Genomic DNA, 142,513 nt, shown 5'->3' with positions numbered 1-142,513 from the left:
GGCTGTGCAACTGTACGTGTTGAACATCTGCAAAAAAAAAAATGTTGGTGAATATGAGGAATGAGCTTTTATGAATCAGATGGATTGAATTGTTCTTCCTTAGACACTGGTCACAATCACACACTCACACCCCTTAATACAGATTAGTGTTTTATGATTCTTTCACATTTCTTTTCAATCTTATGCAGTTCCACAAATATAAATGCAAACACACACACATTTTTCACTGCAATACTGAATTTCTGTAGATGTCAAATACCCATGGTGCATCAGGAGGTACAGCTGAGTGCCATGCAGTATTGAAATGAATATATGATTAAATAAATTAATAAATATTATACTGTATTTGTAAAGGAATATCATGTATATGTGACTGATATTCTTATCACCACTATTGATTGGAATAATGTACTTGTGCAGTATATATTATCAAAGACAGTATAGTGGAGGAATTTATTAACTGATGTGGGTAGGCCTGATTGCACTGCATACTCAACTCCAGCAGGCCCCTTTTCTGTGTCTGATTGTGGTGTTGTAGTGACTGCCATGACCTCTCTCATGAGGCTGACTAGTTGCTGGTACAGTAATGATGGTTGGTTTTGTTACTGCATATGAAAATAAAATAAAAAAATCACTGGTATGTTTTTACATTCTGTTGCAAATGTTTTCTTGTTCACTCTGTCACAAGTATTTTCTTGTTAAAGATGATGGATGGGTGTTATGGCACATTTATCAGGTGCATATCAATCAAATTCAGAGCTTTATTACATGTCATTAATTTAGGGCATTATTATAGTCATGGTCGAGGCTATACAGTATACTGTTCAGGTATTCATTTGAAGCTGAATGTCTAGCTTCATAAAAACAGTCTCATTGTAAGTGATTCAGTGATAGCAGTAACCTCCATTTGCTTTGAAGTCACCTCAAGTGTTATTTTCATTTAAAATGATATAGCCTACCCTGGCTGCCTGTTGCTGTTTCGTTCACTGGTTAGTTTACACAGTATGTGCTGTGGTTTGGTAGATGAATGATGAGCTAGCCTAATGGTTTATAGTTGGAGCATGTCACAGTGCCAGAAGGGGGAGCCTGCCTGGCTGCTGCTTCATTAAACACCCTCTGACTGACAAAATGCTTAAAGCATGTTCAGCACCACGGACAGCACTCTGGCCACTCCATCTCTACAGAATAAATCTAAACACACAGGCATACAGACACAGACACATGGTGAATATCAATAGTATGAAAAATCAGGAAATTACAGATGTGGAAAGTGTGCCCATTGTTCAAATACTAGTGATATACTAAAATATTCTACCACCCACATTCAGGCAAAAAATACCATATAAAAGAATGTATTAATTGCTTGTCCACACATGTAGTGTATGTGTTAAAATGTCCATGTGGTTTAATGTATGTGGGTCAAACAAAACGGAATCTCAAATTAAGAATTGCTGAACATAAAGCCGCAATTAATGAAATTAATGAAAATATGGACTATGCAATTGCTCGACACTACAAAGAAAAAAATCATGGATCGCCTTCCACTCTGAAATTCATGGGTATTGAAAGAGTTAAGCCTCATCCGACGGGGGGCAATCTGATTAATCAACTCCTAAGAAGGGAAGCATTTTGGATCCATGAATTAAATACTGTAGAGCCTGCTGGTTTGAATGAACTAGATCCAAGTATGTTTTTGTAAAGTTGTGGTCTTTTGAAAATTTGAATCTTAACACTGACAGAAAATATGAGTAATCAAGCATTTGCACTTTAATTAATAGGTGGAGTTTTATAGGAAGGTCTATTGGTAACTTGTACTCTGCTATGAAGATGGGGAATTACTATTATTTTGTATGGTGTAATTGTACTTGCAAGCACTGAAGCACTTTAAAATATACTACATTTTTAATTGAAAGTTAACCAGTATATGAATTCTGATATGTGTATGGAACACATTTTGGGCACATTTTTAATAGAAAGGTTAAGCAAGGGATAATGTATAGAACGCCGGTCATTACTGGGAAAATAAGTCCCGACAGGGCGAACCGGCGCGGAGGGGTCTTGTTCCGCCCTGAAGGGACTTATTTTCACAGAACAAACAATTGAATAATTGACACACAATTGATTTATGTTGGGTAAATTGGTCCAACCACAGCTGATTCCAGTCTGGCTTAGACTCAGTGGCAGGGGTTATTTTTTCTATTACATTGACACTTATACAGTAAAAGGAGGACTTTGAGGAGTGATGTTTTTAGAAACAGAAACAGAAAAAGACAAACACTGTAATGTCTGGACAAGGAAGAGAAAGAGCAAGGGGCCCAGGGAGAAGAGCAGGCCCAGTGAGAGATGCAGTGAGAGGTGCAGGAGCAGTGAGAGGAGCAGGGCCGGGGAGAAGAGCAGGCCCAGGGAGAGGGCAAGGTAGAGGTGTAAGAATGCATGGTGGTGGCATTCCATTTGGCTGCAAGAACTGTCAGTGATGAAATTCGTGCCACTGTCATTGGCCATGTAATCAATGTGATGTTGATGAAAACACGTGGCCTAACCCTGAAGATCGCAGAGATTAGATACAGCAATTTTGTGCTTTTTTTTAGCTCCCTCCTTTTTATCTGGGCTTTTGCTGTTGTTTTTGTTCAGAATGCTTGTGTGTTTCATGGATATTTTGTTCATTGCAATGCTGTAAAACTTTTATCTGTTCTATCATACTGTAAACAGTATTTCTACTGTACCTCCTGTAGTAAACAGTAAAGGGAAAAAACTGATTTGCTTTTTACTGGAATGCTTTTGAATGTGAACATAACATGTGGACATATAGTTCCCAACAAAGAAATTTAGTGTAAAAATTGCATTCAAATACCTGTAAAACCAAAACATAAAAGTCTATGCAATTTTTGTAATGTCAACAATAGCCAGTATTTTGAAACCTAGTGTACTTTGATTGACTGCATGTACCTTGTGAAGTGAAAACAAGTGTTATTCTTTGACAGAATAATTTAATTTTGAGTCAGATTTCCAGTGTTTTGGTAAAGTTAGTGTGTGCAGTGAAAGATGTGTTAGCAGTATATTTAACAAAATGTGTTTTTGAGAAGAAAATTATCCATTTGGCCAGTTGTGTTTTTTAGGTATGGGTCTGTGTTAAGAGTTTAGAAAAAGTATCTGAAGTATGGGTAAGCGCTTGTTAGCGATTGAAAAAAACTGTAATATGATAAATAAATGGTTCGGTTTGTTTTGACAAGCAACATGTCAGGTCGAGTGCCGTGGCTGGGTTATGGGTGCGGCTGGCTATGTCGTCATAGGATTGCCGGCTTCACACGTCTACACGGCACGGTCTAGCCGGCGGTTTTAGAAGTTCCCACTTCGGAAGCCGGTTTCAAAAGCTATCGGTTTCAGTCTCCTAAACTGCCGGCGTCGTGTACATGCAAGGCGTAACCGTTAACAAAACCTCACAAAAACCGGCGTCGTGTGCACGGCTCCTAAGTAATCAGACACAGGTGTGCTGAGCAGCAGACCAGGGAGACAGGAGATGCAGTAGGTCAGCAGCAAAACATGACATGGAGTGGACCATCTGGGAATGGAGCACCTTAAAAGTGGCGCAAGCCAGGTAGGTACAGGAAAACCCGGCTCAGGATCTGGAAGGTCCTGGACGATTTGTGACAGTTTTGTATTTATGTGTCGCTTTGGACAAATGCGTCAGCTAAATCCATAACCATAACTATTCCCCATATGCATAAGCTTTGGCCAGTCTTCAGACAATGTTCTGACAAGCGCCATTTGATTTTTGATGGCATTCAAACGGTGGTAAGTGACTGCAAAGTTTGTGGTAAAACGGCAAGACTCATCTGCTATGACATGGGTTTCCAAAGTGGGGGTCGGGGGACGCCGAGGGGTGGGTCGCGAAATGATTTCCATAAATCTGATAAATCTGGGAAAAATAAAAGAGCTGTCACTTGACCGCACTTTAAAGACAGATTTTAATTCCCAGACGCTTGCTGAGTTCTGGATTTCAGTCGAGAGGGAATATCCACAGCTATTCAAGGCCGCGATGGACGTAGCCTACTGACGCCATTTGGCTCCACATACCTGTGCGAAAAGACTTTCTCTGCATTTACATATATTAAAAACAAATGCAGATCGCGTCTAAATGTGGAGGATGATCTCCGTGTGGCCATCTCCACAATTAAACCAATGGACTTGCTGTGTTCCGCGCATAGCGCGCATCCATCTCATTAGATGAGATTAACGCTGAAACATAGTTGCCAAAATGTTAATTTGCGCAGCAACAATGTACATATGTTTACAACAGTTTGTGGATATTGTCCTGACTGAGATATTCTTCTGTTAAAATGGAAATTAAAGTAATGTTTCTAAGTTAAGTTTGCACGACAGCAATAATGTGCACTCATGTTATATGGATATTATTTTTTGACTAAGGTATTCTGCTTTTATCATATAGTAAATTTCTATATGTAAAATCATAACAGGCTGCTCTGTTCTTTTGTGTTGTCGTTAAGCCCGTGTTTGGATAAGCCTAGTGCGTATGGCCAGTGCACACATTTCATTTTATTTTTTGAGTCACATCCAGGGATAGTGGGGGTCGCCAGTCTCTGGCACGGTTATTTTGGAGGTCGCGGGTTGAAAAGTTTGGGAACCCCTGCTCTAGATGACTGACAGCTATTACTCACCCCAGTTCCACTTCTAAACCCTCCTTACCTGTATCCACTTCTTTCCACCCCTGCCCCCATTCTTCATCTCACATATAGTTCTCAGTTCATATTTACCCCCTGTCCATAGGGGGTATCAGTAGACATCACTCAGACACAGTTTCCACAGGCATCCTAGGCCCACAACCATCTAAAACATTGAAAGGAAAGTCTCAGGTCATTTAGCTGTTTTATGGCCCTTTTTCGGCATTTTTCAATGCAATGGCTCTAGCATCCTTTTCCAAGAGACATTTTGGTGCTTAAAAATAACTGAATAGGTCTATACAAGGCCTAAGTATTAAATCATGCATACAGTAGGAACCATTTTGCAACTTGTGCACACATACAGCATTTTAACCAAAGATCTTAGAGCTGAGCAAGATAGCATAATGCTCTAGAATCTTTGATTTCAACACTGAACACAGTATTCTTGTCATAATACAATGATTCTTGTCATTATGATGTCACCATTAACTGTGTAATGTAGCAGAACCTTGTATGCCAACCAGCTCAGTGGATAGGCTACAGCTACAATGCTGAGTAAAATACAATAGTTATTCAAATAGACAACAAGAATATCAGTGATATTAGGTATGTTTGACCCCATCCCATAACCATTAATTTCATGCATAGCGCCATCTAGTTAAAAAATGAAAAAGAAAAAAATTAGGTGTTGTAATTACAATATCTCTGGCTGTATAAATAATAATAAATTAATTATGACCGCCGCGCAGCGTCCAAATTTCCGTCAAGGATTCCCGGGACACTGAAAGACCGGGGTAGACGAAACTTGGTGGGCATGTAACCCCATATGGATAGCATGGAACCATCGTTTTTCGTTTTGATCTGTAGCCCCCCCCGCTGGACTGCACCCCCCGAAAGAAGGGTAGGGCAGACACAGTTTTCTGTGAATATCTCGAGAACCGTAAGGTTTAGGAGGACCATTTTTTTTTGTATGTTGATCTCAAGGGGCCATGTCAACCCATTCCATAACCACTCATTTCATGTATAACGCCACTTAGTTAAACACAAAAAAGTAAAAATGAGGTGTTGTAATCACAGGTATCTGTGACCTAACATAGTCAAAACTGCACGAAATTGGAAATGTAGGATCATTATGACACCCTCTGAATGCACGCCAAGTTTCCTGGAATTCCGTTCATGGGGGGCCACAAAATAAATTAATTTATGTTACTATACACCAACTGGCCTGTAGGTGGCTGGAGACATTTTTCTGTGAATATCTCGAGAACCGTAGGGCCTAGGAGGTCCACCTTTTTTTGTATGTTGGTCTTAAGGGGGCATGTCAACCCATCCCATTAGGCCTACCACTTATTTAATGTATAGCGCCACCTAGTTAAAAATTAAAAAGCAAAAAATTAGGTGTTTTCATCACAGTATCTGCAAAACACGTTTTATTGTGTAATTCAACACGTAAACTGTGGATTCAAACCAGTGCAACAACTCCCAACAGCACGAACGTTTCCATAAGAACGCCTTTGTCACACTAGCTCTACTCGTTCGTCAGATAGGAACTAGCTAGCCAGCAAAGTTAACCACCCAGATGGCAAGAGGCTGGCGGCGGCCCACCGGTTTCGCTGCCGCCGGCGGACCGCTGAGTTTTTGCACATCGGTTCTACCGCGGTCCACTGGGCTAACGAGCCGCAGCTTTGACAACCTTTTCTTTTTTCATCCTTTACTTTTGAGGGCTAAATTAAATGAAATATGGCTCGTTTTCCGTTTGAACACATTGTCATCAATATTTAAAATGACCAATTTTTGGAATGTGCATAGGCTATTGTTTCATAACTGGAAATCAAATGAACGAAAATGTACACAAACCCGTGGCACTAATACATACAAGACAGACAACACGGCAAATTGAAAATAAATAAAATAAATAAAATAATAATAATCATTTTAAAATTAGTCCAATTTCCAACCGGCTGAAAATGTCCAAGGGCAATGATGACCCTGAAACTGCACACAGCCAATGCAAGACCAACAAAGGTCTTTCACTGACCACTGAATTTACTGGCAGTCTGGAGAGCAGAGCACCGGAAGAACAACAGTCTGAAGTGATCTTCCTGCTGATCAGCAGCTCAGTGCTTTAGCAAGGACAGATGTCGCCATCAGAGCTCCCCACATCAGCACTCAATCCAGACTCCAGGCACCCAGCGTCAGAGGCTATACGTTAACGTTATGGCAGCTCGCAGGTCAACCTCAGCTCGGTGGTCATGGCAGCTGCAGATCTCTCGCAGAGTAGGCCCATTGCCCTGAGCAATCTTTCCGTCCAGTTCAGACAGAGGATGTGCAGCGTCAGATGGAAGAGGGACAGCTAGTCAAGGCAAGCTCATCAGCCCAGTCGAATAGAAACTAACTTTACCACTAGTTATCAGCCAGAAAAAAAGACCAAGAATAACAAAAACTATCGAAAATAACACAAATAAAGGGTCAAAACATTTAACTTGACAAATAAATACAAAAAATAGCAGAACATTTTCTGTGCACACTCTGCACACACTCAATTACAAACACAAAAAAAGGAACAAAGTAGGAAATGAACACAATTTCACAAGCGTGACTTATTTTTGTGGAAAAAATGTGCTGGACTGGGCGGCGGTCATATTTTGTACCGCTCTGCAGTACATCTAGTTACACAAAATAATCATGGTACAGATTATAACAAACAGGGGTACACAAAATATCAACACAAAGAGGACATAAGATCAGAACATATGCATATAGTTCTGTCAGCTTTTCGGCTGTTCAGTCCAATAATTTATACTTCATTTTTGAAAGCTGAAAAACAAGGTTTCCCTCCTCCCATTTACGTTTATGAATATGAAATTTCCCCAATAACAAGAGCAAATTTATTGTAAAGACACCATTCTATTTAAGTCTGCATTTTCATAAAAAATATCACATTCTTTTTTTTTTAAATGACATTGCATGACCACAAAGAACCCCCCCACCACCACCACCACCACCAAAAAAAAAAAAAAAAACCTTGACTAAATACATTCATACAATAAATGACAGATAGTTTCAAGCGTACAACTACAAAAGACACACAGATAGGCTATCATCTCTGTATCTGTCCAACCTAGGCCTATGTGCCCATCATCTATTATGATGTAATTGTGCATGTGGTAACCCATGCAGACCTAGTGCCCACACCTACTCTTACTCACTTCCAGATCTCCTGTCAATGACCGTCAATGATGTCGACATTGACAGGGTTAAAACTGTATAAATTCCTGTGCGTAGCGTGTATTGTGCTACAGTATGTTGTTCATTCCTGTGGCTTGCCTATATTGTGTTTGTTAAGACTGCATGTAAAGTAGTTGGCCCAATATAGAAGGAGAACTACTTACTTGAGGGTGTATTCTTATCTCTCTATCGAGCGAAATATCTTATTGCCCACTCAACAAACAAACATGGGCAGAAAATTATGTCTGTGGTGGGGCTACTACGTCGTCTTCTTCAGTGCTTTTATCGTTGAACTTGTCAACTGCAGTAGAGGTAATTTTTTGTGTTACTACAATACTAATTGGTATAGGAAAGCCAAGTGATATTCTGTGCTGTGATACTCTGACAAAACTGCAGAGGTATACTACAATATGTATGTATGTATTATTTATATATTTATTTCTTTAGTCTTAATGATCTGGTAGAAGGTTGCATTTTTTTTAGAAATTGAAAGCAGAATAAAAAATTGTGGGTGTGGACCAACGACTGTGCACCTTGTACAAACATCGGTGCAACTCTAGAAACCAACTTATAGCCTAGGCCTAATATTCATGGAAATACTGTATGATAGTGTAGGCCTACATGGGACATTTTCTACAGCCTTTATTGTGAGATGAAGCTAGTCACAGTCACCTTTTGCTCTCATGCTATTTCCACTGCATTGTTTCATGTCTTTCTGTCTGTAGCCCAGCCAAATTCCCGCTTCTCTGCTTATGAGGTGACCATACCAAAACAAATAAAAAGACAGAGGAGAGACCTGGATAACCAAGACACAAGGGAGGTAAATTTCAAATCGACATATCCCAGGTGTAAATATTTCTTGATTCTACTATGAATACGAAACATAACTCAAATATAGTCTGCTGCATACACTCGTGTCCCATTCTCCAACCACAGGACAGTTTTAGTAAAATTAGTCACACTAATTTGAGTGATTGCTGTAAAAATGTAAATCTTGGCTCCATGTCTTTTTTTAACAGATGTCTTACACCATCCAAGCCCAAGGCAAGGAGCATGTCCTGGTTCTGAAGAGGAATAAGTAGGTGTTTCACATACCCACTTCACCCACCTATCATCTTGTCTATCCAGTCATGTCAATCAGTTACCTTTCAAATAGTTAAAAGACAGTATCAGCATATTGTGAAATATGAAATATTTATGCAATAACAAAAGTTGTGAAAGCTTTTCTCCGAAAGAAAATTAGAATGAGGAACAGATTGTGAAATATGCCATGATTATAACCACCCTCACACTATGACTATAAATGCAAAATTGCAAAAGGCTGACAGTAAAGTAACCCCACAAATGCACGCCACGGTGCGCAATTTAATATTATTTGTTGTGCCTACAAACTACAAATTAGCGCTGAATAATTAAATTAATGGTGAAGCAGCAGTATCATTACCGCCTGACATTTGCTCAGCCCAGGTTCAATTCATGAATCTGCCATTGCAATTCTCTGTCACTTTGGATAGAAGTGTCTGCTAAACACCAGTCAACTTTAACTTTAGCTTTGAATGTTCATGTGAAAACTACAGCATCCTTGCATTTGTATGTCATGTTTTGTAGGTGTCTTCATCTTCATGTATTCTGTTCACAGGCTCCTACTCCACAGGGATTTCACTGTTTACACATATGACACAAATGGCTCCCTTATCAGTGAAAGACCCGACATGCAGGTAAAACAAGCCGACACACCACCACCATCGTGTACGTTCATGCAGACACTGCATTTTCACTCGATTGTGAGATTGTTGGTCATTTCACACTCTGACACACGGTTCTAAAATTAACACCCTGGTCATCCATGATCCATGATCCATGACCACATCTAGATCATACATCACAAACAAACCCACATCTGTCTGAAAATGGGATCCAATACATAGCATTGTATGACACACATGGCAGGCAGCTTCCTAACATTTTACATTAATTCTTTGTGAATTATTCACCCTTCAATCCTTTGCAGAATCACTGCCACTACAGAGGCCATGTGGAGGATGTCGAGTTTTCATCTGCGTCTGTCAGCCTTTGCTCTGGACTCAAGTAAGTTCCCATTTTACACTGAAATATGGTGCTTTTGACCTTTTGTTGAGTTTGTGAGTGTCATAATATTGACCGTATGCTATTTTTTTAGGTCCAACTGAACTAATAGTTTTAACTCAAAAAATAAAGCCAGTTCTACAATTTTTCTGAGCTAATATTGGTTGTGACCTAATATTTTGAACTAGACCCAAATTGTGTGTGTGTGTGTGTGTGTGTGTGTGTGTGTGTGTGTGTGTGTTTCTTCCCAGTGGATTCCTGAAGATAGGGAATGCCACTCTAGGGATTGAGCCTCTGGAGGGCTCCTCTAACTTTGAACATGTGGTGTACCGCTTGGAGGATGAGGAACGGGAACCTCTCAACGGCAGAACCCCTCACACCCATCACCATGATGACAACGACAGTATTTCCACTGACCAAACTATTGTCCACTCTCACAGTGATATATCTGGGCACCCAGACAGGCATTTACTCAGAGTAAGTGTGAGTGTGCGTGTGTATGCTTGTATGCTGTCATTCTTTTGTACATATATGTATGAATGTGTGTGTTTTCCCCCAGAGGAGGCGAGCGGTAATGCAGCAGACTCACTACGTGGAGCTGATAATAGTGGTGGATAATACAACTGTGAGTAACGAGTACACTGACTTTTCACCCTACTACTTCCTCATTATCGTATTATGGCAAAGATCCTTGATTACTAGCTCTGCTTTAACCCTCTCTGATTATAGTGTGGGTTTTTGAACATTCTAACATAAGATTCCGTTCCGCAAGGAAGGAAATTATAAAATTCTATGTTGAATTCAGTGAACCCAGAGCCTTATCTATCTATAAGGCAAAATGTCTATAATTTTATGTTTACAAAGGACTCTGATATAATGCATTTATAGGGGATATGATGTTAATGGGATGAAAAGGGAATATGATTTGGAATTAGAGTGAAGAGTCGATGTAAAAAAGAAAGGCACAAGTTTCCTCCACTCATCCCTCTCTCCCATGTTTCTCTTCTTATTTTCCCCCCAACAGTACATAGCACTGGATAGTAATGTAACCCGGGTTCAAGACCATATGATACGAGTTGCAGATCGCGTAGATAGTGTAAGTAGTAAACTGAAATAAGCCTTCTATGTGGGATTATTTTAAGACAGTGACATACATGACTGTACATAAGTTTAAGACTCATTTTAATGACACCACACACACACACAAACACACATATACATGCACACACACACACAATAAAATTGTGCAACATGTGGAGTTAGCAACTGAAATGATACACAGTGCAGTTACAGTATATTGCATTCTCGGTTGCATTGCAAAAGAATGAGGAGTGCAGGTAGGTATTCACATCAGTGGGCAGCAGCACTGTGTAGTAGTGCAAGTAGTTATTCACATTCAGTGACTCAGTCAGGATACAGCATTGTAATTGACGAAAATTCAACTGTAGATACTGTGGTGCTGATAGTTACATGGTACTTGAGGTTCAGTGATTTGCAGTGTTCAGTGCATATATAGCAGTGGGTAGATGCTATTTTTAAGCTATATGAGGGGCCAGAAACAGTTTCCAGCTATTTAAATAAATGATGTCCAAGTGAGAAGGTTCTGTCAGTATGTTGTCTGCTCTGCTACGGCATGGGGAATTGAAAATGTCTGCCAGGGAAATCAGTTCTCAGCCGTATGGATGACCCTCTGAAGGGCCTTGCCGTCCTCAGCCATCCCCTCCCACCTGCAGCCATCACTCACCAACACTGTGGCAGAGACCCTCATGCATGTCTCCATCACCTCTCACCTGGACTACTGCAGTGAAGAGTTCTCAACTGCACTCACCAAGCCCTGACAGCACATCACCCTCATCCATCTCCACTGGTGCTGCTGGACCCCTCTTCTCTTTCCTTTCGTCATAGGTCATTCTCCTCTGAGGCATTTTCCATCTCTCCTCGCCATCTCCTGACCTCTCGACTTCCCACTCGCCTTCTTTTTCAGATGTATGAGCATCTGAACGTCCGTGTGGTGTTGGTGGGGCTGGAGATCTGGACGGCAGGGGACCTCATCACTCAGAATCCCAAGAATCCTGGGAGAATAGTATCAAACTTCCAGAAGTGGAGGAGGAACAATCTGCTGCCCCGACATCGCCATGACAACGCTCAATTTGTTACGTATGTGTGTGTGTGTGTGTGTGTGTGTGTGTGTGTCTTGATATGAGTGTGCTTGTCTGTTTATTTGTGTGTCTGTGTTCAGCCATTCAAATAATAAAAAAAAAATTGTCCCTTTACGTTAATTTGTAAGCACAAATAAGTAAACTAGTGTGTGTGTGTGTGTGTGGTATGAACAGTTCTCATTACTCCTGTTAATCCTCTTTTTCTCTCCACTTTCTTGCTCTTCTCTGCTCCCCCTCTCCTCTTCACCCCTCCCCCTCTCCTCTTCACCCCTCCCCCTCTCCTCTTCACCCCTCCCCTGCTCCTCTTCTCTCCTTCCCCTCTCCCCTTCTTTCCTCCCCCACTCCTCTTCCTATCCTCTTCTCTCCTCACCATCTCTTCTTTACTCCTCCCCATCTCTTCACCCCTCCCCCTCTCCTCTTCTCTCCTCCCCCTCTCCTCTTCTCTCCTCCCCCTCTCCTCTTCACCCCTCCCCCTCTCATCTTCTCTCCTCCCCCTCTCCTCTCTCCTACAGGAGACATATAAAACTTCTTGGTTATGGCTCCATGTCCACTATCTGCAGCCCTGACAGTGCTGCAATAAACATGGTAATGCAGTAATGCTAGATTGTGTTACAAAATGTGCTGCTATAAAATACCTTTTCTATGTGGAAATTACAGTAAAGGCCCATTCGCACCAAGAGCGATAACTATAACTATAAATAAATATCGTTCTCGTTAATATGAATGACGACGATCACACATAAACTATAACGATAACGACTTTTTCTCGTTGTTCAGTGTGAACGCTTTTATCGTTATGGTTATAGTTCTTGTGTGAATAGGCCTTAAAGTCACTGGAAGTGCCTTTACTGTAATTTTGTAATTTTGATGTTTTCACTTCACAATCTGTAGGCTACTTGCTCTTCTATCGCTTCAATCTGTAATGCTGTTTAACACATTTGATATTGCATACAAGTATTTATGAAAATGAAACCTGCCAATTGGATGCCAGTCATGGTATCCTCCCTGCTCTCTCCATTGTGTTAAAGAACACATCTGTCTCAAATTCATGGATCAAATAACCTCCTTTCCCTCCACAGCACCGCCGTGTAAGCGGCCTCTCACGGACCATGGCCCATGAACTGGGCCACAACCTGGGCATGTTTCATGACAATAAGAACTGCTACTGCTCAGCCAAAACGTGCCTCATGTATGCCCATGGAAAATGTGGAAGCTCATGTGACGATAAGTGAGTGGAATTCTGAGAACATTGAGGAGGCAAGGTTGCCAAGTTTCACATATTTGGCTTCAGACTGAGGCATTTATGTCTCATGCTAGTGAAAAAAAAAATCCATTGACATCAATGAATCCCATCCCAAAATATATCTCTGTTTTGTTCAGTCTTTGTCCACCTTTTTTCTCTCTGCAGTGTGTTTAGCGAATGCAGTGCTAATGGCTTTCGGAAAATGATGGAGCGACTGGGCAACAGGAACTGTCTCCTCAATGTGCCACAGCCACAGGACATCTACAGAACCCCCCACTGTGGCAACAACCTTCTGGACCCAGGCGAGGAGTGTGACTGTGGTTCTGAGGAGGTATGTGTGTGTAACCTGCGTTGTGTTAACCGTACAGCTCAGCCCTGCACTTGCGCAGATTTGAGCCTGTAAACTGCAGCACCTCGGATTGGGAGTCGAGCTAAATTGAGCTAAAAGCACAGGCTGCTAGCTCTCTCACCATCACAACATACATACTGCACAGCTACCGTATGTACCAGCTGGCTACCGTTTTGTGTGTATGTGTGTGTGTGTGTGTGTGGGTGTGTGTGTGTGTGTGATTGCCTCTTTTATCTCTCCTCAGGAGTGCAAGAAGGACCCGTGCTGTGAGCCAAACACCTGTAAGCTGAAGTCCGGGGCTCAGTGTGCTGATGGGGAATGCTGCAGGAACTGTAAAGTAAGTCATCTCACATGAGCCTTACAAACATTCAACTGTTATGTTTATTCTATCGGAACTCCCCCTATTACTGCCGGTCCCGTATTTCCGCCGTCTTGCGTGTATGTGTCACTATATATCTATTTCTATACAAACCAAGACGCCGGATTCCTAAAGAAATGCAAGCACCCACACCATAGGTGTATCTAAATTAGCTATATACCAAAAATTTTACTGTGATTTGAAGAGCTGTAAACAGTGTTTTAACGCTGCGTGTACAAATCCGCTTGGAGCTCCAGTGGAATTTATGACAAGGTCTAACCGTTCATGTGCCATTGAAATGGCGTAAATAGGCGATCCACCAGGCCAGCACTAACCTCCGAGCGTGGTAAACAAAATCGGATATTTCAGGCAGTAAAAGCCCCGGTAAGAACCAAACCAGATTTGGTTCAAATCTACACACAAATGGCTACTGAAACATGTAAGGCTCATTTATCAAATGTTATTTTTAAGTATTAAAAAACATCATTGTTTTAGAATTTTCGAACGAAAGTGGTGGTAATTGGAGGCGTTACGATACATTACTAATGATTGTGTCTTTCTCTCTCAGTTCCTGCCAGCAGGGTCTGAGTGCCGCGGCCAGTCAGATGAGTGTGACCTTCCTGAATACTGCAGCGGCTCGTCTGCTGTCTGCCCGGCTGATATCTTTGTGCAGAACGGACATCTCTGCAGGAACAACCAATCATATTGCTACAATGGCAAATGCCAGCACCATGATGAACAGTGCAAGGCCTTGTTTGGTTCTCGTGAGTTACAGCTTCCCCACTATACTGTACACTGTGTATTTCATTCTCAAAATTTTCTCCCTTAACTTCTAAATACCCTCTTTAAAAAGTTGGTCTTGCACAATTTAATTTTTGCTGCCTTGCAGCTGTCCGTAAATGTGTGTGTGTGTGTGTGTGTGTGTGTTAACAGAGGCAAAGTCTGCTGCTGATATATGTTATCAGGTTGTGAACCGTGGTGGGAACTGCCGTGGCAAAAAGAAGTGTAGTGACAGGTAGGCCTGAATGATTTGGGGAAAATATCTCATTGTGATTTTTCTGATAGATACAGTATATTGTATAAGTATATATACTCTTTTGATCCTGTGAGGGAAATTTGGTCTCTGCATTTATCCCAATCCGTGAATTAGTGAAACACACACAGCACACAGTGTAGTGAAGCAAACACTAATCCCAGCACAGTGAGCTGCCTGCATCAACAGCGGCGCTCGGGGAGCAGTGAGGGGTTAGGTGCCTTGCTCAAGGGCACTTTAGCCGTGCCTACTGGTTGGGGTTCGAACCGGCAACCCTCTGGTTACAGGTCCGAAGTGTTAACCAGTAGGCTGCCCTCATTGTGATCAGTTTCAGTTCAAGATTCACTATAATCACTTAAAATATGTGATGAACCATTACCAATTAAAATAACATTGAAATATGAACTGTTCCAGCTACTAATTCAAGGCTGGAAAGGAAAATATACACATTTCTTACAAATACGCTTTAAGACGGGCCACATCTGATTAGTTAGGTTACCCCCTGATGAGTATGGCTGTCTGTTTCCTTATTGACCATTGGGTTACAGTTGCTAGCTAGCTACACAATTAATTGCAGCCTTTGCGATTTGGGAATTGCATTAGTTCAAAGCGATTTTGATTCACTTTTGAATCAAATAGCTCATGTTGACATACACCAAGCAGAGCAGCAATGTACAATGCAGTTTGTAATTTACATTTACCTTTCTTCATTTAGCAAAGGCTTTTATCCAAAGCGAATTACAAAAGGAAACTTACAAATGAGTATGTCAATCAAATTTATGTTTGTGCAAAGCTGTACGTGGTATATGGATACACACACACACATACACACTAAATCCTGCTGCATTTATCAGCACCGCTGTTTAAAAAGGCATGTGAACGGAGAAACCCTTGGTACTGTATATGAGGTAATATACAGAATAGATATGAAATTGTTGGACACCTGTATTGTGTAAGGTTATCTCTATGGCCTCGGCTCCTGTTTCTTACCATCTTCACACCTTTAACGACTCCTCAATATCTGTGTATTTGCGTTTTCCGCAGCAGCAATGCTAAGTGTGGGAAGCTACAGTGTGACAATGTGAACTTGGGCACCATGTTTGAAACACAAGGACGGGCCATCATCTCAACCACCATCGGTCAGAACAAGTGCTGGGGGGTGAACTTCACGAAGGGGCCTGATGTGCCTGATCTGGGCATGGTGAACGACGGAACAAAGTGTGGGGAGGAGAGGGTGAGTTGGCATTATATAAAAACAGACAGACACACACACACACACACACACACACACACACAATAGTTAGATGTAATCGAGAACATTCTTATTGAAACCACAGAAGTAATAAGAAAGTTGGGATTGTGTTATTTTCATTGTTTAACTAGCTAAATCCTTATTAGATCTGCATGTGTCACTGTGTGTCTTGTTCTCAGGTGTGCTTCAATAATGAATGCAGAGACGTATCGGAGCTCAAGTACGACTGTAACATGGAGGACAAATGCCATGGCCATGGGGTAGGACAATAAATTATCTCAATTCATCTCTCACCTCATCCATAAACATCTCGCTGTGTCCTCCTCTAGCATCCTTAAACAGCAGATCTGTATAATATGTTCACAACACAGGTCTGTAACAGCAACAGGAACTGCCACTGTGATTACGGATGGGCTCCACCATTCTGTAAGGAGAAGGGCTATGGGAGCAGCATTGATAATGGCCCTGCGAGAAATGGTAGGATACAGCAGCATCCACATTTAATGACACACTGAATAGATATCATTTAGAATAGCCAAACCAGACTGCAAAGTCGGTTACTGAACATATTCCTTTAAACATTACTACTTACCATGCATCTCTATCTCGTAGGCTCATGGACGTTTTCTAGAACCTATAATGTTCTAGAAAACACTAGGCATTGAGATGTAATATATTTTGGCCACTAAGACTAAGTTTTTTCTGAAAACGACAAACTTCTGTGAAAACCAAACTTGTAATCCTACTTCATTCACCCTGGCTCTCACCTTTCTCACTCTTCCCCCAGGCTCCGTACAGTAGTGACACACATGAGGCCTCAGTGACCACCACCTCCTCCTCCTCCTATATAGCACTCACCCCACCAAGGTAAAGGTGACTGCGGAAATATGGGTGTTGGACAGGCAGATGAAAACCGGCAGTTGTGTCTCAGTGTTATGAAAATGTCAAAGATTATGCAGAACGTTATACTATATTTAAACGTAATACATTTCTAGATGATGGGGGGGGGGGGGGGGGGGGGTCTATTTTCTATGGATTACAGTTGGAAAGATAGAATCGCATAACTGCTCACTTGTTGTCGGTTTGTGTTATCAAATGTAATTAAATAAAGATATTTTTCACCTTTACATGATGTAAGTTGTGAATGTTGTAATGTGTTTAAGCAGCTGTAAAACTGTAATGGTATTCAACTGATTATTTCATCAATACTTTGGCACTACTATTTTTGTCTTCATTTTGTAAGTAGTTGCACGCTCTGATTCAGTGAGCTACATAGGGAAGGCCCCACAGGAGAAGTGAGCCAGAGCAGACGTGGGAGTTAATTAATGTTGGTATTCAACTCCAAGTTACTGGCCCTGATTAGTCACTTCCCAAACACCAGGATCTGTCTTCGGTTTGGACACCTCCATTATACTGTCAAATATGGCATACACTACCAAATGTATAGTATTTGGTAAGGGCTGTAAAGGCTAACTGTTTCCTGAATTGATTAATGACTTAAAGGACAAGTTCGGTATTTTACACTTAAAGCCCTGTTTTCAGATAGTTTATGATTAAATAGAACGTTTAAGATTAAAATTTGGACACATGCTGCTGTCCTGAGAATTTTCGGTTTCTGTGGTAGTACCCCCCAACCTCCACAACGGCTGCATAGGTGCACTGGAACAATCTTTCTAAAACGCATTAAACTTTCGTTTACAAAGACGTGAAACTCACCGAGTGGTCAAGGGTGTTCACTGATATGCTCACACAAAATTCGCTGCAAAAGATGCTTTCCTATGGAGCTAAATTTGTCTCAATAATATTTTTATATGCGCAGAGGGAGATCCACAAATATTTCTTGATTTGCATGTGTGTTTTGATATCTACAAATAAAAAAATCATATTTGTAACTCGTATATTGATTTTTACAAATATAGATGTGCATTTGTAAATAAAATGCCATTTGTAAAACCGAACATTTCATTTGTGAAATCTAATTTTGCATTTATGGATCACCAGCACACACAGTTTTCGTTTTCGCATTTGTGGATCAGTACACGTGTTTTTGAGACAATCTTTGCGGCAGCCACCCAGATTCACAAATAGGCTACCTCTAATTCGCCTGCTGACAGACTTTCTAATCCAGTAGATGGCAGTGTTGTTCTATGGGACTCATAACACACAGAGCTAGCAAACCTAGTTCTTACAGTAAATCTAACAAGTTATGCCTTTTACAACAAGCTTTTAGATGGAAAAGTGGTGTTTAATTTCCATAATCTTTGTATAGTGAACGCATAAAACCGTCAGTTTGTAAGTGAAATCAAGAATTACGATCTTTGAGTTTGTTTATCGTTACCTAGCAACCGAGGCTTTAAGTGTTAAAACCAATGATTCTAGAACAGAGCTTAAAACTTATTGCAATTTCATAATGTAGGCTACAAGAAATGTGGTAGCGCAGTGGTTAGAGGAGCGAGCTTTGACTCCAAGGATTGTTGGTTCAAATCCAGGATCAATCATAGCCAATGTTAGTTGGCTAGGCCTACTTTTACAACTTTTGTGTTGGCATGTAAATATCCTGTCCAAAACTAACATTGGCAGAATGATTACTGTTGCTGTTCCAAAACAATTAGCGTAGCAAAATACAGTTTCTGTCATGTTTTATTTGGCATTTTGTAAAAATCCCATTGATTTCTGTTGGAAGACTCATTGCACGTTGATATTATTGCGTTGATATTTGCTTTTAATAATCAACGAACACCACTAACCACTCGGTGAGTTGCACAGTTTTGAAAACGAACGTTAAGGGTTGTTTTAGGACATGTTTGAGTAGCCTACAGTATGCCTGTTTGCAGCCACTCTGAGAAGTCAAAGGCGATTCAAAACGAGTCAGAAAAGTCGAGACAGGACCAATCGTCAAAATTTCGGTGTCCACCACTAGTTCATCCAAAACAAACCAGAAAAGGGACTCAAAGTGCTAAATACCGGAATTTTCCTTTAAGAATGTTTTGTTTTTTTTGGAAAATGTGCTTGTCCCTCAAAAATTCAAGATGGCAACCATTTTTCAAGATGGCCGCCATTTCTCTTGAATACTTACATCAATTTTTCAAATGGTGATGCCATCATCAAATTTGGTACAAATATTCTTCAAGGAACATTCTCATGAAAAAAGGTGTGTGCCACTCAAAAATTCAAGATGGCCACCATTTCTGTCAGAGCTCAATGTAATGTGTTAAGGAAGGTTTTGTTTAATAGAGTGAATGTCATTACACAACCAGGGCACACTGGTGACTTCACTGCTGTGGAACTCAGCATGGGGTTCAGTGTCAGCTGATCTAGTTTTACTTAGACTGTAGTTCTTGACTAGTAGTACAGTAGTTTAGTGTCCCAAATGCTGTCTAACAGCCCCTCATCAATTAGCTAGTAATAGATGTAGTTAGATAGCCGCACCTGAATTGACAGGTTGTGCCAGCACAGGAGAGCCGAGCCAAGGGTAAGCGGGGCAATACATGACTTGTTCATGTATGCTTACCTGGAAGGTGTACAGATCACACGGGACTTAAATGGCACTGGGTGAATGATCGGGCTAGGTGTAGGTGACCCGAACCTAGTTGTATCCCATACTTGAATGTGTACTATGTCTATGATTGAGGTGGTAAAAGGATAACCCCTTAATCAGACAACAATCCCCCAAAATGGCAAATGAAAATCCCATGTCAGCCAAGAGATCAACTGATTGGATGAAATGTTGTCTTTTTCAGACAGGCACAAAGGAACCCCTCCTATCACCACCTACCCATGTCTAAACATGATGTCTATAAAATGATTGCCACCAACATTCCACTCTTTCACAATAGTGACCTGGAGATCCTTGAGAAGTTTGTGGTTCTGCTGTATGATCGATCAAGCACAGCTGTTAGTGTAGATGAGGCTAGGCTTGACATGTTTGCAGAGGCCAAATGAAGCCATTCCTCCAACAAGGGCAGCTCTGCTTCAACACACTAAACGTGCTGCATATCAGGCAGGCTGCCTATGGGGTCAAGCAACCCAGTGTCAGTCAGAAGCAGAGTCCTGCTGACTGGGGATGGAAAAAGCTTGGTGAACAATGGGGGGTCTTCTGGACAGCAAACGCACCAGTTGCACAAAGTTGTGAGCAGCTAGCCAAGTGTGGCTGCAAATCAGAGTGCTGTGGAAGATGCAAATGTTTTAGATTGGGTTTCACTTGCACAGAACTGTGCAATTGCAAATGTGAATAAAAAAGTAAGTTTGCAGTGGGCGAGAGCCGATTTCCTGATTTTGGACCGTGATGTATATGAACACCTTCCTGGATATGTTGCCCCCAATACAACACTTGCTGACTGCCAAGCAGGGAGGCATTGGCTACCATTTTTAACAGTCTTTATTATGACTCGGGCTGGACACTCTAACCACAAAGCCTTTGAGCTGGTAAAAATGTGAATAGAACTTATGTTATTTTTTCAATCCTTCCTTTTAACTCAGTCCCAACAGAGTACACTATTAAAGCAACACTCACCTTGAAAAATGGCTTGAATTTTTGCGATTGCCTTTTTCTAAAAGTGTGGCTATTAGAATATTTTTGCTAACATGCATGTGTGCATCAGTGTACATACTACCGAAATGACGGCGATCTTGGAAAAGGTCTCCATCTTGAATTTTTTATCGGCCATCCAGTTTTTCCAAAAAGTGGCCTTAACAGAATATTTGTGGCATATTTTCTGTATCACTTTTTGGAAACAGTGGCAATGAACACAGGACAGGAATGGCAGCCATCTTGAAAAATGGTTTCCATCCTGAATTTTTGAGTGGCACATACCTTTTCCCAAAAGAGTGTTCCTTGAAGAGTATTTCTGCATAATTTTATGCTTGCATCACCATTTGAACAATTGAAATGATTAATATTCGACAGGAATGATGGCCATCTTTAAAAAATGGCAGCCATCTTGAATTTTTGAGGGACAAGCACTGTTTTCCCCCATTAACATTTCCTTTAGAAAATATTTGTATCAAATTGTATGCTTAGATCACTGTTTGAATAATTGATATAATAAGATTCAAGATTCAATATTTCTTTTATTACATCTCATTATAGGTTTATAATAGAGTAAAATTCGTTGTGTTTTTTCCTCCTCAAAAAATAAAAAAATGAAAGGGTGTGTGTGTGTGTGTAGGGGAAAAAATAAATAAATTATGAGTTCAGCAATCTAATTGAAAGAAACTACTTTGGAGTTTGGTGGTACGAGCTTTCAAGCTTCTATATTGTTTGCCAGATGGTAATAGCTCAAATAGTTCATGGTTGGGATGACTAGGATCATTTAAGATTTTTTTTGCCTTCCTAATGCATCTTCCCTCAAATAACTCCAGTATGGAGGGTAGGTCACAGCCGCATATGGTCTGTGCTGTACGTACAACTCTCTGAAGTGCTTTTCTGTTGTATTGAGAGCAGTTCCCATACCATGCGGTTATGGTCCCAGTCAAGATGCTCTCAATGGTGCCTCTGTAAAAAGACCTTAGGATCTTGGGTCGCATACCAAACTTTCTCAATCGTCTGAGGTGGTACAGACGTTGTTGGCCTTTTTTTACAGTGTGCTGATTGTGACTGTCCAAGGTGAGGTCTTCTGAGATGGTAACGCCCAGGAACTTAAAGTCTCTCACCCTCTCCATTGTCTCACCATTGATGTTGATGGCTTCAAACTGTTGTTCTTTCCGCCTGAAGTTAACTATCAATTCCTTCGTCTTGGACACATTCAGAGACAAGTTGTTTCCTTTACACCAATTCATAAGGTTGTTGATTTCGTTTCTGTAGGCTGTTTCGTCATTGTTTGTGATTAAACCGATTACAGTGGTGTCATCTGCAAACTTGATGATGGTGTTGGTGTTGTGTATAGCCACACAGTCATGCGTATACAAGGAGTAGAGGAGAGGGGTCAGAACACAACCTTGCGGAGCTCCCGTGCTGATGGTCAAGGAGGAGGATGTGATGGAGCCCATTCTCACCACCTGTTTTCGTCCAGAGAGGAAGTCCAGTATCCAGCTACATAGGCCGCTGTGCATTCCTAGACTCCTGAGCTTGCTGTCGAGTATATTGGGGACAATGGTGTTAAAGGCCGAGCTGTAGTCTACAAACAGCATCCTTACATAAGTGTCTTTTTTCTCCAGGTGTGTTAGGGAGGTATGCAGTGCGCTGGTGATGGCATCATCAGTAGATCTATTATGTCTGTAGGCAAACTGGTGACGGTCAAGCGTAGGTGGAATCATTTTGCAGATGATGTTGTTCACAAGCCTTTCAAAACATTTACTCACGATGGGGGTGAGGGCCACAGGTCGCCAGTCGTTCAAGCTGGTGATTTGGTTTTTCTTAGGCACTGGAACAATAATAGATGACTTAAAGCTGCTTGGTACAACACACGTGGACAGGGAGAAGTTGAAGATGTCTGTAAACACACCAGCCAGTTGCTCTGAACACACTTTGATTACACGGCCTGGAATCCCATCAGGTTCTGCTGCTTTCCGAATGTTGACTTGCTTGAAAGATTTCTGCACATCAGCCACTGTGAGCATTAGGCCTGGGTCAGAGAGGTGAGAAATGGAGGGGGCTCTTACTGGAGGTTTGATGTTAACCTCAAAACGTGTATAGAACTGGTTCAGCTCATCTGCAAGTGAGGGGTGAGAGACTTGGATGTTGGATTTCTTCCCCTTCAGATCTGAAATCATGTGCAGTCCCTGCCACATATTCCTTGAATCAAGGAATCAAGGTAATAAGCATTGAATAGCAATGGTGGCCATCTTGAAAAATGGCCGCCATATTGAATTTTTGAGTGGCCAGCGCTTTTTTCCAAAACAGTGCCCCTTAGAGAGTATCTGTGCCAAATTTCATGCTTCTATACCAAAGTGAACGATTTGTTTACTAATCTGCTGCACTATAGTGTGTTTTAATTCTAAGCACAACCGCAGCTACAGGCCAAAAGGCATGTTTCTTAATTGCAGCGCCCCCTAGAGGTCAAAGGTCACCAAATGTCTTGAGCGTCCCCCTGATTGGGTCCAGAGTCCATGCACCAAGTTTGGCTTGGATACATGCAAGGGTTGCTGAGATATGAGCTCACATCCTGTTTGGCGGGTTCACCGCAAATTTCGATTGGCTGTTACGGGAGAACGGTTTTAGTTCTGAAGATGAAAAGTGGTAACTTTTGTGCGGCTTGGTCTGAAGATCATATGTACTAAGGTTCGTGAAAATCGAACAAACTATGTGAGGCGTGAAACTTTCACTTTCGATAAAATCCAATATGGCGGAAAATCCATCATGGTGGAAATTGACGTCAGGGTGCGTTGAACTCCAAGGATTCCAACGATACCTCATTTTTGACAGTTGGGCCAACGGGTCAAAAATGACGTGCGTTAATGAACATCCAACTTTGGACTGTTGGTGGTGCTAGAGCGTTCGAGGTGCCGACTTGAGACTTGGTGAAATTAATCATGGGACTGTGCCTAATTAGTGTGCCAAATTTCACAACTTTTTACCAGACGGTTCTATGGGCTGCCATTGACTTGACATGACAGAAGCGTAATAATAGGGAAGAAAACATAGAAACACAATGGGTGCCTTCGCAACTTCGCTGCTTGGCCCCCAATAAACTACTTGCAATACTTAAGTACAAAACATATTTAATACTTTAGTACTAAATTAGTATTTAGTATTTTTCACCTTTACATGATGTAAGTTGTGAATGTTGTAATGTGTTTAAGCAGCTGTTAAACTGTAATGGTATCCAACTGATTATTTCATCAATACTTGGGCACTACTATTTTTGTCTTCATTTTGTAAGTAGTTGCACGCTCTGATTCAGTGAGCTACATAGGGAAGGCCCCACCGGAGAAGTGAGCCAGAGCAGACGTGGGAGTTTGACAGTCACGTTAATGTTGGTATTCAACTCAAGTTACTGGTCCTGATTAGACACTTCCCAAACACCAAGCGTCTTCAGTTTTAGGATGGTCAAGCAGCCCACGCACTTTGTTTTCTTTGGTGATGAGTAATCTGTCAGCTAAGGACGCTGACTAAGCTGTACGAGGAACATACAGAAAAAAACACATGACAACATATAGGAGACGGAGGACATGGCAGGAGAGAGAATAGAGAAGTTTGTGATTGGAATCAGACCACCCTAATATGTAGGACTAAATTATGTATTTTTAATCAAAGTTTGGGAGGAGCCCTCTAGATCAGTGTTTCTCAAACTTTTTCAGACCAAGGACCACTTAACAAAAAACAAAAAAACCTCACGGACCACCTAGCTAAAAAAAAGAGTAGACCTACTTCAACAGTATATTACACAACAGGCCTACTCACTGAATCACCTTGCTTATTGAATTTTGCACCTTGCCTAATGTTTCAGAGGATTCGATTTAAACTGGCACCGCTTACAAAGGCAGTGTTGCAGAACTGTTTGGTTGGTTCAATATTGCAAACTACAAACAAACAACAAACAAGTTGGTTCAATATTGCAAACTCATCTATATTATATTTTACCACATCTGCTCATGAACCACTTCGGATAGCTTGCTGACCACACTTTGAGGCTCCGTTTACACGAGCATGTGTATTTTTATAAACAAAGACATTTCCCTACGTTTGAGCCTTTCATTTAGACGCAAACGGAGAATTCGCCCCGTAAAACGGTTATCCAAAAAAACTCCGGCCAAAGTGATTTTTTTGGAAAACTTTGTTTATGCGTTTGGTTGTAAACTGTGGTAAACGGAGTTTTGGGCAGCCAACGTCACAGTATGCGACAGAAGTACACCGAATGTGCGACCAATGTTTACATTTACATGTTCTCACGTGCGACTTTTCAGGGTTCTGATTGGTTAATGTGAGCTTGAGCTTATCGTTAGACTGCCACTGTGGTTTGGCGTGCTCATGACAGCATGTATGTACACGGGTTCGTGTAAACACATTTTTAAAAAAAACGGTCTCGTGTAAATGCAGTTTTATTTGCAAACGTAGATGGCCAGATATTCGTTTAGGAAAATACCCTGCTTCGTGTAAACGTAGTCTGAGAAACACTGCTCTAGATGACTGACAGCCATCACTCACCCCAGCTCCACTTCTAAACCCTCCTTACCTGTATCCACTTCATTTCACCCCTGCCCCCATTCTCCATTTCACTCGTAGTTCTCAGTTCATATTTACCCCCTGTCCATAGGGGGTGTCAGTAGACATTGCTCAGACACAGTTTCCACAGGCATCCTAGGCCCACAACCATTGAAAGGAAAGTCTCAGGTCATTTAGCTGTTTTATGGCCCTTTTTCGGCATTTTTCAAATTTTTTTTCCAAGAGACATTTTGGTGCTTAAAAATAACTGAATAGGTCTATACAAGGCCTAAGTATTAACATAGTAACCATTTTGCAACTTGTGCACACATACAGCATTCCAACCAAAGATCTTAGAGCTGAGCAAGATAGCATAACTCTCTAGAATCTTTGATTTCAACACTGAACACAATATTCTTCATAATACATATATAAATGATTCTTGTCATTATGATGTCACATTTAACACTGTGTAATGAAGCAGAACCTTGTATGCCAACCAGGTCAGTGGATAGGCTACAGCTAAACTGCTGAGTAAAATACAATAGATATTCAAATAGACAACAAGAACATCAGTGATATTTGGTATGTTTGACTAAAACTTTTTTTGCAGTAGTTGCTAAATAAAAACAAGACTACATACAGTATGCTTTGTGACTAAACTCAGAAGACCTTACTCTCTAATAGGCCTATAAGGTGTACCTTAATTGGATATAGGGCACATTTTCCAGTAACGTTGCAAGATCAGTAGTATTAAGTTACAATTTTTAATGTATCAGTAAATACTTTAACTTGATTAGAGCCTGGCCCTGCCTTATTAGTGGGTTTGATCCAGCAAGCCCACTATTGTTCTTCTTAAGTTTACTTTATTTATTTATTTATTTATTAGTGGGTTTGATCCAGCAAGCCCACTATTGTTCTTCTTAAGTTTACTTATTATTATTAGTGGGTTTGATCAAGACCGTAGCCAGGATTTTTAAAATACAGAGGTCAGGGACATCGCCAGGAAATGGTGGGCCCCCCGTTTCGTTTATAACTTGAACCAACACACTTTTCCACAATTTCCATTTTTTTAGATGCACCTCAAGAGCCTTTTCCCAAATTGGTTTTGGATATTTAGACTGGACCCTGCTCCATCTGTAATTAGGAATGCTCTGCTTCTCCATCAGCATAGGGAATGTTGCATTTATAAATTGCAGGGTCATAGGCTGCAGAGCTTGTAGGCTATACCTTCTCACTCACTTGGGAGGGCCCTTCACCTATCATTTCCCTCTATTCTCTTCTTTATCCTCAACTGCCTGATTTCTTTCTCCTGTATCTTGTGTTGGATTGCTTAAAACAACAAATCTCAATAATTTATATAATTTGACAATGTTACAGTATGTTTGGGCCATGTGATAATATCCATCACACCATTAATTATCCATCCTATATAACATTAATAGAGCTTTAGTTTCAGTGCAGGTTAGCTAACTGCATCTCCACTGAATTTCAACATAACATTTTCATTACAGGTTAGCATCTAATTGGTAGCCATATTACATCTGTATTGTATTCAACCATTACCTTGCTCACCTTCCCTCCTTCTCTTTGTCTGCTCAACTTCTGCGGGTTTTCCAAACATTAACTTTGTTGCAGCCTTTGTTCAGGTCAGGTGAAAGCCTTCTGACAGAAATGAACAAACCGTCAAGTTAATTTATTTTGGATAATGGATTTGTATTGACGTTTACGCTATGTGAGCTGCGTTGCGTTTGTTAAATAGCCTAGTTTATTGGCACAGTCCACGATAACCGAGTCGACGCTACTTTTGTTTTGACATGTCAGAGGTAGCCTATCTGCAATGACGTGTCACGTGATGGTGCGTTAATGCAGGGATAATTGTCTCGTCGGATATTCGTAGCCTACTTAATAAATTTAACAAAACTTGAAGAAAATACCGAGGACATGACCTCGGTGTCCTCAATGGTAGCTACGGCCATGGGTTTGATCCAGCAAGACCACTATTGTTCTTCTTAAGTTTACTTTATTTATTTATTTATTTATTAGTGGGTTTGATCCAGCAAGCCCACTATTGTTCTTCTTAAGTTTACTTATTAGTGGGTTTGATCCAGCAAGCCCACTATTGTTCTTATTAAGTTTTCTTTGAGCTATCGACGCAGTTCGAACTCCAAAAATTCAGGCCCGAACCGGTGTAGCTTGCTTGTTACTTTCGTGTAGCTGGCCCTTGTCGTTTTCGCGTTATTCCCTTTTTTCGGCCCCATTGAAATGAATGGTGGAATGTTCAGGATTCTAATTCTGATTGTGACATCACAGCTCTAATTGTTTAAGCTTGCACCTGGCAGAGTTCTAAGCCATCTGGCATTGTCTAATGGGCTGGGCTGGGCTGTCTGTATATGAAATTGTGTGCATGTGCAGCGTGCATGTGTGCATGTGCAGCGTTTGATACTGTGGACCACAACACCCTCCTTACCCGTCTTGAGGACTGGGTAGGCATAAAGGGGACAGCACTACTTTGGTTCAGCTCCTACCTCAGACACAGAACCTTCTCAGTATCCCTTGGTTGCTCCTCTTCCTCCTCAGCTCCTGTTTCCTATGGGGTCCCGCAAGGCTCCATTTTGGGCCCTTTGCTGTTCTGTTTATACATGCTCCCCCTTGGTGACATCATCCGGCAATATGACATCTCTTTTCACTTCTATGCTGATGACACCCAGCTATACCTGCCCTTAAGATCTGATAACTCCATTCAGCCTCTTCTGGATTGTCTCCAGGATATTAAGTGCTGGATGAATAATAACTTCCTTCAGCTAAATGATAATAAGACAGAGGTCATAATTTTTGGTCCTTCTAAAGCTAGACCCCTGATTGAAGGAAAATTAGCCCACCTCTCCTCTTTTGTCAAGCCACATGCCAAAAATCTAGGTGTCATCCTTGATTCAGAGCTCTGTTTTAAAAGGCAGATTAGTTCTGTTATCAAGAGTAGCTTCCATCAGCTGAGAATTATTTCCCATCTCAAACCCTCTCTGTCTCCCATGGACTTAGAAACAGTAATTCATGCATTTGTTACATCCCGGTTAGATTATTGCAACTCCCTCTATCTTGGTCTCCCCCAGTCCCAACTTTCTCGTCTGCAATTGGTACAAAATGCAGCTGCGATGCTTACTGGCACCAAGAAATACCAACACATCACCCCTGTTCTGGCCTCCTTAGACTGGCTCCCCGTTAGCTTTAGGGTCCACTTCAAAGTCCTTCTGATTGTTTATAAGGCATTACATAGGTTGGCTCCCTCATATATTTCAGACCTCCTCCATCCCCTCTCAGCATCCAGGTCCCTTAGATCTGCCGACAAGGGTCTTCTCTCTGTGGCCCGCACCCGCCTCAAGCAAAGAGGCGATAGAGCTTTTGCGGTAGCAGCCCCACGTCTGTGGAATTGTCTGCCCCCAGATGTTAGACCGTCTCCCACCATCACCACTTTTAAATCAAGACTAAAGACCCACCTTTACTCCTTGGCCTTCTCTGCTTCCTAGCTGTCCATCTCTCTCCTCTCTTCTTCATATTTAAGTGTCTTCTGTACTGTTGCTATTTATTTGTTTAGGGCTGTCTATTTGTCTATTGTATTTCTGTATTTGTCTTGCTTCTCTCTGTGCTTGCCTTTTATATTTTGCTTGTTCTGATTTGCTTTTATTTTTATTTTTTAGCCATATCCTCTGTGCAGCACTTTGGTCAGTGGAAACTGTTTTAAATGTGCTCTATAAATTAAATTTACTTACTTACTTACTTACTATGTAACTTTTGACCCGTATGTCCGATTTTCATAAATTAGGTACTGTTGGAATCCTTGAATGAAGCCCAGTTCAATGCCTTGCCAGCACCAAGTGTAAAGGTCATGTAAAAAAAGATATTTTTTTAAAGTGAATCCATGTTCATACAGGTCATTTAAAAAATAAAAAAACTAGCTCGAATCAAACTTAGTCATGTATACAGTCAGGGTTGGGTAGTAACGGATTACATGTAATCTGGATTACGTAATCAGATTACAAAAATCAAGTAACTATAATCAGCCCAGATTACAAAGATTAATGTTGGGGATTACCTGATTACATTTTATCATGCAAACAATGCAACTTTTTTATGATAGCCTAGCTATCTTTTAATTTGACAAGACTTTCACTTTTTAGACTTTTTTAAGATATAGTTAAGAACAAAAATATTTGGTAACACTTTATAATAACTACACACAATTCATCATTTATTAAGCCTTCGTTACTTATTAGTTAATGGTTTGATCATCATTAGTAATTTCTAATTTATCATCAGTAAAAAAAATATTGTTAATACTTAATACATGATGCAATAATATGTTTTTGATTAAGTAATATTTTCATTATTTAACGGTTGTTACATACACATGCACTAATGATTAGTAAGGGTGAGGATACATATTTTATAAACCACTTCCTAATACTCCCTATACAAATACTTTATTTATGAGAATTAACATAGGAACAATGCTTTACAAATGATGAACAAAGCATTTTGTAATAGTTTGCAACTGGTTTATAATAAAAAAATTATTTCATTATAAGTGGTTGTTTCATTACTTATTAAGTATAAATCATGTACTTACAAACATATTTTTGGATAGGCTTATTTACTATGAACAAACCATTTAAATTGTGTGAACAAATGCTTTACTGCTTTGCTGAACAAGAAATTACTAATGATGAACAAACCATTAACTAATAAGTAACAAAGGCTTAATAAATGATGAATTGTGTGTAGTTACATATTATAAAGTGTTACCAAATATTTATACCCCTGGCAAATATTGATTTTCTCTTGACCAATATGTTTGTTCTTACTTAAAATTATCCTTGCACATGCCAAAAGGTTACAAGACAATGTGGTAAAAACATGGAATAAAAAAAAGAGTTTTTAGGGACCGTTCGTTATTTATAAACGGGATCACCGGAGGGATTTTGAGTGCTTCGATCAAAAGTTGCATGACCCTCCACTGCCTGCAATATAATTTTCAACGACCCTCCAGCAGCATAATCATAATCAAAAATGACATGACCCTCCCGGGCCAATTGTCGATGTCTTCCGCCCACGCTCTTACGCACTAAGCTATGCTATGATAACACATCAACATAAGCTACCGTCCTAAAATCAACCTCTGCTTTCTGATCTTACACATCACACTTCACCAAGATGGTGGCCATTTCAGTAGATTTACTCCCTAACATTGTTGTGGAAACACAATAAGCATGGAAACTAAATGCACACTCCTGCAACTGCATTAGCCTACTTGAAAAGTTACTCCTCTAGTAAGTATTCACATGAAATAAAACAAAGCATTGAGACCATTCAACAAAGCACACTGGGTAATAACAAATTCAACACATGAACTTGTTGCTATGGACTCGTCTCTAGACTTCCTCAGTCATTGTAAAGCTGCCGAACATTATCCAAAACTCAATTTCTCAGACGAGCGTCAATTTGGGAGCTTGCTACACTCCTTCCTTCTCAAATGACTTGAAAAGGCCGTTTGCACAATTTCACAAATAATCACAGGGACCGAAAAATACCTAACATGCCAACTTTTTCCGGGTTTATCATTTTAACGTTTCCCTGCTGTCTTGCCGTTTTAATATTTTCCCGTAGAATATCCCATATTACTGTAATACTCATAACATTAGTCCTGCATTCTGGCCTGTCTCTGTGTTGTCCTGTTGTTACCCCTTGCCCTTCCAGTGAAACAGATGTATTCAAATCATCGTTTTGCTTGCTTGAATGCGAACTCAGAGTGATGTTAACCTAGGCCTATTTAAGTTAACGACGTGGTTGTCGTGAGAGCAAGATTCATTAGCGCTTGCGGTGTTCGGCCGTAGGCTATGCCTACGTGCGCACCTGCCAGGCTACTCAGCTAGACAAAGAATTCCCCCTGTATATTCACTCCAAGTTGGCCTACCATAACTTACCAACTACACTGTAGACCATAAACTGGCTATTTATATCAGTGTTTCTCAAACTTTTTCAGACAAAGGACCACTTAACCAATAAAAAAGAAACGCACGGACCACCTAGCTAAAAAAAAAGAAGATCAGACCTACTTCAACTACGGAAGCCTATTGCTGCCACACTACAAAAATAAAAAAGGGCTCAATATTATGTAATTACGTGAAAGTTTCTTGTTATAACAATATGTTTTTCACGTTTTAACAAGATATGTATCACGTTATTACATGAAATTATCACGTTATTTCATGATAATTTTCACGTTATAACATGACAATATCATGTTATTTCAAGATATGATATTTTCACGTTTTTACAAGAAATTATCACGTTATTTTATAAAAGTATCACGTTATTTCAAGATAATGATATTTTCATGTTATAACATGAAAATATCATGTTATTTCAAGATAGGCCTAGGCTATGATATTTTCACGTTCACGTAGGCTATTTAGAGGTAAGAATAGGCTTAGGCTACATGAGTTCAATCATGGCTCCTTTACACGAGTTAATCACATTCTATTTTAAACTCGGTTTAAGACATGGTGACATTCTCCAGTTATTGAACACAGTGGATGACGTTGTTATAAGTATGCGCACACTCAGGAGGATTTTAAAACGCCTGGGATTGTACCGACGGAAGAACGAATCCGACCCTCTTGAGGTAGCCTCGTTCCTCATTGATCAATTGGAGGGGCATGGAAGGCTCCATGGGTACAGGATCCACCATCTGAACTGCATCCAAGCTGGATATGTTGTCACCCAAAGTACGGTGAGGCATTTGTTAAAGTTCCTCGACCCCCGTGGTGTTGAACAAAGACGGAGAAATCGCCTGATGCGACGCATGTACTTTAACCCTGGGCCTAATTTTATGTGGCATGTTGACTCTTACGACAAACTAAAGCCATATGGTGTATGTATAAATGGAGCCACAGATGGCTTTTCAAGACTCATGATATGGCTTAATGCCTATTCTACAAACAGCGATCCCAACATAATCGCTGGTTATTTCATACGAGAAGTTGAGAGGAGGATGGGGACACCTTCCAGAATTCGCGCAGATTTGGGAACAGAAAATGTTACTATGGCAGAAATGCAGAGGTTCTTACGATGGAGTACAGATCATCGTCACGTCAGTAATTGTTATATATCTGGGTCCAGTAATCACAACCAGCGGATCGAAAGCTGGTGGGCCTTTTTGAGAAGACATCATGCTCAGTACTGGATTAATCGTTACCAGGAACTTAGAGACAATGACTGTTTCTCTGGAGACTTCTTGGACAAGCAGCTTATATTGTTTAGTTGCCTAGCCATCATACAGGTAGGCTACTAATGCGCGCATGCGTAACAGGCCATCAAAATCACAAAAATATGTATATTACAGATGAAAGTAATTGCATACTACCAATTAACTGGGTAAAGCAATAGACACAGGGAAAAGCTATCCAGCATTATTAGCTGTGTGTTGACCTGTGCTGACAAAAATCCTATGCCTGTGAGTAACAATGTGTCCATATTTTTGTCTTACTATATAGGAAGAACTGCAGCATGTAGCACATTTGTGGAATACCCATGTCATCCGCAGGAGCAGAAATGCAGTAGCTCCAAATGGCCGTCCAATTCTCATGTACACCACCCCTCACCTATTTGGAGGACAAGATCACCTGAAAGAGGTCTCGCGGGAAGCAGTGGAGGCTTGTAAACAGGAATGCCAACAGAGAGGACCTTACCCTTGTGATGAAATAGTTTTCAACATGTGTTGCCTTATAATGGCAGATAACTTTTTACACTCACCCACCACAGCAGATGAAGCTATAGAGCTGTATCTTTTCCTGAGAGCATGCATCCTAAAAGACTTAGAAATTACCCCATGATTTCTAGAGTATTGTGATTTGGTTAGTTTTGAACATTTAATATATGAGGAATAGCAAGATCCCAACCATCATATTTTTGTTTTAATTTCTTGATCTATTCTTGATTCTTGATCTATTATTGATCTATTACCTACACTGTAGTTTACCAAGTTATATGTACAAGAATTCAGTGTGGTTATGTTTACTTTGTTTAGAATAAAATAAACCTAAATATGACACAAAACTGTTGTTTCCCAACATTATGGTGCAATATGATCAATGAAAAAATGAGTGATAAGTGCAAATCTAAATTTATTTGAAAGTAACATGTAGAGCAACCATTGTAGTATCACATTGCTGCCGAACTCATAAACATGTATTACTTGATAAAACAACAGGTCACAAGAGTATAGAAATAAATTTGTGCTCAACTAACATTAAAATCAATCGGTCTTGAGGTCATAGCACTCTGGAGCTCATCAACATCTATTACCTCATAAAAAAAAGTCTAGATATAAAAAAAGACAACAGCAGCACAACCCCATACATATGCAGGTCTTGAACGTATTGCTCTCTGTGGGAACTCATCAACAGGTAACAAGAGTATGGAAATTTGAGCTTATCTAACATTGAAATCAGTCACACAAATAAGTGGTCAGGTCTTGAACGCTGACCTCTAAAACTCATGTTAATACAAGCTTGTTTTGCACAAACTTGACAGATGATAAAACGCTCTGCTCCTATGTCTAAACATTATGTGCACCTCCATCTCTCAAACACAATATGCATTAGTGCTGATATTGCAAGTAAAACATCCCACAGTATGCCCCAAAACAAAAGACAGATAAATGCTGATTTAACTGATTATTTTTTACCTCATTTTTGTTCGGATGTCCAAACATATCAGCCTTATACTTAACCATCTGCATTGAAGCTAGCCTTCTTCTCCATTCAGATGAGATACATACCATAAAAAACCTATGCTATGGTGAATGTATAGGCGCTTTTATCGATCAGTATACTGTCAAATTCTGTGCGTAGTTCAGGATAGGAAGCATATGTCCATGGCAGTTCCAAAACGGCACCACATGTATGCGCTACAGGTCGTCGTGCCAGTCCATCTACTGCGGTAAACATGATCTCAATCTTGTTAACACAGATAATATCTGACCCTGTGACAAATCTTAACATCCTTCTGAGACCTGCATCATCCAATCCTCTAATGTACTGTTGCAGGAAACGAAAGCTCTGGTTCTCTGCTTGAGTTGAAGGAGAGGCATCGAGTAACTTCAAAAGCTTTTTAGTTGTTGGCTTTTTGTCCTCATACATATGCAAGACATCTTGTGGGCTTGCGAAAGCTTCTTTTAGAGAGGAACCAGCAATTAAGGACATCTTTTCAGATGCATATCTTGGCTTCTGGATTAACTGTTTGTGCGCAACTTTTAGCAGGATGCTTTTTAAATTCTCTTGTGTTGGATATACTGTTACGTCCAAACGATCCAAAAGGTCAATCAACTCCTCCCTGTCCTCCTCTAAGATACCTTCTTTTAAGGCAGTGGTGATCAGATTCCTGTCTGAGTGACTTACATACAGAAGAAGACTGTCAAAAAGCACATCATCTGACACTTCATTTTCACTAAAAATAAGTGCCACTGCAAAAGCAGGGGAAAGGCGACAGGGAAAATAGCCATGGTCTTGAAATCCTTTCAGTAGAATTCGGCCAATGGATTTCCACTCGTCTTCTAGCCACTTAGGACACAGAGATGGAACCCTCAGGTCCTCCCCTTCAGCTGTGTGGTCCAAAAGCAATGTCCAGAAAGCAGCATACACATCCCTTGAGACACCATCTATGTCAGCTCCTATTTCATCTATGTAAGTGTATCTCAGGTGGTGTTTGAGAAGTGCCGGATCCTTGAATTGGCCTATCATCTCCTCCAGAAGATTGACCCTATGAAGTTTTATGGTGATATTCACAACATCATATGAAGCTGCAGAACTACTTGCAACATCAGCTACAGATGCTGACTCTGGAGTAATGTTTGCTGTGTATGTTGTGGGTGAGGAGAGGGTGACTGCAGGTTGATATGGCAACGTGTCATCCATTTGGCCAGCCATTTCTTCTCCAATATAGGCGCCAAGTATCACATCTGAGGTGTCTAGGTCTATGTATGCCTCTATATAAGGAAAATGTTGCTCATCTTCATTCACATTGACATTTTCCCCACCACATTCTTCTGTATTCTCCTTATCTTTTGGGGTGTTAGTGCATTCTTCATCATCCTCCTTATCCTTTGGGGTGTTAGTGCACAAGTAAAATCTCAAAACTCCCATTTTTAGTATGCTGTACAGTTCTCCAACTGTAATGGCTTCATCAAAAATAGCTTCCTCCTGATAGTCTAATATGTCATGACTAAATGCTTCATATTTTCCTACTTTATTTTCTCCTTGTGGGAAGAAAATGTCTTTGGCATACTGTAATATGTCTGCTTTTTTTGATTCTTTGGGGACATCAAGGGTCCTAGTCCCCCCCCCTTTGCGTTTTCGGACTTGTTTACCTTCGTGGATCCACCCCAATTCCACTTTCCTTGTTGTTTTTTCCGCCCATTTGTTGTGTTTCGCATGACCTCTTTTCCGTTTTGCAGTAGAAGTCTCCTGGTTATTAGGGTCATCATCACGCCCACCAATGCCCATCTTCTTTTTCAGTTTTTCAAGCATTGAATGTTTTGTTGATTCTTTTGCACTTGCACCATGATGTTGCAGACAGAAGCGTCTTGCTGCAATCCTATCTCCATAAATTGGGATGTAGCCAGCCAGAGCGTCATCATCCATACAATCAATAACTGTGGCATCAATCTGTCAAGACAAACATAATAATTACAACTCAAGTACAAGATTACATTACTAATGCACACACACAGGAAAGACAGAGTTTTGTTTGTATTATTAATATTATTATTATTACGAACATTCACATGGAAAACATAACCGCAAATAGATTTACTTTGACGCATGAAAAAACGCTTAGCCTGGCCCTAGGCTATCGCTGACGACACTGACACTAGACTACTATCGCCAGACTATCGCCAAAAGGCTGTAGCCAGGCCAGGGGTGTCAAAGTCATATTAGGTAGTGGGCCGGATTTGTTGGAATGAGACCTCGTGGTGGGCCGTCATGGTCATTATCATTTTTCTGCATTGGTATCAGAGTGTTGTTTGATGATATTACTTATGAGCAAACAAGTACAAATAATGTACTGCTGTCATATACTGCTCTTTCTCTCTTGAAATGCCCTACTTCAAGGTTGTTCGCTCTGAATAAAATCGAGTAAAAGTCAACAGTGTGCGGTAGTATGTTCCTGCAATCCACCTGCACCTAACCAGGCTGTGCATGGATCTTGGTTTCATTTGCCCTACTTCCATGTAAGCTTTTCCACTTCTTTCCTGAGGATGGTTTGTGGTAACCTGACTCTCGCCAGATGAATTTCATTCCGCTTAGCTCCGCCTAGCTTCACTCACATCCATCTGGGACCTCTTCCATTGAGAGTGATTTCTACAACCGATTTTATGGTACAGCCAATCAGGACGCAGGGCGGGAGTTCCATAGATGTGATAGCGTAGAAGCGACTGTGAGACTGTTATCAGCGTCACAGGTTGGCTTCGATGTGAGTGGTTGAAGTAGCACGTCAATAGATGACGGACAAGTGGCTTATTCAATCATATGCAAGCATTTTTAGATTAGGCCCAGCCTTCTGAAGCAACACTCCAATGGATTGGTCCCAGATGGATGAGTGGAGCTAGGCGGAACGAAATTCATCTGGCGAGAGTCAGGTTAGGTTTGTGGTGCTAGATTTAATCAATTTATCATATCATAGAGATATTGCTAAGGCCTATTACACATTGTTGAAGACAACGTCCTACCTACAACATCTGGGGGACCATAGGCTATGAAACCTGCTGGCGGGCCTGATCTGGCCCCCAGGCCTTATGTTTGACACCTCTGCTATAGGCTAAATCAGAGTCTATAACTGTAGGCTACAACCGTAGATAATGATGTGCTATTGCAGTGATCCTCACTATTTTTTTCACAAGAGCAAAATCAAAAGGAGAGACACTTTTATGACAACATACTAAGTCACCTTTGCAAATGTGCATTTCTACATATAAATTGGACATCCCACAAAAAATAAATAACACAGCCAATACATTTTCATTTAAGACCAGATTTACTTTAACACTGGGATGAGCGGAAGCTGGCATGCATGTCCTTGACTTTCTTCATGTTGTATTTGTAGTAGCCTATTAGTAGTAGCAGGTTTGACAATACCCCCTCTTTAGGAAACACCATTAAGGCTTAATAACTTCCTTTCACCTTCATTATTTGGGTGAATGGAGAAGTATAATTCAGATGTTTGCGTTTTTGTAGTGCAGTATTGTATGTTTATGAAGCACATTTGAAACAAATGTATTGGCTGTGTTGCCACATAGCCTACAGTGGGTCCCATTTAGAAGTGGCCACTTCATTCGCACTTTCCGTCATTCACGCAGCTGCGTTAAATGTATTACACCTTATCGCCACAAGGTGGCAGTTTAAGTCCGCTGTAGCATTGCCGGAAAACAGGGCGGATTTCATTCAAAGGCGTTGCAAGTGGCAGTGAGATACTGTAAGCAGAACGAAACTAAAGATCATACAGTATACTAGGCTAAATCAGAGCCTACTTTTGTTTTTATCAAGGTGGGGCCAGAGATGATGGCCTTTGGCCAACAGTTTAGGCCTACTCAAAATGAGTAAAACCAAATTTGGCGAAATCTCGCCAAAGCTACCATGCGAGCCACCAATTATAGCTTGACGAACCGCGCAATGAGTAACACTGTGCTATTGCCATGTAGTGGATAGTCTACCTTGCGGTAAATAGCCTACACTTCATAGCTGGGTCAAAAGGTTTCACGTCTTTTTAATTATCAGCCGGAGAGAAGAAATGCTCTTTTCTGATTGGCTGGTGGGGTGGCTATAAACAACGGGACACCTATGAACTAGCCTAGATCTGGTAAAAACAAAAGTTTAATCACCGTTCTATATCAATGCTTTGGTAACTAGGCCTAACAACCATAGTAGGACGACTAGAAGCTGATATAGGGCCAAAGAAAGTTATACAACAAACTGAACATGTAGAAAATGTATAGGCTTCTTTTTAAAAACGGAACCGCTTGTTTCCTTTGCATGCTTTAAAGGCATGCCTAGGCTATTGCCTATAGTGGCAACTGGGTGATACGCGGGATAACGACCTTCGAGGTGTCCTGTTAAACGGAATTAATAGACTTGAACCTCCGCTGCATGTCAAGGAGTTATTTGCCTCTCGCCCTACGTTATGGACACCTGGGTGGCCATTATCCCTTAGGCTAGGCCTACTTGTTGGAGAGCTAATAACATTGCGTATTCTAGCTTACAATAGGCAGTTCTAGCCCCTCGTCAGTGTGTAGCCTAACGTCAGATGCTTACCATTAGCCTACTGGGCTTGCAAGCTAAATTAGCCAATAGCCACCGTAAGCTAACCACACACAATGCTTTAAATTAGACGGTGAGTGTAAAAAACACACTTACATGTTCTTGCTCCATTCGAACAAGACATTCTTCGGGTACTCCACGAACTCGCAGAAATCTGGAAAGTGGAGAATCCACATTCTTAGCCATGGCGACACTCACTCACTGGAACACTCACTGCCAGTTGGAGAAGCATGACGTGAAAGACAATAGAATTCTAGACTAGAACATCTTATCTTGAAATAACATGATAATTTCATGTAATAATGTAATAAATATCTTGTAAAAACGTGAACATATAATATCTTGAAATAACATGATAGTTTCACGTTATAACGTGAAAATATAATTATCATGAAATAACGTGATAATTTCATGTAATAACGTGATACATATCTTGTTAAAACGTGAAAATATAATATCTTGAAATAACATGATAGTTTCACGTTATAACGTGAAAATATAATTATCATGAAATAACGTGATAATTTCATGTAATAACGTGATACATATCTTGTTAAAACGTGAAAAATATATTGTTATAACAAGAAACTTTTCACGTAATTACGTGATACTGAGCCTTTTTATTTATTCTAGTCTGGCAGCAATAAGCTTCCGTATTCAACAGTATATTAGCCTACACAATAGCCTACTCACTGAACCACCTTGCTTATTGTCTTTGCACTTTGCTTATTGTGTCAGAGGATTCCTATGATTTAAATTGGGATATCTTACATAGGCAGTGTTGCAGAACTGTATGGATTTAGCCACATACAAGTTGGTTCAATATTGCAAACAACTCATCTATATTATATTTTACCACGTCTGCTCGCGGACCACTTAGGATAGCTTGCGGACCACCAGTGGTCCCCGGACCACACTTTGAGAAACACTGATTTATATGACCAAATGTATTTGTTCAACTTTATGAAGCAGAATTACGCACTGCTACTTGGAACGTAACACATTTTTGTTGGAGAGAGAATGACAGCGATTAACAAATTGCACTTGTTGCTGGTTACCAATACACTATATCTTTTTTTGCAAACAACAAAAACAGAAAGGATGGAGACAGCAAAGCTAGAGATGGGCAGGAACAAGGTGAATTGGTAGAAATGCTTGTCAAAAGCTGGATGTGTGGATGAATGAAGCACAAGTATGCTTTGTGTTAAGCATGCACACTGTTTAAAGTTAGGCTACACGGTAAACTACAAGTAAACCAAAGTTAAATTTAGCTTTTTTAGGGCTGGATAAAGTTGACCAAATGGATATAGGCTGTTAGGCGTGAATAAAGTAGGCTACTTTGTTGCTCCAACCCTTCCAACGTTAATGGGGACGAATGTTGACATTTTCCGTATTTTGCGTGAGAAACCCGGGAAATCTCCCTCATTTTCATTGTTCAATGTTGACAGAGCTATGGAACGAAAGAGAACGTTATATGGCGACAGAAATCAACAATCAAACAAGCCACTTTGATTTTTTGCTGTTTTCATTAATACAAAAGATGGGTGACCCTCCCTCCTAGACAAAAAAAAGTTAGGTGACCCTCCCCTCAACAAAGAATGACCCTCCCCTATTTTCCTCCGGTGACCCCGTTTATAAATAACGAACGGTCCCTTATCTTTTTTAACATTTTTATGAAAAATTGCGTGTTCAAAATTATTCATACCCTTTTTAAACAATCACTGGAAACATCTATTTTTACCACCACAGCTCTCAAAATGGTTCATAATACCCACCAAGCCTCTTCATGTCTCCACAATGATTGTAGACTGCACCTTTTTAGCAGCAATCTGGTTTCTGAGGCAGGAACAATTACTTGCCATCACTTTGGCCTTGTGCTCACTTTTTTGACAGATTGAGGTACGCTCTAAAATGTTGATATTGTTCTCTGTTAACCATTCCTTGCCTTGTTTGACTGTATGTTTTGGATCACTGTGTGGTTTAATGTTCAAATGCTGCCTTTTTGGGCAGCCATGGCCTACTGGTTAGGGCTTCGGCCTTTAGGCTTGCCGGTTCGACTTCACTAATTCACGGATTGGGGTAAATGCAGAGACCAAATGTCCCTCACGGGATCAAAAGATATACTTACTTACTGCCTGATCTTTTCCTCCTAATCTTAATGTAGCCTCTTGTTTTAGTGTTACTGTTTACTTTAAGAAAGTCACCAGGTCCCCCTGGTTGAAAAACATCCCAAAATAATAATTTTCTCACCCCCACAATTGAAATGGACATGGTGTAATTTGGGTTTAATGCTTCCCATTTGGGTTTAATGCTTTTTTATGCCAATCTCAGGCCATGTCCCTGGGTCAAAAAAAGCGAAAGCTAAATTCTTTGTCCAGGTGTGCCCTTATAAAGGTTAAGCTGAGTTGTGCATGTTTGGAGAAGAGTGGAGAAAAATAGAATGAGAATTCTTTCATCAATTCTGTGATGGTGTCTTTTACTTAATGGGCATATTTATTGAAGTAATCTAAAAGTAATCCTAAAGTAATCAGATTACGTTACATGTTTTTGGTAATCCAACTGATTATGTTACTGATTACAAAAATTACCATGTAATTTGTAGCCTAGTCAGTAATGGATTACATTTCAAAGTAATCTGACCCAACCCTGTATACAGTTGTATAGATAATAACACTGAGAAACACACATTCATACAGATATTATGCACATCCACACAACACTACTATTCAAGTTAAGTTGCTCATCATTGCCCGGAAAGAAGTACACAATCAATTCAATTGTCTTGCCACGATCTGTAGAGCTTACAGACAACGTTAAATTACTACAGGTTCTGTATGCTATTTAAAGCCGACCTAACGATGAGTCCCTTCATGACGGTGTCTTGCAATGCATTCTAGGTGCTGTGCTGTGATTCGACGGCTCGTCACCTGACCCACCAAACAACGATGCTTGAACTAAACGTAGAGTAAAGATAAATCGCTACCAAGGCTCCAAATAGCAACACACTTACACTGTAGCATAATGAGGGTATCTACATGTAAACCGAAGCATTGAGAACTGTGTAAGTCTACAGGCAGTTTATTAAAAAGAAAAACAGTACACTTATGAACGTGTCGGGTCAACGTCAACGATAAGTAAGTTAGGCTAACGTAAACGTTAGCTATTTGCTGTTGTCATATGCTTTACGTAATGGCCATTCATCACACTGTTTGGATGTTACTTGAGAGTCTGAATCAGAATTACCTTAGCTCTCAGTAAGTTACAGTTTATTATAGTCATGTGATTTACATAAAGTAGTAAACAACAGTAATGTTAAACGTGTCAACAAGTTAGATTCTACCCCACAAGCCACACAATAGGGAACGTTCAAGTAAGCGTTAGCACATATACAAACCTATTAATGTTAGCTAACATGCTAAGCATTGAAAATGAATGCGTTAGCAATAGCCACTGCTTTTTTTGAGCTGACAACTAAGCCCTGGAAATGCGTTAAAAACGTAATCAGCGAAATTGACTCACTTCTTAAGACCCTTGGTATGGTGTTACAACGATGTGGAGTCGAAATGTAAATTGTTAGTATGGTTTTAATGTGTAAACAGCCCAACCGCGATTTTACAATGAAGTGAATGGAGTCATTTTAGGTACTACTTTCACAAGGTCTGTAGTTCTGTCAAAATGTATCTTATCTTTGAACAGACTACATGGTTATCTTCCTTAGACTTCGTAGATGTAGTTACTACAATTTGGAGGCGAAATTCGAAGTGTAAATATGGTTTTAATTTGTAAACAGAACAACCGCGATTTTGCGAGCTAGAAAAAAGGAAGTGAATGAATGAATAGTTACTGCTTTTCTGAGGGCTGGCGTTCTCATAAAATCGACGTAATCTTTGAAAAGACTACCTGGTTATCTTCCTTAGACTTCGTAGATGTAGTTACTACAATTTGAAGTGCAAATATGGTTTAAATGTGTAAACAAGACGCCTGATGTTTAAAATATGTTAATGAATAGGCACAGTATTATTGTGTACAGTAATGGGCTATCAGTAGTATGTAAACAGTTCATGTGTTATGTGATTTACATAAACTAGTAAACAACAGAAATGTTAAAAGTTGGTATTGTGTTTCCTGAATTCTTACATTCAGGCATTCAAATAAAATGTAATTAAATAGCATATATATACTCTATCAGTGTATGATGCTTGCATGAGGGAAACATCCCAAAACAATGGCACCCATATAATTGCTTTTGTTTTGAGAAGTATTTCTCATGCAAGAATCATGCAACAATGCGAAAACAATGAAACTATTGTAGGCCTAATTATATTTTACATTAGTAAAGCAGTACTCTGATATGCATGCTTTCACAAACTTTTGTGAACAATCTTGGCACTTTAAACATTGACTGTTTTGAAGTGCATGTATAGCAATATAGTATAAAAATAATAATAATTGTGATATCATTACAATTTGATGGGGGGTGGGAGGAGGGGGTGGGTTCATGTAGGTGGGCCCTATGACCCCAAAGTATGCCTTGACTGGGCCTCAGATCAAAGATGTTTGAGAAAGGCTGATGTAGACGACAAAGCAGCAAGGAGGCGTCGTGTGATCATTTAAACAACTTTTATGACAAGGTCGATGAGAGTGGGAAAAATCGCACATTTCTGTGCAAACTTTGCCCGCACTTCAGTCACATTCAGTCACATTGTCTTTTAAGAAAATGCAGTCCATTTTTTCGGTTCCAGCAGCCAACAACCTCAGAACTGACCCTTCAGGCCTCTCAGGATGCGCTGGCCTTCTAACCTAGTGACCACCATAGCAACCAGCATGATTGCCCTAGCAACCAGCATAGCAACCACAATATTTATGCGTTTTAGCTTATTGGATGTTGCGTTAATGCAGATAACTTTTGATCCGTGTGCCCGATTTTCATAAATGAGGTACCGTTGGAATCCTTGGATGAGGCCGAGTTCCATGCCTCTGATCAAACCCACTCTTGCAGTTCCTCGAAACCGCAAATCTAGTTATATCTTCCTATTCACCCACTTTTTGTACTAACTGCTCCTAGACCGTTTGAGCTATCGACGCGGTTTAAACTCCAAAAATTCAGGCCCGAACCAGTGTAGGGAGCTTGTTACTTTCGTGTCGCTTGCCCTTGTCGTTTTTCGCGTTATTCCCGTTTTTTCAGCGTTTTTCGGCCCCATTGAAATGAATGGCGGAATGTTCAGGATTCTAATTTCGATTATGACATCACAGCTCTAATTGTTTAAACTTGCACCTGGCAGAGTTCTAAGCCATCTGGCACTGTCTAATGGGCTGGGCTGGGCTGTCTGTGTATATGAAGGTGTGTGCATGTAACTTTTGACCCGTATGTCCGATTTTCATAAATGAGGTACCGTTGGAATCCTTGGATGAGGCCGAGTTCCATGCCCCTGATCAAACCCACTCTTGCAGTTCCTCGGAACCGCAATTCTAGTTCACTCAGAAGCCCTTCAGTTACAGCCATCACTAACGCAAGAGCAACGAAGCTGAAATTAACTGAAGTCTCTCCTGAAATCCCAGATCCCCAGGTCGTGGAATTGAAGAAGATGAGAGATCTAGATAGAAGAGGCAACATTATGGATATGATTGTAGTCACCAGAAAGAGAGACCAGGCTGAATGACAAATCCTCCACCTGGACATCAGAGGTCTTCCAGCTAAGATTAAGCAGATGAGGAGGGACCATGACCACACGATCAAGATCAGGGAAAAGGAATGGCTGGAGAGGGAAGATGATGTCCAATCCATGTCCAGTGGTTTGAAGCACATATCTAAAAATCCCCTGTCTCAAAACGCATTATTGTACCAGCTGGACATCAGAGGCCTTCCAGCCAAGATTGAGCAGATGAGGAAAGACCATGACTACATGATCAGGAGCAGGAAAAGAGAATGGCTGGAGAGGGAAGATGATGTAACTCAGTTGGACCGGACCAAACACAGAATGAGACCCTGGCAGTGGTGAAGGAGAGGGACAAGAAGGCAGATGCTGCTGCTTGCCTATAAGACTCAGAGTGCACGACAGAGCTATTCCTCACCAATCTTTTAGTAAATATTTTATCTTAAGTTGGGCTTTGATCTGTCATTCACAAATACAGTGATGTTACAAGTGATGTATTTTTTTCTTTTCATAGCAAGAGCAAATGGATCACCCACCCAGCTCATTGAAAGCACTTTAAAGCACTTTCAAGTGACAATTCTATTTCATACATTCTATTTTCTTATTCTAGTGCTTGTAGGCTACCTTTTTAATCTCCCAGTAAATACTTAACCACTCAAGTGCAAACTAGACTGCAGTCTCAGCTCATAACACCTTGTCCAACTTGTGTTTCAGCGTATATAAATGATTCAGAACTTTAGTTTACTTAACAATCAGTGCTCTTTATATTGCAACTTTATATTGTAGTTGTAGTCACTTCTTTGAGTGATAGAGTGATCATTGACATAGCTTTGGATAGGTTTAAATTTGTTCAAAACATAGCTGTTTCTTTCCCAACAGTCAGTGTAGCCTACTTAATATGTAGATGAGGAAACTGTATGTCAGCATTAATTTGCTTTCTTCTTTTTTAGGACATATGTTGGGATATTATTGGGATTTTTTATTATGTTTGTAGGCTGCTCTGTAGAGACACTGTAAGAGGGCTCTTATCTCAAGGCCCTTTGACACTGCTTACCCTAGTGTCATTGTGATGTCATAATGGAGCAGTATGTCACATCAGAACCTTTCATTTAAAGGAGCGATTTGTAGGATTGTTACAGAACGTTCTGTAGGCCAAAATCAAAACAATGGTGAACGTTCTCAAGACTACCAGACGCGAGCCTCTTCTGGGTTGCCAGATGTAATGAAGACTTAGCTAACGTTAGTTGACCTGCAGCTGCTTTAACGTTTCTCCAACTATGACCCAGCTACACATTACGGAAACAGTGAAAACAAAAAATACCTTTCTAACCAACGTAACATATTTAGCTGAAGTTAGCGATGCAGATGAAGTTTAGCCTAGGCTACCTGTTGTGGAGAAATATGGCCAGTTCTGCGTCAGACTTGATATTCTTCGTTTGACGAAGACGTCACCATCTCAGGAAGCTCCTCAGATGTCCACTTAATTTGTTTCTTGTTTTAATTTGGGAAATTTGCCTGCCTCTCGTAGGCGTTCATGACTGCAATTGACAGCAAGTTGGCTTTTGCTAATTTGGCAACACAAATAGGAGGACACGCCAGCCCATTATTAATACACTATTCTAGAATTAATCGTTCAAAGCATAAACGAAAATTCCAAGAGATTCCACCCCGTAACTCATTTTTTTCATGGGTTTTACAGGGTTTTACGGCTTATAGTAATGTCAAATAAGCCATTACTTCAATTCATCGTGTTTCCTTACTCTCTGACAACATATGGTGATCATTTTTGGAATGGTTACAGTTCATTTTCCATTATTTCCTACATACTGGTCCTTTAAAACTAGCTGAATAAAATAAAAGCTCATTTCACCAGAGTAAATGTTAGAGAAGGACACAAAAAGTATTGCTGAGTGAAAGATCAATTGAAACCCATATCAAACTACAACATAATAGGTGATCTGGTAAGTTCCAATGATTTGGTTGATAAATTCAGAATTTAAAATCAATGTATAAACCTCATTTTATAGTTGGGAAATAATGGGTATTTCGAAATTGTACTATGATTTTACATTAGATCATTTACTTTGCCAATGAAATCTATTGAAAATTTTATTTTTTTATCTCAATGGGTAAATACTCCTTTCATCCATTCTATGTCATCTTTACCCATACACAATTTTACACATGATGACAATGATTGTACTTATCATGAACAAAACCCACAATTTACTTAAAAACTGAACAATTTTCAAAAATGTAAACAAATTGTATTCACAGCATTATAAAATAAACATACAGAAAAAAATGAAGTGATAAGAACCACAGTCGTTTGTGTGAGTGGGTTGTGTTCCCCAATTAGAATATAATGTCCTGCGTTATCTTTAACATAATCTTTCACTGAAAACTGCTGGTGCCGGACTCCTTCATATACCCGCAACAGCATTTCTGTAGACAGACACCTTTGTCTTGCCTAGTACTATACACAAGGAGGAGGAAGAGGAGGAGGAAGTCGCTGAGGCCTCATGTGTGTCGCTACAGTATGGGGTCTAAGTGGAGAGAGAGAGAACGGGTAAAAGCCAAGTGAATTATTAGATAAAACCTCAAGGTATGGTTGGAGATTGTTATAATTGATTACTGACAAATGACCAAACAAAAAGCATGCTCTGTCATATTTGTTATTGCAGATTTGTAATGAGCCCCTTATAAAACCTGGATATAGCAACAGAATGTGAACAAACAACCGTTTTGATACAATATATGAATCTGGTCACTTCAGATGTTTTTTTTTTTTTTTTTTAAACCTGAAATATACATTACATTTAGATTTAGCAGACGCTTCTATCCAAAGCGACTTACATAGGCTATGTCCCCGGAGCAACTCGGGGTTAAGTGCCTTGCTCAAGGGCAGAACAGTGGAAGCCAAGGAATTGAACCCACAACTTTCTGGCTACCGCATGCTAGCTCAGCTCCTTTACCACTGGGCTACCCCACCCGTCCCACCACTCTCTCTCTAAATGTACTGTTTAGTCAAGGCAATGCTAAAAAAGCTTTTCTTAACATTGTCCAGAACACAGAAGTTTTATCTCTCCATCAGATGACCACATGCCACCAAAATGCATCAGAAGCTGATACCAAAATTAATTGCTTGTTGCTTTAAGCCATAGATATCTGAGCATCACCCTTACTTGTATTGGGATTGCGGGTTCGAAGGTCCATAAGAAGGCACAAAGGCCAGCATTGAGGTCTGAACAACCTGCAAAACACAAAAAGCAAATCTGAGCTCCCTGATTTTTTTTAGTGCTTCAACTATTATAACCGCCACATTATCAGCATAGATTACTCTTTTATTTTCCTGTGTTAAAGATGGATTAGGATGATTGAGCCATTTCAGTGTGATCTGTTGAATCTAATCACACTCTTCAGGAAGGTGAATCTACAGCAATCTTCTACCTTTAGAAATAAAGAACAAAAATGCTCTCTTCCGTCCAGAAGATGTATGAGTATTTAATGTAAATAATCAGAAAAAAAGCAAAATGAAATTGCAGTCTTTGTTAATTTTCATAAAACACAATCACAACTGTTTTCTCACCATGTCTATGCAGGGAGTGTGAGTGTGAGTGTGAGTGTGAGTGTGAGTGTGAGTGTGAGTGTGAGTGTGTGTGTGTGTGTGTGTGTGTGTGTGTGTGTGTGTGTGTGTGTGTGTGTGTGTGTGTGTGTGTGTGTGTGTGTGTGTGTGTGTGTGTGTGTGTGTGTGTGTGTGTGTGTGTGTTCTGACTCACTCCATCTGTAGTAGGGTTTCCTGCCTGAGAGGCTAAGTTTTGATTGTTGGTCTGCTGTCTACATTCAGTCCTAGAGGAGAAAGAGTAAGAGTCTCCTTTTCAGGTGTCCTTTCAAGTGTCCACTTCAGCATGGAATCAGTTCTTCAAACTTCTGAAGCTAAAATCGAATGAATTTGATTCGATCTATCATGTTACATCAGGGTTACATCTGGGCTCTGGGTTACATGAAGTACACATACTTTATTGTGAGGTAATTTCCTGTCCTGCCTCCAACCCCATAACCTCCCATCCCTCAGTCACTCGCACCTGTTCCTGCAGAAGTGCTGCTGCAGCTGGTTCCAACCAATAAACACAGTCATACCCAGCAGGAGCAGAGGAAGAACTAGGAAGAAATACGTCAGCAAACCAACCCTGGTGGCCCTGTCTTTATCTAAAGGGTTAAGACAGAGAGGAAGGGAGAAAGAGCATGCCAGATAGTGAGGTTTAAATGGAAATGTTCTTATCAGCAACTTATTGTGTGGGAAACTAAGCCATTCTAAATTAATGTTTTCTATATCATTAAACATGGATACTGTAGGATGCCTCAGTCTCAGGCTACCGTTCCATGTGGGACCGCTATCGATGCTGCCTCCATAACCCTCCTCCTTACAGAAAGGGGGAGCCCATCCGTAATCACAGTGGCAGTTTTTATTGTTGTTACAGACCTGTAATGTGAACATATACAGATCCGTGTTTACTGTCTCAGAGTCATTTTTATTGCAGACTGGTATTTTTTCTTTCAGTTAAGTCAGAGGGGAAAACTCTAAGAAACACTGACAAATACTAAAGCCCAGAAGAAGACAGATAGATGTGGCAAGCTGGATGAACAGTGCGGGGCAGTGAGAGTACTGAAGTACAATCTTACCCCGTGGCCATGGCATTTGTCCTTCATGTCACAGTCAAATTGGAGCTCTGACACATCCTTGCATTTATTATTCAAGCACACCTGGAGACAAAGACAATCACAGAAGAGCACATTCGGGTCATTTTAATAATAAAAACATATCTGTGCATGTAACATTATTTATTTATCTATTATTTCTCTCTAGTTGTCATCACTACTGGTGTGGTTTTGCTGTGTTCTTCATGGTGATACCTGTGTGTGTGTGCGTGCGTGTGAACACTGAGGCTTTCCTCTTTTCCTTGTAATGCCAACTCACCTTGTCTTCTCCACATTTTGTTCCGTCGTGAACCATTCCTGGATCCAACACATCAGGCCCCATCATGAAGTCCACCCCCCAGCACTTGTTTTTACCAATGGTGGTTGATATGATGGAGGGCTCAGTGTCAAACACGGTGTCCGAATGAACATTTTCACACTGCAGCTTCCCACACTTGGCATCCCTGCAGGGATACAATGTGCACAAATATATATACTATATACTGCTCAAACAAATTAAGGAAACACTTCAATTTACACTGGATCGGCACTCTGACACTGTTTGGTTCTGAGCACAAGTAAAACTTTTGAGGCAAGTGTTTTATTTTGCAAGAACTGTCAGACATTCTGTGAATGTAGTTTGAGAATGGAGAGAAGGGCACTGCTTTTTTTTAAGCAGTGCATATATATATATATAATTATACCACAGTAATTTCTTTTCCTGTCCTGTTTACCCAGATATATATATGTGTGTCTGTGTGTGTTTGTGTGTGTGTGTCCCTGTGGGCACTTGGACCCGTACGTGCACCATAGCGCCCCCTCACAGATATATATTTGATTGTCATAGTAAACTAGCTTCTAGCTTCTATGTTGTTGTATGTTATTGTTTGTGTGCTGTCTGAAGATGTGTATCTAACCTGGCACTGCACCCCCGGTTGCCACCACAGTTTCCAAAGCGGTCCCCCTTAGAGTTCACAAATTCATAGCACACATCTGCTGCAGACCTTGCCTCTGTCAAAGAAAAAACTTGGGTCAGAACTTTTGAACACATAATGCTACTGAAAATAGGAAAATATATTGAAACGCAGTTTGAAATGTAAAGAGCAAAGATATTCAGCACATAAAACAGGTATTGTGCATAGAGATACCATATCTGTTAAAGCCCTGTGTGTTTATTTAAGATTTAGGAATGAAGAGTTAAACTGAAGAAAAACTAAATAGAAGCTGGAACTCACTGGAACCAAATAAGGTCTTGCATTGGGTGTCATGGTGTTGGCAATCGCCATTGTAGCAATATGATTGGTTGTTCCTGCAGACATGCCCGTTCTGCACAAAGACATCAGCCGGGCAGAAAGGAGACGAGCCGCTGCAGTATTCAGGAAGGTCACACTCATCTGACCGGCTGCGGCACTCATAACCACCTGGCAGGAACTGAGAGTGAAAGACACAATCATTAGTAATGTAGATCAAATATAATAGTTGAATTTTTTTTGTGAGATGACTTACTTTACAGTTCCTGCAGCATTCCCCATCGGTACACTGAGCCCAGGACTTCAGCTTACAGGTGTTTGGCTCACAGCACGGGTCCTTCTTGCACTCCTGAGGAGACGAACAGTAGTTTTACAGTAGAGAAACACTTAACACATGCATGCTTAAAACACACACACATACACACACATACACACACACACACACACACACACATACACACACATACACACACACACACACACACACATACACACACACACCTCCTCCAAGCCACAGTCACATTCCTCCCCTGGGTCCAGCAGCTTGTTGCCACAGTAGGGCTTGCGGTAGGTCTTGTGTGGCTGTGGCACGTTGAGGAGACAGTTATGGTGGCCCATTTTCAGCATCAACTTCTCAAAGCTATCAGCACTGCAGTCGCTGAAAACACTGCAGAGGAGGAAAAGGAGCAAAGACCCAGGGAAAGGGAAAGATGGAAGTGGGAGACCAGGAGAGAAAGTAAAGAGATCATTTAATGGATGTGTGTATTCGGTCATTTTTTTCCCTTACAGAATTATACTGTATTATCTGTTTCAGAAACAGTGTTCTGAACTCTTTCCACACATTATCATTCAGAGACTAACACACAAATGCTATAAAAAAATTCAACAATCACTCACATATCAACACATGAGTCTCCACATGTGCCTTTGGCGCCCATTCTGCATTGTTTGGCTGGGCAGTGGCAGCCTGGACGATCATGACCCATACCCAGGTTGTGGCCTAGTTCATGGGACATAATGGATGAGAGGTAGCCCACGCTTGCGTACTTTGGAAGGAACAAAGACAACCTGATTAGTGACCTAACATGATGTCTTGTACAAATTCTTTTGGAAAGACAGAGGTGCATTTTGCTGTAATGTAGCTTATGTGAAGAACTGCTGAATTACAATGTTTATTGCAGCACTCAACTGACTGCAGACAGTGGAAACGTAGGCCAGCCCAGCGATACTTCCAAAATGTTGTTTCCTGGAAGAGACGAGTGGAGAAGAGGTAGACAAGAAAGTGATGCAGGTGGGAAAGAGGGAGACAAACGATTTAAGTAATCGGAACTATACTACATTATTTTTTGACGAACAGAATGAGTGTTATTCATTTGGATATAAACTAAAAACGAAATATAAAGCCCAACATTTGAATGACTGCACACAGGTACAAACTCATACAAACAGACACACACACATACGCAACAAAATGGCCGGCGTCATGGCGATGGCGGGGCAGCAGATTCTGTGCCCTCCACTCCCTGAAGCGCGACAGCACGCCCCCAGCATTTCTGTCCACAGTGATGAGGTTCCCTGCCGTCCAGATCTCCAACCCCACCAGCACCACACGGATGTTCAACGGCGCATACATCTGCAGGGGAGGAGAAGGGGATGGAGAGAGGTCAGGAGAAAGGATGGAGACAGTGAGATGGAGAGGAGAAACAGGAAATGTTTCAGAGGAGAAAGGGATGGAGAGAGGCCAGGAGAAAGGGATGGAGAGAGGTCAGGAGAAAGGGATAGAGAGAGGCCAGGAAAAAGGATGGAGACGGTGGCTGTGTCTCCCATTTGCACACTTCAAATACTAAGCTATTTGTATATAGTACAGATATTGGGACAGTACTAACCATCGAAAAGTGGGCACAACGCAAGTAAGTGCTCAGTGGACACTAGCAGTGTACTGACTGAAGTATGGGGTTTGAGACACAGCTGGTGAGGTGAAGAGGAGAAACAGGAAGTGTTTCAGAGGAGAAAGATCGGTAGTGAAACAAAAGAGCAGGGAGAAGAGGTGGGAGAATATGTAGCGAATAGTGATGAAGTGAATAAAAAAGTGAATAATGATAATAATGACAGAACGAGGAAAATTGACAGAGAAATAGACTTCACAGAAGAATACACTGTCACAGTCATAAAATATGTAGACTGTTGGTAAAAATATTATAAGGTTTATTAGGCTGTTGTGACGCTCCAGCTTTACCATGCTGGGTTAATCACTAGCCCTCTTGGTCTGTCAGTTGTTTGGCTGCTCTTTTGTGTTGTGTCTCTCGGCCTGCAGGGGGAGCTCTAGGTTTCTGATGACGTGGCTAATTGGTGGCGTAATTAGAAGCTGGATAAAACCTGGACCTCGCAGTCCGCGAGAGACCTCTTGCTTTGGCTTGCTCGACATCAGACTTGCGGCTGCGCTCCCCACGGACACATCTTTTTGCATTACATTTCATTATGCTGACATACACCACAGTTTTACTTTGGCATACATTTACTGACTTTTGTACATAGTTTATTTAATAAACCTATTTTCATATTTAAGTCATGACATGTGGGGGCTCGTCCGGGATCCACATGTCATGACTTCCTGGCTCAAGGCCGCCACAACATAAAAGGGGGAGACCACACCGGAATATATTTAACGGAAAATAGGTTTATTAAATAAACTATGTACAAAAGTCAGTAAATGTATGCCAAAGTAAAACTGTGGTGTATGTCAGCATAATGAAATGTAATGCAAAAAGATGTGTCCGTGGGGAGCGCAGCCGCAAGTCTGATGTCGAGCAAGCCAAAGCAAGAGGTCTCTCGAGGACTGCGAGGTCCAGGTTTTATCTAGCTTCTAATTACGCCACCAATTAGCCACGTCATCAGAAACCTAGAGCTCCCCCTGCAGGCCGAGAGACACAACACAAAAGAGCAGCCAAACAACTGACAGACCAAGAGGGCTAGTGATTAACCCAGCATGGTAAAGCTGGAGCGTCACACTGTATACAGGAGAGAGGCACACCCGTAGCACAGCGTACTCCAGAATATGCGTCTCTGACTTGACACAGAATCATCCAGGGTCTAAGTACCCGACAGTAAGAAATAGATAATCATACAGTGACTGTGGCAACGCCAGGAGACATTCAGTCTACCTTAATTAATGACGAAAATGACTGTTGACGCAGAATAGACAACAGCAAGTGATATCCACTCTGGCGCCTTACATTATCATGTTTAAAAGAACAGTACAGATATCACACAGGGTCATGATGCAGACGTAGAATCATACTTTTAGTGTCAAAGTGACCCACTAGTGAGAAATGCAGAACATTAAACCACATACTGAATATTGGGCCCAATGCTGCACATTAAACCAACATATTAAAGTATTGGACATAATGTTCAATTTCATTTTCTCTCAAGACAGACCAGAGATGTAAAAGTCCAGCTTCAGAGAGTAAAAGTCCTGCCATGTATTGGTTCTACCTGTGCACTTAACACAAGTGATTTCACTAATTACCTGATCTATCTGGCTTAAGAGCTGTGCTAATTAGAATCAGCTGATTAAGTGAATGGTTGGAACAAAAATGTGGCAAGACTTTTACTTTCTGAAGCCGGACTTTTACAGTATGTCACTTCAAGACTTACACTGTCTAGACGATTTGCAACCTGTATCATCTGGTCTTGAACCCGGGTTTCATTATCCATTACTTTGAACTGTTGGTGAGAAAAGTGGGAGAAAAGAGAGGAGAGGAGCAAGAAGGGCGTGAGGAAACCACATTGCACCTGCCTGACACTGATTTCATATCACATTCTCTTTACTGATTCATATGAAGAACTATGATGAAGTGAGAGGCTCAAGGGTCGTCCAACAATTTGTACGGGTGCTCGATCAAAACTTAACTGAAGATGAGATTCAAAAGAAAAATCTGTACACTGTTACATGGTCCCAGAAACTTTAATTTGAAGTGTGGAGATCTTTCTTTTGATTTGTGTCTTTGGTTTAGGTGAGAAGCTCAAGGGTCGGTGTGAATCTTACTCACTCCATTGTAATCCACCACTATAATCAGCTCCACGTAGTGAGTCTGCTGCATAATAGCTCGCCTCCTCTGGTGAAAAACACAAACACATGTATATACAGTATGTGCAAAAGAATGCCGCCATATAAGCAGACACATGCACAGACAGACACACTTACTCTGAGTAAAAGACTGACAGGATCCCCAGACATACCACTGTGAGAGTGGCCAATGTTCTGGGCTTTGAAGGGGGAGTCACTGTCGCTAGGGTGATGGGTGTGGGGGGTTCCACAGGTGACAGGTTCTGTCTCCTCATCCTCCAAGCGGTACACCACATGCTCAAAGCCAGATGAGCCCTCCAGAGGCTCAATCCCCAATGTAGTGTTCCCTACCATCAAAAACCCACTGACGACATATACATAAATAAAGACAATTATGTACTGTTGATGAGCTTTTGAGGATACTTATGAAGATACTTTTTTATGTTAAAAAAGTTCCTTTTGAACACAGAGTTAGTATATAAATCAGTTTTTAGTGTATAAAGACAAAATGCTGAGAGGCACTATACTTCATAGAACAACCCAGGAAGTTAGAGGGATTGTACCTGAGCCCAGAACAGAGGCTGACAGATGCAGATGAAAACTCAACATCCTCCACATAGCCTCTGTAGTGACAGTGATTCTGCAAAGGATTGAAGGGTGAACATTAATTAAATGAAGGGAAAATGAGTACCCTAATTTCCCAACTATTAGCCGCGGCTTATACATTGATTTAGCAAAATTTCTTCAGCTATGAGGTTAATACACAGGGGCAGTTAATATGGTATTAATATGGTTTGTTTCTTTTAACTTGCATAAAACACTGTCCTGCGGCTTATATACAATGCAGCTAATACACAGGAAATTACTGTATTCATTTACATCATACAACATCAGGCATGCATATGTTTTCAGTTCACAAATGAGAATTGCTGTGGATGTGGATAACTGATGTGCTCTCCATTAGGGGTCATTCCTTTAAAAAAAATGGAAATTATGTCGAAATTATGTCAGTAAATGTGTTATCTAGCTCTGATGCAGTGTTTTCCTGACAGCTCTGCCCCCATGTATTTGTCATCATCTACTCTGTGTTTTGGGGAAATGCTTTTTTAAGTGATAGTTCCTGTTTTCATGACTTTTTCATGAAGCATGTGATTTTGCGGTCAATGTTTGGCTGATGATTATAGCACTGTTCAAGTGCTGTTAAAAACTAGAATAAATGTTGTGAAGCTTATCTTAGCTTAGTTTAAGTAAATAAAAACAGCTTGCTATGTGTATGTGTGTATGTGTCTGTGTGTCTAGTCAATCTTTGTGTATGTGTGGATGTAATATGAATGTCTATGTGAATCTTTATGTATGTGTGTGTGTATATGTGTGTCTATGTGAATCTCTGTGTGTGAATGTGATTCTTACCTGCATGTCAGGTCTCTCAGTGATGAGTGAGCCATCTTTACCATATGTGTAAACAGTGAAATTCCAGGGAAGTAGGACCCTATGAACAAAACACATGAACATGAAGACGTCAACAATGTGATTTCATTATATAAATATGAATATTTATGTGTTGCGTGTGTACTATGTGGGCACATTGTGATGAACAAACACAGTGCAGGCTAGACAAACTAACACAGAGAGAGTGAGACAGAGAAACATCTTACTCAGGAACATGCCAGAAAAGACCCTATCTCAGCATCAACCACAATTTTGCATCAGCACATACGTAGACACTTGGAGTGTAGGAGTGGTCCTTCCTTGATAATGCTGTTGTTAATGTTTCACAATCTGTTCCTAATATAATTTCATAGAAAAGCTGGCGTAACAGCCTAGAATCTAGACGCACCCTAGCGGCAGCACATTTTAATGTGGGTCTGGCTCGTCAGTCTAGGCGTAACAGCTACTGATGTCAGAGACAGAATGAAGACATAGTTCCTGTCATGCAATTACAACTTCAGTTCAACCAGGGAAGCTCAAGGAATTTCTGTTTAATGCTATGCTGATGCATGATGCCAATCTCTCATACACTTTCAGTTAATGTGAATTATGAAGTTTTATTTTGATTTAAATGTGCACCTTTATGGAATCAAAACAAGCAAACAAACAAAAATTATTATTATAAAATTATTAGACTTTCTCAAGCCACTTGTTCTGCCACTTCATACCTTGGTGAAGTAAAACTTTACTAACAAAACCCTCTCTGATCTATTTATGTATCCTTCAAATAGGTTCTGTTTCTGAGTCTTTTCTGATCACTGGGATAGCAAAATTGGTTCACCAGTTCATGTTGCTTACACTTGCATGCAACAAAAGCCAAAAGAGACGTTTTTTTCAGGTTGTCTGAATGGTTACTAGTGAGGTCCAAGAATATGCATGCAAGAATGTATCGGGATATATCACAGCTCAGCGACAGGTGTGTGTAAGTATGCTGTACAAAATAACAACAAGGCACAAAACGGAGAAGCGGGAACTGGCTATCGATCAGAGAAACAAGTACAATATTATGGCAGAGTTAAGGGTTATGAGGGGGATTCATATAAACACTTACTTGTTCCTCTCCAGAATAACAACATGCTCCTTGCCCTGGGCTTGGATGGTGTAAGTCACCTTAGGCAGACAAAAAGGGCTCTGGTCATTTGTTAAGTCGCTTTGGACAAAAGTGTCTGCTAACTAACCATAACCACAAACCACTCACTCACATGAAGGATGAGACTAGAAATTAACTCAAGCCGTCAGGGTGCAGAGAACTTGGTCTATGTAATAAATCTAACTTTAGTTCATATTACTGTACATCAACAAATGTAAGTGATCAACATGACAGACCACCTGTATGCATGTCAGTGAGGGCATATTAACACAACAGTTGAGATGGATGATGATTTTTGATTTGAAATTTACCTCCCCTGTGTCATGGTTATCCAGGTCTCTCCTCTGTCGTGCTATGCGTTTTGGTACGGTCACCTCATAAGCAGAGAAGCGAGAAGTTTGCTGGAAGGCTGACCCTACACATGGAATTGTGACAGAGGATTATTGACTTCATGACAGTAAAATGTGAGTGGGCCTACAGTCACACAACATTTACACACCCTTGCTAAACTTGACTAAAAAGAAGAACTTTGGAAATTGATCGTCATGCTTTAATTAAAAAAAAAATCCAACCTTTAAGGACACCAATTTTCTTTGTGAATGAATAATGCATTGTAACTAAATAAATGTTCTTCCTTAAAATTCAGGAGGCATAAGAATACATCACAAAATTAAATCCACAAGCACCGTTCCACTGCCTTCTCCCATTTCAGTGATAGGCTAGGCTACTATAGGCGTAATTAATTTACAGACTCCATAGATTAAAGAAACCGTATCCACGCTGTTTTGTTGAGGGAAAACTATGAGCAACTGTTCTCACACTAAGCTAGGCCTACCACATAGAGGTTTAAACCAGCTGAATTGATCTCACAGTAAAACTAAACATAACTGTTATTATAAACATTATAGTGGGTTTTATTTGATTTAATTTAATTGTGAAGATATAGCCTAGGCCTACTTAATTATACTGCAATTTTCATTTAGTAAAACAATTAGCCTATGTTTCATTTGAATGTTATTACAGTAAGACTAGGCTATAACAATATTCACTTTACTTACCATTATTGCAGTTGACAAGGTCAAAGATTAAAGCAATGCTGAAGATCTTGTAGCACCAAACAGAATTTTTTTCTCCCATGACAGCCAACTTAAATATCTTGTTTAATACAACGAAATCCTTTTGTTTCATAAAACACAATCACTAAATAGCTGAAACAAAACGTGCTCATTACATGCATGCCACATGGACACTGTTTTGACAGCAGATTGTATCTATTTATAATTTACCCAGTGAGTTGCTCAAACGTGTGACATCATTACCAGGATAAAGAGAAGTCACGCTGACTAATAACTATGCAACTCTGAAAGCACAAGGGTCAGAACAATCTTCTGTTTCTGATGTAGCTAAATACAAACAAAATGAATGAAAGAGATGAATGATTTCTTGGTTCTAGATGTTAACCGTACAATTAACTACAAGTTTTTTGTACTTACAGTTGTAGGCTTCACAGTAATTTCTAATTTATTCATTCAATTGGATTAGGGCTACACTTAACTTTCAATTTTGATAGCCTACATAGGTTACAAACCTGTGAACGTAGGCCACACTTGTGTTCCAACAGAAAATCCTCCAGTTTCAGAATGAAAATGCCTGCTCCGTTAGAAATGTGTAGCTTACCAAGGCCTCAGTCACCAGAAAAAAAGGTAAATCACCTCAGGGTCTCATTGAGTCTTTTATTTTTTCAAAGAAGGCCAGCATATTAACATTGCGTCTGTGGGGAATAATACAAAAGTCTCTTGAGCATGTTATGTTCTATATTCTACACATGGAATAAAAAACAGATACAAAACCTTTCCTCTTCCTAACACTGACTCACTATCGCCCCACAGTGGTAACATAGTTTTTTACAGTATCAAACAATCTAATTCTGTCATCATTCATTCATATGGTTCAAGGAAAACATTAATATCTTCTTATGTTAATATACTATGTAAAATATATAACAAGTATTTACATGTTAAATGTACAAGTCACAGTTCTATCAGTTTTAAAATTGACAAAGAAATCTCAGCACATTGCACATATCACACATATAAAAAAACACCACAATATGGAAAATACAACACATTTTACAAACAAATTACACATCTTGACATCAGACAATATCAGACATGTGATAACGGCTGTCAGACAGTGGCCGATTTGATAATCCTAGGTTGTTGTTGACTGATAAAGCTGACTGGTATTTAACAGACTTTTTTTAAAATCTAAAGTGACAGACTCGCAACCGCAAGTACGAGAAACAAACCCGTGTCAACCAATTATCAAATGGTGATATCACTGCTGCTCCCCCATCATGTCAGGCCTACCTGCCAACATTCCCGTTTATTTCCCGGGATTTCTTCCGTATTTCAAGGTCATCTCCCGGTTTCCTCCCGTTTTGTCATTTCTCCCGGAAAACTCCCATAATTTGCATGGCCATCAAACTTCATTTTAAAATCACGGATCGATTAATATTTTCTATTAGTCTGACATTTCTTAGGTTGCCAGATTGTGTATGAAATACACCCTACACATAAACCATCAATTACTTATGTTTGTCACAAAACCTGGAAACCCAAAACCCAAATAAGGAAGCGTGTCACTTAGTGTTGCAAGCAAGCGGACTAGTTGAATTGCCTACTCCAGAACTAGCTGTTGTCAAATTCTTAGGGAAGAAATGATTAACACATCACATAAACTGATACTGAGTGTTGAGAAAGATAAAAGAATCCCGTTTTTTGAAAGCTAAATGTTAGCAGGCATGACGTCAGGTCTGGTGTCACATCTCATCTTCATCAGCTTCTCATTCAGTATGGACCCGTGGCTAAATCTGTTAGCGGTTAGGAATACCCTTTGTTAAAAATGTACTCAATATAAATGTATGTAATTATTCAATATAGCTAAAAACAAATTTACACACATGACACACACACACACATATATATGTCATTTGCTCCAATACCTTTCTGCCTCTGCCTCCTCTTCATCTGGTTTGTTAAACTGAAGTTTCCTGGATATTCTCATATGCTTTGATGGATGGGGAGGGCTTTCATCATGTCCTCTTTTCACAGGCCTTTTAGGGTCGGAATCAAGGGAGCCACACTGGGACGTTCCTGGCGTTCTGTAGGATAATTGAGAGAAAAGAGAATTTTAAAAGGATGAAAATTTGAAACTATAATTCACTTTCTAACTAACAATTCTATACATCGTATTTCACTGTTTTCACATGATCTGCCACATTCTCTTATTCTCCTGGATGGTTAAATCTAGAAGACAGGTTCAACTTCAATCTAATGCTTTGTCACAGTGACAACAGTTGTTAATTGAAAGACAAGAAACCGGAGTGACCTTGATGATTTGTAAGCATAGCCTCATAATAGCCTAATATGTTATATTGTCATGTACATGTAACTCTGAAAAAAGCTATGAAGAATTATTACATGAGATGTCATGTTTTTTTTATTTTAGAGACGGCTTCAACAACATGATTATATAGGCTACTAATGAAGCACTAAAGGCAGCATGCACCGTATTTAGCAGCACACCTACCCAGTTGGTGGGGTCATCATCCCTGGAAATTTGGAGCCTGCAAGGGGAGATTGCAGGGCATTGGAATGGTGAGTAAAGACTGGTTCAGGTTTTGATGACAACGTGAAGGGCTGAGGAACATAAAGCAAACTGATATAAATACATGGTATGTAGGTATAGAGGTATACTCTATGTATGGTAAACTGAGGCTTCAGTATTCTTGTTTGAGGGGCAGGATTATTTGCACAATCCAAAATTACTCTTGGATTGCAATTTTAGCAACTAGCAAGATTATTTTCATAATGTACCTCTTCTTCAGAATCAACGCTCTCTGCACTGGGGATGAGAGACAAGTCAGTGTTGCAGACCACATCCAGTGTTTTAAGATGCTTTGGAGACCTGCAGAGTTCTCCTGTAGCGTCCTTAAGTTGGTGCTTCAGCAGTACAGGGTCAGTGTAGTGCTGTTTGATGTGGGTTTCACAATAGGCGGGAGTGCAGGACAGACACCATTTAACAGCTCTCAGCTTTGTCCCGATGCAAAAATCACAGGCCACATCTCCGTCTCTAGCATGGCTGCGATTAGGAAGAACTGGACTGTAATTAGCCCTCTTAAGCATCTGGACCGCCACCTTATTGGTGTAAAGTTCTGGAGGTGTGTCATATGCCTTTAAGCACTGCGGACAGTCATAGACTCCCTCCTGGTTAGGCTGATGCCAGTGTGAGGTGATGCACTTTTTGCAGAAGCTGTCTCCACAAGGGATGCATACTGGGTCTGCAAAAACGGTTTTACAGATTGAGCATGTGAGTGGATCCTCAGTCTGTGGATCTGGGTCACTGTATTGAAAGAGACAAAAAATGTCCATCATAAAAATACTCAATATTACTAATGAGAGAAACAGAGGTAAATGTCTGCCTGTTTACATCAGGTTTGCTTTAAATGAGCAATTAATTGCTTTATTGGTCTGAGTAATTATTTTAAAAAATGAAAAAGCTACACATAAAGATCTGAATCTGACAGCTAAAATATGCATAGGTGTAACAATGCATACCGCACAATAAAAACTAGGGCATCAGCCATGAAACAAACACCAATGCGTGGCTGACTTGATGTTCTTCCAGTAAAGCACTGACAGATTCTGCGTATTTTGAATAGTTATGGAAATAATAATTATAATAATAGAATAATTCTGTAATATCGGATCACACTGATCAATTATGGGGACTGGGGTCTGCAGTCGTTAATGGAAGCTTGTTGTCTTTGCTTTTTCTGCCCATAAAGGGAATATAGGTGCGGTTGCCACAACATCACACGCTATTTCAGTAGTGATATAGGTATTTAATAGAAGCTTGATGTCTTTGGTTTTTTTTCCTGTTTATAAATGGAATAGGGTTGTGGCCACCCATTTCAGTAGTGATCTGGTTAGGTTTGCCCCCATCCCTTCATGCATGTTACAGCCCCACTATTAAAAAGTAAATAGTGTCCTTGCCTCAAAAAGCTCAAAAGCAGGTTGTGTACCAGTGGCATCACTTAAAGGACATTTTTTTTCCGGTATTTTACACTTAAAGCCCTGTTTTCAGATTGTTTCTGATGAAATAGAACGGTTAAGATTGAAATTTGGACATATGCTGCTGGTCTGAGAGTTTTCGGTTTCTGTGGTAGCGCCCCCCCCCACCTCCACAATGGCTGCATAGGTGCACTGGAACAATCCTTCCTAAAACGCATTAAACTTTCGTTTACAAAGACGTGAAACTCACCGAGTGGTCAGGGGTGTTCACTGAGTTTCATCAGAAACAATCTGAAAACAGGGCAGTAAGTGTAAAATACCGAACTTGTCCTTTAATTGGCTACAACTATCAGGAAGCCACAGTAATAAGGAAACATCCATAATTAGAAATCTTTCAAACCTAATGGATATGTTGGGTTCTCCATTAAAGTTCTCTATTTGACCCTTTGACCGGTCTGTCCTCTCAGAGTCCTGGCTAAGACATGGCGACCTGCTCCTGTCAGATTTCCCAGTGAAACAGACACAAACACATTTAGAAATAAGATATTCAGATATTTAGTTGCATAAGATTCAAAATTTAAGAATCAACCTGAATATGACAGTTATTTGATGGAAAAAACATTCTCTATACAGAATTAGGCTCAAATGTGAAGTCTCCATAACACAATGGCATGACTCTTTGTAGGGCTGTGCAATTTGGGGGAAATATCTAATTGCGTTTTTTTTTCTGACAGATATTGTGATTGAGATTTGCAATATGATTGTTGAATGTCAATGAGTATTTTTACATGGACATTAATATTCCGATATTAACCCAGTTAAGACAATATTCAGAAGATACTGCCATGTAAACAGCATATTCTGATTGTCTTAATGATGAAAATTATGAAAAAATCTAAGATTGTTTTTAGGCCATATCGCCCAGCCCTATTATTTTTTTCCAGAACTGTATATAGATAGATATATAAGGAAGCCACACTAATGATGAAACATCCACAATTAGAAATCTCTCAAACCTTATGGATATGCCAGGTTCTCCATTAAAGTTCTCTGTTTGACCCTTTGATCGGTCAGTCCTCGCACTGATCTCACTAAGATCCGGTGAACTGCTCCTGTTTGATGTTTCACTAAAATAGAAATAAACACATTTAGAAATGATAATATAACGAAATATATTATTTCTTTATATTATTTCAAAGGTTATAACATTTGAAAAAATAGTGAATACATGTAGATCTACGTGGGAAAAAGTGGCAGAAATGTGGCTGCATACAGTAACATGTGTTCAAAATTCTGGAATCACCCTTATATCATCATGGGAAAAGCACCCTCTATACATGGGCTCTGATATGAACACATGGGAACTCTCATTTTCTGTTTTGGCTTATTGTCTCTATTACACAATGACATGACCCCATGCTGTCCATGCTTTTTTACAGTCATTGAGCAAACAGATTTAAAGCAACTGTACACAGCACTGTACACAGCAATCAGTTTTCGCTGTATGTTTTTATATACCACTACCATTTTGATACCTCTTCCATTTTGTACCCTTATAGTAATATGTAAACATTAATATAAAGCACAGGGCACTATGTAGTTCTGTGATACAGGGACGGAAATACCTAGCCTAGAAATCTAGACGCACCCTAGCGGCAGCAAATGTAATTTCCGATAGGGCCAATCACATCATGTACAGAGACATTAGGTGGGCTTAACATAATGATTGATAGCAGAGTTGCAACGGTTTGGCTTGAATTCCCTGCTACTTGAAAACAAAGAAGATGGATGTTGCTGTTGGCGAACAGCGTGACACGGCTTTTTTTAAGTTGCCAAAAGTTTGAACTAGCCAACTAGCTCCGCTGGTGGGAAAACGTATGGGACTCATGAGTTGTAGCGCGCTGTCCTATTGCATGCAGAGGGAATTTGAAAGACAACCGATTATCCCGCCCCTCGGACTGAGCACTGCCAACGGTGAGTGCCCAGACCCTACATTCTAATGTGGGTCTGGCTCGTCAGGCTAGGAAATACCCACATAACAAAAGCTTTCTCAGCAAAACATCAACAATTATAACACATTAGCATCTTAGGTAGCTTTTATCAGTACCAGCTCTGTTATATGGGATAAGAAAGAAAAAGGAAGACATTTATGAATGCACTTCTCATGTCATGGAATACAGAGCACTGAGAGAGACTTCATGACATGTGATCTCACCTCTTTGATTCCAGGTCCAACATATAGGTCGTATCCTTAAGATTGTGGCCACGGGAAGGTGACTGTTCTGGATTCATTCTAAAAGGACATCAGGCAAAAAAGGTCACTGATGAATTAAACAAAAGAAAGTGAAGTTGGGGATTGAATAGATATCTCAGGAGAGCGCAAAGAATTTAACAGGGCCCAAAAATACTTTCTGTACTGAAGACAGAGGTGAATTGGTAGTGTGAACTACCAGGAATTATCCTTGAGGGCCGATAAACCTTGAGGCCAAGACCATTTAAGTTATAATTTTTCATTTTAATTACAAAGTTGCCCAACTATCAGCCCATAAAGCAGGAACAGTAGCCCATTGATTCATTGTATGATCCATCTCTTACAAGGCCTCACTTCTCCCTCTCTGTCCTGTCTTGTGTTAGATGCCATGGCTCTCAGAGCCAAAAACCTTTGGATGGATGAGGGTATCAAAATGGATGAACAAAAGTGGGGTGGGAGGGAGAGATCAAAAAGGCTTCAACATTTACAACAGCCTATCAGACAAACTGTGTCGCACTCGCAACAGGTGGAACCTGGAGGAGGAGAGATGGCTGGCCATGACCACTGCCCGACAGAGGAGCAGGCGAGTGACAGCAGGGAAACAAAGGAGGGACCCAGTGTCCACACCCTGAGCCAAGGGACAGAGTGAACAGGAGCAGATTATGATTGAAGTGGTAAGCATGGAGTAGCTTCATGATTGACAGGGACTTGCAGAGAGGTAGTGTGCTGTACATGTCATTATGACAACAATGATTATTAATTGAATTAATTTCTTAAAATAGCATTGGTGGTGTTTTTCATTGTTATTTATTCATATTGCTGAATATTTTGAAAGAGCCTGGCAACACAATCTACTGAGTTTGCCTGGGATGCAATCCATAATTAAAGGTGCAGTAAGGGCTTTTACACAATTTCAAGCCCATAACATTTTTTGACATATTCAGCAATCATCTTATCACGACCGCTAGCTGTCCATTCTGTGAGTACAGTAAAAAAAATTAAAAAAACAAAAACAAACCCCTGACTGTTTCTCAAACTCAAGGAGGCATGCTATGTCTTCAAGGCTGCTATTTGAAGGATGTTACATCGTCATCACATCATTGAGTCCTGCCAAAGTACTGTTCCTATATCAAACATCCTAGCCTGGCTAACGTCAGACCTCATCTCATTGAGATGGGGTCTGGGAACTAGACATTCATTTTCTCGTATTTGAAACGTGGTTTACGAATGCACAGAGCCGTTTATTGGGCGCTACGAATGTCTATCAAATGCGTCTGTACGTAGCTCATAACGGCTTCGGTGTGTCGTCATCGTCTTGCTGCCCTCCCTTCGTTCTGTGATTGGTCCCCTAACTGAGGCGAAAATTTGCTCCATGGAATCCAGGCTGCCTAGCAGCGTGAATAAAATTGCGCGCATAAGGCAGCATGGGAAAACCCAGGCTACAAGCATCCTTCAATTTCTACTAAATTCTACCAAGTCTTTAGTTTTGACACATTTTTGAGGATGCATTTGTGTATCCTCAGCGTATGTAACAGAGGTTGTAATTCGTCTGACGCTCACGGCCCTCGAACCTGCCACCTGAACACACACCGGCATGGGAGTCGAACGCTCTAACCACTGAGCTAAAAGGCCAGGCTTCCAACTCAGCGGTTAGAAGCGTTCTTAAGGTTAGGGGTGGGAGGATTTACACGCGCAACTAGCATGCTAGCTCAGTTTGCCTCCGTTACACGTACTTGGAACACCCACAATCCTGTGCGCACAATTATGGAGGATTTAACATCTGTACTAAACAAGGTATATTTAAATGTAGCCTAAACATTATCTTATTGTCACTGTAGCCTAGCCTAAATGAAGTATGGAATGAAAAATGAAGCCCAGCCTAATGTAAAAAAGGCATTTAGGAAGTGTTTAAACCTCTTCTCATGAGACTGAGTTAATTAGTACACTTTTCTCTTTACAATTTTGCTTAATGAATCAAACATGTATAATTTAATTTATTGACGTGGGATAATGACAGTGGTGCAAGAAGAAGCCTTGCCTCGTCTTAGAAGGGCTTGACTCGGCAGGGCTAACAAGGATCCTTGAGAAAGTAGGGACCTCTCTGGCATGTTTTTTTTCTTTCACAAAAGCTAATAAAGGTAATAATAATAATAAATAATAATAAGCTAATAAATTGAAATATAACATAAACACAAACAAACGTGACTTCCTGCGCAATCTCTGACTGTACATTTAAGGCTGATGGTATTTCTGACAGCAACTCAGGTTGCAGGCTTTAGTTTTATTGTTTGTTTGTTTTTGTTTTCTGTTGATTTGATTTATTTTCTTTTGAATACAGTCTGTATAAAGATTATACATTCAAATGAGATCACACCACAGTTCAGATGATGGCGGTAATGCACTTGTTTGCAAACTGGCAATACAAAAACACAGAAGAGGAAAAACCTGACAACCTCACCTGCAGTCACGTGTCATATCTCTTTTCGCGGGAAATATCCAGACAGTAAAAGATGCTAGCCTTAGCCTAGCCACACCTGGACCTATCTCTGGGCTAGTCTACTCTAGATAAACTGGAAAATAAGCTTACAGTTCAGTAATTATATGAAATGTTTATCTATCTATCTATCTATCTATCTCTCTCTCTCTCTCTCTCTCTCTCTCAGAGATAGATAGATAGATAGATAGACTTCACTTTAAACTGTTAATTTTAATGTTGATGTAATGGTCATTGTAAGTCGCTTTGGTCAGGATTTGGCCTTCACTTGCATAATGTCTATCAAAACTTGCATATGAGATCTATCAATGAGCCCAATGGCATAACTTATCAAAAGTTAAGAAGTTCTTTAATTCTTTGTTGAATTACATAGGCTAACCTATTGCCACCTTGCGAAGTGCTTGCTATACCTTTCGCCCATAACATGCACCGCATATAGCTTACCACTCAAACAATATAAAGAAGTATTTTACTTACATGTGATTTAATGTCGACCGATGCCGGTGCTGCTATCTTTTACTGTCTATGGCTGCGACGTCTGATCAAGGAAGTAGGCTGTCCGGACCATGCGCGTGTCAGGACTCAGGACTGTGTGGTGAAACAGGCTAACAATGACAAATGCAACTGCGACTCCAGAGCCATATGTGTAATGTTATGTACCAATATATCAGAATAACTGAATTTCTATATATTTCTGTCTATTTCTTTTAATTCTGTGCCATAATCCATTCTTGTACACTTCTGTAACGTCTCCATATCCAATGAACGAGGTAGGTTGCATCACAGATGTTTTCGCGCGAAAAGTTGTGTTCAGCGGCCATGTTGTCACTGTCAGCTGTTCAATTCGTGTTTTAATCTTTTTTTAGCCTACTAGGGGTCTTTTAGTCTACTGTCTTGTTGATTTTTTTATTAGGCGTTTTGGCCCCGTTCATTGGATAGGCTATGGACAGTTCGCTTCGCCAATCTCTCCAGGGGAAAATGCACATAGCCAGTGGGGCTAGGTTGCTAGGTCTCCATGTCCAATATCAATGGCCTCACCAATATACTTATGAATGGGAATAAATGTCTAGACACTAACTCTTGCAGAAATTATTTTCAAAAGAGTGGAAGCTGTTACAGCTGCATAAATATGATGACCGAATACCAATGGATTTGGAATGGGATGTAATTTAAGTAGGACAGCAGGTGGAGACAAATCCCTCTTAATTAGTAAACACTGTAAGTCCAAAAATGATGCAGACATGAGCCATATCATAAATATGTCACCCATAAAAACATAAAAATACCAAAGACATATATTCTTTTTAGCGGATTTATTTTGCTGTAGGCTAGGCAACGTAATGTTTTATTTTTCAACCAATAGGAACTAGATATACGACACTGGTCTGCTCATGTGCCATAGTTCTTTCACTTAACTAGAATGCTGGACCAGAGTGAATGTACCCATTCACTAACGTTTTTCAAACCTAGGAAATTGTCCCACTGGACAGGATCTTGGTGGTCAGAGCCATAGAGTTTAGTTGACCGAAGTCTTAATCAATGGATTAGTAGTAAATACTATTATTTGTGACTGCATTTTCTCATCAATAGGCTATGCTTATATGCTTATCATGGGAGCCAAAGGCCAGAATCTTGGTTAACCTGGTTTTGTCATTTAAAGTTCTTGTTCGCATAGGGGTTACTCAATAAGAGGGTACTGATATTTGGGGCAGCCGTGGCCTACTGGTTAGCACCTCGGACCTGTAACCAGAGGGTTGCCGGTTCAAACCCCAACCAGCAGGCACGGCTGAAGTGCCCTTGAGCAAAGCCTAACAGTAGAGCATTGGTTCCCAAAGACTGGGTCGCAGGAGATTTTATTTGGGTCGCCAGCACAATTTATGTTGTGTAATAGGCCTACCATTTAGCCAGGAAAGCTAACAGTTTTCTATTAGGATCTAGTTTCTTTAACTACAGTCACGGGCCTACAGTACTGTATGTGCAATTTTGCATTTAGAATAGCTCTGAAACTGGGGGGGGCGAACGCGTCACAGAGGGGACAGCGTAGACATCTCACTGACAAAATTAAACATTTCTGTGGGGCGCCTGCCATTGACCTCGCAGTTGCAAAATGCAAGGGACATGAATCAGCCATTTTGAACAAACATTAACGGACACCATCTCTTTAGCTTGACCGATTAAAGGGACACCAGGCAAGCCTGATGCTTTTTCTCTACGAAACCCCCCCTCGCTCGGTCTGAAGCTCTTTTCCTTTTCTTTGTGTCTTCCGTCAAGGGTTTTCACTGCTTCTTCGCCGGCTCTGCCATTATACACACGTTTTTTCAACAATCTCTAGCGTTTCGTTATCCTGCCTCTGTGCTGTAAACTGATCCTGCTTCGTTCAGCGGGTAGGATACACCGAACTTGCAAGTGGGATATTCTTCCTACAGACAGTAGGGGCGGGCGAGAGAGCCTTCATTCGCCCCGAGTCATTTAACCATATACAGACTTACGAAGATGATTAATTAACACGAAAACATTGCCTGGTGTCCCTTTAAAATCTAGTTACCAAAAAAAAAAAAGTAAAGATTAGCTTCAATGTTACCGTTATTTCCCAACTATTAGCCGAGGTTTATACATTGATTTTGCTAAATTTCTTCAGCTATGAGGTTAATACACAGGGGCAGTTAATATGGTATTAATATGGTTTTGTTTTTTTAAACTTGCTTAAAATACTGTCCGCGGTTTATACACAGTACAGCTAATACACAGGAAATTACTGTCTATGTACTTTTCCTAAAACAAATTAAAAAACATAGGGGGATCATACGTCCCCGCCTGGTCCTTACTGGTCCTACGGTCATTAGGTTGCAGAATTATATTTGAATAATATTTATTAGCAGCTTTTGTAGTTCCTTTTTGGTCTTCTTTTTGTTTTTGTTTTTAGTTTCATCCATGTCCTCATCAGTGTTTACGCCATAAAGTTATATTCTCCATTCTAGAGGTTGAATTTGGTTAAGATGATGTTAATTCTGTAATAATTTAGCATTTTTGCATACTGAACTTGAATCTTAACAGATAATACAGTATGTACATTTTATAAAACAAATAAAAGTATAGAGGGATCATACGTTCCCATCTGGTCCTTACTGGTCCTACAAGTCATTAGGTTGCAGAATTATATTTGAGAAATGAATAGAGGAGAAACAGTGAAGATCACCAAAAGTCTGGCTTCTGGTTTTGGTTTTATTGACTGTTGGTAATGGTCCTTGTCCTTGTCAGCCGTCTGCTGAGTGTCCTACCACACAAAACCTTCTCCCAGGGATGGAGCCATTGTGAATTTGTAGGGCACTCCAGAAACAGGCCTCCTGTTCCTCCTCCTCTTTCCTGTCTCCAGCGTCTGGCCTCCATGCTCTCTGTTTCTCTTCCTTTTCATTTCTCCTTCTGAAATGAAACAAATTGGAGGAGCATTTTATTAAAATTAACTGCTGAACCATTTTTATGTTCTATATGTTAGCTCACTTTTTACATAGCCCACTTATTGCTCAAGTTGGGTTTTGGTGATGCAAGGCTACTTCTTACACTCAATGTGAGCAGATATATTCTACTTACCCAGAGTCGAGTCCACTTTAAACAGGAGACTGTCGAGCACGGCATCTTCTCGTTCATATCTCTCTGATACTTCCAACTGTTTATCCAAGAATGTGTCCAGATCATCTAGGACATTTAGGACATCTTCAGGGATATCCATCCCTGAAGTGATTAGTGATTTCTCTTCGTAAACTTGGTTGTCCAGGTCAGTTTTGCCGTGCTCAACCTCCTTCAGCTCATTTATTAGGAACCTTTGTAGTTCAATTTTTCTCTTTATTTTGTTTTTCTTTGTAGTCTCATCCATGTCCTCATCACTGTAAATTCTCAAAGCCTCCAGTTTATTCAGAGCAGATAGGACATGTTGGGGGATATCCATGGGCATAGTGAACCCGTCTTCGTAAGCCCTGTTGTCCAGTCCATTTTTGTCGTGCTCAATCTTCTTCAGCTCCTTTATGAGGAGCTTTTGTAATTCCTTTTTGATCTTCTTTTTGTTTTTGTTTTTAGTCTCATTCACGTGCCCATCAATGTTCACTCCCAAAGCTTCCAGTTCTCTTTTTAGCTCTACCAGTCCGTATTTTTTGACACATTTCTTAATTTTTTTGCCTTCATCCTCCCGTGCTGCCAGGCAGCAGGCTAAGAACCAGCAGAACCGCATTTAAATAAGATTGCCAGAAATCACAGTTTGAACATCAAATTATCCACAAATCAGAAACCAGCCAACTACACACTCAACTCAAGCAAAAGTGAACACAAATTCCAGTTTACCCTATGCTATGTTCTATGGCATCATGTTGTTGTCTAGGCACCTTTGTGATCCCATATGGAATGGTTTGATGCAACACTATTGTTACCATGCATGTTAAATGCATCATTCAATGGAATCTTTGGAATCATTGTCTCTCTTGACTCTTTTCATTATGTAGTTATCCTCATATCCATTTATTTACTGGACCGGTTTATTTTTTATTATTTATTTATTTATTTATTTAGCATCTTTCATACAAAGTGCTTTATTATAAAAATAAAAGGATAATTCAAATAGAATAGAATAGAAAATATAGGCATTGCCATCTGAACCTTAATGGAACGGTTAGTTAGAAGTCATTAGGTTGCTGAATTATGTTTGTTTGTGGATTGATGAAATGTGGTAAATAATAACATAATAATTTAGTCATTTGTATGTGATTGGGATGATGGAAATTCCTTCATATTTAAATACTTCAGTGTTTTGTATTTTTGTATTTTTAAAATACTGCAAAATACTTTCTGAAACATAGCGTGATGAGATCATGCACTGTAAGAAATGAAAAGTCAGGGCTGTCCAATTTGTTTACAGTTACATAAAACAGTCTTGTTTTGAACGAAACACAACCTTATTGTATTCAAATAGTCATTTCAATTGAGTAACCCATGTCAGTAACAGGGGGGTCAGCATATTTGATTATGGAATGCCTTGTCAGCTAGAAAGTCTGTTGCTGTCAGACATTTTCTACTTAATCAACTCACCCAGTGGACCTGCATTTTGACAGTCATATTCAAATTTGCAGTGGTCTCTTAATTTTGAATATAACCGTCAACCCATTTGAATGTCACTCAGCAACTGTAGGATGACATCAGAAAACTGTGCAGTGTCTCTTCATTTTTTTCCAGAGCGGTATGTTGCGCCGACATTTGGCTGCACACATGTATGGTTATGGTTGGTTATGGGATTTGGCAGACGCCTTTGTCCAAAGCGAAAAAAGTAAGTAAAAAAGTAAGTGAAAATGTAGACCAAGATGAGATAAAAAATATATATCTTAGAAAAGTATTCTATAAAATATATAGAAAAGTTTGAGAACCTCTGGCCTAAAACAAAGTGGGTCCCCAGAAAAAAAGTTTGGGAAACACTGACCTAGAGGATATCTAAAGAAACGCAAGAAAGCTATGAAAATATAAAAGTTACGAAAACAGGTTAAAGGAATACTTAGGATATCATACGAAACAATGAGAGAATGAACAATACCCAGCTCAGAGGATGATGCCTACTGGGGTGTGGGAATTCTGATGGGAATTCTGGTCCACAATAGGCCCACACTTACTAGCTGATCAAAAGTCCACATATGATTGAAAGGATTATCATCAGCCAATGAATTAGGATAAGTAAATTGGGTAGAATATTTTCCCGCTGAAAATGTATTCCCTTTCATTATAATCGTTAAAGGGTGTTTTCTCAAAATTAAGTTTCCGTACACTGTGGAGGAGAAATATCTACTTCAGTAACACCTAGGCCTACATAAACTATTCATTACAGATTTCTTCCTATCTATATTTTGTGTTTGATTAGGGAGGAGTTATGTTGATATATTTTCAATATATTTTCTAAATTTTATAGCAAAACATCTGACTCTAAATAGTTTTTTCTAATGTATGGGATGATAAAGAAACACAGCCACAGTCCCTTCTTTAATTTTGTCTTTCTTTATTGTCTCAACATAATTAAATAATACATTTTTAATCTGGCTTCATTCAATTCTCCGATAATTGTGTGATTTGCAATAGGCTATGTATGGTACATTTTATGAATAAATGCCTAATTTGCATATAAACATTAAATCTCAAAAACTTGTTATAAATGTTTTCTTTGGTATGATGTCACTAATCAACTGGATAAGTTTCATAGTGATAGCTATTAATTGAAAATGTTCCCCTATTCTACTCAATTTACTGTTGGGCACAACTTTGGTCTTTAGTCGCGAAAAAATATATGTTCCACTCCATCTATGGCGGTAGACTTTTAGTATATGATTCAGGAGCGTAGTAGGACCAATAAAAACTATGAAACATTTCTGTTGCATTTTTTTGTCTTTTTGGGCTAGATTGACTGGCCTATAGACCTAGGCTAGGCCAGCATCACACACTGGAGATATGCACGTTGACATCAAACCAAGGAATGAACACGTAGGCTACTAACACAGCGACCCTTACTGTACAAAAAAAACTGCATTATAGGCTACTTCAAGTGTCAAACTGCATATTTCTGAGTAGACCTATCAAAACAGCAGTCTTGGAGGAAATATTTGCAGTTCTTCAGGGAATGCAGTCTTTTGGATACAAAAAAACTGCATTGTACTGCAGTATTTTGAACATGAAAATACTGGGCTATACTGCACTGTAGCCTACTGTAACTGAACTGTACTTCGAAAAAACTGCAGGGAAATCAGTAAGGGGATATGTACAGCAAGCATCAAAAGCAAACAGCCCAGACCCTAAAACTGGGCATTTATAGCTGTGAAGGTGATTCACACACAATTATTTTTCTTTCTCCTAGTCCTTTATGGGGAAAAACACTATATTTGGTAACTTCCGTAGACATCCAAAATGGGGTGGGATGATTGTATTTGGAGCACTGAGGTGTCAGATGATACTGTAAAAAATGGTTACATTTTGGCCCTCAGAGTTCAGGTAGGGCCCCTTAGCAGGATTTTTGCTTAGGGCCCCATGGAGGTCTGAACCGGCACTGTTGAAGTGTAATGGGAACCGTCTGACTATGTGGATATAAAAACTAGGCTAGCCTACTGGTACGATTTACCACACTCTTTCAGACTATGCTCATCTGTCACAAGATCAGAATACTGCAATTTGGTTTCACTTTCAGTCAGGCGGCAGCAGATGACCTAGGCCTACACCTTGGGGCGTTAACAATCGTTAACAACCAATCTTTAGTCCTAGGATATACTACAAGGGAGAGATTGTGGGCTGAAAATCCTGCCAGATATAAAAGAGAAGAGATGAACAGGCCAAATGGCTAGCACATTTAAATAGCAAATGACCATGTAGGCCTTGGAATAAATATTTTTCGGTCCCAAATCTTGTCATCACTAACTTCTCCATCACATTTACTCTAGTGTACTCTGCATCTCAAAATAAAATGATAAAAAGGGGGCATCTATTAATATCTCTTTATTTATGTGTTTCTTTGGAAAGACAACTGTGCTGAGCTGCCTAAGCATGAAGCTGTTTCATTGTTCCAGAGTTTTAGCTTTCCACCCTTTTATACTTTGGCTTTATGTCTCATTGATATTCGAATGAATCTCCACAGGTAGACTGAAAAGCTTTGCTTATGAAATATTTTTGCACCTATACCAAAGTCCTTTTAGGCAAGTCCCTCCACTCGGCGGCCATATGACAACGCTTTTTGGGCACTCGCCGGGCATCCATTTCGGCAGAAATGCGCATGCGCAAGGCTTCACGACACCAATCTTGCTCCAGCGGAGAGATCACAACACATGATGGGCACGATGTCTTCACACACCATATGATTGGCTCAATGTATTCACATCACACCACACGATTGGCTCAATGTATTCACATGTCGACGTTTTGCCGAGGAAGGGGTGGGATATGTGTAGACAACAGCCATATTGGCGTGACAAACTAGCCCCATGCATTTCTATGGAGTATTATTTGAGTGCTGTGTCTCCACATTAGAAAGTCTCTGCCTATACAACTTCAGGAGATTACTAGGAAACTCAACAATGGACACGTTTTTCTATTTCCCCAACTGTATGTTAAAAAAAGTTGTGCTTTCAATGGAGACAGATGATATAAAGTTATAATAAATTGAAGATTTCATATTATACTAGACAACAGTTTATTATTACTGACACATATTTCCATACTCCAAGTTACTCCCTGATATTTCTCAGTGGTTCATACAATAGAAGGCACATAGGGAATGGTCAAACATGATACTACTGCACTTTTCTTCAGAATGTCAATTCAGTCTCAATTCAAAGTCATAATTCAAACCTATAGCCTATTTCACAAGTCAGACACAGGGAGACAATTTCTAACAATCTGAAACAATATGAATTAATGACAAAACCATACAACCACAACTTACTTCAGGGACATTAATCAACAACAACAAAACATCTCAGAAATCGTGTGACCTATCCACTGTGTTAAATCTTGTCTTGAGAGTGCAATGTTCTGTGGCTCTTTATGAGTGGCTTTAGTACCTTACTTTTGTTATTTTTTTCATTCATTCAAGACAAACAACAAATAGTTTATTCTGTGATTTACAGAAGAGATCAATCGGCTGCCTCCTCTCTGAACCATACTCTGGGGCTGAGACAAACAGCATTTTGCTGAGTTTGCGAAGCAGCGGTCCTTCATGTGTGCACCACGCCAGCAAATACTTATCCATGAGATGTGCATGACTGAGTAACTGCAGCACTTGTTACAGCTCCTGCCTCTTCTTCAGAATGATCTGGCGCACTTGTGCTATGACCTCCTGCCGTATCTGATCAAAAGGCTCCTCCGCTTTCCAGAACCTCACCACCTGCCCGTCAGGACCCACCAGAAACTTCCAGAAGTTCCACTTTGGTGCTTTCTGCACAGAATCTGAATATTGACCAAACATGTCACACAATCAGGTAGATGGAATTCAAACATCTACAAGTTCAAAGGTTTACCTTACTTTGCAGTAATTAGTCCATGAGCCACAGGGGGTCGTCACTACCACTTGGGGGGGCAAATTCTCACTATATTTTTCTGAAAGCTACTTATCTCTGTAGTATAAAATGGTATGATAGCAAGTTGGATCTTGTAGCTTTGTGGCTGTACAGGCCTTCAAAGTTGCCCTGTGATTTGAAAAAAAAGGAAATTCCGCCTATTGGCTTTTTTTGTTAAAACACTCATAAGAGCCCAGAAAATAATCCAAATCTTATTATTACTGATGCATATGTGGTGTTTGATGTTGGCATACATATTTTGACTCATTATGTGATTTTGCTCTTCATTTTGGTTGATAAAATTCAAGATTTATGTGCAAAAAAAAGCTAATTTGAGTTTTCAGAGCAACATGTTAGGGCAATACCTGAATGCAGACCTTATTGGTCATTACTATTCTACCTTCCTTACTTTCAATTGCGAGTTGAAATTAATGTTAAATGATGACAGACATAGGTCTGCAGTACAAATGTTTTTTAAATTGTAGCTGAAACGAGTACAAAGGATCTTTAATTTATTCATTGAATTCATCATCGTCAGAACAGGAGCACAGAGGATGCCATCTCTATGGCACTTCACTCTGCCCTGTCCCACCTGACAAATGATAAAAACGCGTCACACTACTCCACTGTGTGACCTTCTGATGAAGACGGAAGTATACGTCGAAACATGTCAAGGTAAAGAAAAAAACATCTAACAAATATATGTGTCTGTGATAAAAGAAAAACCAAACTTATGGATTCTGGACTTCCTAACCAACAGACTGCCTCTTCACCTATGACTGCACACCTGTACATGGCTCTAACACCATTGTCAAGTTTGCAAATGACACTACGGTGATCGGGCTCATCAGCAATAACGATGAGACGGCCTACAGGGAGGAGGTCCAGCACCTAACATCGTGGTGCACTGCTAACAACCTACCTCTCAACACCAAGAAGACCAAAGAGCTCATTGTGGACTTCAGGGAGTCTAAAGCTAGCACACACACACCCATTCTCATCAACAGGACTGAGGTGGAGCATGTCACCAGCTTCAAGTTTCTGGGTGTCCACATCTCTGAGGACCTCTCTTGGACCCTCAATACCTCTACCCTGATCAAAAGCGTCTCTTCTTTTTGAGGTCCATCTGTCTCCTCAGATCCTGGTGAACGTCTACCACTGTAATATCGAGAGCATCCTCACCAACTGCCCAACACATCACCGGTTCCTCACTCCCCTCCATCGAGGCCATCCAGGGCAAGCGATGCTTGCGTAAGGCGCGCATCATCAAAAACTGTTCTCACCCCAACCACAGACTGTTCAGCCCACTCCCCTCCGGGAGGCGTTACAGGTCTCTCCGCATCCGAACCAGCAGGTTCAGAGGAAGCTTCTTTTCATGCGGCTGTCACCCTACTGAACTCTAGCTCTGCACCCCGGTGACATCCAACAAACTAAGCCCCCATCACCCCCTGCCCCGCTCCCGCCTGATGCCTCCTTGCCTGTTGAGGTGTCCACGACCATGGCAACCTTGACAGGGACAACAAGGAGGCGGACATCCCCTATCCCCCCCCCCCCCCCACAACTGCACTACCCTATCCCACCCATCTATCCCATCCATCTATTTATTTACAAATGTACATACTGTAATTACACTTATACTGTACATAGCCATATTCTACTGCTTTTCATCCTGCACATACACTTATTATTAATACCACTGTAATGTTACTGTTTCTGCACTACAATGGTACTGTTACCACACTGCACATAGTTGTACATACTGTACATATCTGTCTATGGTTCATACTAAATATCCATATTTATTCAGTTTTTCTGTAATATATTCTGTTAATACACTGCATATATCTATATTTCATTTTAGCACCTGTGATGCAATTACCATAATTTCCCAACTATTCGCTGCAGCTTACACATTGATTTTGCTAAATTTCTTCAGCTATGAGGTGAATACACAGGGGCAGTTACTGTAATATGGTATATGGTTTTGTTTCTTTTAACTTGCATAAAACACTGTCCTGTGGCTTATACACAATACGGCTAATACACAGGAAATTACTGTATGTATTTCATGTGCCCTGGACATTATAAAATTATAATATTTATGTTAAGCTGGGTACATGTGGTGATGTGAACAATTTTCATATGGTATTCCTTGAATGTAAAGGTAATATGTGATTGGTAATCATGATGTTTTGATCTCTTGGAATATCTCTTATGGGTAGTTTCAATAAAATACTAATTTACTGAATTTTGGGGTGTTTCCGAATAGTACATTTACAAATAGTAAATAGTATAGCAATGCAGACCTATGTAATCATTTGTATTTCAAGTCTCTGCTGGGAGGTAGGAAGGTATAAATACATTGATTAATGAGGTAGTGGGCATTTCAATTAGTGCTGCAACACGTTGTGTCTCTGAAAACGTAGATTTGCTCATTATTATACATAAATCTTGAATTTTATCAACCAAAATGTCATAATGATTCAAAATATGTATGCCAACATCAAACACCACATATGCATCAGTAATAATGAGGTTTGGATTATTTTATGGGCTCTTATGAGTGGTTTAACTAAAAAAGCCAATAGGCGGAATTTACTTTTTTCAAATCAGAGGTCAACTTTGAAGGCCTGTACAGCCACAAAACTACAAGATCCAACTTGCTATCATACCATTTTATACTCCAGAGATATGTAGCTTTCAGAAAAATATAGTGAGAATTTGCCCCCCCAAGTGGTAGTGACACGCCCCTTTTTGGGCCTGTGGCTCATGGACTAAATGTTTTTTTTTTGCAACATATAACCATGCATGAAGAGAGTATGCATACCCTGTGCATTCTGAGTCTTTGTTTTAGTTTTCTGCAATATGTTTGTAGACTATATGTCAGAAAATAGGCAAGTCAATGTGTAGTCGCAGTATAAAACGGTAGCCTACAGTGTTGTTGGTGGAATATGCCACACACCTGTCCCACGTCACTTACCAACTATTTCATGGGATAGCCTTAGAGTTAGGGTTAAAATAGTTGGCAAGTGGCACACAGTAGGCAAGTGCACACAACAATGGTACAATACATTACAGCTTTAGCTGCCTCTCCAAATGTGGCCTGCTAAAAAATGGCATGTTAGTTTGCAAGCCTCACAATTATTATTTATTTTCTGTTCACAAAAACGTATTTATTCCATGCCCATTTTAGTGCCACTGTTGATTCAAGGGTAAAGGTGTTTCCCTGGTGAACTACCCAAAATAATTGTGTAGGCTACTCAAGCATATAGGGTTAGCATAATCGCATGTTAGGCCTACAGCATTAGGGCTTGCACAACTGAGTCGTGAAGACTCAATTCACAATTTAGGGCTGGAGGGTAAAGTTGTTCACCTAAATATGTTTAATCAAGAGCCAACACTTGATTAATTTAGTTTAAGACATATTGGCCTACTGACTATGCCAGTGTTATCTGAAGAGATAACCCATACAAACAGTGCTGCAATCAAGCCTACCTGTGAGGAATTTGAAGGCTGGGTTGGCCTCAGATCCCAATATTTTGATCTTGCTAAAGAATGGGAACGTGACGCCGTATGTTGCTTTGGTCCATGCTTCGATGTCTCTGCTTGTCCCTTGTTCGGTGTTACCGAACTGTGAGCAGGGAAACCCCAGAACATTGAAGTGCGACGTCCCGAGCTCGCGATGTAGTTCCTGCAGGGCCCGGTAGTTCTTCTCGGTCAGCTCACACTGGCTCGCCACGTTTACAACTAAAGAGACCTACAGAGATACTTGCATGTTTAAGACCTTGCTACATCTTACATTCACACTACATCGTTTATATATCGGGATGCAAGAAATGTTTAGAATCACTACAGTTTCGACATTTTGACTTACTTTGCCTCTATACTTCTCCAATGATATTGTCCTGCCTTTGGCATCCACGACTTCGAAGGAATAGAAATCTTTGGGTTTTGTTGTCCTGGTGAGTTTGTGCTGGACTAGAAATAGCCCACCCATGCAGACTGCTAAACTTAAAAATATCTTCAAAGTTCGTTCTTTTCGTGTCGAGGACTTGGTTCGGTAACCCCCAAGTGCCTCCATCTTGGAGGGGTTAGCTCATACGGAATTTGGTCGGAACGCACGGAAACGGTAGGTCTACATGTTTGGAGGTGGTCCTCGGCATCGTGTTACAAGCCAGCTGCGCAGTCTCATCTGGGGGAGGACCACATTGTAGCCTAGGAATTTCATCAGCCTCTGACCTCACCAAGCTGGTAATGAAATCCTTGTTTTAGTGCAGGTATATCATACCTGTATATCTGATTAAGTAGATCAATCAACAATGAAACTCGCAACAATATAATTACAAACAAAAACATTTTATTGTATCCCACAATCCACAGAACTAGATCTCTCTTAAAGACTTTTTACAGGAGATGTCTGTGAAATGACTTGATACACAGATTTGTAATATTTCATCTTACAAAATAGTAAACAAAATGGTGGTTGGAAACACCTCTTGGAGGATTCTTGCCTCCAGCGCAATGGCATGTAGCCTACTGTCATCACTCCAAACCAATTTCAGTTACTTTCAGGACGAAAGAGTGGTAAGATGATTACTATCCACACAAGAACATACATAGACATGTTCTAACACCACCTCTCTGGCTGCCTAGATGTGTGTCAGGGCAGTTGCCCCTGACAGCGGGAGCTCTTGGTCCAGCAGACGTAAGAGCATGGCAAATTTGTTGCGCTGGGCGGTGTGGCCCAGGGCATGGTGCAGACGCGCCTGCAGGTAGTAGATCTCCCGCAGACGCTCGCTGCAGTCCAGACGGGAGAAGTAGGCCGTGGCCTCCTCCAGGGTTTCCACCGCCTGCACTAAAGCTGACACGGACAAGCAAAGATGAACACAAAGGTTTCAGAGAGGTTTTGAAGCACTAAACATTCCAAACACACATTCCAATGGCTCAATATCAGTGTAATGTAAATTATGAAGTACATTTTAAAAATATAAACTTGTTTGCTGGATAGAATATAGGCAAGATGTGTTATATTCTTGTTATAGTCTTGAATTTCCCCTTGGGGATCAATAAAGTATCTATCTATCTATCTATCTATCTATCTATTAATAAGCTTTCATAGTGATCACAATTGATAAAAAAAAACTACATTCTACAATGCAACAGTCATGAAAACTATGAGGCAATGAACAAGATCCCAAGTTGACCAGGGGTTCTAAATCTGCCTCCTGCTCTGCATGTTTTCCTGCTGTCCTGCTCGGTGGACCTGACTGTCATATCAGTATCATTTAATTAACATACTTAATTTAGCTGATCACAAACAGTTTGATGACACTAATGTCAATCAGGTGCACACTGGAGTGTGTATGTTGAAATCTTATGACAGAACAAATCTTAAACCTTGATGACTGAAGACTGCATAAAAGGACATGATAATTAAAATGCTAAAACAATAAGTATAAGTAGGATAAGTCAAAACCATAAGTAGGCTATGTCATCATAACCCATGAAGCTGGTACCTGCTAGCCTGTCCTCTTCTACTGCAGACCCAGCCAGAGCCACCTGACAGCGGGCCATGAGCAGCAGGGCGCGGCCCTTATCCATCAGAGAACCATGGGCCAGGATGGACTCCAGCACATCCTCCAGGAGAGCCAGGGCCTGCTCTGGAGTTCCCAACATCAGCTGCCAGAACAAAGACACAGTCAAGGGACATGGTGTTGGTGACCTCAACATGGTTTGTAAAGCAGTCATTTCATCTAATCTTCAATCTACTTGAATTGTGGTAGAATATGTTAGCATGAACTGGGCCCTACTCTGTACAGTATATATGAACTGGGGGCATATAGGTATGGATGTGTGTATGATCAGTGTGTGTGAACGGAATGTGTGTGTACCTGTGTGAAAGCCAAGTGAAGCACTGTCTCAGAGGCCAGGCTCTGCAAGTTGTGTTGGCGGGAGAGAGTGAGTGCTTGCAGGAGGAGGGGAAGGGCTGTGGCAAAACCAGAAGAGTCCCAGTGCAGCTCTGCTGTGGCCAGCAAGACCCTACACACACACACACACACACACACACACACACACAAATTATACTATACTAATGGCATCAGTTACAGTGAATCATGTATCCTCAGCCAAGTTAACATCATGTCATTGCAGTGGTATAACACAGTAGGTGGATTTACAGGGGCAAAATGAATATGATGAGAATCGCATTCATGCCTCATCAATAGAAAAACATATATACATATAAATGCTTTGATTGGAATAAAACTAGCCGCCTACAAAGACCTAAATCCAAAGTAGCATTTTATACCCTGAGGTAAATAGAATGAAATGTGTGCACGTTACATTTGCCATGTTAAAAACAGTTAGTCCGATCTTCAATCAGAATAATTTCAATCCGAATGAGAAAAAAAAAGTGTGCATGTAAATGAGGCTATTGAGTTTTCACCTGATGATCATCTCAGTACTCTTGTTTTTCTCACAGAGCTGCTGCAGTCGCTGCAGGATCTTTGAGGCTTCAGATGTTCGATTCAGTGCTTTCAGTAGCAGAGCCTTTCTGCAAGGTGCACATATGAAAACATTTCAATACAAAGCACACACATAGACACACCTCTACAAACTCTCACACAGCTAAATGGACGATGTTACAGAGAAAAGTCCTTACCTGTAGAGTCCCTCAGTCCTGTGCTGAGCAGCGATTGCTGTGACGTGAGGCTCTGCCAGGTGGTATTTCCCATCATTCATTGCTCTCTCAAACTGAATTTTCAGGTCACAGAGCATCCACAGCTGAATGGGTAGAGATGAACAATGTTGCCATTACTTCCCTATAGCTGCTGTTTTCCTTGGCATTTTCATCACAAAGCTTGGCATCTACCTGCTGTGACTGAACAGGTATGGAAACAGCTGCTTTGGGTCAGGCCCAACTCCAGCACACTCCAGCTGTGGTCACTCACCTTGGCGTGCTGCGTGTGAGGGGGAAACTGCTGCTTCAGGTGTGCCATGATGTCGGTGACAGCCCCATAGAGACCCTAACAACACAACACAGTAAAGCATTTGAAATCGACAGTGCCATGATAGGAAAGCACAACCACATCTATAGACTTTTTCAATCTGTTCCTGTTTCCGGTTGAAACATTCAAAACCAACACAGTTACTCTGAAATTAAAATGAATCTTGTTTGTCCCCAAGTTACCATTAGCTCAATGTTGTTTTCTGTGCTACTGGAAATGCCTTAGGAACACATCTGTTTGTTTATGCAGTTGAAAGGGTCTATAGCATGTAATCAAACTGAATCATCAGAAGCAAGATTGTGATATAGATATAGATTGTGATATAGAGATATATAGACATAAGACTGCATATAAAGTCTAAGACAGGTGAGATACCTGATCGGCGTGTAGCTCAGCCAGGTGGCAGAGGGCCACGGCGAAGGCCTCCGTGTTGTTCTGCTGAACTCCGAAGTTGACCGGCTCCAGGCTGTTCATGTTCAGCAACAGCTGGGCCTGCTGCCAGGCCATCGTGCTGCAGAGAGAACATGGAGACAACGACTATGTTAAACCACAGGAGGTCACCAGTCCCCCCTCTGACAAAAAGTCCACATTCTTATGTGTTCGCAGCTGTGCTAAAATGCACCATATTTAAAGTGTTTGAAGCTGGGTAAGAAACAGGTGTGTTTGCTTAATAAGAACCAAACACTGTTATAGTGCCAACTCTAGAGGAATTTATTAGCAGTGGCATATAACTTCTAAACAGCTTATCTAATTAATCTCTTGGCAAATTTGTCTTGATATTTAAGAAGACTCGGACTTAAAATAAGTAAAAGTTTTCTTAAATTAAGTCAAAATGACTCAATAGAGTGCCAGGTAAGTCTCTTTGATTTTCTTGCAGTTGCAGTACAGATCTTATTTAAAAAAAAAGAAAAAAAACAACACAAATTTTCCATATTTCACCAACCATAGCTTTGGGCTTTCCTCACCTCTTGCCGTACATCCTCCAGATGGAGGTGGTCTGGGCCAGGCTGATCTCGATGAGCTCAGAGAGACTCTGCTTCCAGTGCACCATGTCTGTGCTCCGCAGGGCGTCCAGCAGCTTGTTGGCAGTCATGCCCTGTGTTGCCCCCCGCTGGACCAACGACTGAATGCCCAGAGAGGCTAAGTACTGGGGAAAAAATGGACGGTATAATGAAAATAACAATATTTATCTTCATAAATATTCACATATCTTCATATTTATAATTTTTATCATTTAGCATTCTTCATATATCTTCATCTATTATTTCTCATAAAAACTAATGATCAACTTCCAAAGTCTGAAACTCATTTGTAACATCGAAGAGCCCTTCTACCTTCTAGAAAATAAAGAATTCCACTTTAACTAAAAAAAAAAAAAAAAAAAAAAATCTGTTACCGGGAGACAAAAGTGGGAGGCCATTTTGACAGAGTCCTCTGTGAGCACCACACTGTCTGATCCTCTCATGTGCTCCACTGTATAAAGCCAACTCTGAAAGGAGCATAAGGACAGTGCTGAGGGACTGATATACAAAGACCACAGTCTTACATAACATATAATTACAATAACATTACATTGCACATGTTATAACACAAAATAAAATACATCAGCAAAAAAAATGTCCATACCAAACAGTGTTGAAGACACACATGATCGTTGGCTTCCTGAGCAATACGGATGGCTTCTTGCAGTGCCAGGTCTGCCTGCTGACTACAGTTTTAAAGCAGATAGTGTTGGTCAATAGCCAATAACCCTCAAGACAACAAAAAGGTGTAACCATAGATATTAAAAGGCCTTTAAAGGCATTTTGGTCTCCTAGCGGCACTGCTAAACTGGGGACCATTTGTGCCCTGACAGACAGTGCTGGCGAGAGAAGCCAGGGAGATTATATGGTGTGTTTTTGGATTACAAATGAAGTGATTTACCAATACAAAATACCCCCCCACAACACAGCCACACAAATCAAACAGAGCAGCTCACTAGTGTCCGAAGCGGCAGTGCAGAGTAGCCAGGTTGAGGATGGCGTAACGCAGGCTTCGCCCGTAGCCTTCGTCCCCGTTGCTCTTGCCCTCTCCGCCCGACAGAATAAGCCGGTCGAAGTAGTGCAGCAGGCTGTGGGTGGCGATGTAGATGTCCTGCACACGCATGCTGTTCAGGTAGCTCAGGTAGTGCTGTACGGACGCAGACAGGACACGAGTCAAACAGATGATACCGGGGCAGACAGACAGTTTCTGACCTATGCTGACCTTTGAGTCAAAGTATGTATATGAACCAGCATGTGCTTCTAAACCTAAGCACAACCTGTCATCACCTATCTCAAGCACATCAGAGAGGTAAATGCTGATGCCATGTGGGCGGGAGCGTGTTATGATAGACAATTATACTAAGCATCAAGACATGCATTGACAAAATAGCAAATGTGAGTAAAAACAAAGAAGCAATCACACTGTGTTTGTGGCATGTGGTTTGTTCTTACTACACAGTGAGATTATTAGAGACCTACCGCCTCAGCAAAGTCTGGGTTGAACTTCAGGATGTTGTTCAGTTCATTCTGCAGGATGGCTGGCGTCATGGCCTTGTTCTCATCATTTTTCAACAGGTACGCCTGCAGAATTATGAGGGAGAAATGGTCTCTTTCATAAAAAATATTCTATGATAACTATCTGGTACTCACATCTAGCCTGGCTAGCGCCACCACTTCTCAATGAGACGTGGTCTGGGAACCAAACGTTAATTTTCTCGTATTTGAAAAAAATGCCCAGATCCGTTTATTGGGTGCCACGGATGTCTATCAAATGCGTCTGTGCATAGCTCATCATCGTCTTGCTTTGCCCCTTGTTCTGTGATTGGTCGCCTATCTCAGGCGAAAATTTGCTCCATGGTCTCCAGGCTGCCTTAGCAGCATGAATCAAATCGCGCGCAAGGCAGCATGGGAACACCCAGGCTAACTCACATCATGGACACAGCACAATTGCATTCACAAATCAAGATTCATTCATTCATATTCACATAATTACACAGACCTGTCTGGCAAAGAAGTACTCTGCTTGTTTCTGCGATAGCGGACCTGTGGTGTCATGGCCACTGTGAATACAAAACGGTGAAAATGGTTTTGCTGTGAATCATGAAACTAAACTCTCAGTCTCGCAAAAGCTAGGAGTGCCAATGGACATTCAAGAAGGGGGCTACAAGTGCCTTATCATTTACAGTGACCAGACTAGGCTTTATATCCATTTCAGACAGTCTAAGACATCACCAAACTATCTCTCACGCACACATGCAATCCTCACCACAGCTCAGACTGGTGCAGTGGACCAGCATCAGGTTCCTCTCTGTCCATGCCGTCCACCCGGTCCACTGATGTGTCCTCAGTGCTGGTCAGCTCCATGTCCTCGTTGGCAGCAGATGGCAGCTCAGCTTGAGGACCAGAGCTGGGTGATACCCACCGATCCTTGTTGCAGTACTGCTGCAAGGACTTGTACAGTTTAAATACCTGGCTGAATGACAGCTTGTTATAGGCCAGGAGCATATGCCGCATGAACAAACCTATAGGGGCAGGGAGGGAAAGGGAAAGAGACTTGAAACTAACAGTAAAGTTATCCAGTTGCTATTATATTAACATATGTTTAATGATTATGGTCAGACCCATAGCTGTTATGATTGGCTGTGCAGACAACTATTCTAATGTTAATTGGCACTCACCAACCACACTAGTCTTGTACACCTCTGAGTCACTGAAGGGGTTTGGTAGAGTGGAGAAGAAATGTTCCATGTCTTTCAGCTCGCCGTCTGCCATCTGATACAGCCTAGGGGGACAGAAGCCAAATACAGAGGACACTAGGATGGCTAAAACACCGCAAGACACCGCATTACAGCTACACGCATCAAATCCTCTGGAACAGCCAAACTGAACAAAGAAGGTTAAGGCTAAAATTGCACTCCCCAAAAACTTAATACGATGAACCAATTATCTTACATTAAATGTTCCGAATGAAGTAAAACGTTAAAAGAATGATATGCATGTCCCTTACCTGCATCTGAGCTCGAAACTTGTTTCAGGGCAACACAATTCCACAATCATCAGGAACTGTTTAAGAGTTAGGTCTGGGCCCTAAGAGAAAGGTAAATGAAATCGAGCTGGGATGTGAATGCTTTAATCAAATCCGACAAGCACACCGCACAAATCAGATGACTCAAGATTGCAACGGACAGCTGAATGTTTGGTAGAGGATACCTGCTGCAGGGGAAGGATGAGTTTATTCAGGCGTCGTCTCTCCAAGAGTGCCATTGGTTTCGAAGTAATCATTTCGTAAAGTAAAGCTAAAACAGAGATTTTATATGGGGTCACCCAATCTTTTATTCCAAAGATGTTGGCGTGGACTACCCCATTGGTCATCATGGGATTAAAATATAAACTTTCGTGTACACTGGCCATGGTGAACACTCTGTAATAATATTCCGGAAAACAAAAATCTAGGCAAATATTAACGTTAGCTTTCACATCAGGTGTCACAAACTGTTCCTCTAGCTATTTTGTAACGCTATCCGTGACATGCATTCTCTGTAGCCCATTAGCCTACTAGCTAACGGTAAACAAAGCAAATCCGCTCTATCAGACGACTCTTCAGAAAAGCGTTTAGCGTTTTTCTACCTTACATTGTGGCAACTGCGACAATACAATGTTGCATGAACGCAAAATGTACAATGAGGGCATATACAGGCCAAGAATATGAAGGCACTTTGCTTCAGCCATAGACAGTAAAGCGCGTCAAGTCTTCAAACTCGCCTCAACTTCCGGTGTGGCGTGCAATGCGCTTTTACAGTCTGGTAATGCGTCAGTGCAAAGAGTCGAGTACCGATTGATTGATTTGCTGAAACGATCACATCGATCAGATCAGAAAACAAAATATGTAATCTAATGAAATCTATTTTCTGTCTACTGAAATGATAATTTACTCATGTAAATAGCTACAGAAACTCCGTTATATGGCAACATTGTTATTATAAACAGCATTTTTGTGTGCTATAATTTCTCTGCCAGCACCATGTCCATTGACAAACTGAACTGTTTTAAGGGGATAAAATAACATTTCGTTTTTAGCATTTAGCCATTCTAAACCGGCAGTATGGTGACATGTAGTCAACTCCTCTGTTAGAGTTATAGAACTACATCATGACAGTGAAGTGGGGTAGACTACTGGTGCAGTTTTTCAAGTTTCAGAATAGCCATCGATGATGTGGGATTTACAGTACCACGCACTGTATAATACATTCTGATGAAGCCAGCAGAACATTCGCAATGCAATCTGATAACACTCTTTTCTCCGCAAAACTGAACGTGAAGACCATTGGTCACCTAAACATAGTGGCACTCCAGGGGTTGATGTGATTGGGTAAACGCGCATCCATAATGTTTTGTTAACATCACTGCTACAGTGAGAAGCTCCGAGGAAGACGTAACGCTAGCTCGGTTGACGTAGTGGTGGTGGCCCGTGGTGCTCTTGCAATGATCACCACATCTATTTATCTTGGTGATTACAACTAGCCACTGGGAGTTGATATGAAGGTAGATATGCATTTTAACATATGCCTACTTATGGTTCAAACACGACTTGTGTGCTTCCTTTGGTTATGTTCCATAGTTAGCTTGTCCAGCTAGCCTATTAGCCTGTCTAACCCACTGTTGTTTTCCTAGTAATTTAGCTGTTGTATACCATTATTGTATCGCTGTTGTGCTTTCATGAACGACGTTGCAAGAGATGCATTCAAAATATTAGTTTATTGACATGGTTATGTGGCGCCTTTGGTCTGAATGATTAGGTCAGAACCGTATGATTCACTGCATTGCTTTAACAGTGATGCTCTGCTAGTTTTAAATGGCTAATGTTGGTTGGTGGCTGTGCAAGCATGAGCATCATTGGGAGATCATGCAGTTATTTAATTGACATCACATTCGCTTCAACGTTTAGTTAATTAATGTCAGAAGATCCTGGTCAGCGTGTCATCGTTCAGATTATTCCTAAGCACTCAAGACCTAAAATAGCATGGGAGGTAACAGGTAGATGCACTAGTCATTGGTGGAGCCAATACATTTTAATTTAATACGTTTGGAGAGCTTTGTATCGATCGCCGTAAGCCCTCCTTAATGTCCCGTAATGTTATTCCACAAACTCAGCCGTCAAACCAGGCAGCCATCGCTTTTTTCTTAGCCCACTCCATGGCTTCTGTCAATTGGACCGCAATGATCGCTCGTAATAGCTCAGCACAATCCCTCTCTCTCGTAGTGACTCTCCCTCTCAGCTCTAATAAGATGAACGCAGTCAATGAGAGAATCTATTTCTGGGCTGACAACACAGGCTTTTCCGAGTACTCCTAAACCAAACACATGATGTAGCTTTGATTTACGAAATGCATGTTTTGGAGCCATGATGTAGGGTGATGTTGTCTGGGGTAGATTGAAGCCTGTGATGTAATGTGGAAAGAAAATTACCTGGTAATTGTAGACTGCATGAGCGGCCACAGCTAGTGAAGGGGTATTGTATTGTCATAGATTGTATGTGCTTGGTTAAAATTGTAGGCTATTCATGTGTGTGTTTGTTTGCGAATGTGTTATCAAATAGGTACCTATGTGTATTTATGTATGTATGTTGTGAATGGTAGTTTAATGTGCACAATCATGTATGTTAGGCTATGTATATGCATAATGTGGGTTCTTCTTGTGCCAGGCGGGGGCCTCATCCATGTGGGCATCATGCTGTGGTCTGTTGAATGAGGTGATGGGCACAGGTGCGGTCCGCGGGCAGCAGACGGGCTTCGGGACTGGTGCTGGGCCCTTCCGCTTTGCTCCCAGTGCCGGATACTCCACATATCCCCCTACCAGCTCAGGGAGCCCCAGCCTGGTATGCAAGGCCTGCGGGCAGGCTTTCTCCGTCTTCAGAAGGAAGGTGAGAGACTGAGGGATGACTGGAAGAGGGTGTGTGTGTGTGTGTGTGTGTGTGTGTGTGTGTGTGTGTGTGTGTGTGTGTGTGTGTGTGTGTGTGTGTGTGTGTGTGTGTGTGTGTGGTGTGTGTGTGTGTGTGTGTGTGTATGGTGTGTGTGTATGGTGTGTGTGTGTGTGTGTGTGTGTATATGGTGTGTGTGTGTTGCCACATTCACTGGAGGAGTGGCGAGTGGCAACATGCAACAGGTTCACAGAGCATAGGAGTGCCATAGTAGAGCTCCCATATTAGAGAGCTTCAGAAATTAAAAGGCCTGCTGATTTATTTATTTAATTTATTTATTTATTTATTTTTGCTCCAACAGTGTACTGAGTCAGCTTATTTTGGCGCGTCTGCTGACTGTGTGACATGTAGTACCATTCTGACTGAACTGGTTGAGCACAGCATTAGTATTGCCAATACCAAGTTCAGTTTTCAAGGACCACAAACACAAAAAGGTCATTGTGCATTGAAACAGTGTCTAGAAAATTATGTAATGCTAATTTACCACCTGTTTCAACAGTTGTGGCAATTTAAAAAAAGGCACAAGATTGACCCATAATGCCTGGAGGGACATCTGATACGTGTAGTTAATGTCAATGAGGTCTAATATTTTGGTGAGATGGAGGAGGCCTGGAGGCGAGGTGACAGTCCTTTATGGGTCACGTTTGTGCTTGATTAAATGAAGATGTAAACATAGGCTATCCCGTAGAGATAAGAGAATAGAAAGGTGAACTTCAAATACATAGTAAGATAAGCCACACCCACACACAAACACACACACACACATACACACAGCCACTCACTCTCAGACTTTTTCAGTGTCCCCCCAGTGTTCATAGGTATCGTCGGGTCAGTAGTGTTCTGATGAGTAATCCCCTGTGTCCCACTGACTTCCAGGGCAAAAAAGACTAAATACAGATGGTTACATCACTCTTGTGTAGGGAGCCAGAGAGAGAGAGGGAGAGCGAGAGAGAGAGAGAAAATGAAGGAGGGGGTGAGAGAAACGGAGAGCTGCGAGAGTGATGGAGCAGAACACTTGACAGAGAAGTAGGATGGGGAACAACAGGGAGGGAGCAGAGAAAGCCATGAAAGAAACTCAGGGAAAAAAGGGGAGGGGGGGGGGGGCTGTTTAGACAAAGTGCTCTTGCTTCCTCATGACCTTCAAGCCAGGCCAAAGCCATGTCATGTGACCTCAGAGACCTGTACTGATTGGTGGTGATCACAAAGGCCTGGGTGGCAGGGGAGCTGTATTTCTTGTTTTCAGTTTTGTGGGAAAAGGCTGTAAAGAATGCCCCAGTCATTCCTCTCAATAACTCTGCAGGATGCCTGATGAAGTGGGCTTCGGTGGAAATGTATTTGAGAAAACTTTCAGGGGTTATCAGGCTTCTGTTCACCCCTTTTATCTTCCGTTGAAAGATAAAATAAAAGAGATTAGTCTTTTTGTGCAAGCAGCGCTTCACTCATCCCTCCTTGCCAGCCATAGGGATGTAAAATTGCAGAAAAATTAGGTATTCTGTTGAAAGCCCAAATGTCAGTGACAAGTTTGAACTGCCTTATAGGTACTGCCTCATAAGTATGAAAGCTGATTCATTTCAGCGTACTTGCACAGTTTGTCTGATATGGCTCTTATTTTAAATAATCTCTTCCTGTCTTAATCTCTCTGCCATGTTTTACCTTCCCTTCCTCTTCCTACCCCTCTCTTGATACTCACTCTGTGCCTATCATTGCTTCTCATTGTAATTTTGTTTTACTTTCTTCCTAAATTCTCGCTCTTTTTCTACCCTGACTTTCTCATTTTGTCTCGCCATGCCTCCCTTGCTTATTCATTCTCTTGTGTTATTCTCTCTTTCCCCCACTCTGTCTTTCGTACTTTGTCCCTTTTGTCCTCCTTTCTCTGTCCTCTCTCTCTCCTTCTCTCTTTCCCTTTACACTCCCTTTATTTCTCTTCCTCTTTTTTTCTTTCTCTGTCCGTTTGTCCTCTTGTCTCTGTCTCAATTTCCGTTTTTTTTTCTCCTTCCTTCTCGGCCTCCCCCCTCCTCTCTCTCTCGCTCCTTTCCTCCCCTCCAGTACATGTGCTGCGACTGCAAGAAGAGCTTCTGCTCGCTGTGCTCGGTGCTGCAGGACAACCTGCGGCGGTGCGCCACCTGCGACCTGCTCCGGGCCACTGCCTTCCAGCGGCCGCTGCTCATGCGGCTGCGCGTCAAGGACCTGCGTCAGTACCTGCTGCTGCGCAACATCCCCACCGACACCTGCCGCGAGAAGGAGGATTTGGTGGACCTGGTGCTGTGCCACCAGGGCGCCGAGAGCGACGTCGAGGAGGAGGACGAGGAGCCCGACACGCCCACGCTGCAGTCGCGGCCGCTCTACGACCCGCCGCTGCCGCCGCCACCGCCACCCTCGGTCCTGGAGCCCCCCGCATCCACCTCCTCCCCCCAGATCTCCCCCGTCGCCACGTCTCAGGGAGAAGCCCTCAGCAGGAGCAACAGCTCAGGGTCCACCAATCAGGTGCGAGGTGCTGGGCAGTTCCCCTCTTGTCTTGACATCCAATTGGCCTGTTGTGCTGACGCTCCTATATGTCTATGTAGACATTCTACCTCGTAACGCCCCACCTTTTTATTCCTGCTCCTTTGGCACTCCCTCTCTCTTTCTCTTGCTCTGCTTTGTTGCTTAGTTACTCTTTACCTTTTTTTTGCACTCTCTCTCTCTCTCTTACCTTACTTAACAGTATAGTTTACTTTATAACAATAAATCACACAAGTAAAATAGCTTGATGGCTTAATTATGGTAGTTTTTAAGGGTTATTTAGATACATTTCCCGGCATACATTTCCCTTATTGTACTTACGATGCCTAGTGTTGATAGAGTGAGTTGACTGTAGTGAAGGGGCCACCTGTTTGAACCTTGAAGAGCTTCCCTGTCCCTGAGCCATCATAACTGAGGCACGGCTCTTGTGTTGAATGAAAGGAGGAGGCCAAGTTTGTCAATGGCCCTCAACAGGGAGCGTGTAATCTGCAGCTAAGCTGCTCTAATAGGCTTGGCCTCAGCAGCTGAGAAACTCATTTCCACCCCTGCTACAGTCATGAATCATATCTGATTGTGTGTGTGTGCGTGTGTGTGTGTGTGTATGTATATATATATATGTATATATATATATATATATGTGTGTGTGTTTGTTTGTGTGTGTGTTCCACCCTACAGGACATAGGTGATGCCACCTCCCTGTCTCTCCTTAACCTGGAGCCTAGTGACCACACCCCTGAGGTGAGTCATCATGGTACCCTTCTAAGAATACCTCAGTGCTAAAAGAGAACCACTTCCATGGTACACTGTGGACTCCTGGGTAATTGGCTTCTCTCTCCCACCTGAGTTGACTGAAGGAAATGAGGTGTGGGTTATTTTCTTCTGTATGAAAACCCATGCGTATATGTACACAGAGCACACACACACACACACACACACACGCAATAGCATAAAACATAAACTACTTTTATTCAAAGTGATTCATAGTACTATTACATATAGCTAACACATCAATAACAAGGCATGCTCCTGAGATGTAAACCACATTACAATATTTCAAGTACTTTACTGAAAGTGGCTACTTTTGATATAAATAATTACAGTGTATGAATCACTCTACTTTCTCTTGATCACTGATTACATATAGAATGAGTAGAGTCCTGACCTGGCTTTGTACATTGTTTATCACATGGTTAATTCACTGCTAATTATATTTATTACCCAGTTCCACCATCAGGGTACTTTTAACATAACATGGAATCAATAAGCTCAGCATTTCCAAATGAGCTAAGGAACTGGCAGTGATGTATAGTCAACGTTAAAAATATAGACTCCCTTTGTTTTGTTTTAGCCATTGGGGCTTGCAAATTCACAAAGGAACCATGAATAATAGCAATATAGCCAGTACTATATCCATGAACTTTGAATTCCATGCATCTATACCTGTTACAACCACCTGGCTCGTTCTGGGTGATTTAACATAGGGAGACCACACATGGATAAAGAGTTAACAAAAAAGATGTATTTATTAAAATAAATAGGTATGAAAATATGAAGTGCAGTCAGTATTAGTGGGATGGTAAGAAAACAAAGGTGTGGTGTAAATCAGATAAATGTGCAATACCAAAACAAAAGACCAATGCGACGCATGCTGCAATAGACCTCTGAAGTTCGCCTACAAAAAAGCTGCCATCTTTGACATCCGGTATCTGGCGATTTTTCCTATGGGAAAATAACATGGGGATTTTGAATAATCGCACCTGTTAAAGTCTCGTGGGGATGAAAAAGTCTGAAATGCAGACGTTTTCCTGAACACACTTTTGTCCTCTGCCTTCGAGTGGATACTGTGATCTCCGGTAAGTGAAGGCGGCACACTTAGATGTTTGCTACTCCAGAGCTAACTTTCAATGCAACTTGCCATAGGTAGTTAGCTTCAATTAACAACCGGATCTCCTTATATGGGCAAAGATGGCCGTTTTGGATCTTTTTTGTAGGCGAACTTCAGAGGTCTATGGAGAGAGAGAACCTTGAACTCCAGCCAGGTGGACTCTTTTATAGTACAGGTGCCCTAATCAGGTGATCAGCAGCACCTGTACCATGACTCCGGCCTGCAACACAGAAATAGACAGAGACACGCAAGCAGAGACCAGCAGGGTCGTAACAATACCATATATCCAAAGATCCTCCGCTTTAACCCTCTCTGGTATATCTATACACTAGGTAGCCAGCTCTGTGTGCATTCGTTTTAGTAATCGGTAATTTGATGCAATAAAAAAGTGTATATATTTAGTCTTAAGTGCTGCGACACTCTGCTTTCGACATTCAATTACTTAGACTCCATTATTCTCAATACAACCCCGCACACCAGCGTCAAACTCTGCCACCACCTCCGCTGGTGTGAGGGGTTGTATTGAGAACAGTGTTGTGTCAGTAATCGAATGTTGAAAACGGAGTGCGCCCACTCACATCGGCGGGGGGGTCCACAGTGCTTTAGGTTATTCTTCCCGCAGATCCTTTTTCAAAAGAGCTTTTTTCTTAAAGTGTGCCATGTGTTGCGGTCGAATCTGCTCACTCGGGTGTGTTTCTCTCTGGGGTGGCCAGGTGAGTCCGCAGACACGCCGGCGTGCGCGGGCCTCCCTCTCGGACCTGTCCTCGCTGGAGGACGTGGAGCGGCTGTCGGTGAGGCAGCTGAAGGAGATCCTGGTGCGCAACTTTGTCAGCTTCTCGGGCTGTTGCGAGAAGTGGGAGCTGGTGGAGCGCGTCCGCCGGCTGTACCGTGAGAACGAGGAGAACCGCAAGTCCAGTAAGCATCAAGCATCTGCAGTCATGAATCAATTGTGTGTGTGTGTGTGTGTGTGTGTGTGTTTCCACACGTGTATATGTCCTGTGGGGTGGAACACACACACACACACAAAAGGAGGCACATGCACATCATGCAAACACAGCAGTAGCATGTAGGACGGTGCCCATAACAGGGACTGTGACTGTAAAACCTTAGATAATCAAAAGTAGCTCAGTCAGTGAACACTACATTGCCAACATACACCACATTCAGAGATGCATGCATAAATGCTTCCCATTCAGCATAATTGTTTCACTTAATCATGCCTTCTTTGTCTGCTTGCAGTGGAAAATGTGAACAGTGCCATCACTGCCGGTAAGATGACTCTTATTTGCTTTTCACGCTTCAAAACCTCTGAGAATAAGGATAGATTTGTTTTGTCAAGCATAAAAGTGTAAAAGATTGTTGTTGTTGATGTTTTTAACTAGGCCCAAGCTTCTTTAACCATATACCACCCACTGCAGTGTATAATTCAGTGCTTCCAATACTGTTAGTCTTTCCTTTTGTCATGGAACTCTACTGGACTATTTCTAGAAAGCCCATAGGTCTTAGGAGAACGTGTTTGCCTTGGTAGATCAGAAAGCAGCTCTCTCTGTCAGTCATGTGGTCATAGTTCTTTATTTTAGAAATTTTAATTAAATTTGAATTGCATTTAGTGCTTCCTGAAGTAATCCTATTCCCAAAGGGTGTCACTTTGAGTGAACTGCAGATGTTTTGTTATGTATTTGTGGTCATAGTTAGACACTGTGTTGTAAACATGTGCCTTGGCAGTTCACTCAAAGTTTGATGCGCTAGTGTCTAATAGCTTGTGTTTTGCTCCTCCCGACAAAGTGGTTGCCTACCCCCCGCCAATCTGCAATGGTGGAATCGGAGGTAAGGCTAGTGATTGTTGGGTATTACCTTGACCCTCCCACCCCTGCTCTTGTGTCCATACCTACCAATGACGCAATTGCTATTTATGATGTCATCTCACTCCTATTTGCTCACCGTCCTCCTGCATGGACCACAGTCATTTGTGGCATTCGACGCATGCCCCTCTCTCACAAGTGATGCATGCTGGGAGACATAGTCCTAAGGCTGAGCTCACCTTCTCCGCCATGTATACCTTATGGAGTCCCAGGTCCTACATTTCCCATGACACACGTCTGTAGAGTTTTGAGTGTCTCAGTGCTTGGGCCTCATCATTCTTCCTCCTGTCTCACACCCCCTTCCTCCCCTTTCCATTATCCTGCATTTTCCCAGTTCAGCCTCATCTACTGGGGGTTGCCATGGCGATGGCGCCTCAGCCACCATCCCCTCATGTATAGCGACGCTAGTGACATAAACTCCTCCAGCCGAGAGCTTGTATGGACGCACCTTTCTGGGGTATTAAGTCTCAGGCCACATCTAAACTCGTAGGTCTCTCTTGAAAGTAATCTTTGTGTTTTGCCCATTGGTGTAAAAAGCATTCGCAAGGTTTTTTTTTCTTCTGTTTTTGGAAAATAGACAAAAGAGCAGAACATTTCAGTCACAAATCTGTCAGTTTTTTTTTTCTCTGGTGTTACCGTGGAAACTGACAAAATGTGTGAAGTACCAGTGAGAGTTTTGGCCTCAGCATCTGGTTGTGTGTTTAGCCTCAGCTGGTCACCTCTGACCAGTCTCCAGGGAGCATCAGGCACTTGGAATGACTGCTGCTCCTCCAATTATCCAATTATCTCATGTAGCACAACTGGCGCCATGTGATTGCCACAAATTGGGATTACGGAATGCAGTCATTCACAGAAGCAGTCGCAAGCATTCGACTGTGGATTTGTACATTGTTTGGGAGATTTGGGCATGAAATGCAAAATCAGTTGCATGTGTTAGACTAGAGGCTATCTTTATTGGCCGTGTGGACACTAACAGGCGAAAAGATAGCCATGTTTTGAATAGCTGGGTTTTGTGTCAGTGTTGAAGTGATAAAACAGTCATTGTGTCTACTTGTTTGCTGGAGGTTTCTGAAAGCCCCTCCACCCACATATAATAGACCAGCAAGTGAGATGAGATGGGCCAGTGGCAGTAGCAAATGTGTTAGTGTGCAATGTATACAAACTGGAGTCCAAGTGTTTTTATTATCATGAAAGAATGGCAATAAAAACAAACAAACAATTATCTGTGGTGTACATGAAATTCCGTAATTAATTCGAAGTTCAATAATTCATTTCAGTTGGTCTTTGTGAAATGTAAGTCCAGTTGAACTCCAAGAGTACGGTATTACGAGGGAGAAAAACAGAACATGTGGGAGTGTGGGAGAAATGGATTTTTCGGGTATGCAATCATCATGAATTCTGCGCAACATAATGTCTTTCTCTCTCTGTCTTTCGCTCTCTCAGATGCTGTGCAGTCTCAGCTGGTCACTGATGAGAACCTGTGCCGGATCTGCATGGACGCTGTGATCGACTGCGTCCTCTTGGAGTGCGGACACATGGTCACCTGCACCAAGTGCGGCAAGCGCATGAGCGAGTGCCCCATCTGCAGGCAGTACGTGGTGCGCGCCGTGCACGTCTTCAAGTCCTAACCCACCCTGCATCGGACCCAACCATTCCTAGGGGGGGAAAACTACATTAATGACGACAACAACAACAACAACAACAATACACTGAACGCACAAACTAAAAAAAAACAATCGCACTCGGCACAACCATTACATGCACACATAATTAAACGTCTGTACCATCCAACGTCCACCGGCAGGTTTAAACTCCTGAAGCTTCAGACCCTCCTGTGGCCCTGGTGGTGAGCCTGTGGAAAGGACCTCATCTGTCACGTGCTGAAGTGTCATTTTTTCTTCCAAAAACAAGAGGTTCTAGCCAGAGACTGAGAAGCGCCTGTCTCTCAGAAATGGCCGCGAGACTAAGGTTTGCAGTTTGCAGTTTGCAGTGGTGTGGCAATGTCAATGACATTGTCCTCTGTGGGCTCTGGGCAAACGTTCAGAAGAAGGGAAGAGCTTACCTGCCCCAGGGGGGAGGTGTGTGCGTTTTTATAGGTGGCCTCGCATGTGTAACACTGTGTTAACTCTGCTAACGTTGGGGCTAGTCGTGAAACGTCTCTTACTCTGTTGTGTTTGTCCATGAAACAGCGGGCATGCAACACGTAACATGATTCAGGTACACCTGTTGGTTTCAAGGATATTCATGCCCCATGTATGTGAATTTAGGTTCTCTCTTTGGTTTCAGACTCCTACGTTGTGTTTGTTTGTTTTTCTGTTTTCAGTTCATCCATTTCATGGCAGTCTGAGTTTAAATGCGCTGGCAGAAGAGATGTTGACATTGCTATTGATCCAGACGTTGTGTAGCCTGTTGAATAGCCGCAGTCTGGTTTGTGGTTGTGTGGAAGGGATGGACCAGGGAACATTCTGGAACATTTTTGGGAGAGGAATCGTTTTTAGCGACGACATGGGTGAAGTCTATTTGTGACGGGATTTCGTGCCAAATCTCTGTGTGATAGTGCCATTGGTGGTGTGTGTGTGTGTGTGTGTGTGTGTGTGTGTGTGTGTGTGAGAAACTGTCATCACACACCATTCTAGTCCAGCATGTGTCCCAGCAGCAGTCATTGAGCCATCTTCTCCTGCGCTGTAGTTGTCCCTGTCTGAATGCTGGTGTTAGATCCCAGACATGCTGCCTCAGTGGCTGCAACACGGATACCGTTTCTCATCAGAGCTCTTACTGGACTCCGTGTGTAGCCACTCAGAATGCATTGTTTATTTCTGTGCTGAGCCAGACTTGACCCGGCTGGATTTTTTTTTTTTTCATGTGTTCATGGAGTTATTCACTTCTGGGTCCAGCTCATGAAGGCCAGGCGCACGGGAACCTATTTTTGACCAGGGGTGCTGAATAACCAAAATAATGGATGTCCGACGATTTCTCCCCTCCTGGACATGTTTCGGATTTTGACTGCTAAATACATCATTTTAGTGCGGTGTGCGGGTGATAGAGAGAAGTTTTAGGGATCAATAAAGTATATCTATCTATCTATCTATACGTCCTGGGCAGCCACAAATTCCAATGTTCCGCGACAGCACTCCGACTCCACTGCACCCACAGAAGCGCACTTGACATAATTAGCCTATTTCAGTATGGAAAATTACTTTTCTGATCGTCAAAACCACACCAGAGATGTTTGGCTTTAAATATAGGCTAATAATCAGGCTGCAATGATCTTGCAAATAATTCCTGAATAGACTAAAGTGTGTCATCTCCACAGCAAGAATGTGTCCTAATAATTTCTATCTGCGACTAGTGAAATGATTTCACTAGCTATAATTTATTAATTTTGCAAAACTGTACAACACAATTAAAGTTCCTTTCAGCTTATCCATGCTTTTTTTAACGTGTAAATCGCATAGAATATGTAGGCCCATATCAATCGTAGGCCTACACACTTGATCGCTATCACCAGAGCCCGTTTACAGATTAGACATTCTCTGGCTATCACATAGCTGAAACCACGCTACGGTTCTTACAGTAACTGACTCACGTTCACGTTGATCTCTATAACTGTTATTTTTTAGTAGCCAATCCATAACCCTTTTTGCTATTTGACTCCTCATTTGACATACACAAATATAAATAATGACAGACAGCGAATTAGTAGCCTAATTATTTACAATATAGGCTATATAACAAATTTTTTAAATCTATCTCCTGCCAGCAGGGGGTGCTGCAGCACCCTCAGCACCCCCCTTCCCGCGCCCTTGATGAAGGCTCAACACTCAACAAGATATTCCAGATGTCGTATCTGAAACATGATGCTCTTGGAGGAGGGAAGCTTTAATGGACACAAAAGCCGCTCTCAAATGGCTTGTCACCATCTCTGCTGTAGACTGTAGTAAGGTGAGACGATCTTATGCCAGATCAGTATCCCAGTCCAATGTCATTATTTTCGTGATCCAGTTAATACAGTCTCTCCCTAGGGTGTTACTAGACATCATGTTATTCCAGGGATAGTCATACACTACAGTCCTGATATTCGTGTCTCTGAACATTTTTTTTTTTCAATTATGTACTTATGCCATATTTCATGACCTAGAGCCTAGACCAAGAGATTGCCTGTTTTTTATGCATAGTCTATCTTTCTGATGCCAGCGTATCTGGGGGGACAGGTGGATGAGAATTTGTTCTCCCAGGATTAAAAAAAAAAATGTAAGAGGGGTCGTCCACAACCATTACATGCCACATGGAATGAAAATAGCGTATTAGCCTGTGCGGAGTCAGGCGAGTGTCATGTGATCAGTGTAACACTGACTCAGAGGTGACACTTGTTTTGGGCATTTGATCAAGCCCTGTCCTCACATGCCCCATCCTATGCCATTCACTCAGAATATGCAGCTGAGCTCCTTGGTTCTTTGGCCCCAGTCAGTTCCCTTCAGGGAGGGAAGTCATTGTAGTTCTCTTGCTTCTCTTGCTTCTTGCTTGTCCCAGCGCGGCCATTTTGCTGAAGAGGGTTATCAATAGGGAGAAGAGAAAGAAAGACACCACGTGTGAGCGTGTCTCTCGGAAACACATTTTTTTGGTGTTGTGAATCCACCAAGCAGCCAATCGTAATGGTCGGTTCTTCTCTGTATTGCACGATCATGGCAAGCAAGCCATTATGGTTATGTAGCATTTTTTTAGGTTTTTTTGTGAATGGCTTTTCAAATGTTTGTCTTCATCTCTTTGCAACATTCTCCCCACCCCATCAAGCCAGGGCAGCAATATCAGCGTGTGTCAAGCATTTAGATTCCACGGGACGCAAGTTGAGGCAGGAGACAGGTCGTCGGTGACCGAAGGAACACAGGTGCTACACAGATAAGGTCCAGATATCAGCCCCTCGTCCGTTTGGCCCTTTCGCTTTGCTGTGAATCCTTAATCCCGCCATCCGTGTACTTCTCCAGCACTCCTGAGGTTTTTTTTCCCAAAGGGAAAGGATTAATATGTTATGTTCTCTTTTGTGTCCTTTCATGCATTTATATACCTGTGCTGACACACACAGAACTAACAAATCAAAGATATATGCAGGTGTGACTGCACATTTCTAACCCACCCCAGTGGTGATTTAATTGTATTAAGAAACTAAAAAAGAATCATAATAATGTGGTATGATTGCATATGGTGTTCCATATTATAACTAATAATGAGATGTATATATCTATATATTTTAATTTTTTGCTTTGAATGTTGAAATATATGACTTGTATTAATTAAAGAAAGAAATATATATACAGTTTTTTTATTTCTTATTTTTTTTATTCTCTTAAATGAGGTGGGGTGGTTGAGTTTGCATCATACCATAAGAGTAGGTTTTTGGTTGAGTCGATTAGACTTAAGAGAGAGAAAAGGAAAACTCTTGTTGTCTAACCAGTAGACTGACAGCATGACAGCTCACCAGTCAATTTAGTATGTTCAGAAAGGTTTGCATAGTGAACACATCAACATTTCAATGGGGCCTTGCTGTTAGGTTGTCCAAACAGTAGCCTATTACAAGAGTGAAATTATCATTGAACAAAAATGGCAATGAACAAATTTGACTTGGTCCTATATGTAATGAACTATGTTGAAAATGCTGAAACACGAATGTCTATTGATGGTGTCAAACCCTTAATGTGGGCATGATTTTTGGGTAAGCCAGTGGCGTCTGTGTGCGTGTGTTTTAGTCCTCTGACTTGCCATTTTATGTAGAGGGAAAAGGGCCTAGTGGAAAGGCACAATAATACAAATAGAAAAAAATAGACCATTACATAACATGCACAAATGCACCACAGTATGCATTAAACACACTTCAAGCAAAAAGTTGAGCCAATGTGGTGTGATTTCACATGGACCTGAGCATAAGTGCTAACTCCAGGCACTGAAGTGCTTTCTCCAAGGCCTCCATTTGCTCTAATGCTAAGCTTCATGAAGTCAGTAGCTCTTGTAGTTGTGCAATACATGACAGCTCTAATGGTTTGGATCCTCTGGAACTGAATTCAATGCTCTGGCTTCTGCTCTAAGATCTGCAATGGGGTGAAAACCTTTGGATGAAACCTTTTGAACTGTGTGCACTTCAAACCACATTCCTGGCTCCGCTGCTATTTCAACGATGTCACATGCAAACTGTTCCAATTGCAGTTACCCTTTGGGAGTTGTGGTTGTGTGTGTGTGTGTGTGTTGTGGAGATAGTGTGCAAGGTATGGTGTATGGTCTATGTATTTTGGAATGTTTAATTGATTTTTTTTATTTTAGTAATTATATCCAAATAACTTTATGAAAAATAAATACATTACCTTGTCTTACAACAACTGTGATCATTTTAGTCATTAATATCTCAAAAACACGCTATTATATTGGCAAAGTTTGTCTTGGTTATTTTCGTCATTGTATTCAAATTTCTCATTTCAGTCGTTTTGTTTGTTTTTGTTAAACATCTGCTCGCAGAGGTAGAAAAGCTGCATGATACGAATAGAAACACACAAAATATCAGAGAAATATACATTTAATCACATTCATATCAGTTTCTTTTTTAAAGAATTTACAAATATAAATAGCCAAATGTACATGGTGGCGTGTGGAAGTGTGTATAACTTTAATTTAAAGTGGTTTTTAAACACAAAATGAATCGATGGCACAAAGTAGCTCCCCTGGTCTGAATATCCTGAGAAAAATGTAGAGCATTATTATAGTAAATTATAATAATAATTATTATGATCACAACAATAATCATTGTTACTTAATTCTTAATCATTAAAATAATAGCTTAGTATTATCTAAATCTCTGCTGTATAATGTTGCTATCTGAAGTGACCCAACTCTGCATTCATCTTAGTTAGCCCAGGGCTACATGACAACAACCTGAACTAGACGGTGGAAAAAAGAATAGGATTTGTGTCTGACTGAGTGCCAAGGACATACATATTAATTGGGTATTGACATAAGTGCAACCCCCAAAACCCCCAACAACATGACGACAGGACAGGTACAGTCAAACAGCCCATCCTTACTCCGCAATTAATCTCTGTTCCCCTTTTAGCACGTCCAAATGGCTACATAATTAAGGAATACCAGACACTTCTATTTTCCTATGATGAAACACTGTTTGAATGTATGTAGTGCCTCTTGAGGGGCCATGGCCGCAGTGTGTGGGTATGCGCGCAGACACACACACACACACACACACACACACACACACACACACACAAATTGGGTGTGAAGGCTAAGCATGATGGGTAATGTGATGTATGGCACTGTTTTGAAATAAGACCTCAACACTGGAACACGCTAGAGCACGACACTCAGAATATACTAGAACAACCTTGAAAGCAACAGACGAGGAGAGAAAAAAGAGGAGTGGTCTCATAAGAGAAATGTTAGGACCTTAGACGGCCATCCTGGAGTGCATTCAATACTGTATACATACAGAGAAGAACAAAAACAACATACTGAGGCAACAGAAAATAATGAGTTTACGTTATTATCATTATATACTGTATATATTCATATATATATATATATATTTATAAAAATGCAACTTTTGAACATAGCAAAAATAACCCAACAACAACAAAAAAATGATTTCACACAACCTGAAATCTTACAACATGTTTTTCTTTTTTTCCTTTTTGTACAAAAAAGGGTGGCGAGTTGCCTTATCGGCATGAAGGACAAACGCTGTCATGCTGGGTTTGTCTGCACAGAGCCACTGCTGCCTGGGGTGGGGTACCCTGCCTCCATGATGGCACCTGCCGAGGGATCTTGTGCTTTCCTCAGCTACAGGTCCCGTGGACTTACAGGTGTGTGTGTGAGTGTGTGCGTGAATGCCATGTTAAGGGTATCAGTGACTGTCCGCATCAGTCATTATCTTAGTGGGATATTAACTTTCCCCAATCCGATAGCTTCTCTTATCTTGTCCATCCACACTGAGAGGCCTGCCCTTCCAAGCAAATGACCACAAACAAAACAAATCCAAACACAACAAAACAATCTGAATTCCCCCAAAATATGCAAGTGTTTCTTTTTTTCTTTATGAATTCTAGTGCAAAGTGGAGGAGGAGTTTTGGTGGCCTATGGTTTGTTTGTCATATGTTTGAAGGTTTACTATGATGTCCCCGGACGTGACGGACTAGCTGAGCTTCTGAAGAAGCTTGTCCTCGCGCAGGCCAAACGGCACACTGACGGACATCTCGGCGATGAAGCGCTCGCACGCCTGTCTCGTCACTTGCTTGCAGAACCGCAGGTCGATCCGGCAGATGCTGCCACAGCGCTTGAAGTAGGACAGCGATTGGTCGGTCACTCGGTTGCACACTGTCAGAGGACCATGCCAGGTAGAGACAACGGTGGAGTGTAGAAGAGGGAGAGAAAACAAAAACGTTTACATTCATGACATAAAGGATTTGAACATTAATAGTCCATTTTTATAAGACCTAACTTATCAATAAATGGATGTGTGTGTGCGTGTGCGTGTGTGTGTGTGTGTGTGTGTGTGTGTGTGCGCATGTGTTTATGTATATGTGTATGTATGGGTATGTACAGTATGTGTGTGAGAGAGAGTGAGTGTGTTTACCTGACAGGTTGACCTCTGCGAGGGAGTCTCTGGTGGTGGTACCAGCGGCGGTGAGCAGGTTGATGGACTGGTCGTTGACGTGGTTGCAGTAGCTGAGGTCCAGACGGGACAGCAGGGGCATGCTCTTGATGATGAGCCGCAGGGAGCTGTCTGTGATGTCCAGGCCTGCCAGACGCAGGTCCACTATGTTCCTCAGCTTACTGCGTGTGTCCATCTGACCTGCAGGCACACGATGTAGCACAGTGTGTCACAACACCAGTCAAACGCCTGACGAAGGAACTCAACAAAAAAAGTCAACAAATTCTAATACACAGAATGAACCCTCCGATTCTGACGTTTTTTTTTATTATACGGACAGAAACTACCATTTAGGTCATGTTGCCCCAAACTGAAAGGATTCTAAAAGATACGACCATTCACACTGAATTGAGAAGAGTGTCACCAGTGACTTAGTCACAAGGTAAAAAAAGAAATCCTTTAATGTTTATTTAAGTAACAAAATTGTGATTGCAAATGTTGATGACTGTTTTCACCATTCTTGAAGTTTGCAACAATAGACAACTCCAGTATGGGGATTTGTCCCTCTCATCCCAAAAGAAAGCTTACTGAGCTTCGGATACCAGTGGTCAAACGTCATATATGGAAGGAGATGCGGGTCCAGTGCTATGCACAGTGTATCCACCAGAGGGCAGTTTCGTGCCAAAGTATTTTCTGCCACATTTGGAAGTGAGTTTCAGTCTGAGTCAGTAGAAGATCAGTGTTGGCACGTTGGTTATGTTCCTCTGTGGGTCTCTGGGGTTGGTTTGACAATTTGTATGTAGGTCACTAAACGTTTGCAACTCTCTGCGGCTTTCTATTTGGCCACATATCAACCATTTCAATGCAGGGTTACAGTTTCCACTGATTTTCAAACCCACTACACTTATGCAGCTTGACTCACACACGGACCAGACAGACCAGCTGGGGCACCGCTGTATTGCTGCTTCAGCTAGTTCTCCCTGCAGTCTCTGCAGTTTGCTAATCAGTGCAGCTTTACCATTCTCAACTTCCTTTACTGTCCAGAGCACTCAACTGATAAAGCTGCATCTACATGGCTTGTTTGACATTTTCCATGTCTTCTGTCTGCTGAAGAGATATTTGTGCCTCTGAGCAGCCACCTACTTGGGCGGCTGAAAGGGGCTCCTTGAGGTTAGACAGACAGTTTGTATGTAGGTCACTTGATTTTTTCATGTTTTTGTGGCTCTCCAGTTGGCCAGCATGTGAGTTGAGTGTACTGTAGGGTGAGGCAACATTAATGGCAAGGTGTTCCGCTCCTTCCTCTATCTGTCTACTGCACTTTACATAACAGGTCTTACAAGACCACAGCAGCAAAAACACATCTGCATTATTGCATAATGGTTATGGCAGTTCATTATATTTTCATGTACTTGTAACATAATCTGTACGCATAGGAGGTAACTGATCGTTTTAAAATGGTGTTGTTTGACACAGAATATGCATATAAATATCCACTTCTAGCCTAGCATTTGCATGTATTTAAAATGTTAAAAGTTTACAAGTTTAATAGTTTAATATTTTTCTTTACATATTCAGGACTTTTACATATTCAGCACTGCCATGTTGGGGCAGGTCTGGTCTGCAGTGGTGTAGTGGTTGTGGGGAGGTACCTGGGCGGTTGTCGGTGGGAGGGGAGAGCAGGTCTCGCATCTGAGCGTCCTTGAGGCCCTCCACCCACTGGACGTCCAGAGTCCTGAGCAGCGGACAGGACGAGGTGCACAGAGCAGACACGGCCACCCACGAGCAGCCCGACAGCAGCAGCACTCTCAGACCTAATCACACACACACACACACACACACACACACACACACACACACACAGACACAGACACAGACACACACACACACACACACACACACACACAATTAGATCTACTAACATGCATAGAGATAGACAGATGGTGCAGATACAGAAAGATAGCGTAGCAGCAAGTTCACCATAACACACTCAGGCATTGCACATGTTGTTTATTTCATCTGATTATAGATTATTTATAGATATAAATAGATGCTAATATTTAAAAGAGCGTATTTGTCTGACAAAGCAGTATTAAAAAAAGTATCATCACACAAACATGTATGGCTGCTAGCAGGGATGGGGTTGTATTTATGATACATGTATTTAAAATACGTATTTCAAATACAAAATACTATTTTGTAATTTGTATTTTATTGGGTTGAAGAAAATGGCTGTGTATTTTGTATCAAAAGTATTTTTGTAGTTGATAAATACTGCCAAATATCTTTCATAAAATCAATACTTTTGGTGATGTGATGACATCATAAAAGTGCAAAACAATGAATGTAGCCGCAGAGACTTCTGGTGATCAGAATATTGAGATTCAGGAAGATGATACAGTGCAAGATGAGTAACGTGTTGGTTGCCTGTTTTTGGTAGAACTTTGGAACAACTTTGACTGTGGTGTGTATGTGTCTTCAAAAGCTGATGACACACAAGGCACCTTTCTGAGCAATGTTGCTGGGCAATGTTCCTGAGTATTGTTGTTCTGGCACGTTCCCTTTGATATTGGCCAAATTATTTTTCTTGAGAACTTTCAGTGGGCAAATTAACATGGTCATACAATCAGAACACATGGAACCGGTTGTGTGGTTGCCCTGCTCAAGAAGTTGCACAATATATCACCTAAAGCAATATCAAGCATTCTGGGCATGCATTGACAATGTCAAAGACTTCAATCTCTGTATGTCAGTGTACCATGAGTTTGAAGTTGTTATTTGAAGGTAATAGAACTGTATTGGATTGCTTTAAGCCCACATTCTGTGGCTCTCAATAGTTTAGTTAGTTTGTACCACTTGACAAGTTCAGTTGTGACTTTAAATACATCTCTGATACAGTACTCAGGCTATGAGATGTAACAGGCAGGTGAGTATAGTTGATCTGTTGACTGTTTGCAGATTTATGGTATGTGTTGTAGCTGTTGCTCTCAAACACTGTCCACTTAATCAACAGTGTACTGTGTACCGTCAGTGTACTGATGAAGGAATAGATTAAATAGTCATATATGGAAGCTTTGCAAAGTGATTTCATGCTGCCTTTAAAGAGTATTTTTTATATTTTTAAAATACAAAAATACAGTATTTTATTTTGATATATGTCGTGGCTACTATAATTTGTAGTTCATTTTGATCTTAAAATTAAGGTAGGCCCTATTTGATATTTTATTTTAAAATACATTTTGATGTATTTTTGCCCATCCCTGGTTTCAAGTATAGTGCATGTACAGTACATTGAGGTCTATGAGCTGTACCTGGTAGTCTGTTGATGAGCCAGCTGAGTTGTTTCTTGGAGATGTTAGTCCAGCTGAGGTCCAGATTGGCGGGCTGTCGGCGCACGATTCCACTCAGCATCAGAGGAGTGATGGATTTGCAGCGGTTCAGGTCAATACGTGTCCACAGTCTCTTATCACAACACCTAACACACACACACACACACAGAGTTGTCATTCAGATGAGGTGCTCAAAGATCACAATATCAACTTACACATTGCCAAGCATTTTAGTCCACCTACAAGTAGAGCATTTTAAAGCTGAAATGTAATAGGCATGATGAGACATCTGATCTGCTATTGGCCAAATGAGGTTTGAGACAGAAAATTAAGAAGCCGACAGATATATTTGACAGGGAATATGCAGTCAAACTTTTGAGTCACACACACACACACACACACACACACACACACACACACACACACACACACACACACACACACACACACACACACACACACACACACACACACAAATCATCACAACCCAGCCCAGCACACTTCCTCACCAGCGGTTCCATGTCTTGCACACGCGCATGCAGACACACAAGTCGCGGTGGCTCATGTGACTGAAGATGGCCAACCAGAGCTCGCGCTGGGCCACATGGCTGCGTCCGTCGGCGAGCGGCAAGCGCTCAGGCGGCGGGCTGATGGGTGGCGGCCGGATCACGTGCCGCTCCATCTGGATGCACTTGGGCGGCGAGCGGGGTGGCAGAGGCCGGATGGCGGGCGAGCTGCGGTTGAAGCCCAGCGGCGTGATCTGCGGCGGGCCGTAGAAGTGACGCAGCTCCCATGGCGTACCGTTCATCTCGCGGGCGCGCAGGTGCGGCCTCTCACCCCCGCCACCTCCTCCTCCTCCGCCGCCGCCACTGACTCGATCCAGATCCCCACCTCCTCCTCCGCCGCGGCCGTCTCTCAGGCCGGACAGCGGGTTGCCGTTGCGGTAAGGACGCTTGGGCTCCTCGTTCTCGCTGGCCTCGTGGTCGTCGCGGTCGGAGTCGGCCGGGTCGTGCCGCAAGGGTTGGCGGTTCTCGTTGGCCAGCGTGTCCTCAGTGCGCTGGATCTCCATGTTCAGCTCCTTGCTCAGCTCGCTGCTCAGCTCGCGGTTGGGCAGCCGACGCCGCCTCCGGGCCTGCTGCTGATGCTGCTGCTGCTGCTGGTGACCGGGGGGGTGAGGCTGGGCCTGGGCCAGGAGTTGGGGTTGGGGCTGGGGGTGTGCGGAGACACGGGACGTGCGGGTCGGCGGGGGCGTCCTCTCCGGTCCGCCGTCCCCGCTGCCGCCGCCCTCGCTGCTGGGTCCGGCCCGCGGGGAACTGCCCAGCGACTGGTCGCTCTCCAGCGAGGCGGGCGTGGCTCGGAGAGGCCCGGGGCTGCGGCTGCGCTCGCTCCGGCGGCTGCTGCGCTCTTCCTCCTCGTCCTGCTCCTCGTCTTCCTCCTCCCCGTCGTCCTCCTCCTGCTTCAGCCGACTGCACCGGCCCTCGTTTGCTCTGGACAAGCGTTTCACCGTGTGCTTGTCGTCTTCCTCTTCTTCCTCCTCGTCTTGTTCTCTCTCAGACCGCTCTTCCTCCTCCTCTTCCTCCTCCTCTTCTTCCTCCTCCTCTTTCTTGACCTGAGAGAATTTTGGGATCAGAGGATCATCTCTCCAGGATTTCTTCTATAAATGAAAGGAAACACATACAGTCAATACATACAATTCACTTAGAAATGTACTACATCAAATCCTCAGCTGCCTGATTGATTGATTGATTGTTTGATTGAGTTGTAATTTTAATTAAAATACTAAACTGTATGAATTACCATCCCTTTCAGTGTGTATGTGTGTGTGTGTATACAGTATATGTGTGTGTGTGTGTGTGTGTGTGTGTGTGTGTGCTTAGCACTTCATGAGTATCAGCAGGTGTCATGCAATTTCATCAACTTCTGTATGGGAACATCTCCATCTCCTCACCTTCCTCCTGGCGTTGGCCTCCTCCTGCTGCTCCTCTTCATCGTCGTCTTCAAACAGCTTCCGCTTCTTCCGGAGGAAGGCCGGGATCTCGGGCCGCGGGCGCGGCAGGCCGCTGGGCGTGAGCAGCGGGGGCAGGCGACTGGTGGGTGGACCCGAGGACTCGTCCGGCCGCAGTCGGGGCGGCTCGTCGCGGTCGCTCTTCCGCTTCAGGCCCAGGGAGGAGGAGATGGCGGCGGACCCAGGCCCCGATCCACCCAGAGATCCCGCAGGGCTGACTCCGCTGGCCCCGAGGGCGATTCCGACTCCGACTCCGGCGGAGGAGGCCGAGGGGGTCTGGTCGCCGTCGTCTCGCGCCTCACGGCCCAGCCTCTGCTCCCGCAGCAACGAGCCCGGCAGGTTGGACGCGTATTTGAACCCTGGTCCCCGTTTTTGCTTGACGACCAAAAGGCGGAAACGGGGGGAGAGGGGGGAGACAACTTTATACCTTATGCTTATTAGACGCGGTCATTCAGGATAACTAATGGGCAGATGCATGCAAAAAGCATACACACATTTCTTTTAGAACATGACAACCAAACACATGCACAGGCATCCAAGTACAGCTCTAAATCAGTGACCAAACATTTTTATATTTACTCTCATGGATGGCAAAACATGTGATGTTGTCTGAATACTATACAAAATGAGTCCTGGATGTCACACTGCCTTTGATCCATCTGAAATTCTACAGCTGCCCACATCTGACATAAACAGCTCAGATCCAGAATCATTCTAATAACACTGCAGAGAGCACACACTGCAACAGACTGGAAACTACATTGTGATGTATGTTAGTGTGTGACCAGAGTGTGCTTGTATGAGAGAGAGAAAGAGAGTGAGACAGATATGGGAGTCATGTGATCAACACAGGAACTAAACAGGGCTAAATTCAGTTTTCAGCTTGAGATCATGAGAAAAGAAAACAGGAAACACATCTACTAAGAGACGTGAAACGTTTTGTCTTCACAACCTACAGAACTGTATTAATTAACCAATACCGCAGACCAACAATGCTGAAATGCAAGTTTCACTGCTCTTCATGTGACACTATTGAACTTTATGTCAAGTCACTGCACAGCTACAACAACTGCATACAAATACAACTACATACAGAGTGCACATGTCTGCTCTCACACACACACACACACACACACACACACACACACACACACACACACATCTCCATATTCCTCAGATACTTACTTTTCCTGTTTTCCCAGCGTAATTGCATTTAGGGCATTCCCAGCAGTTGGGTAGCTCGTCATTCACCACTCCGGCTACATCCTTTACCTATGATGGACAGACACAAAGAGAGAGAGAAAAAGATAGAATGATTGAGAATGATTGAAAAAGAGTGACAAAAGTGCAGGGGAGAGCCACAGAGGAACCAGTCAGAGAAGACTGAGTTTGGTAAGCTAAGCGAGCTCACCACAAAGCTGCTTAAAAAGGGAACTGGGTGTGCTTGTGTTATACACGCCCACACACTCACACACACTCACACATTCACTCTCTCTAACAATGCTGTAAAAAGTATGCAAAAACCCATACTGTACATCATGTGCAGCACACACACAAACACAATGTAACAAAATACAATATACAGCCCACAACTAACCTTCAAGCGAAATTATGACAAATATCCTGTCTTATCTCTTATCTTATAAAGTCTTCACTCCAGGATTCCAGCATGCATAACTCTGTTCACACGCTCAGCAGCCAACTGGGCCAATTTGCATTTGTGTGTTTGCACATGACACGCAGTAAAGACACAAGTATCTCTTTGATGGAATCAATGCTAGCTCAAGGCTGCCTGGAATGTGATGGCAAGAGGAGATATACAAATTTGCTCCCTGTTTTATCTAAAATCAACAGGAAATTCAAACATATCTTTACCGCTCCCTCACACATTCATCTCTCTCTTAGTGTGTGCGTCTGTTTGTACTTCTGTGATCCAACAACCACCATTTACAATGACGTTTTCAATAAGACTGAGAAACTATTATTACTTTCATTCTTTATTTCAGGATCTCTATCGATGTTGAGTCTCATCATCGATAGAGCTCCTGAAATGAAGAATAAAAGATCCAAGAATATCTATTTAGATATCAGATTGTTTTGACAGAATCTCATGTGAAAATGTTGGCTCTCTGATCAACATGACGGTTTATAGTTAGTGTTTGTGGTTAGTGTTTAGTGCAGTGGAACAGCCTGGGGCTCCGTGTGAAAGGGGGTTTAAGGTGTCGGGCCCTCAAAATGGCTGCCTGACGCTGTATATGTGTCTGCAGGGTTTTTTGGGCCACCTGACCTTCAGGCAGTTGGGGTGAACGATCTCGTTGCAGATGGAGCACTCCATGAGCATGGCGTTGAACTTCTCTTCCTCCTCGTCCAGCGTGTCCTCCTTCCCCGCCTCGCCGCACACCACACACACGGCTGTGTGCGGCAGGACCGGCTGCAAAGCAAACAAGCAAACGTGTGAGTCGACATGCCAGGGACGGCAGCACACACGGGCACAGCACTGCGCAGCATGACACCTGACACCACAGACCATCAAGTGACATTAGAGTGACATCAAGTGACATAGAATTAAGACACTCTTACTTTTACCCCACATCTTTGAAGCATCCTTTATGTATATTTTAAGATTGATAAACATAGTCGTCGTTTATATACATATAAACACACGTATAAATATCAAAACAGAGGCTATGTATTGTCCCATTAAGCATGAGTAATCCTGATCTCGTCATTATTGGTACTCTGCTCTGCATCTTCCATGTCTTGCAGGAGACCCAGAGGGACTCACCGCGATGCACTGCCTCATGATACACGACTGCTTCATGCGCCCGGGCCCGCCGAACTTCTTCATGTCTTTGCAAAAGTGGCACTCGCCGCACTCCGTCCGCACGCACGCCTCGCACTTCCTGCAGCGCGTGCGTCTCCGCCGGGCGCCCGAGGCGCTGCGGTTGGATGGCAGTTTGACCCCCGCCGACCCCGGCGTGGAGAGCGATGCGGATGCCGCCGTGGCCATCTTGGGTTTAGGCCGATTAGGAGGAGGGCGCTGCTATGGAGACAGAAAAGAGAAGAGAAAGGGGAAAAAAAACAAGACGTGGATTTAAAAACACATCATCTCTTTATATTTTCAGAAACTTGATGTTCTGCTGCGACCTCAAACTGCAACCCTCCAGCTTTGAAGTAAAAGAGGAGAAAGCTGCTGACAGACATCACCTGTCAGAGAGCACGCAGAGAGAACGCAGAGAGAACGCACACAGCATAACATGCAGCCGAGCTGGAAAGGATGGAGAGATGTGGATATGCACTGAAGAGAGACTGATGGTAACGTGATATGCTGCAGTGCCTGAGGACTGTTACATGTCCAAGAATGCAAGGAGAGTACGCAAATGCCCAATTAAAGATTTGCCAACCCTATCGACCCCTCGAGGTCAATTCTAGCTTCATTGATACTGAGACACAAGAGCAGAGCTTTCTTCCGAATGAGCCTCTGTCTGGACCTAAGTGCACTGTAAACACATGGAAAACGCTAAAGGAATCTCAAGTTACAAAAACAAGCATGCCTTCAGTGAGAAAGACTGAAACAGAAAGAGAGAGAGGAGGGGATGAGCATACAAATGGGGGATGAGAGAGAGAGAGAGAGAAAAAGAGAAAGAGAGAGACAAATTGAAGAAAATATCTGAGGTGGAGAACGGGCGAGCAGTACTTGCTGCCAGAGAAATCTGTTTCCATAGCAACGGATCATTTTTGCAGAGCAATAGATGGTTGGAATAAAATCATGAAAAGATTGGCGTAATTGGTGAGGGCAATTTAATGAAGAAGGTGTGCTTGCATGTGCGTGCATGTATGTGTGTGTGTGTGTGTGTTTCATAGATGTTCAGAATGAATCCTTTTGAAGCAGGTTTGCTTCTTGATGATTTTGTGCTTGGTCCTGAAGGCTGCTGTACTCGGTCATGTGCCCTGGAGCACCACAAGGACAGCCATCTTTGAACACCATACACACACACACACACACACAAACACAAACACACACAAAACATTCAGTCCAGTCTCACCGCACTGCAGTACCACACATAAGGGAGAATCAGCATTACCAGAAAGAAGAAGAAAAAAAAAACGTCTTTTTGAAAGAGCTCCAGGATCAGTCTTATATTTCCTCGTCAGCACAAAATATGTAGGTTCTATCCTCCACTGCAACACAAGGTCAGCTCAGGGAAGAATGGAGAGCATTTGCCCATTGGCATCCTGTACTTCCTACTGCACAAACTACAGTCAACTACTGTAAAGCTACGGTATAAAAAGTGAGCGTGAAGAAGTGCAGACGTTGCACTGGCATCACACATTACCATGTGTTGCCTTCCAGGTCTGGTGGCTAAAATGAGACCCAAAGAGCTTCAGCAGAATCCAGTGTGCAGAGCCATGGTATGGACGCTTAGCTTGCCAGGGATTTCAGACCATCAGAATTACAATGTTCCAGTGACAGCCGTTCCCCCTAAACTATGTTTAGTGCAAACCAGCTGCTCCTTTCTTGAACATCTCAGTTATGAACACTCTGGTGTCAAACATGTACCGATTTAGCATTTGTTTAAAACTACATTTGCCTTTGGGTCAGATGTGTACTAAGTGTGCATTTCTCTGCTGGTCATGTGTCACATGTTTTCGATGAAGAGAGATGGGATCAAACCTCCCGAGAACAAACCCTGGGGTTACGAGCTCGAGGCCAGAGGAGCATTCCAGTGCTTGCCCCCGAACAGACAAACCACAATAACCAAGAGACAAACAACACAAAGCCAAGCACACAGTGGCATTCCTGCCCAAATGAAATCGGCCTCCTCTAAATCACAGGATTTTATTAAGAGAGATACGCAGAGAGCTGGGACTCACAAAGGCGTCTCTCTCTGTCTCTCTCTCTCTCTCTCTCTCATTCCGTCTCGTTCCCACATTCTCTTTCTCCCTCTCCCTCTTTTTTTCTCTCTCTTTCTCTCTCCATTACTTTCATTCATTTAAGCCTCCGCGGGGAGATTACATGTAGGCCATGGGGAGCAGAAGTACAGATAACTCCCAGCATGTCTGCCAAGGGCAGGACAAACAAATGCACCACAGAGACCTACATTAGACCTAAAGGGCCCTGCAACACATTTAGATTAGACTGATTATAATTCCAAAGAGGCCTTATAATGTAGGTCTAGCTGGAGCACACATTAGTGTTCCTGGAGAAGACGCTTCAGAGGGAAAGAATGTCGAGCATGGTGGAAAACCATGTCAAACTGGTTTTGATAATGCAACTTTGGGAGTTTGTGTGTGTGTGTGTGTGTGTGTGTGTGTGTGTGTGTGTGTGTTGCTGAGAGCTCATTTCTGCAAACTGCCCAAGTCAGCAGAGCTATACCCTGGGAACTCTCATACTTGGCAAAATTACCTTGCTGCTGTTCACACCTTGACAGCATACACACACACACACACACACACACACACACACACACACACACAATAATACTGAGCAACCGAAAGGATGGGTACAACTTCACACGTTTAAGCCCCACAGTGGACGAGCTCAGCAATGTATCTAATCAAATGGCGATGCCATTCCAGTCACCCGTGGGTGTTTTGCTAACCCAGACCAGTAACCTAACACTTGGGCAAGGGAGCCAAGAAGTTGCATCACCACATAAGCACTGTGCATGTAGTGGGTCCTCTCCAGACACCACTTTAAGCAGTCCAGAAATAATGCCAGTTTATAATGTGCATAATTCTCTGAACAGAAATCCCAGTGCACAGACAACAATCATATGCATGTGCATGCACGTGCATGACTACATAGTAAATTAGAATTATATATAAATATTGATCAATTCTTTGTTTGACTTAAAAGGGAATATGGTTGCTGCAAATAATTCAGGAAAACACAGTATTATAAACCAGAACACAACAATCAGTAAATGAAGGACAACAGCTATAAGTTGCTATAAGTGCTATAAGTGCACATTTAGAAAAGGCCAGGACTGATCAGAGAATCAACACAAAGATTTTTCACACCTCCTCTTGAGGCAGATTTTCCTGAAGGATTAGCTGCAAATGAGTAGGAAAGAGAAGGAGCAGCTAAAAGCATCTACCCTCATCCTCAAGGGAACCAGAACTGCACTGGCGAGATGAAGGAGCGAGTGTGAATATAAATACACCCAGCTTCTTATTATCGCACATTCCCATATGCCATCTCTGAGCATCTCTGCTTTTTTTCCCCCCACTCTTCAGTGTTGCCTCCACAGCAGTCATTCACTGCAACTGGCTTCTACTGCTGCGGCGATGACCAAGGGTGCACCCTCCAGCTCGCCTTAAAATATCCGCCATTGCAAATATCTGACAGGTCATGTTGTGTTGTGGGTTCAGTCTGTCATTGCTGGAAGCACTCTATTGCCTCGGAAAAGGGAACAACAGGGCAGTTGGAGGTTTAGTGTTTGCCGGAGAGACCGATCATTATGTTTTACCTCAAAGGATGCGCGGAGAGTCCGCTGGGTTCTCCAGATGAACTTAATTGCCGAGTTCAGTGAAAAGCTGACATTAATTACTGTTACTGTTTTAAGTAACTTCCATGTCGGATGTGCCTCACGCTACGATCAAACTGAAAACCAATTAACGGACGTGCCACATCATGCACTCTGAATTAAACTCTAGATATTAGTCCAACTGAGGAAAAATCCCATCCAAATGTTAACAAGCAAAAGCTGCCAGGGCTGACGGCAAGCCAAACAGCTGTAAAAAGACGCTGTGTTTTTGGACCTTTCTGCAGAGCAACAACATCCTACTGGCACTGTAATGGCAGCAATTTTAAAGTCAAACTGCTGAATGAAATATTACCTTGTTTAAATTGGGTTAACAGCCTTATAAGTACAATTTAGTGCTTGTTTCACAGCTATTCTGGATGTGTTTTCCGAAATCAGTGAAGAATCTCACCACAAAATGTAATTCAGTCTTGAACCACCATGAAGCATCTAATCACAGGTCAAAACAGCTATGACCATATTGTGTAATTAGAGTAGCATACAAACAATTCCAGAATTATGTATTTCAAAGGGTAAGCTATATATTGTTACAGCATTTAGAAATCATCCATCATATTGGTTGTCAAAAGCAACCATGCTTCAATCCCTGTCTGCATCAGAGCTCATCAGTACTGGAGTATCAGCTTAAATTAGTAGTTGTGATATATTCTAAACAACACAACTCAGTAACCTTGCTACACCTTCATCTTTATATTATAGTTTTTTATGAATTTTAGATTAGATTAGATTAGACAGAAATCCCAAAGGGAAATTCAAACTTCCAGTCGATCAGCACCACTACAGATAACAGTAGACAAACACATCAGAAGATAAATAATGTTAAAATATCAAAAATCCACAAAAAGATAGACAGTTATTGAATCCATGAGAGATTAATGTAAACTCTTCCTTTGAGGGGTGCACTCACTCACACAGTGTTTAAATTGATGTGTCCTCTAGCATCCAGAGGCAGGTCATCTTTCTAAGTTCCTCTGATAGATAGAGAAACCCGAGAGCTCTGCTCTCTGAGAACACTGGAGCAGGAATAAATAGCCCACTGGAAAGCTGCATGATGTAACAGAAGTCTCATCACCAGGAAGGTAAACATTGCATTGCATGATATTAAACCTTTATCAGGGTAGTTATTATCTGTGTGGATATATTTATGTGCTAGATCAACTCTGAACACCTGTGCAAAGTCAAACACTGTTTGACTGCATAACTACATGATACGCTGTATATTACCATCCATTTCTATTTTAAGCATACAGACCTTGTGTTTAACACTTTATCCTGATGTTATAAACTATGAACAATTGATGTAATCTCACATTAACAGTGAACCCTCTGTTTCTGACATATTAAAGAACAGAGCAGCAAGTCTTAAATAGCTCATAGAGGTGTGCCCTATAAGAGATCAGAAAAATAATTAAATGTCAGTTTTCCATTGTCCAGTAAGGGTAGCAGTCAGAGGCAAATAATTAGGGGGAAAGCCGTTCCTAACCCTAACAAACTCAGCAATGGCAAATTCCTAACAAACTCACTAATGGTGTTGACCTTTGACCTTCATGTTACAGGGCCCACCATCCACTGCTGTGACTGTACATTTGATTTAGCCCTGAGCTATATCTTAGCTCACACTGGCAACATCCCACCACACAGTCAAAATATCTCTCCAACCACAAAGGCAGACCTCCTAACCTCTCGTCTCTTCTATCCCTCAACACACCAAAACAATTTACATCATAAACACGTGAATCACCATCTGAGGTTTTCCTCTGTGGGTCTTACCACGCTGCCCCGGCTGGCTATCCCATACACCACTGCTCTCAGGGCCCCGCAGTCAGATATTTGTGGCCGAGAACAATATGTAGCAGATCCGATGCCAGAGTAAACCTTTGTGTTTGCACAATGAGATAGTAGCTAAGGACGCATCAGTATCAAAGCCCCCTCAGGCCACAGAGGGATAGGTGTGACTCACTGGGACAGTGTGATGCTACCTGTGTGAGTGTAAGGACTGGCATGCAAGAGGAAGGTGACTCGCCTCCAAGACTTTTGGGACGTTTTGTAGGTATACCACTTAACTGGCAGACCTGTATGCTATGCAATTACATCGCCATATTCCAAAACACACATGTGCTTATACTAGCTTCAGTAGTGCTCCAAAAATCGAAGGCACTTGAGAGAGTAGTAAATTTCAAAAGACTTTATCATCACATGGCTATTAAATCAAAACATGCGTACACATTTAAGCCATTATGGGCTTTATCAGGGCCAGACTTATCCACGATATTTGTGAGCCAACAATGGGCATCGTCATGACACTTCAGTATTCAAAAATCCGGTTTTCTATCTCCAGCCGAAGATTTGCGAATTGGTTTTTAATGTGATGGTAGATGGTGCCTGAGGCATTCTAAGTGATGTAAAAGTAAACTTTTTTTTTTTTTCTGTCAGTCATGTATAATATAAAAATATCCATATTGAGTGCAGAATTGTCAACATTTCGAAATAAATATAAGTTAAAGAATATTCTAGTGATTATGTAAACAGAATGGACGGAAGATGAAAACTGGACAAAAGTAAGGTGAATAGGATCCCTAAACTGAAGAGCACCTGGTTTTACACCCTCACATTACTCCCTGCAAAGTGTTTCTTGAACAATGGCCTTAGTTGCTATGTTCTTAGCCAAGCTGTGTTGACTGTGTGAACAGTCACATGTAGAGGAGTCCGAGTTCCAATACAATAACCCATTTGTGAACACTGGGTCACGGAGCTGTTGCTTCCCATTGATGCATGTTGCAATATATGGGGTACAGCTTAATGGGTTTTATTAATGCTTGGCAGCCAATCACGTGTCAACTTATACACAAGTGTGTGTGTGTGTGTGTGTGTGTGTTTGACAGCGAGTGTGGAACAATGCAGTTCGCCTCCCATGTTCTAAACTACAGGAACACACACACCCTCAGCTGACCAACATTTCCCAAAACTCCGCACTCTAATGCTTCAGGAATTCACACATGGTCAGGTTGTGAGTTGATGTAAGCGAGTCATCCAGTGTGCGGCATGACTCAACACTCAATCAAGTGAATGTGTATCTTTCTCTAGTTTTTGAAGTGCTGTTTTTTTCCCCGCTCCTCATTTTTGCAATGTACTGTAGAGCTACTGTGTATCAGCCATGTTTTTGTCAATCTCAAGTCACAGCAGTGGAAATATAAATGTACAGACAATATTCAAGAGGCTGAGATTTAACAGGCAACTATGTTTGACTCCCTATTCTGCAAGGATATTGTAGATTGCTACAAATGAATGTCATGAACCAATCAAATTCTCAATTCTCATTTGTACAGTTGTGATATTGATACCTTTTGGTTTTTTATTTTATTATAAAAGACAACACTTCCAGACATTCAGTGCAGGCAGACACAATGTTTTGTTTTCACAGACACACATGCTAACATGCTAATAGCATGCGAGGCCAGAGTTGGAAGCACTGGTTTAACCTGCCTGGAGTTTATCCTTGCTGTGCCGGAGGAGCCCCACTCTCAGAAGCGCCCTCATTGTTCCTCATTCCCTCTCTCCACTCTCCTCCCCTCCCCCCATCCCAAAGAGCAAACACAGACCCGTCTTAAAGACACAGCGCACCACAAATATGCTCTCCTGACACACAGAAGCAGCAGGCACACAGGGGTTAAAATACACATTCATACATTAGGAGGGGCAACAAGAACACAATCCTTGAATCTCTGTGTGTGAGAGTGTGTGTGTATGTGTGTGTGTCTTTGGCTATGTGTATGTATATGTGTGTTAAAGAAATACCATCTGTTCCTGTGAGTATATATTTGTAACATATGTGCCTCAAAAGCATATGTATCTACTTGTAAGTGTGAGTGTGAGTGTGAGAGAGAGATAGAGAGAGAAAATAGAGAGGAAGAGAAACCAAGAAAGGAGGACAGAAGGAAGGGGAAAGAGTGATGAGTGAGTGCAGGTTTCCTTGGTTGTGGTGGGTGTGTGTGTCTTGTGGGTAACACTTGTATGATTGTGCAGCTGCTTATAAACAAACCACTATGAAAAGGTGTGTTGTTCTGAAAGCACATAAAGAGCTGGCCACTGGCATAAAGACGGTCTTTCTGTCTGTCATATGTAATGTCCTTTAACCAAGGAGAATGCCTACATTTGGGATTTAACAAATCTAGCCCAAATACCAAACCTCCAAGAACAAAGCAGGCAAATGCGTTAATAGCCTACCAGAATATGCTCTTAGCTCTTCTTAGCCTTCATCTCTACATAACAACATGAGTATTCTTGTGTAAATAAAACATGGCACGAGAACCTTCTTTCTGACTTTGCAGAGCCGCGTGATTTAGCGCTCTGTTATCAGCAGTAACAACTGTACAGAATCTGGCATCAGATCTTTAAATAACCTGTTTGTTTATATGCGATATATCCAGTACAGTTACTGAAGACCACTTACACATGCATTCTATAGGTAATATACAGGTGTATATACCAATAACATTTATTACCTACATGTATGTGAAATGATGATGAAAAGCCAATCACACAAACCTCCTCCTCATCACGATCAAGAAATACAGTTACCGTGTGACTCAAGTCCATATGTGAGATAGAGACAGGGAGAGATGAACAGAGAGAGAACACACATGTTGTGTCACGTTGTTTGCCCATTTACTGTACCTCCTTCCCCTCTCTTCCAGGGAAATGAAAGAAATCCTCATGTACCCTAGTGAGACACACACACACACACACACACACACACACACACACACACACACACACACACACACACACACACACACACACACACACACACACACACACACACACACACACACACACACACACACACACACACACACACACACACACACACACACACACACACACACGGCCAGAATACATCTACCATGAAAGCAGAGATATGGTGATCAAAACACAGTTCCATGAAGCAAAGCAGTGTAAATCACTGTGTTAAATGACCTTCGGTGTATGCCAGTTCAAATATGTGTGTGTTTGTGTGTGTGTGTGTGTGTGTTTCTGTGTTTCTATGAGTGTGCGTGTGCGTGTGTGTGTGTGTGTGTGTTTCTGTGTTTCTATGAGTGTGTGTGTGTGTGTGTGTGTGTGTGTTTCTGTGTTTCTATGAGTGTGTGTGTGTCTGCATTAAAACCTCCAAAGTGATTGGAAATGGAGAAAAGGTAAACCTGGACTAGCAGACAAAATCACACAGAACGGTCAAAATCCATCCTCAAGCAACAGAGGCAGAGACGAGCAATGTAAAGCATTCTGGCTGCCTGGCTCTCTGCTATAAGTGACACACATAGCTAGCAAACAACAGCCGTAGCCCAGATTCTTCCTCGCTTTTCTTTCTTAAGAGCCCTGCTCTTCCTGTCATTCACCTTCTTTTCTCTCTTTTTCTCTCTCTCTCTCCCTCTCTACCTCTCTATTGAGATATCTTTCCTGAACACAGCAGAGAAAGCCATGCTCACAATGCCTCCATGACTTCCTCTCCAAAGGATAGGAAGACCAAGGAATGAAGAGAGAGAGAAAAAAACATTGCTGGGAAGAGAACCATGAAGAGGAAAGAGGAAGTGGGAAAGCGAATGCAGGCAAGCATTCACACCAACATGGGCATTAGTTGCCTGTTATAAAGGCATGCGGCTACGAAACCCGAGAGGGTTGCTATGTGTGAGTGTGTGTGTGTGTGTGTGTGTGTGTGTGTACGGACGCTGACCTGCTCTGTGCTGTCGGAGTCGTAATCCTCATCGTCCGCGCTCAGTGACATAGCCATGGCTGCCTCCTCTCATCGCCTCCCCAACACACACAACACTGCCATGGCTGGAGCCTTCGACTGCTCCCGTTCACAGTGCCTTCTCTCTCGTGCTCACTCACTTTCTTTCGCTTTCTCTCCCTCTCTCTCTCGCTCGCTCTCAAGCTCTCATCTGTTGTTTCTCCCTCCCTCCCGCTCTGTTTCTCTCTCTCTCTCTCTCTCTCTTCCTCTCTTACTCTCCTTCTCTCCCACTCTCTTTCTCTTGTTCTCTCTCGCTCTGGAACAGGCAGCTGCAGAGACACAGGCAGGCGCTAACCTCATGCATATGCGCTGGGAAAAGGCAGAGGGGGCTCGGGCTCAGCCAATGAGGAAGCAGCTGGCATTCGGTTACAGGGTTGCCCACAAAGAGTGCTCATTGTGAGCTAAGGGTCGGTGGGAGAGGGGGAGGGAGCTAGGAGAAAAAGCCTCTACAAAGGAGCTGGGGCAGGGAGCACAGGCAAGATTACTGCACGTGGAAACAAGGAGGCAGATGAAGCAAATGTTTACCTTTTAAAAATAGCTGTTTGGGGTTCTTTTTCATTTTGTGGGGCAGTAGATCCACTAATTGGATTTTACATTGAGATTTAATCTCAGAATGATTGACAGGGGAGTAGCTGCCTTCCTCCATTTTCTGTCTGACACAGGAACTGACTGTAGGACGTCGGAGTTTGATTGCTCTGGCCTGCTCTGTGAGCAGCTGTGGCTTCTGCCTTTGTGGGGGTTTTTTCCGGAGCCACAGGTTACAGGCAGGAGCCCGTGGCAGTTTGGCACATGGAGGATTCCTTCAAGGAGCTCCATTAAAATAACAAAGGCAATATGTCAGTCCCACTGCCCATCTGTCAGCGGAGAGCCTAGACAGAGCACAGGGTGGCACAAAAATGCTGAATCATCCAACCCAGAAGGGCTTCATATAATACCTCAGCTAAGAGATTAAGCTCTCTTTGCCTCCAGAAACTAGTTGCTCCTCTTATAAGTAAGGAGCACTCTCTCCTATCGGGCTTTCTCCCTCAAAACACACACTCACATGGACAAACAGCTGCACAAATAAAATGTACTGTATATTCTAGACTAATCCTCCAAAAACAAAAACAAGTTATGCATTTTTATGCACCACTACTGCAGCACAACTGACAGTCATTTTCACCGAACCCAAATCTGAAACAAATGTTCTCTGGGTTTAAAGTAAAGCTTTGTGTGCAGTTCAACATATGCCGGCCAGAGTCTGAACTGAACTGAACAATACCACCCCCCCCCCCCCCCACCCCCCCTGAATTCTTTGTGGGTTTCTGGTCCTCACTTTCACCGTCTTTCTTTAACATAGTGAGAAAATATTTGACTGCTGGCCCATATTTGATCACAGTCATCATCTCCATCTGCAGTCTCACTCCCATCAGAGTGAATGCATAATTGCCTCAGAACACTTTGAAGCCCCATCAGACTGTGGTACACACACACATTACACTGAGGCAGATAGACTACCAAAATGAATTGATAACTTTTAAAAAGCTATTCTATAGTCCCTCCTCATCTTCACATACAACTGCTGATTTCTCCAAGACGTTCTTTCTCACACACTTTGATGGCTCATTTGAAAAAAAAATAAAATAATTTACTTCCAGTTGCAGGAGTTTTATGGTGCAATACAGCCACTGCCAAGGTTGTAATGTCTCCCATCAATTTATTAAACTGGTGGTCAACTCGTTTCAACATGACGGACATCAGGCATGCACTGAGGAAGTGTCCACATAAAAACACACTCAACTCAGTTCTTTTTTTAATGTTGAAAATTAACTATCTGATGACCTTATGCGGTGTAACCGCAGGTTAGTTGTTCCTTGTTTTTCATGAATTAACCCCCTCTACAATAACAGAACTAAATCCAAAGAAGGAAAGCAATAACTTTGTTGATATTTTATGTTTATGGGACCAATATGTAAATGAAACAGATTAGATCATATCTCCTCTTCTGTAATCACAGCGACCGTTACAAAAGAGGAACACTAATTTTGTTTGAGTAGGTTATTTGGACATCAGGTGCTTTTTCTCTTGGCACTTTGTCACAATGTGACTTTCATAGGCTAACTAAACAAGGAATAGTTTACTGTAGGCTGTAGAGGTTACCGCTAAGAAGAGTGAATGCTGATCTCTGACATTATATCAGAGGTTCCATCTCTGAACAACTGTGGTATTAGCACCTTAGGTAGCCTAGATTAACTGTTCTTCGTGCCTAAATGTCACCATGGTGACTGATGACAGCTATAGCCTACTGGAGTGTAAAAATCTGACTGCTGATCAAGAGTCTGACTTCCATGGCTGGACACTATGGTGATCCTAAATAGATAGATCAGAGATCTTGGTGGACTTTATGTCAGCGTAATCTGGACTCTGATATGCATGGTGTAAAAGAGACAAGACTTAATCCCAAAACCACACAGTAGGCTAGATAATAGGCCTTCAACTACACTGGAAATGGGGACCCTAGATGACAAACACAATTTACACCTAGGCCTACTCAGTCAGTCAAAAACTCTTACCTCCAGTTGGTGAATACTTGTTACTGCATTGGAACGCCTCCAAATGATCTGTCTTAAGGATATTTGTAGGGGCTGCCTAAATTCATCAGTGTTGATAGGGTCACGCCATGTGGATTCTGCAAAAATATGCAAATATCATTAATACAGGAACCGCATGTGAGGTCAATAAACACACGTTGCTGTGTTCAAATCTTCGTGTTGTCCAAAAGAACAACAAAAAACTACAAAAGATATCTCTAAAGAAAACGTCACCTCTGCGAACGACAGATCTAAAGAAAACGTAGGCTACGATTTATTTTCATTAATCGAGCTATATCCTCCCTACTAGGCTACTCTTTACACTCAACTGACCACAATGCACCGGGAAATCATCGCTTCCTGCCCCTGGATATATCAGAATGTAGTTTCCTGAGTGAGCAGGAATATGTTGCCGCTGTAGCTACTTAGAAGTACATTCTTTGCTGTCAGATCTCAACTCTTCAGAGTTTCCGTTGATCAAAATTGTCATGTCGATCCTATCGTGTAGCACTTAACACGGATTCCTCCTTATTAGAGTAACCGTCGAGTCTACATTGCTGTAGTTCGAGACAACTTTACGTTTGCTTCTTGAAGTTTGCCCTAGCTGTGACAGAATGAGTTTGAACGAGCACTCCCTCCAAGCTCTGTCATGGAGAAAACTTTACTTGAGTCGGGCGAAGTTGAAGGCAAGTAGCAGAACTTCAGCTCTGCTTTCAGGTTTCGCTATGGTAAGTAGGCCTACAGCATATAACTTTACATTTACATACTAACCCCCACATAGCGATTCAGTCTGCATTGGAATTTGGAATGTTGTCGGTAAAACATAGCCGTGCTTGCTTTCACAGTATGACGCATGCGATTACCTCCTTGATGGGTAGCATGCACCTGTCACCTGATCAGTAGATTCAGCTGCATTTGTCAACTTATTTTTCATTTAAGTTGCCATCCCTAAATATTCATGGGTTTCATCGGGTCCCTTTCCACAGGTGTATAAAATCAAGCATCTTGATTATCAATGCAGACTGCATGGTGCTTGATTAATACACCTGTGGAAAGGGACCTGATGAAACCCATGAATAAACACCGATATGCTTCATATGTTAAGCCAAAGTTAACCAAACCTAGGCTACATACCAGCGGATGTAATGCTGCATGCGGAAAGTTATCACTACGTCTTAAGTTTCCGTTGCGGTGGTCCATACACACACACCCTGATATTTCTGCAGAATTTCAAGGATGGCAATGAAATATGCCACACATAGCCAAACTGAAAGTAAGGCTACATGTTGGTCAGGGCCAAATAAAGTGATGCTTGTTGATTAGCATGCTATTTCCCCAATTCTGATTGAACATGAAAAAGGTGAACATTGCTTGTTGTTTCCTAAAATTTCTTGAGAATAGGAAGACATACGTATGTAGTGCATCAGTTCAAATACATCTAACTACAACAGTTCTTAAATAGTTTATTTGCAAAATACAGACGTTCATGCATTTGACTGAATTAAGCTGCTATACAGAAAGACTTTTTCATGCAGTGATACTGTAAACCGTTGATCTACTTTGTCTAGGAAATGTCCATACTGTGTCCATATAAAGTAAGGAGTTCATAAACAAATATTTCTATAACCTGTTGGACATCTCTAGATATCATCTTACAGCTCAATTAATATGATTACATTTGATAATTTGATCTCTTAAGTGATCACCCCAAATGTGTTATAACTTACCTGAATTATGTAGACCTATGTTTGTCTTTCTGTACTTGACACAAGAGAAGCATTTTGTACAAAATATCCTGGCCTGTGTCCTAAATAAATCATACATATTTTCAGCATAATCTCCAAGCATACATTTGTAGACATTCAACACTTTCCAGTGTTTCCTACAGAACTGAATTCTATTTGTGGGGGTAGGTATGCAGAATTAACTTGAATTCAACAGTTTTCAACAAATTAGCATAGCGTGGTTATGATGAACCAGATTTAAGTGCAATTTAGTACAACCTCGAAAATCATTGTGTGGTGGTCAATGTTGATATTGTGGTGGGCCGCCACAAATAAGTCAATGTGTGGGAAACACTGCTTTCTTAAGCTACTAGTTTCTGACAGATTTGAGCTTGACAATGTAAATATATGTACATTTTGGCTGTGGTTCGACCGTAGACGCAATGCCAGAGGCCTACTTGCTTGTCTATATGTCACACGCTAAATTAAAAGGTCCCTGGGATATCACTACACTTTACAGTGACTGTATGCCCATGCCCTTACAGGTGGCCATGGTGGAGGTGCAGCTGGAGCGGGACCACACATATCCTCCAGGGCTGCTGATCGCCTTCAGCGCCTGCACCACCGTGCTGGTGGCGGTGCATCTGTTCGCCCTTATGGTCAGCACCTGCATCCTGCCCAACCTGGAGGCGGTCAGCAACGTGCACAACCTCAATTCGATCAAGGAGTCGCCACACGAGCGCATGCACCGCCACATCGAGCTGGCCTGGGCTTTCTCCACCGTCATCGGCACACTGCTCTTCTTGGCCGAGGTGGTGCTCCTCTGCTGGGTCAAGTTCCTGCCACTGCAGAGCCCGGTCAGGAAGACCGAGGACCACGGTGAGTCGGCCACGGAGGCGCCGGGCTTCAGTCCCGGCCAGGCGGCTGCCATCACCTCCACGTTGATCATGGTACCGTTTGGCCTGGTGTTCATTGTGTTCGCTGTGCATTTTTACCGCTCACTGGTCAGCCACAAGACAGACCGGCAGTTCCAGGAGCTGGAGGAGCTGTCCAACATCACACGCCTCCAGAACCAGTTGGACCACAGGGCAGAGACGATCAGCCTGCAGCCCTCAGCAGCCGCCGCTGCCCACTTCCCTTAGAGGACCAGCCCCCTATTGCACTCCTTATTCTACACACACACACACACGTACGTACACAGACGTATAGACACATGTACACGTGTACGTACACACAGACACACACACACATACACGCACACACAGTAAAATCCTTGCAACCAGACCCTCGCCTGTAACCCTTATCATCTGGAACAACACCCATTTTCTCAATAACCATGCAAATGCACACATATGCCCCCCCCAAAAGAAATCACAGGTTCATTTGTTTTTAACAGTTTGTTTGGTATGTATGAAGTAGTCGACTTCCCCACAGTTTAGAAACCGCAGAATCCTACCTAAAACTCTAATTAGTCTAATCCCAGCCCATCACCACTTTGATATTTCAAGAGCAGCTATTTTCCAAATATTTTTGTTAAAGTGCCTCTTTAACAAACCGTATATGTTTATAAGTTTTGGATTTTCTGAATGCCGTAGTCAGCACTGTACAGTGTATGATAGTGCCAATGCATTGTTTCAGCCTTGTTCAGAGACAGGCACACATCTACACACACAAAAACACATTTATGCACAGACCTTTGGGGAATGCAGTGATTTTTACAGCTGTATTAGAATTTTAGATGAGTCTCTCCACAGAGGAATCCCCTGGCCCAACATGACCAGCTGTAGTTACACATTAACACATGTGGCCATTCACTTCCATCTTTGTTGCTATTTCTTCATAAATTGCCCAGTTGCGATAGGCATCCTGTTGTTTTCACTGTACAGACTCTCCAGCTCAGATGGAGATGAGACACTCTACCCTCTACTGTACTACGTTCTCTAGCTTGCAAGTTTACTATTAAGCAGACTTGCTTTGTCTTGTTGCTGCAATTTATGTTGAAGATTTGCTTCAAAAATGAGTACAAACTCAGACTTCTGCTTACACCATACCTGCCAATACTCCCGTTTTTCCCGGGTTTCTCCCGTATTTCACACAATCATTTACTTTCAATTTCAACCCTTTTGTCATAAAACCTGGCAACCCAAAACCCACATAAGGACACGGGTGCATACTGCGCAGCCACTGAGTCTCGCAAGCAAGTGGGCTAGTTGAGTAGCCTATTCCAGAACTAGCTGTTGTCAAATTGTTAGGGAAGAATTTTAGTGATTACCACATGACAAACTGTTATTGAGTGTTGATACACAATCAATAAAGTTTTGTTCTTAGAACATAATCTGACAGCAGCTTTGGAATTTTGGAGGTAGGCTGCAGGCAGCAGGTGGATACATAACTTCTTTCTGTAAGGTAAAATCAACGACCGAAATGCAGTTTTGCAAGGAGAGTATGACCCCCCCCCCCCCCCCCCCCCAAAAAAAAACAAAAAACTCCCGGTTTTGGAACGTTAAATGTTGGCAGGTATGGCTTTCACAGACAACGTCAGATGAGTAGGCGTTCCTTCAATGTGGCCCAGGATGCATTCCTATACACATTACAATTGCTATTCAGCCAAATGCGTTCTGAACCACCTACAAATATCTTTGTTTTTGTGATCGGATCTGAGTGCATATGTACCTGGCATTAGAGGTCTGAAAAGGATCAGATCCGATCACGATACCAGGTGTGAACAGGGTTGTATGGTCATGCTACCCACTCTCTTAATGCAGGCTTCTGCCAGTGGTCTGTCAAAGGTATGAGTAATATTGTTTCTTCAAGGCAACAGACCATAGCCTTGAGTGTACAATGATTGCAGTTGTCTCTCCACCTTGGCTTAGTAAAGGTTACAATGGGTACTTCCTAGTTCTTTGTTCTCTTCATAAAGTACCGCCCACACTGGTTTAAAAAAAAAAAAAGACTTTTTGAGGAATGTAAAGACAAACAATGCAGACATATAAATATATATTTATTATTATTCTTTTGTGATTTTTGTTTTGTTTGCATGTTCATTATGTGAAACATTTTATTGTATGACGATGTTAACTGTATCTTAAATGTTTGTGTTGCATTTCTGCATTTATGTGAAGAAAAGATCACGTGAATAATGTGAAGTGTTTACAGGGAAATTAAGAACTTGACTAAAGCCGCCTGGTTGTGCATGACTCTTTAAGTTCTCTTCGTAGCTTTGTTGTTTATCCAAACCACTGTTCTAGGAAGCACTCTGAAGAAAATTTGTTTCTTGGTCGTTTATCAACATTTCCACTTGCAGTGGAAGTGATGGCCAAGACCAGTGCTGTACAATATCAAAGCGCCAGTTTTGGAGTGTTTACACTATCCGGCTATGTTTATCTGGTCAATGTAAAATTTAAGCCCATGAACAGGGATGTTAAGTTTTGTAACACTTTACTAAGCATAGACTTTGTACCAACATAATTTGAATATTTGCCTTCACAGATACATGCAGCATCTCCAATATTAACCCATAACCAGAGCGCCAATAGTATCCTACAACACTGGTTTACTTACAACCCAAAGATATTAGACAACAGCCACATTGTATTCCTTTTTGTTGTCCACCACAGGCTGTCATGAATAGGTCATATCTTTCTTTTGTAATTATATAATTATGTCTTGATCCACATGACTATACATTTCTGGTTGTGGTAAGCAGAGGCACATGCACATTATGTCACATGCAGCAAATAGATTCCGTTGCTGCAGATGCCATGCTTGATATTAGTGGTCTATGTTGGGAAAATACAATTGCATGTGAGAACATTTTGCAATCTGCAGTCATCATCAGAAATAATCAGACACAGGTAGTCTGTTTTTTTTTTTGTCCCCCATTTGTTTAACATTTTGAAATTGTGCCTTCTGATGATACATTATGAACTGGTCTTTTTTGTTACATAGTGTCAAAAAGACCTTACAATGGCAGCATGCTACACTGTCATATATGCATATATACTGTATGAAAAAGGATGTTTTGTGTAACTGTTACTTTTTCTTAAATTTATGGTAAGAAGTCAATCAGTGACGATATTCAAATGTCATACTTTTCAATTGATGCCACTTAGTTCTCGTTTGTGAAATGTTTAGAGCCAGTGGAGAATAGGTCAGAACATGATTCTAAACAGTTGATTTTTGAAGCCTGTATGGCTGCCTTATTTACACCAATATGGTACTCAGCCACACCGTTACATTTCAGTTACAATAGAATTGCTTTTTATGTTGTGGTGTGCAGAAAAATCTACACACCCATACAAAACGAGTTACACCTATGTTGGATAAAGGATGGATGTATAATGTTACAATGTTTAATTGTATCATTTAAAATATATATTTGGCGGCTGCACATATCTGTTTGCACTATGATGTGGAACAGTGTCTGTCAGGATTTTTTTTAGCTTTTTGCGTTTTATTCATATGCTTCTTTGCATCTATTCTCAAGTTACAGCATGATGACTGAGACATTTGAAGTTTTCTTATTGATAATTTCCTACTGTGAATGGATCACAGAATAAAGATTTATATTTAATTGACGAGAGGACCGTGCTTATGTCTCTCTATGATTGTCTTGTTGGACCTGAACTACCATTGCATAATTGTCAGTATCTGCTGATAGGGAGTCAACATTTGTACAGTGATTTTCTGATAGGTCGTTCAGGCTGAAAGGCCCAGATAAGAGATTTTACAGTATTTTCCATTTAATTTCACTTAGCGCCAAAACATTACACGTCTCATGGTGCTTTACAGACTGTTAAACATTCAGAGAGGGCCCATGAGTAACAGGGACGAGAAAAAACTCCCTAGAATTGGAGATACATATAGGAAGAAACCTCGAGCAGATCCACGACTTAAGCGCCTGACCCATCTGCCTAGGGTCAGTTACAGAGCAGTAAGGTCTGTATACATGATAAATGAATAAGTTGGGTAGGTGTAGAGAATAGAACAGGTGCTTAAAGCCACCTGAGGTATATGTTACAAAGAGGTGGGATGATTAAATGTCCAGTATGATAATGCATGAATCCTATTTAGTGTCAGAAAGTTCAAATAGTCCAGTGTAGGGAATGAATTGTCCATGGGGATTAGGAGTTGTCGTAGGGCAAGTAGTGGGTCGCTAGGCTGCGATATGAGGGCTAAACACAAGGATGGCTGATGTTGATCGGCAAGACACAACTACACCATCATATTAGAACAAGATGCTGAAGTGCAGGCAAATAACTAAATTAAATATTAGACAAATGTGGCACACTATTTTCATTATAGTTTAATGGTCATTATCCAAAAGCACATATCAAAACATAGCCTGTTCCTATTGAGTAAAGTATTTAGATTACATATAATTTGGATAGTCGGGTTAGAAGTGTCAAGAATGTAGAAAAAAAGTAGATGCAGTAGAAAACTGCCCCCTGTTGGTTGATTGTGCAACTATCCGAGATAGGTCGACAGATAATCTCACCCAGTGATTTAACACAATGTCATACTATTTTGGAAATTCAATGAATACAATTAAATTATACTCTGTGCCACTACGTAGAAAGACTATAGAATCTATGTAGAAAGAAAATAATATAGTAGACTATCAAGGAAGAATGGTTTTACATAATGTTTGTTCAGTCTTTGTATTCTGCTGTCCAGGGCTCTATGGTCTGCAAACAAAGGTTGCATAAAAAGAATCAGCCTCCATAAATTACAGGTCGAGCTCTGTCTTTATTACTGCTTACTTTAGACCCTGGTGAGACTGAATGGGAAAACTGTTAATATTTGTTATCTAATGTTTTAGGCTTAGTCCTGAAAGGATTATCATTGCATGTCATCTTAACAATACTTTTCTCTACCACTGGTGTGAGATGCCACTTCTCTTTAAATGTAGACTTTTTACAGACACACCCTTTACTCGTACAGTCTATTTTTCATTATCTACATACTTTTGAGTACATGTACATGTAGCCTACACTGTGCTGCCTAAAACTTCTTCACCTCTCGTGATTTTTATTAATGTTTTTTAATCTAATGGCAAATCAATGAAACAGTCCATGACCTCTGATGCAATGACAGCACTTTAATACATTAAACAAACAAGTGGAGAGAGATCAAAACATTGTCACATGTAATATTCAGACCATTTTCAAAGCACCTTTTCTACCATTTTCAGAGAACCTTTTCTAAAAAGACAATATAGTTTAAGTCTAACTGAGGGACAGGCAAACTAAATTGTACAGGGCAATATGTTCCACAACATTGTTGAAGAGTCATGTTCAATATTATTGAAACCAAACCAAGATGCATTTATAGGAGCAGATTGATATTTTCAAAAGGTTTCATTCATGTTTTGCCATGTGTCTCTGTTCCCTATGCCTGTGTCTCCGCCCCTCACCTGATCCTCGTTAGTCTGTTAGTTTAATTATGGTTTCCACCTGTCTCTTGTTTTACCTTGTTCCTTGTCCACCTGTGCCCCGTTACCCCTGTGTATTTATACCCTCTGTCTCCCCTCAGTCTGTGTTGGTCATTAGTTGTTTGTGTAGTGGTTTACATACGGTTTGTTCAGTTTGCATTTAAGGATTCTTGTAATTCTAAGATTGCCTTGCCTTGCTGTTAGTGATGGGCAAATGAAGCTTTGGTGAAGCACTGAACCACTTTGAACAATTGATTCGAAAATGGGTTCATTACTCGAAGCTTCAGTAACAGCGACCTCTCCTGGTGAAAAGCCAAGACTACATCTAAATTATCCCGGCTAGATAGTGGACAGGAAGTTCTCTTTCAAGCATTCATTCGGTGTCTCACTATGGGACACGCCCCCTTGCGAGTTCCCCAGAAGCCATTATTTCATTACGCCAGCCACCATTGGCTGGACGACTGACGTATGCGACGTGGAGGAGGTACTTCCTCCTCCCTTATATTCTACGGTGCAACGTCATTGCTTCAGTCTAAAACCTCTTCTCGCCCCTAGAGGCTTGCTCTCTCGTATACAGGTGCTGTGGCTTGGTGGCTTAACTGTTCATTGAGCGAGGTAACGCTCAATGTTCGGTCCCCGAACGCTACCTTAATGCCGCTTCATCTTCGAAGAGCACTGGTTTGGACTTGGCTAGTCTGTCTCCAAACAGTAGCCTCTCCCTTGCTAGCCTGTCGCCAAACAGTAGCACGCTAGCCTGTCTCCAAACAGTAGCCCGCTAGCCTGTCTCCAAACAGTAGCCTCCAAACCCCAAGGCTAGTCTGTCTCTCCATACAGTAGCTCCAAAGCTAGTCTGTCACCAAACAGTAGCAACCGCTAGCCTGTCCTCAAACAGTAGCGAAACAACATGTCGACGCCAGTGCCCCCCCTCCCCGCGAGGAAGTGCGAAGCCCCGGCTAGGATGTGTTTGTGTGGGAACAAGATTTTGGCCGCTGACACCCACCAGGTGTGTGCCGCGTGTCTGGGGCTGCAACACGCCCAGACCGCGTTAACATCCCCGGAAGTGTGTGAACACTGCGCCCGACTTTCCCTCCGGTCTCGCCGACGTAGGCTAGCACGCCTAGCTAGTCTCACCGACGACGACCCCATGCTAGGAGCGGATGACCTCCCTCCCCTTGAGTCAGCAACCCTTTCCCAGGAGCCGGCCGGCGCTGGAGAACTGGGCGCTAGCTGGGGTGACCAGCTCGTCGCTCTATCGCCTATATCCGACACCGAAGACAGCCCAATGGGGATGCTAGGTGCGACTGGCGAAGCTGAACTCATCTCAGAGGATGACTCCGTCGACCTACTATCCCTGGGGGATGAGGATAGCGACGACTTATTCCTCCCAGCCACTCAGGCTGCTCGCCCGAGCGGCGTGAGAAGTGATAGCACCGCCACTGAGGCTGATGAAGCCGCAAGCGTGGGCCTTCACGACGTCTGCAAGAGAGTAGCTGCAAAGCTCGGCGTTCCCTGGCCGGAGGCCCAGAAGGAGACCGTGTCCTCTCGCTACGAGGGAAAGAGGCTCCCGAAGGCTAAAAGCTCCACCAGACAACTGCTGCCCGTCTTCCCCGAGTGCCTCGAGGAAGCCACACGCTCATGGAGCAGCCCATTCTCAGCGAAAAACCCGGCTCAAGGGCTCGCGGCGCTGGAATGGCCAGACATGGAAAGCAGTGGATTCTCCCACCTGCCCCCTGTCGAACCGCTCCTGGCCTCCCATCTCCACCCCACCCAGAAGTCTGCGATGACCCCCTCGGGACCCGCATTCCCCTCCAAAGCCGACAATTTCCAGTCCGCCGTGACTGAAAAAAGCTACAAAGCAGTGGCGTCGGCAGTGAGAGCTCTCAACGCCTCATCTCTTTTCATGGCCTACCAAGCCGAGCTGGAGGAAGACTTCTCGTCCGCCCCCAACCAGCCAGCTGTGTGGGATGAAATGTGTGTGGTCACAGACCTCTGCCTACGGCTACACAGGTGTGCGGTGCAAACGGCGGGACGGGCTATGGCCCTCATGGTCTCCCAAGAGAGAGAGAGCTGGCTCAACCTCTCCAGCCTCTCCCACAAGGAGAAGACCCAGCTGCTAGATGTGCCCGTGGACCCCAAAGGCCTCTTTGGACCAGCCGTGGCCACTATGCAAAAGCGGTGTGAGGAAAAGAAACGGGACGGTGAAGCGTTGCAGCTGTGCCTCCCCAGAAAGGCACAAGCCCCCGCTCCCAAAGCACTCAGACAGACGTTATCCGAGGCAGCGGCACGCCCGCCGCAGTACCGGATACCGAGACGTCAGCTCCCGACCCAGACCGCCACTCAGAGCCTTGGTAAGACCCCCAAGCTCAAAGGTGCCTGGGTTAAAAAGCCCTTTAACCCTAACGCGACACAGGGAGGTCAGCAAAACCCCCCACCCGCGCAGGGAGCGAGGAAGAAGAAGCGCGCCTAGTACGCGCCTTGCAGGCGAGGGGGGGCGAGTTCCTGGGCCTGTTCAAAGAGGCACGTTCACTGCCCACCAAGAGGCGTGCAGAGGCCACAGAGGCGCTCGCAGTTCACAGCCCACTGAAGCGGAGAAGAGACCTGGAGTGCGAGTTCGAGCCCCAACAGAGTCTCACAAGCACACACCAGTGCCCCCCTTCAAAAATGTCTCGGTGCGCAGCCAGGCCGAGGGCCAAGGGCGTATCCGTCAAAAGAATGCAAAAGATTGTCAAATGAACAAAAAAGCTCTCACAAGCCATGTTCAGTGGCAATGGTGTGCAATCACTCCCTAATAACGCCACCAGGCAGAGCCAAAGCTCCACTGGTGGCGATAGGCAACATAAGCATGCTAGCGTTGCAGCCCACGCCAGCTCGATCAGGCCAGTTAGCGCCACTAGATGGCGTCATTTCGCCACTGACCAAGCGCATCCAGTACTGGCGGATGCACGTGAAGTCAGACTGGATAATAAAGATTATAGCGAAAGGCTACCGCCTACAGTTCGCTACACCCCCACCCCCGTTCAATGGGATTGTACAATCCCACGCTACAGGGGAATCTGCCCGTGTTCTACAAGGGGAAATAATTTCCCTGTTAAACAAACAAGCGATCAGAGTAGTCCCCATCGAGCAAAGCCGTCACGGTATTTTCTGGTCCCAAAGAAAGGGGGGGGCTTGCGCCCGATTTTGGACCTGCGTGCACTGAACAGATACCTAAGAAAGTACAGGTTCAGGATACTAACCAACGACGCATTAATGCGCTTTGTGCGCCCGGGCGATTGGTTCACCTCAGTGGATCTGACTGATGCGTTCCTACACGTCCCGATCTATCCGCCCCACAGAAAGTTCCTCAGGTTTGCCTTTCGAGGTGTGGCCTACGAGTGGCTTGCCCTCCCATTTGGCCTTGCGCTCAGCCCCAGAGTCTTCGTCAAGGTCACCGAAGCGGCTATCGCACCGCTCCGGGAAAAGGGTTTACGTCTGGCTACTTTTATCGACGACTGGCTGGTGCCCGCGCACTCATACCAGGAAGCGCAGCAGCACACGGCTCTCCTAACGGAGCACCTGTTGTTACTAGGCTTCAGAATAAACTGGGAGAAAAGCGTGCTGTGCCCATGTCAGATCACCACCTTCATAGGGCTGTCTCTAAACTCCGTCTCATTCAGAGCGCGCCTGTCAGCGGAACGAGTCAAAGCGTTCCGCGCATGCCTCGCGCTTTTCCGCAGGGGGGTTACTGTGAAATTCAGGGTCTGCCTCAGACTCCTGGGCCTCATGGCGTCAGCCTTGGTGGTCGTTCCCCTCGGCCGTTTATACATGAGGGCTGTTCAGCGATGGGTGGCGTCGCTGGGATTGAATCCCTCACGTCACTGCCATCGACCTGTCGCAGTCTCAGCAGCCTGCTGCGCTGCGCTAAGGCCCTGGAAACGCCCACTCTTCCTCACAGAGGGAACTACGATGGGTGCTGTCCTACACAGGAAAGTAGTGACGACGGATGCCTCGCTGAGCGGCTGGGGAGCTACTCACGAGGGCTGGTCGATAAACGGGGTGTGGGACTCACACATGCAATCTTTGCACATAAACCGTCTAGAACTGATGGCGGTTTTGCTCGCACTCAGACATTTTCTGCCCATCCTGAGAGGGCATCATGTCTTGGTCAGAACAGACAACACCACTGTGGTGGCTTATGTCAACAAGCAGGGGGGACTGAGGTCTCGTCATATGCACACGTTGACACACAGATCTTATGGAGCAGCACACAGCTCCTGTCGTTGAAAGCCACACACATCCCCGGTGTATTGAATTTGGGTGCAGATTTATTATCCAGGGGCAACCCCCGCTACGGAGACTGGAAACTCCACAGCGATGTGGTGGCTCAAATCTGGGTCGAGCGAAAGTGGACTTATTCGCCTCAGAGGAGAATGCGCAATGTCCGATGTTTTTCTCCCTGCACGATCAGAAAGCCCCGTTAGGGATAGATGCTTTGGCACACCAATGGCCACACGTCCTGCTCTATGCCTTCCCTCCGTTGGAACTGATCACTCCAACGCTCGCCAGGGTGCGGGAACAGAGCCTCTCACTCATTCTCGTAGCCCCGCGCTCCCTGGCTAGCAGAGATAATCCCGTTACTCCACTCCCCACCGTGGCCGCTGCCCCCCCGCAGGGACCTACTGTCCCAAGCGAACGGGGAAATATTTCACCCTCATCCAGAGCGCCTGGCCCTCTGGGTTTGGCCCGTGAAAGGCTGAATCTGACAGCTGCAGGACTGCCCTGCAATGTCATAGCGACCATTCAGAGCGCTAGGGCGTCATCAACTAGGACGTTGTATGATAGCAAATGGCGTGTATTTAATGATTGGTGTATTAAAATAGGGACGATAGCCTTCCAGTGCTCTGTGGACGTTATCCTTACGTTTCTGCAAGACTTACTGGATAAAAACAAGTCCTTCTCCACTGTCAAAGTTTACCTGGCTGCCATCTCGGCCTGCCATGTAGGCTTTGGGGACAAAACAGCGGGCCAGCACCCTCTCATACGTCAATTTATGAAAGGGGCTCGACGCCTCCGCCCGGTTTCTAAACCACTGGCCCCTTCATGGGATCTGCCGATGGTTTTGGATGTTCTGTCTCGCCCTCCCTTCGAGCCATTACAACAGTTGGATCTTAAAGTGCTCTCACTCAAGACGGCCTTGTTGGTAGCTTTGGCTACGGCTAAACGCGTAAGCGATATTCATGCCCTATCTGTGAATACAGCCTGTATGCAATTTTTCCCGGGTGACTCGAGGGTTGTATTAAAACCCAACCCAGCGTTCATTCCGAAGGTTTTCAACCCGTCACTGTCGTGTCGGCCGATTTAACTATTTGCGTTAACCCACCGCCTTTCGCCTCCCCGGAGCAGGAGCGGCTGAATGCGCAACAGCAGAGTTAAGGAAAACGGAACAGCTGTTTGTGTCTTGTGCAAAGTCACATCTGGGTAGACCGCTCACTAAGCAGCGTCTATCACAATGGATTGTGGCGGCTATTGCCCTGGCCTATACGACTAAGGGGTTACAACCCCCAGTCGGTTTACGAGCCCATTCCACTTGAGGAATGTCGACATCATGGGCTTTATTTCAGGGCTTCCCCATAGAGGATGTATGCTTGGCAGCGTGTTGGGCAAACCCGACAACGTTTGTCAGGTTTTACAGACTTGATGTCACTGCCCCGACTTTGGCACATTCAGTGTTAGGCACTGGGATGCCGGGGGCGCACTGATGTTGTTGGGGATCGCAAGCTTGTCTGGCAATCCGGGAGTCACGATATCCCATAGTGAGATACCGAATCAATGCTTGAAAGGGAACTTAAGGTTACTCACGTAACCCCGGTTCTCTGATAGCATGAGTGAGGTATCTCACCAGACCACCCTCCTTGCCGGTGGCGAGAAGAGGTTGGTTAGCTAGACTGAAGCAATGACATTGCGCAGTAGAATATAAGGGAGGAGAAAGTACCTCCTCCACATCGCATACGTCAGTCGTCCAGCCAATGGTGGCTGGCTAATGAAATAATGGCTTCTGGGGAACTCGCAAGGGGGCGTGTCCCCATAGTGAGATACCTCACTCATGCTATCAGAGAACCAGGGTTACGTGAGTAACCTTAAGTTATTCACAGAGCTGTGTGAAATGTATTGCAACTTTTCGCCACGAGGTGGCAGCTTAAGTCCGCTGTAGCATTGCCGGTAAACGGGGCAGCTGGCTGCATTCAGAGGCTTTGCAACGGTGTTTGGCAATCCACGAACCGGTGCCAGCCAGGCCGTGCTGGACCTAGCCTAGTTCCGCGAGAAGCAATTATCTATGGTCTATGATCTTCAAACTACTGTATGAGCCTCTTCGACGAGTAGATTGCTGGTCCACTGGACCATGAATTTAGGCTAGATTAGGCCTATGCCCGGTGCTTCTGTCTGTTCATTTTGCGGAACAACTGTTGGAACCGTAGACCAAAAGAAAAAGAAACTAAATGTTTCCCTGATCAATGCATAGCAGTGTTGCGCGGTCTGCCCGAAATTAAGCGGTTGCCCGGGGATGACCGCGGTCACCCGCGGTTATGAGTCATAAACAAAATATTTTAATGATATTTGGGTCATTTGCGGACGGGTCAGTTAAAATTAATTAAACATATAGGCTATTTTCTACTAATAGGGCTACTTAAAATATCACGAGAAGGCTAGCATCAATACAGTAAAGCATCAATACAGTAAAGTCAAGAAGCTGACGACACGAGTTAAAATAATAAAGACACCCCTTCAGGGAAAGCGATATAGGCTATGGGAAACATTGGGAAAAGTTCTTAAAGAAGATGACAGTAGTACAAGTTATGGTCTATGTAGGCCTACTTCTTGCAAAGCCATTTAAAAGTATGACAGCCAAAACGGGCAGCCTGCAGGAATAAATGTTATGGCACAGACTACACAGCCATATCTACCAGGTTCGCGCATGCATAAAAGTTACCTTAGTTCGTTGTGTTTGTGACTTTAAACAGTGGATGTGCTTTAGTAAGGCTTTGTGCTTCATTCACCATTATAAACCAGTTCTTACGCTAACGTTTTGACCAGCAATGTATCTCTCTTGCCTACCTTGCCTCACCATTTCTGTTTTCAAAAGAAAGATGTATGTCCATGGCATTCAAATCTTATCCTAGTGTTCTAATCCTTGCTGCGTGCGTGCTTGCGCTCTTATTCTCATTCTCTCTCCTGCGCAAACATTATGTCCTGCATGCCTACTGCGTGTAGTTCTACTGCATAAAGTTTCGCAAATAAATTAGTTTAATTTACAGAAATGGCCTATACTGTCACACTGCATGCATGCTATAACCAAAAGCACACATTTTGTAAATAAGCGGGTCGGATCGCGGGTCGGGTATAATTTTGTCCTAATTGGGGGCCAAGCAGCGAAGCTGCGAAGGCACCCATTGAGTTACTAGCTTTTCCTATTATTGGGGTCCGAGCAGCGTAGCTGCAGGACCCCTATTGTTTCTGTACCGTTCATTTTTGGCCAAAATTCTGTAAAAATCATACTGCAGCCTAAACTGTAACTCCAAAACTCTTCAAATTTTCAGGTATGGTTACAAGTACCCCCCTCTACTCATAACCCAAAATTTGGGGTACTGCACCCAAAGGTGGCGCTATTGGAAAAAAAAGTTAATTATGCTAATTTCTCCTTACCAGATTAACCTAGACTCAAAATTCTTTCATAATATTAATCTCTAAACTTAGATGCATCTTTTTGGCCCTGGTCTTATGGTCTAAAAATGTTTACCTTTGACACAATTTCATGGAAAAGCCAAACATTATAAAAAAGTTTCACACTCTTCAAAAATAATAAAATCTTCACCAAAATTCTCACAGACAATGTTTAGACCAAGCCTCACAAAAGTTATCGCTCAGAATTTTTAGATTTTGTTCCATTTCAGAGATATAGGCCAATAAAGTTAGACCACTTAGGCCATTTTTCCTAGATCACCTATATTCCTATAAACCGTAAGTCCTAGAAACTTCACATTTTCAAGTATTGTTACCAGTACCCCCCCACTACCCATAACCCAACATTTGGGGTACTGCACCCGAAGGTGGCGCTCTTGTCAAAAATGCTTATTTCTCCTTACCAGATTGACCTAGACTCAAAATTCTTTCATCATATTAATCTCTACATTTAGATGCATCTTTTTCACCCTGGTCTTATGCTCTAAAAATGTTTACTTTTGCCACAATTTCAGAGAAAAGCCAAACATCATAAAAAGTTTCACAGGCTTCAAAAATTATCAAATCTTCACCAAAATTCTCACAGACAATGTTTAGACAAAGCCTCACAAAAGTTATCAAAAGAATTTGGATATGTTGTTCCATTTCAGAGATATAGACCAATAAAGTTCGAACACTCATCCCATTTCTCCTATATCACCTATATTCCTATATGAGTAATTTTTTTCCCTTGGAGAACAACCATCATTATGTGGATACCATTAACAGTGCACATTTTCAGATCTGTACTCTTTTTTATAAAGCCCTTAATTCTATTGTCAAATGTATGCTAGGAATTTTCTTGATGTGTGTTTGCCAACACACATTTTCACCATGTGAATGTGACTGCCAAATATGTAGGATTGTCAGTGGCTCAGTGGGATAATGCCTAGTGCTGGTGTTTGTTAGGTTGAGGGTTCAAATCCCTGGTAGTGCTTTAGGCTCTAGCTCGAATACTATTGGTTATTGAAGATTCACACCATTGAACAGCACCTGAATGACATCAGGCAATCAACATACACAGTCATTAGTTGCCAAGAATCAGAATGCCGAGACACTCTGACATTTAGGGGAACTTCTTTGTTTACTATTTTTTCTTCATCATTAAGTCTATCATATTTATATTTCATCTATTGGTGTTCATCTCTACAAATTTCTTGTGTGTTTACCAATACACATTTTCACCATGTGAATGTGACTAGTCAACATGTAGGATTGACAGTGGCTCAGTGGGATAATGCCTTGTACTGCTGATCCTTAAGTTGAGAGTTCAAATCCCACTTGAAGCATTAGTGTTAGAATACTTTTGGGTTGTGGATGTTAGCATACTACAATAGAATGCTGTTGGGTTGTGGAGGTTAACACACTATAACATTACAGCTACTTGTCAATATGGACTTGTAGTGCAAGGCAAGTATTACTGTATAATTATAGGCTGTTTATCTTATTGACTCCGACACAGCTGTAGCCTATAATTATTTGTTATTCTTATAATATTTGTC

At 42.1% G+C, this 142,513-nt stretch overlaps 9 protein-coding genes and 1 long non-coding RNA gene across 18 annotated transcripts in view; 4 read left to right on the top strand and 6 right to left on the bottom strand.

The window, feature by feature from the left end:
• The window catches only part of LOC143106664 (disintegrin and metalloproteinase domain-containing protein 9-like), a 44,429-nt gene extending 43,781 nt beyond the window's left edge, over nucleotides 1–648 (top strand). For both annotated transcript variants that reach the window (XM_076271052.1, XM_076271050.1), the window contains one exon: nucleotides 1–648. This exon is cut by the window's left edge and continues 1,680 nt beyond it. The gene's annotated coding sequence lies outside the window, so the exon portion shown is untranslated.
• A 7,486-nt stretch (nucleotides 649–8,134) lies between these two features.
• LOC143106856 (disintegrin and metalloproteinase domain-containing protein 9-like) lies at nucleotides 8,135–17,372 on the top strand. Its single transcript, XM_076271332.1, has 19 exons — nucleotides 8,135–8,219; nucleotides 8,633–8,727; nucleotides 8,927–8,985; nucleotides 9,547–9,625; nucleotides 9,919–9,995; nucleotides 10,244–10,469; nucleotides 10,552–10,617; nucleotides 11,017–11,088; nucleotides 11,977–12,149; nucleotides 12,664–12,736; nucleotides 13,231–13,379; nucleotides 13,560–13,725; nucleotides 13,988–14,080; nucleotides 14,670–14,865; nucleotides 15,035–15,116; nucleotides 16,179–16,368; nucleotides 16,566–16,646; nucleotides 16,758–16,863; nucleotides 17,174–17,372. Exons 1-19 carry the CDS (start codon nucleotides 8,135–8,137, stop codon nucleotides 17,185–17,187), a joined length of 2,082 nt encoding a protein of 693 aa, XP_076127447.1. The 3' UTR covers nucleotides 17,188–17,372.
• Nucleotides 17,373–46,634: 29,262 nt separating this feature from the next.
• On the bottom strand, nucleotides 46,635–48,694 carry LOC143105780 (uncharacterized). The gene is made up of 4 exons (XR_012983540.1): nucleotides 48,578–48,694; nucleotides 48,272–48,341; nucleotides 47,678–47,745; nucleotides 46,635–47,038 (listed from the first exon to the last, which is right to left on the bottom strand). It is a non-coding gene; the product is annotated as an uncharacterized LOC143105780 (long non-coding RNA).
• A 3-nt stretch (nucleotides 48,695–48,697) lies between these two features.
• Nucleotides 48,698–58,305, bottom strand: LOC143106855 (disintegrin and metalloproteinase domain-containing protein 9-like). Its single transcript, XM_076271331.1, has 19 exons — nucleotides 58,146–58,305; nucleotides 57,399–57,502; nucleotides 57,049–57,107; nucleotides 55,920–55,998; nucleotides 55,073–55,149; nucleotides 54,648–54,873; nucleotides 54,493–54,558; nucleotides 54,098–54,166; nucleotides 51,904–52,073; nucleotides 51,608–51,686; nucleotides 51,338–51,486; nucleotides 50,942–51,107; nucleotides 50,697–50,789; nucleotides 50,426–50,621; nucleotides 50,108–50,201; nucleotides 49,471–49,654; nucleotides 49,176–49,256; nucleotides 48,854–48,975; nucleotides 48,698–48,701 (listed from the first exon to the last, which is right to left on the bottom strand). Exons 1-19 carry the CDS (start codon nucleotides 58,273–58,275, stop codon nucleotides 48,698–48,700), a joined length of 2,148 nt encoding a protein of 715 aa, XP_076127446.1. The 5' UTR covers nucleotides 58,276–58,305.
• Nucleotides 58,306–58,813: 508 nt separating this feature from the next.
• LOC143105664 (uncharacterized) lies at nucleotides 58,814–67,468 on the bottom strand. Of its 2 annotated transcripts, XM_076269722.1 has the most exons (8): nucleotides 67,385–67,468; nucleotides 64,378–64,455; nucleotides 63,179–63,289; nucleotides 62,563–62,658; nucleotides 60,966–61,491; nucleotides 60,679–60,788; nucleotides 60,092–60,250; nucleotides 58,814–59,959 (listed from the first exon to the last, which is right to left on the bottom strand). In XM_076269722.1, exons 2-8 carry the CDS (start codon nucleotides 64,452–64,454, stop codon nucleotides 59,875–59,877), a joined length of 1,164 nt encoding a protein of 387 aa, XP_076125837.1. In that variant the 5' UTR covers nucleotide 64,455; nucleotides 67,385–67,468; the 3' UTR covers nucleotides 58,814–59,874. The 2 variants fall into 2 exon arrangements, with proteins under 2 accessions (XP_076125837.1, XP_076125838.1); XM_076269723.1 differs by lacking the exon at nucleotides 62,563–62,658.
• Nucleotides 67,469–75,087: 7,619 nt separating this feature from the next.
• gpx8 (glutathione peroxidase 8 (putative)) lies at nucleotides 75,088–80,120 on the bottom strand. Its single transcript, XM_076269650.1, has 3 exons — nucleotides 79,844–80,120; nucleotides 79,465–79,726; nucleotides 75,088–75,859 (listed from the first exon to the last, which is right to left on the bottom strand). The coding sequence occupies exons 1-3, from the start codon at nucleotides 80,048–80,050 to the stop codon at nucleotides 75,696–75,698; spliced, it is 633 nt and encodes a 210-aa protein (XP_076125765.1). The 5' UTR covers nucleotides 80,051–80,120; the 3' UTR covers nucleotides 75,088–75,695.
• A 189-nt stretch (nucleotides 80,121–80,309) lies between these two features.
• Nucleotides 80,310–87,785, bottom strand: anapc5 (anaphase promoting complex subunit 5). 2 transcript variants are annotated; one of them, XM_076269649.1, is made up of 18 exons: nucleotides 87,761–87,785; nucleotides 87,209–87,294; nucleotides 87,006–87,085; nucleotides 86,677–86,780; nucleotides 86,265–86,520; nucleotides 85,998–86,058; nucleotides 85,478–85,579; nucleotides 84,955–85,145; nucleotides 84,603–84,684; nucleotides 84,373–84,465; nucleotides 83,942–84,123; nucleotides 83,352–83,487; nucleotides 82,920–82,994; nucleotides 82,631–82,752; nucleotides 82,415–82,522; nucleotides 81,861–82,008; nucleotides 81,486–81,648; nucleotides 80,310–80,830 (listed from the first exon to the last, which is right to left on the bottom strand). In XM_076269649.1, the coding sequence occupies exons 2-18, from the start codon at nucleotides 87,278–87,280 to the stop codon at nucleotides 80,619–80,621; spliced, it is 2,187 nt and encodes a 728-aa protein (XP_076125764.1). In that variant the 5' UTR covers nucleotides 87,281–87,294; nucleotides 87,761–87,785; the 3' UTR covers nucleotides 80,310–80,618. The 2 variants fall into 2 exon arrangements, with proteins under 2 accessions (XP_076125764.1, XP_076125763.1); XM_076269648.1 differs by lacking the exon at nucleotides 87,761–87,785 and having other exon boundaries at nucleotides 87,209–87,754.
• Nucleotides 87,786–88,256: 471 nt separating this feature from the next.
• rnf34a (ring finger protein 34a) lies at nucleotides 88,257–101,490 on the top strand. 2 transcript variants are annotated; one of them, XM_076269883.1, is made up of 8 exons: nucleotides 88,257–88,540; nucleotides 89,700–89,918; nucleotides 92,022–92,459; nucleotides 93,153–93,215; nucleotides 95,076–95,277; nucleotides 95,602–95,631; nucleotides 96,148–96,189; nucleotides 97,668–101,490. In XM_076269883.1, exons 1-8 carry the CDS (start codon nucleotides 88,535–88,537, stop codon nucleotides 97,850–97,852), a joined length of 1,185 nt encoding a protein of 394 aa, XP_076125998.1. In that variant the 5' UTR covers nucleotides 88,257–88,534; the 3' UTR covers nucleotides 97,853–101,490. The 2 variants fall into 2 exon arrangements, with proteins under 2 accessions (XP_076125998.1, XP_076125999.1); XM_076269884.1 differs by lacking the exon at nucleotides 96,148–96,189 and having other exon boundaries at nucleotides 88,260–88,540; nucleotides 97,668–101,489.
• Nucleotides 101,491–102,765: 1,275 nt separating this feature from the next.
• On the bottom strand, nucleotides 102,766–125,424 carry kdm2ba (lysine (K)-specific demethylase 2Ba). 4 transcript variants are annotated; one of them, XM_076270605.1, is made up of 11 exons: nucleotides 125,334–125,424; nucleotides 125,082–125,197; nucleotides 112,982–113,239; nucleotides 112,484–112,627; nucleotides 111,382–111,468; nucleotides 110,140–110,571; nucleotides 108,701–109,845; nucleotides 108,174–108,337; nucleotides 106,515–106,676; nucleotides 104,848–105,066; nucleotides 102,766–104,588 (listed from the first exon to the last, which is right to left on the bottom strand). In XM_076270605.1, the coding sequence occupies exons 3-11, from the start codon at nucleotides 113,204–113,206 to the stop codon at nucleotides 104,407–104,409; spliced, it is 2,760 nt and encodes a 919-aa protein (XP_076126720.1). In that variant the 5' UTR covers nucleotides 113,207–113,239; nucleotides 125,082–125,197; nucleotides 125,334–125,424; the 3' UTR covers nucleotides 102,766–104,406. The 4 variants fall into 4 exon arrangements, with proteins under 4 accessions (XP_076126720.1, XP_076126718.1, XP_076126716.1 ...); XM_076270603.1 differs by lacking the exons at nucleotides 125,082–125,197; nucleotides 125,334–125,424 and adding an exon at nucleotides 122,473–122,794 and having other exon boundaries at nucleotides 108,701–109,842; XM_076270601.1 differs by lacking the exons at nucleotides 125,082–125,197; nucleotides 125,334–125,424 and adding an exon at nucleotides 122,473–122,793.
• Nucleotides 125,425–125,503: 79 nt separating this feature from the next.
• Nucleotides 125,504–131,405, top strand: orai1a (ORAI calcium release-activated calcium modulator 1a). Of its 2 annotated transcripts, XM_076270607.1 has the most exons (3): nucleotides 125,504–125,827; nucleotides 127,369–127,702; nucleotides 127,833–131,405. In XM_076270607.1, the coding sequence occupies exons 1-3, from the start codon at nucleotides 125,714–125,716 to the stop codon at nucleotides 128,030–128,032; spliced, it is 648 nt and encodes a 215-aa protein (XP_076126722.1). In that variant the 5' UTR covers nucleotides 125,504–125,713; the 3' UTR covers nucleotides 128,033–131,405. The 2 variants fall into 2 exon arrangements, with proteins under 2 accessions (XP_076126722.1, XP_076126721.1); XM_076270606.1 differs by having other exon boundaries at nucleotides 125,510–125,827; nucleotides 127,369–131,405.
• The last annotated feature ends 11,108 nt before the right edge of the window (nucleotides 131,406–142,513 follow it).

This window comes from Alosa pseudoharengus, unplaced genomic scaffold (assembly GCF_046254945.1).
Source record: "Alosa pseudoharengus isolate Yale_2024_CS ecotype anadromous, Long Island Sound unplaced genomic scaffold, YU_APseudo_1.1 YU_APseudo_1.1_scf_6, whole genome shotgun sequence".
Taxonomy (NCBI): Eukaryota; Metazoa; Chordata; class Actinopteri; order Clupeiformes; family Clupeidae; genus Alosa; species Alosa pseudoharengus.
This window is presented reverse-complemented; position numbering and strand designations above follow the sequence as displayed.

Excerpts from the sequence above, each read along its gene's own strand:
- LOC143106856 (XM_076271332.1), top strand. The coding sequence starts at position 8,135 with ATGGGCAGAAAATTATGTCTGTGGTGGGGCTACTACGTCGTCTTCTTC. Across the intron at positions 10,470-10,551 it reads CAGACAGGCATTTACTCAGA|AGGAGGCGAGCGGTAATGCA; the intron begins GTAAGTGTGAGT and ends GTTTTCCCCCAG. Across the intron at positions 14,866-15,034 it reads CAAGGCCTTGTTTGGTTCTC|AGGCAAAGTCTGCTGCTGAT; the intron begins GTGAGTTACAGC and ends GTGTGTTAACAG.
- LOC143106855 (XM_076271331.1), bottom strand. The coding sequence starts at position 58,275 with ATGAAACAAAAGGATTTCGTTGTATTAAACAAGATATTTAAGTTGGCT. Across the intron at positions 55,150-55,919 it reads CTGAGAGACCTGACATGCAG|AATCACTGTCACTACAGAGG; the intron begins GTAAGAATCACA and ends AATCCTTTGCAG. Across the intron at positions 49,257-49,470 it reads CAAAATGTGGAGAAGACAAG|GTGTGCTTGAATAATAAATG; the intron begins GTGAGTTGGCAT and ends CTTTGTCTCCAG.
- LOC143105664 (XM_076269722.1), bottom strand. The coding sequence starts at position 64,454 with ATGAATCCAGAACAGTCACCTTCCCGTGGCCACAATCTTAAGGATACG. Across the intron at positions 63,290-64,377 it reads TTGGACCTGGAATCAAAGAG|TGAAACATCAAACAGGAGCA; the intron begins GTGAGATCACAT and ends TTTCTATTTTAG. Across the intron at positions 61,492-62,562 it reads GAACCCAACATATCCATTAG|TGACCCAGATCCACAGACTG; the intron begins GTTTGAAAGATT and ends CTTTCAATACAG.
- gpx8 (XM_076269650.1), bottom strand. The coding sequence starts at position 80,050 with ATGGAGGCACTTGGGGGTTACCGAACCAAGTCCTCGACACGAAAAGAA. Across the intron at positions 79,727-79,843 it reads TGGAGAAGTATAGAGGCAAA|GTCTCTTTAGTTGTAAACGT; the intron begins GTAAGTCAAAAT and ends GTATCTCTGTAG. Across the intron at positions 75,860-79,464 it reads AGCCTTCAAATTCCTCACAG|ATTCTGTGCAGAAAGCACCA; the intron begins GTAGGCTTGATT and ends GTCAATATTCAG.
- anapc5 (XM_076269648.1), bottom strand. The coding sequence starts at position 87,409 with ATGGCCAGTGTACACGAAAGTTTATATTTTAATCCCATGATGACCAAT. Across the intron at positions 82,009-82,414 it reads AGTACTGAGATGATCATCAG|GGTCTTGCTGGCCACAGCAG; the intron begins GTGAAAACTCAA and ends GTGTGTGTGTAG. Across the intron at positions 80,831-81,485 it reads AGAAGAGGACAGGCTAGCAG|CTTTAGTGCAGGCGGTGGAA; the intron begins GTACCAGCTTCA and ends TGTCCGTGTCAG.
- rnf34a (XM_076269883.1), top strand. Across the intron at positions 89,919-92,021 it reads TCTCCGTCTTCAGAAGGAAG|TACATGTGCTGCGACTGCAA; the intron begins GTGAGAGACTGA and ends CCTCCCCTCCAG. Across the intron at positions 95,278-95,601 it reads CGAGGAGAACCGCAAGTCCA|TGGAAAATGTGAACAGTGCC; the intron begins GTAAGCATCAAG and ends GTCTGCTTGCAG.
- kdm2ba (XM_076270601.1), bottom strand. The coding sequence starts at position 122,529 with ATGGCTATGTCACTGAGCGCGGACGATGAGGATTACGACTCCGACAGC. Across the intron at positions 111,469-112,483 it reads TTCACCCCAACTGCCTGAAG|GTAAAGGATGTAGCCGGAGT; the intron begins GTCAGGTGGCCC and ends TGTCCATCATAG. Across the intron at positions 108,338-108,700 it reads TGCAAGACATGGAACCGCTG|GTGTTGTGATAAGAGACTGT; the intron begins GTGAGGAAGTGT and ends TGTGTGTGTTAG.
- orai1a (XM_076270606.1), top strand. The coding sequence starts at position 125,714 with ATGAGTTTGAACGAGCACTCCCTCCAAGCTCTGTCATGGAGAAAACTT. Across the intron at positions 125,828-127,368 it reads TGCTTTCAGGTTTCGCTATG|GTGGCCATGGTGGAGGTGCA; the intron begins GTAAGTAGGCCT and ends ATGCCCTTACAG.